We start from the raw sequence: 119,128 nt of genomic DNA on the forward strand, positions 1-119,128 counted from the left end.
TGCCTTGGTATCTGCGAAAGGAATTATTTAAGAATCTTAAAGATAACTATAACGAAAAATCACAGCTTCTTTAATATTATTCTATGTAACATTTTTTTCTACAAACTAGATTCAATCGGTGTACATGATATAAAATTGAGAATGGAAATGGGGAATGTGTCAAAGAGACAACAACCCGACCATAGAACAGACAACAGCAGAAGGTCACCAACAGGTCTTCAATGCAGCGAGAAATTCCCGCACCCAGTGGCGTCCTTCAGCTGGCCCCTAAACAAATATATATACTAGTTCAGTGATAATGAACGCCATACTAAACTCCAAATTGTACACAAGAAACTGAAATTAAAAATAATACAAGACTAACAAAGGCTAGAGGCTCCTGACTTGGGACAGGCGCAAAAATGCGGCGGGGTTAAACATGTTTATGAGATCTCAACCCTCCCCCTATACCTCTAGCCAATGTAGAAAAGTAAACGCATAACAATACGCACATTAAAATTCAGTTCAAGAGAAGTCCGAGTCTGATGTCAGAAGATGTAACCAAAGAAAATAAACAAAATGACAATAATACATAAATAACAACAGACTACTAGCAGTTAACTGACATGTCAGCTCCAGACTTCAATTAAACTGATTGAAAGATTATGTCTTCATCATATGAATATCAGGCACAATCCTTCCCGTTAGGGGTTTAGTATCATACCATCATAACATATATGAGAACTATATCCCTTCTTAATAAGTCTATTTAAAGGTTTTGTTAGCTTCAGAGGTGAATACTGACATTTTTGTGCTTTATAAAGAATATTTCCAATAAAAAATTGGATGTGAAATACCTGAACGTATAAGAAGTCTGCATGTTGAGCTATATTTACGAATGATGTCCTTATACCGATGATAAAATTTAGTAAATGTTTTGACTAGTTTGTGATATCGAAAACCCTGGTTTTATAATTTTTCAGTAATACATAAATTTCTCTCGTTAAAATCTAAAACATTGTTACATACACGAGCGAATCGTACAAGTTGAGATATATAAACACCGTAAGATGGTGACAAGGGAACGTCACCATCTAAAAATGGATAATTAACGATAGGAAATGAAAAATCATCTCTTTTATCATATATTTTAGTATTAAGCTTTCCATTAATGATATAGATATCAAGATCGAGGAAAGGGCAGTGGTCATTGTTAGTATTAGCTTTATTTAAAGTAAGTTCAACAGGATAAATTTCTTTAGTATACATACTGAAGTCGTCATTATTGAGAGCCAAAATATCATCCAAATATCTAAAAGTATTATTAAATTTGTGTATCAGATGTTGTTTCGATGGGTCTTTGCTGATTTTTGTCATAAATTGTAACTCATAGCAATACAAAAAAAGGTCCGCAATAAGTGGTGCACAGTTAGTCCCCATTGGAATTCCGATAACCTGACGATATACGGAATCTCCAAAGCGAACAAAAATGTTATCTAGTAAAAATTCAAGGGCATATATAGTATCAAAGCATGTCCAATTGACATAGTTTTTTTGTTTATTGCTACTAAAAAATGAACTAAAAGAGTTTGAACATATATATTCACATTCTGACTTTTTAAATGCCCATTTAATTAGGTGTGTGAATTTTTTCTTAATGAGAATGTGAGGCAATGTGGTATATAGGGTAGAAAAATCAAAACTTTGAACAGATTCAAAATCACCAATATATGCATGTAATTTATCAAGTACTTCCAACGAGTTCTTGACACTCCAAAAGTAATTAATTCCACTATTTTCGAAGGCCTTATTTGAACAATTTATTATCAGGTTTTTGATTGTACCAAGTGTACTGGTAAGAAGAATAGACAATTTAGTAGTGGAACAATGGCTTGAAGACGAAATGAATCTATATTTGTAAGGTGTTTTGTGTAGCTTCGGAAGCCAATACATAGTTGGGACTTTCATTGTATTTGGTTCTGCTTGTAAAGCGGTAGCTAAAAGTTTATGTTTGTTACAGATGTCGTTTTCTGAAAATGGAGTCAGTTGGAATGTTGGTGAATTGGTGATTTCTTTTTTCAGAACCTCAATGTAAAAATTATGCATGTCTTTCCTGTTACCAATACTAGTTCAACCGTTAATTATTTTCCCCCTTTGAGTATGGAACTATTCAGTGATGATTTCAAAAGCACAAAGTATCCTAAAAATTTAACACAGCACGTTTAATTTTGATTAATTACAACAATATTATACTTGTAAAAAGTGTTGGAAACAAAAATCACAGCAGAAATATAATTTTACACATAATGAAATGTTTGGTTGTTTGAACTCATTTAAGGTAGCACAATACAACGATTTTATACCTCCAATTCCTTAGTTTTAAAATGCTGTAACTTTCTTTATAATGCTTGAAAATTTATAAAAGTGGTATTTATGGATAGCTAACAGATTACTCTTTCAAATTAATGCAATGTTAGTATTATACAACAATTATGTAATTAATTATAATTTTAACTGTGTCTACAAAATTTTACAAGAAATTTCCACTTTCAATTGAAATTAGCTTCTTCATGGATACCCCGAGAGGGTTGATTTTATAATATGTTGTTCCTAGAGCCATTATCTACAAAAGGGTGTCTCAGATTTTGGATAGAATGTATAGATCAAATTTTACACCTAATCAAATAATCTCTACTTTTATGTGGTAAGGATGTTTACACTAATTACAGATTTATGAGAGAATGGAATACGATAGCGATAATTTGAGACATCCTTTTGTAGCTCCTGCTGTGTTGATTAAGATAACGTTAAAATTTCTTGTGTAGTTATAGAGATGTCAGAGCTAAATTCATTCAAGTGAACTGACCAAGATTTTGACATTAATTGCATAATAATTGATTACATAATGATTGCATAACAAAAATATTGCATTCATTTAAAAGATTAATCTTTTATCTATCTATATATACCTCTTTTATTAATTTGTATGCAGTCGTCAGAAAGTAACATCATTTTAAAGGTTGGAGATTGGAAGTAAAAAAATCTTTGTATTGTGCTACGTCTTAATATTCGCAATTTAGCATATACAAAATGAAATACTGCTATCGGTAACAGGATAGACAAAAATGGTAACAGGATAGACAAAAAGGGTAACAGGATAGAAGTTGATATGGTGATATATCTTTAACGTACGTTCCTGTTACCAAAAAACGACACGACAAAAGTAAACCAACATGCATGCGAGGGAATTAATTGCTTGATGTTGGGTTTATTAGAAAGAGAATAAAAGCTGAACATTAGGAATGGCTATCTTAGACTTATGTTTCTGGTGGTTATTTTTATAACATTTGAAAACCACTTTTTAGAGGTATTTTTCAGTACAACATGGAAAATTGACAAATAATCTATCATTATGATCACAGAAAGAAAATATATAAAAGTTTTACTCTTGATAACCATCTTATTGGCCATGAAAAACAAGCTTCAAATTTTATAGAAACCTTTTCTAAATAACCCACAATTTCTTTTGAACATGGTAACAGGAGAGACAAAATTTTGCACCTCCTATCAAAAAAATGTTTCAATATATTCTTGTACGACATTATCAAGAATGCATCTTTTTGTATGTTGTTCCATGGGTATTGTTTGTTTTGATTTGCTTATGAAGAGGGTGGTTTAAATTATAATGTAGTAACATTTTTCAATTTCGCAATTTCAAAATTCGATATTTTTTTTTAAATGACCACACTTTTGACACGATTAAATTCTTTATTCGATAGCTTTCGATATGAAATGGAGAAAAGCAACATGACGTTGAAAATGTTTTTTACATTTTGAAATGTCAGATATGTCAGTTTTATTATAATGGCACTGTAACACTATTTGTTATAATTGCACCTTGTTCATTAATTTCAATCAACCAATCAAACGGAAAGTACACCAAATTAAGGCAGCAAAATCTAATTATCAGGATCTTTTAAGTTTCATTTACTGTTTTGGGTAGAAAAAGTAATATGATAACTAAATATTTAAAGCACGCTCACTTCTTAAAGAGATTTCAAATTGAATTTTAAATTCATCTTCTCTGTATGTCATCCTGATTGTCTCAGTATTGATAATTCCATGTAAAAAGGTTAAGAAATTATGTTCAACAAGCAAGAAGGTTAATGTGGACAACATTGATACATCAGAATAGTACAAACAATATTTATTTCATATGATTATGAAGATTCAAACAAAGTAAAGAATTATAAGATACATCAGCACTAACACACGTGCAGGAGGTTATTAATAAAGAATAAACGCTCTACAATATTGATGATGTCATCTCGTTGAATAATACATGGATTGGTGACCAAGTTGACCGCCTCTATGCTATTAAACTTGAAATAGAGGATAACAGACACATAGTTAAGTCTGATTAATGTCTTGACTTACACTTAGACATTATTAAACAGCACAATATTACAGGGCTTGAATTTCCTGTACAGATATCCTTGATGGGGGAATGATGCTTTTAACGATTACTAAAAAGTATTTTTAATGGTTGAATTGAAGTCATACCTTCGAATTTTACGAACTTCATTAAGATTTGGTTGACTGTTTCAGAATATCTGTGTCACAGATGACAAGGCATTTTTCTCTACTTATCATTGCCACAATTCCTATAGATTGTGACAACACCGAATGTAATTAATCACCAACGTTATATTTGTTATGAGTAACATGAAGATTGCCACTAGAAGAACAGAAACTATTTATTCTTCCGGATCACCTGAGTTTGGTAGGTTTTGTGTCGCTCAACCTTAAATTTTCTGTATAGCATCTTGTTTTTATCGACTTATTTTTGTATACTCCCCTTCATATCTTCTCAACTTTTGAAGAGGATTAATCATAACCCTGTTCAGTTCTCCGAGGGGTTCTGTTGTCCTCCGTCTCCTAATCGAGTGTTGTTTCCAAAACCGTCTACTGAATTTAACCCCCAAATTTGTGTCGTAATCTATAAATCTAGCTGTGGACATGAAAAGCCTCACACGATACTCTTTCTCTATTTTTTTTTTTTATTTTGCCAGAGGAAAAGCTGTTTCAATTCCTACTCATCATAAGAAACATAAGTTATTTTTTTCAGTTTTCTAAACATATGCTTTGTATTGAAAGAAAAGTCCCTTGATGTAAATCCAAGGAGAGATGTTTTTGTAGTATTATAGACCGCACTTTCGTAGTGGATTAGAAATGAAAGACTACGGCTAGGAATCTGTCTTTATTTGAGTGCTGTTTTATAAGTTAAATAAGTCGATTGAAATTATTGTAATTCATGCATTCCTTAGTTGATACTGTTTGATATATTCTCACAATACCTTAAAAATATGATGTCGGTAAATTTTATTGTCTGCCGTCCCTCCACAAAAGTTGAATTCATTTATTATTGATAATGTATTTGTTTTTTTTTTTACACTATCCAATTATCATTAGTAGGTATCTCTTTTATTTAAGGGCTCTTTTACAGACAGGAATAAGTGCTATTATAACAATATCAGTTCTAATTTACAAGTGTTTTTGAGTGAAAATTTTATCAGAAATTAATAAATCAAAAGAGTGTCTCAAGTTCCAATACAGGAGCGTATTTTTATTAGTTTATATTTTTTAGCAGATAAGAATATTTAAACGGCTTCTATAGACTATAAACTTTTGACCGCGAGTGTATTTCATGAAGTTTTTGGTGGAAATACGTTTCGTGCTTAAAAGTTATCATATGTTTGAATTATTTAACTTGATTTGGATTGATGGAATAGGATGGATAGATGGATGGATATATGGATATAACCTGGGATATAATGTTCCAGTATCCGTGTAATGAAGCTTAGGATACAGAGATACATAAAATGTACTTCAATAAAATATAGAGCAGCAGTAACTATAGTTTATCACTCGCAGCGAAGTTGTAGTCAAACTTTCAACCTGATGTTTTTCAACCAATTGAATGTTTCTCCTAAATCCAGCATCTCACTGCATTCTACAAGTTGTAAAAAGAATTTATCAACGAATAAGAAATTGTTTTTGTCTGATTAAAACTAGCCCCAACTATCCACTTACAAACGCAAGTGGATAGTGGGGGCTGGTTTAAAACGCAAGTGGATAGTTGGGCTGGTTTAAAACGCAAGTGGATAGTGGGGGCTGGTTTAAAACACAATTGGATAGTGGGGGCTGGTTTTAATCAGACTGAAATTGTTCCATCTGGAACTTAAGGGCATTCGATACAATTTTGATCCCTCGGTAAATTTTTGACGAAAGTTTGCATACAAGCTATTTTTCACCTAGCCAATTCAAATATGTAATAAAAAATATACCTTCATGTGCTCATTTTTAGAGATAAATGGGGTCGAAATTTTAAACATCTACTGGAAATTTTGGTTTCTTTGACATTTTTATCCTTTGGAAAGACATCTTACTTTTTTGTTTCAAAAAATATATGCAAGCGGAATTTTGTAAAAACGTCTGGAATATCTTCTCTACATGATTGTGCTTTGGATTTTTGTAACAATTCTTTGCAAATAATAAATTTTTATCACTTTTTTATGACTTTATGACGGCATTTTTTTATTTATATTTATCTAATTTAAAAAAAATCATCGGTGAAATGTTCTAAAAAATTGGCACAAATAATCTTCATCAAATGTCATTTTTAAAAAGAGGGGTCCGTGAACTTGTTTTCAAGTTAAATCAGTCTGAATGATAAAAATAAGTCGGAAAATGCATCTTTTTCCGATAAGTCACAGTTTGACGTCGCAAAAATAACATACGTAAGCGACGTCATTGCCTCCCCATTATCTGTACACGATACAGTTTTGATCCCACGGTGAATTTTTTACGAAAGTTTGCATACAAGCTAATTGCACCCAGGTTATTAAAATATGTAATAAAAAATATACCTTCATGTGCTACTTTTAGAGATAAATGGGGTTGAAATTTTAGACATTTACTGGAAATTTCTGTTTCTTGGACATTTCTATCCTCTGGAAAGACATACTTAACTTTTTTTTTTAAAGATAAACGCAAGCGGATTTTTGTAAAAGCATCTGGAATATCTTTTGTACATAAGTGTGCTTTGAATTTGTGTAACAATTCTTTGGAAATTATTAATTTTTATCACATTTTCATGATTTTAGTCAATGAAAGGCATTTTTTGCTTTTAAAAATGTTTCAAATTAGAGGATGAAAAACATGTTTTATTAGATTGCGAATTAAATATGAAACTGAGAAACAACTTTTTTGATAATGTGGAAATAAACTTTTTTGTTCAAGATTTGTCTGATGAAGAAAAATTGATTTTTATGCTCAATCCATCAACACCATCACAAGTAAATGAATTGAGGTCTTACATTAAAAGTCATTAGAACTGATGACAGTGGACTCTGGACTGTTTTCTGTAATTAAATGATTGTATATATATATATATATATATATATATATATATGTGTGTGAATTTCAGTTATATTGTATACTTATTTTGTATTTGTCACAAACTATTGTTTAAAGTTTATATGGTAATAAACATTTGAAAAAAAAATAAAACTTTTACCTAGACGAACCGTATATATGCCCAATATATATTAATTCTATTATAATTGTATGTGTCGTTTATGCTAAAAATCACAATGGACGTTGCCCACAATCATGTTTGTCTTGTGAGAAAAACATTTTTCTTTCCAAATGTACAGCAGTTGACATCATAGTAAAAAGAACATGATTCCATTATCTGGAGATAAAAGAGCATCACTGAAATGCTTGGCGTCGATATTAAGCGCGTATTTTATTTTATCAATATCAAAAGATTATGTAAATTGATGGGGGAAAAGAAGAAAGGAAAATCATAATTCTATTTATCGACATTTCAATATTGAATTCTGAACTTCATTTTTCAATTAAAGTTGAAACAACTTTAAGCCTGAACCTAAAATTATCGCGTGATGTTGTAGACAGACCTCAGAATCAGTTACCCAAATGAAGTTAAAGTATAAAGTCGGGTTATAATCGTATTAACATTTACTGGTTACGCGTGAATATTGTAGTTTCGATGACTTTCAAGATGCAGCAGTTTTGTGGAATTCAAAGCTAAACATAAGATTACTCCATCAATGTAAGGATATATATTCGATATATTTCCTAACTTAAATGTACTTTTATTAATGTTTAACAGAATCAAACTTTAAACAAAATATAAAAATTAATGTTGATTAAAATTCTAAAAAGCATGCAAGTTTTACTTGATTTACTTTGCACAGCCGTATTTTTTATAACTGTCAAATAAAGGAAAGTGCATTATTGAAACAAAATTATACTTTAAAATCAATTTTGCAGTGATATTTTGTTAAAGCGTTAGTATGAATGCTAAATGATAATTAGACGTCTTAATAAACCTAGCACGTAGATCTTGTCACTGTTCCTTGTTTGTAGTTTGTTTTGTAAATTAAATTCTAAGGCAACTAAAACGTGCATGGTACATTTGCACTGCAAAGGTAATAACAATTATAATGAATATTCTAGCTCTGAAATACATGGGATGGGGAGAACAAACATATCTTAAATATGTTAACCTTTTCGCTATCCCAGTATACGGCTGTGCAGAGCTGTTTAGCTTTAGTCACGACAATCGTATTATATATGCCATTATTCACTACAATGAAGCAATAGAGACAAGAATAAGAAGCATTTCTATTTTGATAAAAACATAATTTTTTATTTAAGCAAAAACATTAAATTACATTTCAATAAAAATGTGAAGTTTTTTTATTGGTATTACATGTATATTGTATGACATAAAATATTAATCTGAAAAACAATAAAGGATACGAACTCAAATATTTTACCGTAAGACAAAGCTGATCTTAAACGTGCTTGGTTGTTGCTGAACTTATACGGTCTAGGTTGTTGTTGACCTCAAACGTGCTGGTCTGTTCTTGACCTTATACGGTCTAGGTTGTTGTTGACATTATACGTTCTAGGTTATTGTTGACCTCAAACTTGTTTGGCTGTTCTTGACCATATACGGTCTAGGTTATTGTTGACCTCAAACGTACTTGGCTGTTCTTGGCCATATACGGTCTAGGTTATTGTTGACCTCAAACGTGCTTGGCTTTCCTTGACCATATACGTTCTAGGTTGTTGTTGACCTCAAACGTGCTTGGCTGTTCTTGACCATATACGTTCTAGGTTGTTGTTGACCTCAAACGTGCTTGGTTGTTCTTGGCCATATACGTTCTAGGTTATTGTTGACCTCAAACGTGCTTGGCTGTTCTTGACCATATACAGTCTAGGTTATTGTTGACCTCAAACGTGCTTGGCTGTTCTTGACCATATACGTTCTAGATTATTGTTGACCTCAAACGTGCTTGGCTGTTCTTGGCCATATACGTTCTAGGTTATTGTTGACTTCAAACGTGCTTGTCTGTTCTTGACCATATATGGTCTAGGTTGTTGTTGACCTCAAACGCGCTTGGTTTTTGTTGACCTTATACTGTGTTGGCTGTTATTTTTTATAAAGGTCCTGACTATTCTTGAAATTCATAATGCATACATTCATATAGACAGAATGAAGGTAGTGAAATGGTCATTATCACCATTTCCAAATTGTTTAGAATTGTAGGCATTCAGTATGCTCGTTATGAATCCTTAAGCCTTTTAGTGTCATCTGAACATTTAAATCTTGATTTATATCATCAGGTTCAGTAACTCTTCACTTGGAGCTTATATTATATCCCATCGATAAGGTTTGCGTCTCAAATCGTTAAATATAATTGTCATTGACATTTCTAAGCCAGTTTCAAGTGTTTACGTGTTATACTTTTTTCAAAGCTAATTATAAAGCTCTCAATTTCAAAATACTACAGATTAATTCAAATATAATTTTAAGAGGTTAGAACATTAATGTAATATCATCGTTCTCTTTCAAATAAACATATCCCGTGAACTATATTTTGATTTGTATTTTTAAAAAATACAGAAAAGGCAACGGCTACGTGTATTCCTTACAATAGTAAGTATACAGTTAGTCTTATTTGATTTTTAATCGAATTTATCGATTACCTGAAACGAGATAAAAGTATTTAAAGTCTTTTCTGTGAACTTTTAACTATCGCCATGATAATTTTGTAGACCGTTATGGAATATTTGATATTCTGGTGTCAAAGTTTTTTATATTGAACGTGTCACTATTCTTCCCTCAGTAGAGATTTTACACTTCACAGATATGTTACTCCCACAAATTGACTTTACCTTGGATGTTCACTAAGGGTAATGGAAATAAATGTAAAACAAGAAATGATAACCATATCGACAACCGTAGTATGTGAAGCTTATACGATATTTTATTAAACAAAAAAAAGACAAACAACAACCATAGCCAAAAAGAAAAGGATGGAAAGACAAACATAAGTTGTTGTGAGGATGTATAAGTACCCTGCCACGTCCACTCTGTGTTTTTGTTAGATGTATTTCTGCTTTGTATCGATCTAATGTCATACGGTGACCTACAGTTGTTAATTTCTGTGTCATTTGGTCTCTTGTGGAGAGTTGTCTCGTTGGCATTCATACCACATCTTCTTATTTTTATATATAAGTGCACTAATTGTAACACAAGAAACTACAGATATAATTAAAAGACCCTTTAATCAAGTATTTTTCATAATTCTGCAGATTTAAATGTTGAATCTATGCATTCTATAATACATTGCACTTTAGGTTTACAAATAAGTGCTTAACATGGGTTATACATGTATTATACTCAATTGATAGAGAATTCGGTTAATTGGCAAAATTACATCACAATTTGACTGTTTGGCTCATGCAAGTGGGAGAAATAAAAGCATTCAAAAAGATATTCAAAAAGGTAATATGATTTGCTTCATTAGCGGACAAGAAAAAAAAATTATGTGCTTAATGTTAATTTTGCCAAATTTTTGCGGAAATCTTTTTTTGCTAGGATTGATTGATGTCTCGTTAGTGTGTATACCACCTTTCTTTTTGTTTATACTGCAGAGTTAAATATGTCTTAAAGTGTATCTTCTCGGTTTTATATAACTCTTTATTTTTTTTTTATTTAATACTGTTTTTATATATAGATTTAAGCAGTTTATCTAACAAAAACGGATTTGCGAACTACATATCAAATAGCTTATCATGAATAATTTCAGATTATTGAACTGTATTATACAGCACTATCTATCCAGGATTTAGCAACTCTTTGTGTGAAATTTTGAAATAGGTTCCCCTAAGATTAAAAACAAGTGACGTTCAGTGAAATTTTATCTTCAAGACATATATGACACATTTAATGTATAATGTCGAGGACTTACTGCCGATATCTTTTTAGTTTTGAATTGAGACTTATCTACAGTATAAGCCATCGTCACATGTAAAATTACCTAATACATGTATTTCAGGTAATCATGTATAGAAATGACTGTACAAAAAGAAACAGCACATAGAAAACAATATCACAAAAACAACATAGAAAATTGACGCAACAACAACATAAACCCCAGTGAAGAAGACTTTTATAGGGTAAACAATTCCTAATTCACATGTGCCAACGATCGTTTTCTTCATGACCAATACAAATCAGGTGACACATAATTGCATTTATTACTGCTCCAAAATAATCTTTATTTTTAAGGTGGTTTGATTACTTTGAATCTAAGACGTTTTGCCAGGCTTTTTGGTTTGGTTTTTCTCGCTCTAAGATGCCGGGTAGAACATACAGTTTATATTTTCAATTTATGACAGTCACTGTAAACCATTGCTTCGAATTAGGCCTTCAAGGTCTAAATGTATATGAATAACTCCCACATTTTCAACATGATTCTATCAAGACCCCTTTGAATTATTTCTTTTATGAATTTAAATTCTTTAAATCGATTACTTGCATTACAGCTACACGTAGGTTACAATGTTGTATTCGATGTCCCATGTTTGAATCTGGTCTTTTATTAATTTTCTACGCAGTCATATTTTTCCTTTGTGAATATTCTACGCAATCAGAGAAGACATTTTAATATCCTCTTCTATGTAAAGCTATTAAAAGCATTACCAATAAAGACAACAGAAGTTTACCGATGTTCAACGTTCATAGATTGATTTAGACGACAAACTAAGGTAACACACAAAAACTGATGGAACCACATACATTACAAAAGAAGCGAGACTGGTTGCGTCGACAAGGTCAACGTCTCGCGCCGACAAGGTCAGCGTCTCCTGCTATGCACACATTCCCCGTCATTTGAATCAACACTGTGTCAACAGGACACAATTGGAAATAAGATACAATCTATAAAATTTAAGTATGACGACTCTTCTAGTATCTAAAGATCTGAGACTGCGGTTTTAGTCGTTCTTCCTCATAACTTTGTTGGCGCACCTGAGATCACCCCTGGTTCTTTGTTAGGTTCGTGTTGCTTATTTTTTAGATATCTATGATGTGTTTTGAAGGCTATTGGTTTTCTTTTTGTCGTTTTTTCGTTTTTATCATGGCGTTGTTGATTGATATTTCGACTTATGATCTTGAATATCCCTTTTGGTGTTTTCCTTCTGTCTTTGTTTTATGAGCACAGCCTTGCTAAGAAGTCAAGATCAATACCATTCTTAGCATTTATCCTAAAAATCTATGATCTTATTGTGCTTATTAACGAGCGTAACCATGCGATGATGACCAGTTCGAATATTTATCTACGTCATCAAAAACACACCTCATTACAAATGCTTTTTATGCTTTTAATTTGATAAGGCAATATAAAAATCAAATCAAACCTTTTGTTTGAAACTGAAACGATATTTGGATCTTACTGATACTGATATTTACAAGAAAAGATGTAACCATAGCTTATGTATAGACAATCCTGTGTTGTTTTTTTAAGTAATTTAGACTTCGTTGAATTCAATCGGTAAATCAAATATTGTTCTGTCACTTGTTCAGTCTTTCGTCAATTGTTATGGCACTTGTTCAGTCTTTTGTCAATTGTTCTGGTACTTGTTCAGTCTTTTGTCAATTGTTATGGCACTTGTTCAGTCTTGTCAATTGTTCGGGCACTTGTTCAGTCTTTTGTCAATTTTTATGGCACTTGTTCAGTCTTTTGTCAATTTTTATGGCACTTGTTCAGTCTGGTCAATTGTTCGGGCACTTGTTCAGTCTTGTTAATTGTTCGGGCACTTGGTCAGTCTTTTGTCAATTGTTATGGCACTTGTTCAGTCTGGTCAATTGTTCGGGCACTTGTTCAGTCTTTTGTCAATTGTTATGACACTTGTTCAGTCTGGTCAATTGTTCGGGCACTTGTTCAGTCTTTTGTCAATTTTTATGGCACTTGTTCAGTCTGGTCAATTGTTCAGTCTTTTGTCAATTGTTATGGCCACTTGTTCAGTCTTGTCAATTGTTCTGGCAATTGTTCAGTCTTTTGTGAATTGTAATGGCGTTTGTTCAGTCTTTTGTCAATTTTCAAACATTACCGATTCTATAAATAATATTATCTATTAGTTATTTTTGTAGATATGAACAAAGAGGGCTGTATGTATACTTCATGAAACAAAAACCAAACGTCAGAAGAACTAAAAGACATCTAGCTCTCAACATACATTCTGCTACAAAAGACAGGTGGTTAAAGGTATGCACTGTGGTAAACAATAAATATGAAGAACTTCAAAAGTATGTTTTAACTTCCATAGAACTAATTAATTGACGACTAATTAATGTATATAAAAAGATAAAACCTCAACAATATTTAAGATGTCTTTTGATAAGTGGGGAATCTTGATGCTAGTGTCATTAAAGCATATACCTTTATCATAGCACTATAAAAATAAGAAGATGTGTATGATTGCCAATGATACAACTCTCCGAAAGAGACCAAATGACACAGAAATTAACAACTATAGGTCACCGTACGGCTTTCAACAATGAGTAAAACCCATACCGCATAGTCGGCTATAAAAGGCCCCGAAATGACAAATGTAAAACAATTCAAACGGCCTGTTTTATGTACAAAACAATGAACGAAAAACAAATATGATATACAGCAACAAACTACAACCACTGAATAATAGGCTCCTGAATTTGGACAGGCACATACAAAATTTTGCTTTTTATCCGACACTTTTGCTTTTTGTCCGTTGCTTTTGGTCCGTTTTGCTTTTTGTCCGCTGATTTTGCTTTATGTCCGCTATAAAAATGTGTATATTTTTTGCAGGTTTCATTTTGAACTTCGAAACACCATGCCCTTTTTTGGAGTTAAATACAGACCATACTCACTTTAAAAATTGAGGGGAGGGGGGCCTCAGAGAATTTGAAAATGAATGATAAAATACCTGGTAATAACTTGAAAAGGAAAATTTGCTAAAAAAAAACAATGAATATTCCATCCGAAAATATTTTCGCATGGCCCATACACCCACCTACCACGACCCGAAAATGAAATGATCGATCACCATATATATAACGTTGCAATTATCCCAATGAAACTACCAGCCCAATATCATATTAAATTTGGCCACATTATCCTTTAATAATGAGAATCTGGAAGCAAGAAGGATTCCGATGAACTCACCGGTCGCCAAATATGACTGCAATGGTTAACATAGATTACAAAGTCGTAAAATACAATTTAAACTTATTTGTATATTAAAACCCTTAAAATTAGAAATTTTGATTAAGAATATCTGACAGAGATTAAGTGTTAAGAATGTGAAGAACGTCTTACTTAAACTATCGGACGACTCCTTTAATATTAGAGCTATTGCCCATAACTGAAACTATTTTGATTTGTGTTTGGTTTTTTTTTTTTTTGTTTTTTTTTTTGTTGTTGCTAATCTCGAAAACATAAATGGTCTGAGAGAAACTTCGAAAATGTTTCAAAAAGCGTACTATCAAGACGATAACAAAAAACTTGACGGAAATAGCAAGGACAGTACTGGAATGGAAATTCTGTTTGATTGAAATTTGCATTTAAAAAAATTACATTAATTAATTTCCACCTTGGTCGGTTTAGCTCAATTTGACGTCCTTAATGGCGCAGCTATTCAACATTTTTATCAAATTTTCTTTTGTCTCCAACATCACTGAGGAGATATTAATTGCTAAAATGGCTGGTGCAATAAAATTGGTACCGTTAATGTTATTTGAGACGACCTTAGGATTATCGAGAAGGGGAGTGGTTGTTTGGATAATTTTCATCCTATTTCATAACTAAATCCTGAATTGTCCTGTAGTTTGAAGGACAAACTAGTTATCTTAATGTTGACATGAAGATGGGCTCAGTTATTTATGTTCAATTACTGATATACAAATCTATCCATTTTTAAAATTCTCTTCTCCAAAAATGTAAAAAAAGAAAACAGTTGTCATTCCCTTACTGACTCTTAGATATTATTCATGTAGGCATTCTGGTGAAGATGAAATTCATTTTGTTTCATTAAACGCCCAAGCTGCTTCACTGCACGTAAACATTACTGTACTGATGAAAAAGATATTGTTTTCTGTTAAGTAATGACGATATAATATATGACATACAATATGTTAAAGCAACTGCCAAAAGAAATAAATCAATAACTGACGAATGACAAGAGCTGTCTATCTCTATCATATATATTTTTTTATGTTCCAAATAAAATCCATACTGCATATTTTTTTTTATTCAGCAATATATTATATGAAGTTCTTAAAAACTTAAAACTCTGTGTTAGTACAACATGTATATGCGTGCAGAATTAAGACTGGTACTTTATGTCTTCTTTGGTTTTTTTTGTGCTATTTACTGTCGAGGCAAACCCCTGTTACACTGATTTTTAAAGTTCGTTCAGTGGTTGTTCTGTTGTAATACTGTCCCGGTTTTCGGGACAAATTGGACTGATTGAAATGAAAGGTTGTGATATGCTGCTGATATCGGTGATGAATTTCACTATACACGTATCTTATATCATGTAGTGCTCTCACACAAGAGTGGAAAACGCTGTTATAATAATAATAATAATAATAATAATAATAATCTTTATTTCAAGAGGGTATGCTCAATTAGTACAAACACTATTCTCCCTTGAGGCCCTCACACTCCACTCACAATGCATCACACAATTTCATCATAACAAAGATAAACATAAGAAACATAAGGAAACATAAAAATTGATTGAAACTGTTGCTACATCAATGCATGAGTCCTAAATTTAACAAATTCAAGCAATAAATGAGCTGAAATAACCATATCACTCTTGAAAAAACTTATTAGATTATAGGAATTATAACAGTGGGAGTCAGTCCTCCTTCTTAGTCTACACAGTTATGTTTGCATTTGTACTTTTGTAGTACTACTCATTTGAAATACTGAAATCGACCCATAATAATGAAGTAATTTTCACAAATCAAGTACTATAAAATAATGGTACAATGTTATGCATTACCGTTCTTCAATTTTTTTATCATTACAAAAGTAAACATACAGAAGTGATTGTGCATATTATCAACATAGGCAGAAATGTTTAGTGTTATCGTGCATATTTATAATAAATTTTGCGTTTCTATATTTAATAGTTGAAGTTTGTAAGAAATAGTTCAAAGCTGAAATTTCAAATTATGCATATAACATAATCTATAACATATATTGAATGCTATAGAACATGCAATGCTATTATAATTTTTTTCTCCAAAAAACATACTGATTTATTTTCAGCTCACCTAGCTTTATTGACCAAATGGGTTTTTCTCATCACTTGGCGTCCGTCGTCCGTCGTCGTCGTCGTCGTCCGTTAACTTTTACAAAAAGAATTCCTCTTAAACTGCTGGGACAAATTTAAACAAACTTGGCAACAATTATCATTAGGATATATAATTTTTAAAAAATATGTCTGATTAACTCGCCTACCAACCAAGATGGCTAACATGGCTGAAATAGAACATACGGGGTAAAATTAAAGTTTTGTCTTTTATTTGGAAAACCATTAAAAAGAGAGAAAATCTGACAACAGCAGGATGTTGAGCTCTACCAATTGTCTTACATGTCAAAACTGTCAGATGACGTCACAAAATTGGTTTCCATTCTCTAACTATAGTTTTCATCAACCCAATGTTATGAAACTTAAACACAATGCTTATCACCACATAACCCAGATCAAGTTTGAATTTTGGTGGCGTCACTTTTACTGTTCTAGAGTTATGCCCCTTTGAAAATGGAAAAAAACTGCTGAATTTTTTATTCCCGTTCTTTCACTCTAGTTTGTTTAAAAAAATGGTATGAAACTTATGTGCAATGTGTATTACCACAAAACACAAGTCACGTGTGAATTTTTGTGGTCTCACTTTTCCTGTTATGCCCCTGTATAAATGGGGAAATGCTGACTTTATCGTTTTTGTTTTCTAACTTAAGTTTGCCTTGAGCAAATGTTATGAAACTTATACACAATGCTTATTACAACAGAAGTTAGATCAAGTACAAATTTGGGTAGTGTCACTTTTGCCGTTCTTAAGTTATGTCCCTGTGTAAAGTTTTATGCAAGCGGGGGCATTATCTGTGTCCCATGGACTCATTTCCCATTTATTATAGCATTTATTGCCCTTAAATGAAAAATTTTACCATTTGTATTCTTTTTTTGCCTTCTATCTTGAAAATTATAATAGATACAGAAAAAACTTTATGATGATCAGCAAGATCAGTTCTACAAATGAGACAGCATGGTTGAAATCGCTAATCGACTCCTTATTACAGTTAATGTCCTTTGATGATGATTTTGACCATTTTGTTTGGCATTTTTTTGCCTTATATCTTAAATCTACAATAAAGACAATACGAAGGCGACTTCTTATTGGAGTTATTGCCCTTTAATGTAGTGTCTTTCGCATTCTTGGATTGTAAATAACAGAGAACCAATTTTTAATCAATGTAGCAAAATTTGATGCAGAAATGAAGATAATTAATGTGAATTTCATTTAAAAGAACATATTTATGAGATTTTAACATATAAATATTAATAATTGTACAAGCGTAGATTTTATTTTTTTTTATTTTAAATGCTTTTAAATTTGCATTTTTAGGAGAGATAACTCTGAAATAGTGTATTTTCTGAAAGGGTCTGCATAAACTTTTGCTAATTTAAATTTTAGCAGGAAAAAACGCACTGTGACCCTATCTTATCTATTGAAATTCTTAAAGCATTTTCTAAAAGCTATCTTCTCGCATATTGTTTTCAATTCTATCATTTTGGTTTAGCTTCTGATCACATAATGCTGTTTTTTTTTCCGTATAATCCATACAAAATGTGTCATTTTGTCACAACCTGTAGCTTGAGAAAATGCTCGGTGACCTATCATATTTATTATATTTTTGAACATTTCACAATATATACTACGTTTTGGCAGAGACTGAACAAATTCTGTCATTTTTAATCTATACTCCCATACCACCTTAAAGACGATTTTCACCTCTTCTTTTTGGCATTTTGTCATATATTATAGAAAGTTATAATAGATAAAGATACACTTTAAATCAGCAAGTCAAGATCTACTAACAAGTCAAATTTTGCCGACATAGTTAAAAAGACTGTGACCCTTTATAGGAGTTATTGTCCTTAAATGAGGATTTTTATCCTCTTTTGTGTTTTGAGCAAAACTAAAGAAGATAGAAGAAAACTAAACAGCACATTATCAGCAATACAAGATCAACAAAACAGATTTTGTCATGAGTTCTATTCTTGTTTACAATGTTGGAGAGTGTCCTTTGTTGAATATGCACATAGACCAAGGTAATCACAAAGGCTCTTTAGAGCCTCTAGTTTATTATTATTAGAACTATGTATAGTTGGTTAATACTTTTCGCTTGATAGATTTTTGGAATAGATGTGGAGTACAGGGTTATATGAACGGACGTAATTCGAGTTCGAACGTTTTCTAACTCAAGTATGACTTTCTTGCTTTTACTTTCGACATGTAAAGTTTAGCTTATGTCATGAATTTAACGCCCTTATTGTAAAGAAACTTCAATAAACAGCAGACTATATGCCAGGTCTTTTTGACAACAAGTGGCAAACAATTTGGGGCGTAATTTAAGGAGGCTTTTCCCAGGATGCAATTGCTCGTAGACTGTATTCACCCTCTACAGCAGACCAAATTATCCACAAATTCCGAAAAAGGGATCTTTTAATGATAGGCCATGTCCAGGGAGACATAAAGCAACAAACGCCAAGCAGGACCGGTGCATTTGTCTGAAATATCTCTGATATTGATTACGCGTGGATTTCTAATTGGCACGAGTATCCATAGGTGTTCATGGTAAAACCTTTGGAGCTATATCAGTTTGCGTGGAAATTAAAAAAGAGCACGGCGACCTTTCCTTGGTGATATTTTAATGGCCGTCCGGCGTAAAAAATATCTGTTAACCAAAAACCATCTTATGTGTACCAAAGCCGTCAGCGATGGTCACACAGACAATTTGCTTCCTTCGCGGACCAAAGTCTGGCTTTTCGCGGGATCCTATTAAACATATAGTGTTGTCGCTACCATGTGCTGTTACGTAGAGATTTCGTTGCACAACATGACAGAAATTCTTTGTTAGGACTCTATTTTTTTTATAATTCGACATAGCATGTTTTATATACCCATTGTAGCCGAAAAATGATAAAGAAACATTTTTGTTTGATATCTACGGAGTCCCTTAAGTGCCAAAGATGAAATTTAGAATATTTGTGCGCGTGACTTTAAATCTTGTGCGTACAACTTTTTTATACTTGTGCGCACAACGTTTTTAAACTTGTGTACACAACTTTTTTAAATTTGTGCGCACAACTTTTTTAAACTTGTGCGCACAACTTTTTTAATCTTGTGCGCACAACTTTAAATTTTTCATGGTTAAATTGAACTAGACTGAGTTATGAGTTTTAAGAAGCAATATTTGGTTAAGTAAAACCAGATATCATGGATATCTTTTTAGTACCGGACTCCATATGTGAGAATGAAGATGTGTTATGTGCTTTGGAAAACTTTGCAGAGATTGACAAAACAAACCTTGCAGATTTTCTTGATAGCCACTCTTGTAAAAAATGAGAAACCTGACTATTTCAACCGAATCATAAAGGAAATTCCCCTCATTAAGAACTAGTTCAGCAACCAAAGTGCATTGTCCGGACTTGGGAACCTTGATCAATCCAACGAATTAACAACAGCGTTACAATACGTAACAAACGACTTTTAAGAACGTTTTGGGAAGCCTTATTTTTCTTGAAAACCTTTCTTCTACTGATAGAGATGCCATGCAGCACTTGAGAAAATGCACCAAAGAAATAGTCCAAGCCAAATTGAAATTGTTTTAATGCTTTTGTACAGCGTCTGACTTAATGTTGAAAGAACAGGCAGATATTCCATTCAGTTTCTTTCACAAGATGGTCTGGGTCATATGGGAAACTTTTGGAGGTAACAAAGCGCTACGAAAATTATCCCTCATTTAGAACAGAATTTAACTGTTTCTTTACTATTTGGGTAATGGACATCATTTAATTACCAAATTGAAGTCTTGATGAATACATGTATGTTTGCATATCAAAACGTTTTTTTTTTTTTATTTATGTTGATCATAATTGACTCTTTTTATTCATAGCCTATAGTTAACTTGTACCAGAAACAAATATAACAATTAAATTCATTATGTGTAGAAAATTGTTAAAAAAACTACCCTCAACTTTTATATCTTTCACACATATTTCCCAAATGGCTATACTGATGTAAATATTTGATTTATCATAGTATTAATGTGTAGGTCTGTCGTCAATAATTTTTTGGGAATAAGAAACAATGAATATGGTGTATAAATTCATGACACAAAATTTCTACATACACTTGACAACGCCCAAAGCAACGGAACAGCAGTTTTATTGCTGTTCTTCATCTCAAAGTCACAGTGATGCTTTCATCGGTCTCACCGCAATGTAAGTTTAAGACGGAATTCTTTGCTGTATGTCTATAACGATACGGGACTATGTTAGGATTTTTGATTGCATGATTACAAGGGCATTTTGAGGCTTATTATTTTATCACAATGTGTTATTTCTAATGAATAATTGGCTGTGTTATTTCATTGGTGTGATAATTTTATAACTGAAAGAAATGGTTTAATGACAACCAAAGCACAACAATGAGTTATTACATGATTACGCGCAGCCCCTTAACAGAGACTCGATAAATCTTCATCTGTGTAAAGATTTTGATCCAAACATATAACATACCATCAGGGTATAAAGCACAGGCACACAACAACTAAATATTTGAACATGTCATAAAAAAGAAGATGTGGTATGATTGCCAATGAGATAACTCTCCATAAGAGACCAAATGACACAGAAATTGACAACTATACGTCACCGTACGGCCTTCAACAATGAACAAAGCCCATACCGCACAGTCAGCTATAAAAAGCCCCGAAATGACAATGTAAAACAGTTCAAACGAGAAAACTAACGGCCTAATTTATGTACAAAAAATGAACGAAAAACAAATATGCAACACATAAACAAACTAGACAACCACTGAATTACAGGCTCCTGACTTGGGACAGGCACATACATACAGAATGTGTGTGTGTGTGTGGGGGGGGGGGGGGGGGGGGGGGGGGTTAAACATGTTAGCGGGATCCTAACCCTCCCCCTAACCTGGGACAGTGGTGTAACAGTACAACATAAGAATCATAAGTTAGTTATGATTCCACAATATACATTTCTTTTAAATACGAAGTTGTATTTGTTGTGCGCACGATGTTTACCGGATCAAGGTATGTCAAACAATGAAGTAAAAGCAGGCAAATATTGACAATTAATCTGATTTTTCCATTTAAATGTTTAGTTATAGTCTTGGTTCTTCAAGACATCTACACAAATATGTCATTTTCATGATAATTTATGTTTAAGCCCTGTCAATATATCTCTAGCACCTTGGAAAGATGAGCTTCAAATGTTTGTAAAATGCTGGGACGAAAAAGGTCCTCTAATGCCCCTTATCCTTTCAGGTTGCAGTGGATTGATTTACTTGATGTCTAGGAAATTGTTACCAGGACCAAATGCAGATAAGAGTTTGCTATTTGTTTTTTCCCTTCAATTCTGAAAATAAAGGCACCAAAAAGGGTGGAAAGTCAACATTGTTAAAAGCAGGTTGTTACTTATCGGTTCGAAGTTAGTTGAACGTATATGCCAGTCTAATTTTAAAAAAGACATCCCCTATCTGCCACCTGATAACGTGCTGGTTAGATTTGTGATCTGAGAGAGGTGGGTAGCTATATTCTGACAAACCACAAGTCATACTTCCCTATTTGTCAAACAGCCTATTTTTCCGACACTTCCTTTAGTCGACAGTCCAAAAGTTGACCAACCCTTTTTTTCCAGAAATTTTTTGGACGACAGGTAAAAACATTGTGTCTGTTTCGTTCTTATCTTTAAATGAAAAATGCACGCATTGATTTCTGTATTTACAATAAGTAGTTTTTAAGTAAACAAGTTAGTTAAGTTGTTTAAACGAGTTAGTTAAGTCGTTAAAAGAAGTTAGCTAAGTTGTTAGCTAAGTCGTTATAACAAGTAAGCTAAGTCGTTATAACAAGTAAGCTTAGTCGTTACAACGACTTAAAAATAAAACTCCAATCAAATAAAAACCAAAAACTGCTAATTTTCCTTAAAATTACCAATTCAGGGGCAGCAACCCAAAAACGCGTTGTCTGATGTGTCTGAAAAATTTCGGGCAGATAGATCTTGACCTGATGAACATTTTTACCCCTGTCAGATTGGCTCTAAATGCTTTAGTGTCAGAGATATAAGCCAAAAATCTACATTTTACCCCAATGTTCTATTTTTATACAAGGCGACCATCTTGATTATTGGGCGGGGTCATCGGATACTTTTTTGAAACTAGATACCCTAAGGATGATTTTGGCCATATCCGCTTTAATTTTGCCAGGAGTTTCAGAGGAGAAGATTTTTGTAAAAGTTAACGACGACGACGGATGCCAAGTGATGAGAAAAGCTCACTTAGCCCTCTGGTCCAGGTGAGCTAAAAAAACAAAACGGACAAAAAGCAACGGACAAAAAGCAAAAGTGTCGGACAAAAAGCAAAATTATCGGACAAATAGCAAAACGGACAAAAAGCAACGGACAAAAAGCAAAAGTGTCGGACAAAAAGCAAAATTATCGGACAAAAAGCAAAACGGACAAAAAGCAACGGACAAAAAGCAAAAGTGTCGGACAAAAAGCAAAATTATCGGACAAAAAGCAAAAGCGGACAAAAAGCAAATTGCGGACAAAAAGCACCGTATCACGCGCCAACCCTGTATAACAGTATAACATAAGAACAAATTATAAAAATCAGTTGAAAAGGGCTTAACTCATCAGATCGATACAAAGCAGAAATACATCTCACAATGTTCTTTTATGTAGTGCTGAAAGCCATGTTATAACATTAACGGTACCTATTTACTGCAACAGATGCGCTTTTCGACAATTAATCTCTCTTCAGTGATGCTCAAAGCCAAAATATTTGAAATTCCAAAACTTATTCAAAAATCAAAGAGCTGATAAAACCAAAAATTACAAAAAGTGTAGACAAAGTGTAGACAAAGCCGGGTAAGAAATCAGAGTTTTGCACGAGGCAGATATACTCCTTAATTTAAATTAATTTCCAAAATTTGGTAACATGAAATTTCAATGACACAATATCCATATTGATAAATAAATGATTCTTAATCATATAGTGTTCAGTATAAATAAATGTAAAATAAAGAAGAGTTAATGCAACATTTTGATAATAAAATTAAATAATGATAGAGTTTGTACGATAACCATTCATTTGTTCAAAAAAACATTAATTTCAAAAAAGGAAAAAGGTGTTTGAGACTTGCTTTGTCAATGAAGAAAAATGGGAAGGCGCTCTCGATCTTCGTATGAATGGAGTTTTTCAGTTAATTGTTAACGGTTCCCTTGATTTTCTCTACTTATTCAACTGACTGTAGTTAATTAGACGATGGTAAAATATAATGCCGTTTAACCACACCAACCAAATAACATGACAATATACTGGTTTATAAATCAACAATAAATATATCATGATTGGATACAATACTTTTACAATAACAATAACATTAGTTCTCATATATGATGTTAAGTATACCCGAAATAATTATTTAAAAATCATGGACATTTTTTTAATATTGAATGAAAGTTTAAAAATACAGGTACTGCTCCATAAATATTTGGCCATGGTACTGGGTATTTGATATTTCACAAATATTTATAAATATTACACCATCGAAACTGTAATTATCATCAATATTGATTTTATTTTATTTTAATGAAGAAAAAAAACGTCATTCTATGATAAAATAACGATTTCACAAGTAATAGCATCGTGTCGATTGACAGTAAAATTCACAACCGATTTCGATTGTCAAAGCTGTTCTCAATGATAAGTAGGAAAGCTCCATCTTCATACAATAACTCAATATACTATGTCAAACTTTGACAACCTCCGTGAATTCTGGAGGCCGCATAACGATTTCAGTCTCTGCTTTCTCCGCTTGTGAGACATTTGGTTCAGGTTCGTTTTTGTTTCCCATGACTGAATTACTCGGCGATTTAGACGATGCAAAGCCGGTATTGTTTGTTTCTGAATTTTCTTCTGTAAAGCTGTCGGTGGCATTTAAACTATCCGCCTTCAATGCTTGAATACATTTCTGTAAATATTAAGATAAGCTCCAATAATTTTAGTTCAAAAATAAGATGCTAATTTTAAGGCTTGTATTTATTGAATGTAACGTCATTCGCACATTGAAGACTTTAAAGGCGTTTACACTTTGGCTGTTGACAGTGTTGTATAAACAAATTTCAGAACTCTCAGTGATACGAAACTTCAAAACTATCAATAATTCTTTGACCCGTCCAGTTAAACTCTACTTATAAAACGAAATGATGTTTGTATTTTCCCTTTCAAATATTTGTAATAGTACATATTCGACGTTGAAAACTAAACTTTAATGAGATAATGATGAGACATTTATAGTATGGCATATTCAAAATGAATGGATTTCTATTCATTTTTTCCTCGTTTTTTTATGTTCAGTGATCTACAGGGTACTAATAATTTGAACGGCATGTCGATATCCAGTTATTCAACTCAATAAAAAAACCAGCTTGTTTAGGTAGAATATACTTGTCGTAAGAGAAACCTTTGGTGTATGAATGAATGCTATTTTGGAAGAAGAAATATTAGCAATTTAAATTTGTTCAACGAACAATGAATTTTAGATTACATTTTAAAGATGATAATTTACATAGATTTACATATTTATGACAATATTTTAGATACTCAGAAAGTTTCCTCGGCTTGTCTATCAGTTGCTTTTGTACAGTTGTTTGTCTTTTGATCTTTTTCTTTTTTTTGCATTGGAGTTGTCAGTTTATTTTCGACTTATGAGTTTGAATGTTCCTTTGATATCTTGTGCCTCTTTTGCAAGAGACGCTAGTTGATATGCAAACTTCAATCTATGTTCAGCCTCAAATACGTCACAAATATTTGTCCCTTCTTTTCTCAAATCTGTGTCCCTTTCAACAATGTCTATGTGTTGACGTCAGAATGATTAAACCATTATCGAGGAAAGATTTGTTTGGCCAAAGTCTGCAATACGACTTTTATATTCAAATATCAAATCGATATCAGTTAAGGCGTTCGAAAAATTGACGTTTGTTGAACTTTGTACATCGGAGCTTACAATTTCTCGCAATAGAAAACAATGTTTACAAAGTTATACTGTTTAGTTTAGTCAGTTAGCCATATAATCAAGTTTTTTATTAATTTTAAGTAAAAAAATATGAGTGAAAACAGTCAGAATCTATCAACTTGTTCTTCGCTCAATATAGACACATTAGTCCTTGCCACTCTCTTAATAATGTACAATTATATTATTTATTTATGTTTGTCTCTGTCCTGAGTGTTCTTGCGTTTAGTTGTAATGTATTACTGTCAATTAATGTTGTCATTTTAGCGGTATTTTTAACATTGCCATGTTGAAATTCCGTGTGATTTTCTCGTACAAGGATCTACAACTCTGGCTTTTGTCGGAGTTTCATTGTAATCACATTGATATGATTCCGATTTTATTAATAAGAGTTTGTTCTGCTTGACGTCGCAATACTACAATCATGTAGTAATTTTTGGTCTAAATTAATAAAAACAAAACTCATACAAAAAAAAAACACATGATTAAGATAAGTCGGAAAATGTTGTGATTTTAAACCAGATTAACGTATGCAAAAACTTGAACCCATTATTTTAGATAAGTATAATATTGTTATACAGTGTCTTGTGTCAGTAGTCAATGTTTCTGTACAGGCCGGTCAGGTATGCTTACACTTTGATATTGACACGGGATTCAAGGTTAAGAAAAGGTATAATATTTTGCCTACTAGTAAAAGTCTAAGTTGATCATCCAGGTGGGAAACGTTTTCCTTAGATGGTTTTATATTTGGTTTAATAATTCTTTAAAAAATCTGTTTTGATTCTCTTGTACTTGCATATACACTTTGTTAAGTATTAAGCTTTTAATAAAGTTGTGTCTGCAATTATTTGCTTAAGTACTGAATACTACCTGCTTGAAATTGCCTTTTCCTTTATAAATGGCATGGACTGCTCCAAGGATCATACAAAAGGTAATTGGAGAGATTGAAATGATCCATCCAATTTTCTCTGCCCATTGTTCATCGTATCCAAATATAGAGTACGGATACACATTTAAAGCAAAGTAGTAGATAAGCATTCCCTGTGTAAAAAAAGACAAATCGAATGATATATAAGCAATTACAATTGCAATTTAAAAAAATGCTGTTTTTTAAAGGACAATTTGGGAACAGTCTTGGAATGTCATTCCCTTGGTTGATAACATTTGACTTTTTTCAGTTTTAATGGACTTTCCCTCTTTGAATTTATTTTGCAGTTCGGTATTTTTGTTATACATTTTTGTCATTTTTTAGTAAAAAGTAAAATAACAAAAATACCGAAGTCCAAGGAAAATTCAAAACGGAAAGTCTCTTATCAAATGGTTATATAGAATATAACACAAAAGTTTACGTTTTTTTCACTTACTCCTTTTATGATATCACATTTCACCATTTTGAAATTATTTTGAATCCAAAACTGCCTTACAAATTTAATTTCTTTTTTCAAATTAAATGTCGAAAAGACCAATAATTTTCGCCCGCTATACTTATGATCAAATATGGTTGATATTTTAAATTAAGCATTATAAATCTTTTGTAACGTAAAATCAAAACGGGAAAATTGGACCTTTTCACTTTTATAAAGCTAATGTAAAATATAAAAATGTTCAATATGAAGATCAGAAATTAACAGAAAAATTTATCAACCATCTCTTCCGAACACAGGGTAAAGTTAATTTACATAATGTCACTTTCATAAAAAAAAAATGAATAAACTGATATATCGATGACTGTGATGAAGTTCGTATGATTTAACGTATCTCAATTTAGCAAGAAGTCATTGAACTTTTTTCAAATATCAAAGTTCTTCATCATTTACATCTGTATAAAAAGAAGTTAACCACAACTGGGCTTGTCGTTAAGCCTTACACCATGTGTCTACATTAGCATTCTGCTACTTACAACTCACACAATGATTCAAAAATATATCCGTCTATCTTGAATACAATGGCATGAATTCAGATTACATCAGCTATTTTAAGGTGTGTTTTAATACTTGTAACGACAGATGTCATTCATGATTATTTTTTTTTGTCATCGTGCATTAGTTATGACTTGCAAAATAATGTAGGTTTAGTCTACTCAATATTGTAAATCTTTATTTCATAAGATTATTACTGAAAAAATATTGAATGAACTACTTATATATTTGTATGTGCAAGTTATTATTTGAACATAAGCTCTATAAAACAAAATGTTTAACTATATCGTGCAATAAGAACATGTATCAGAAATGGTCTAACGGTTTGACATGGATGCCTTAAATCCGTATGATTTATGCGAGTCATTTTCAATCGGCAAAGATGAAATATTTGATACCCAAAGATTTCAGGGATATATCTTTGATAAATACAATTATTTCATTCTTTGCAAGACAAAGCTTTACTTACAGCAGGAATCAAAGAAGCCAGTCCATACCAGGCACTCATAAATACACGTTCAACTGGTAGATAGAGCGATTCTTGCTTTACTGAAATACAATTGTGTTTTAATCATTTAACTATTCGTAGATTCGTCTGTATTTTTCCACGTCAAAACAAATTTATTACTGTAGTATTATATTCCATTATGTTTATCTTTATTGTTTTGACCAATGCACTTAGTGATTTGTCATTGCAGAATTAATTGCAGACTTAAGCACACTCTTTATTTCCTGTCCAAAATGAGGAGCCTGTAATTCATTGGTTGTCATTTGTTGCTATATATCATATTTTTATTTCGTTTGGTGTTTTTTACATACTTCAGACTCTTAGTTTTCTCGTTTGAATTATATTTCATTTGTCATATCGGGGCCTTATATAGCTTGCTATGTGGTATGGGTTTTGTTCACTTTTGAAGGCCATACGATGACCTATAACTGCTAACTTTACGTCATTTGGCTTCTGGAGGAAAGTTGTCTCATTTGCAATCATACAACATCTCCTTATGGTTGTATAAAATGTTTCATTTGTAATTTATTAAAAAAAAGATACCAGACTTATAATTAAATGATGTACAGTACAAATCAGTTATCAAAGTCAATTCAAAATTCTCGACTTTTTAAGACAGAACAGTTGAAAAAGAATATCAATTGCGAATTTGAAGAGCGAATTTCAAACTTAGTTGTGCCAAATTTGGCTAACCAAACGTTCTTAAAAAACCTTCGAGAAATATCAAAGTCATTGAAAAATTAGGATGGGTTGTTAGAAAATTCATATCAACACTTGATCAACCTGACTTAATTTAATAACGCAACATTTGGTGAGAAACACATTGTCAGTCTAAATAGCCAATCCAGTTACAAATAGGCAAATTTTGGAATGAGAAATGTCGGAATAGCATGAATTTTAGAGGAGGCCAGATCAGATATGTCGACTAGCACTCTTCAAACCATAGCATAAAATAAAGAAATGGCTGTTCGCCAAAACTTTTCGGATAAAGTATACTTGCTTTAATTACAATTGATGGTGTATCGTTTGGTTTCAGTAAGTCTAACAAAAAGTATAAAAAAAACGAACTCAAAGGCAATTTCCAAAAGGAGAAGTCCATAAAAACTGACAAAAATCAAAAGTTATCAATCAACGGAACAAGTGAAAAACAACTGCCATATACCTGACTTAATAAAAGGCATGGCTGGGACTACATCATTGCCATCAAATAAAACTGTTCAACTCCATTCATTTCATTGGAATAATTCAGATAATCAAAAGTTCAAAGATCTGTATTGTACTTATTTTTATTCTGAATTGTCTCTCTTTGTATATGAACTCATGTAAGTTTATTCTTAAAACTTAAATGTACACTTTACATTTTATTTTCAGCTCTATCACATTGCAGTTGGACCACAATACGCCGTTTTGGATAACACATATCCGTAATGCATCAGAATGTTTTGTTTTTCTAATTATTTGATGATATGAAACGAATCCCCCATTAAAGTAGTGATTTTTTTATATAGCTGTATTGTAAAATAATTCTATTTTTCATATCGTCTTTTCAATTCACATATATTCTTAGAATATATTCAATCATACGCTACTTCACTTAAACTAGAATAGAATCATATAATAAATTCATTGATATGTGGTAAGACAGTAATTAATGCAAAATATTTTAGGGTCAACCAAAACCACATCCGTTGTTAAACTTTAGAATTAGCCATTTGCTATCAGATAACATGTCAACTTTTCAACGGACAAAGATAAAAGATTCTTATACGCATTGTCATCCATTCATGAATGAGTTTGAAAAGAAATATATTATCCACATTATTTGCGTTAGTTTTAAGGCACACAGGACGACATGCTACGGAATGTTGTCTTTTTGTCTAAAAAAGTGGCATTTAATTTTGTAAAATATGTTGGTTTAACTTACTTGAATTTAAAGATTCCATGCATTTTATACAGTATTACCGATTTCATAATTACATATAGTAAAATACCGAAAAAGATGTTAAAAACCAATAATAATTATATAAGACGGCATAAATGTAAAGGTATGTTACCAATTCAGTGGCCACGTCATGTTTGTTACGTAAGAACGGACAACATGTTATCAATAAAATAAACTTATGGATAACATGCGCGCTACGTAAGAAGTTATGTATCTAAATGCATTAATAACATTTCGGTTACCAGTGAAACATAATTAAGCGTAATAATAATCATATTTCAGACAACATAAATAGTTACTAATTTAATATGTGTCACCTTATAATCTTATTACAAATATAGTCTGCTTTCTAAATGTGACTAGAAATCTATTAGTGTACTTATTTTGAATTATTTGAAATAAAATGTACATGCAATATAGATGGGCTTGGATATTTCCGATGTGAAGGGTTTGATCGAAATACCGTTATTAAAATGCTGTTTACGATTAATGGGTTAAATGTGCCTTTGTTCTTTTTGAGTATTTTTAATCTTTTACCTGTTATAAATTGTCCTTGTTATATTTTCTATCATAAACAGAATAATTGTGCAAATATAATTTATCAAACGGCAAAGTGTACAATTTGGAATGTACAGAGTGAAATGTATTGTATTTTCAGTTAATTCATCTCTTTTTGTCTTTTTAAATAATGCATATGTTGATGATGTTAAAACCGTTAAGTCTATAATCTCGTGTAAGTGACATCTTAATTGTTTTTTTTTTTTTTTTTTTTTTTCAGGGGGTTCTTCATATATTTCATTTTAAAGGCTTATAATTTGGTACGCCAGACGAGAGTTTCGTCTACATAAGATGCAACAGTGGTGCTCATATCAAGTCAGTTCGATAACCAATTCCATTACGAAGTTGGAGAGCATTAAAAACCAACAATGCCGAAATGACATTCAATATCAAACTAATGATGTAAATTGTCAGCGGTACGATAAAAATTGGCAAAGGAATACGTGATATTTGTCAGGGTTCTCTTTTATATAGGTAAGTTTTATTTGTATGATACTGCAAAATATATTTGTTCAATGTGAGGTTTTCTGCGTCTCATTACTCTCACTGGTTTGTTCCTTTTTAGTTGGTCATTTGATTAAAACAAAACTATTATTATCTGTTATAAACAATTGGTAAATAAACCTCTTACAAAGAAAAGAAACCAACAAAGAAAAACTTAGTATTCAAGCTTTACTTCTACAAACGTATAAATAAAAATAATTAATGATATGCAGTACTTATTATCAAAGTGTCATATGCTTTTCCTTCGCTTAATTCAATGTTATCTTTGTTCCGTCCTAGTTCAAACTAGTCCATATTCCCTTCACGTCATCGATAATTGTGTGTCGCACATTGTCTTTTGTATTTATTGTCTTCCTTGCTACCATATCCCATCTTGCAATGAAGCTTCATTTAAGCTGATGATCAACCCAATAAAAAGTGATATTTCTATTTCATCCACCACAAGCACTTCTACATAAATCTCTGATTCTTTTATGACAAAAACAACAATTTTCAATATCATCGCCATAAAAATCGCCACAAGTAGCACATATTCTTGCGTATTCAAAAATTTTGGTCATCGGTACATCCATTAAATCACATGGCATACATGTCTGGTTTGACAGCACACAACAGAACCTCGTGCAAAAAATTATAATGCACATTTTTACAGCAAAAAATCTCTGAAAAAAATTAAAGAAAGTATGAGGATTATTTGAAAAAAAGTAGATTTTTTTCTATTAAGATTTAAATTTAGCTATGAAATAGATATTCATGAAACAAAATAAAACACAATTTATGGCAACTTCAATAAAATGAAATGATGTTATATAAAGGTTGCACAAGAAAATATATTAAGTCGTGGAAAAACTAACCATTTCTGCAGCGTCAGTAAAAATTAATACAGACATGTAAAGAACCAGTGCTATATATATACTATTTTACACCTATGATCACTTCGTGAAGGTCATATAGTACACATTTCCGGTTTTTGTTCAACCATCGAAGTCAAATATTACCTGAACAGCTGTCACGTTCATATATCAAAGACATGTCCATACCCCCAACAGTTATTTAAATGTACATGTACTTTAATTCATTTTCAATACTTTTGTCACTTAAGTAATAGATACGCAATATAGTATTTTCCAGCTGTATTAAGTAGATAAATGCATTTACTACGACATAAATGTTGTGACGCGTTTATTTCATTGCGTAAATATATAATTTCACAATTGATTTTGTAAACTACGATGTCAATTGATAAATTCCCTATAGTTTCACCTCTTTGTAAACATTAGTATCAAAGCAGCGAATAAAAACACAAAAAAACCTTTATAAATGTAAACAACAGAGGAAACACTATTTCAACAAATTGACAATTCTTTACGCAATTGTCAATGAATAATCCTCCTATGTAGAAAAAAATGAATAATAGGTAACTTGATGACCACATTGATTTCAACCAAAAGGTTTTGTAATATTTAATCAATCTTTTCACGGCAAATTACTCTCCATAGGAGACATTGGATGACAAATTATGAACCCATATGGAGATAATAACAATGGATAATAGTAATTTGTATATACATACGCTGTTTTACATTCTTTTTGTAGTCTGTTAAGGGTTCGGTTTTTGTGATGATGAAATATTTCTAAATGGGGATCGACCGTAAGGAAAGTCGATTTTTTTGATAAATTCTCTTTTAAAATGAATGAATCGGATTTTAGTGCACATGACGGTTGACAGGGAAAATGACATGTGTTGTGTTTTGAATTATTTCTATCACGGTATGCTCAAGTTAAAAAAGGTTGGACACAATGCAAAAATGTTAATCATTTAAAGGCCTTTAAACCCAAAGAGCTAAATATTTATCAAACAAGGGTCTCAAAAACTAAGTCGGTTAAATATGTCATTAGGAAAAAGAAAGATAGACGATGAAAATTGTTTATCCCAGGAATTACTACGATGCGATGAATAGATTGTTACCCCTTATGAAATTCAATTAAAATTCATGTGGTAGTTTAAGATGCAAATAAATTCCAAAATAATTTCGAAAAAAAACAAGTAAATGAAGGACTAGTCAGTGGTACAATTTCATATATTGTAATACGCTTCAAACAGACAAAACAATAAATAAACAGACACCTGCAGAAAAATATTTAGACATTGATGTCTCTGCCAAGTAATAAAGAAAATAGAGAATAGTTTAACGCAGTCAGACTAAATGTAATAAAAGAGTTTGCCGTTTCTGTCCTGGTGTCAAATGAATGGTATTATCTATTTTCTATATTTCTTGACAAAGACGAGTTGTAATAATGTTTTCACTCATTCTGAATGCTTTTTGATTTAGTCTCTAATAATGATAATCCTTCAATGAATTGTTTAACGAATAAAAAACTTTCAAATGTATTTAAAAAACATAAATAACTTGTAATGACCACAAACATATACTAAAAGGAATGTCTCTTTATATTTGCTTCATATCCTGACTTTAATGATTTACTAGAACTAGAGGCTTTCAAGAGCCTGTGTCGCTCACCTGATTCTACTTTGGTTTTGGAAATCATGTTAAAATAGATTAAAATCATAACAGATACCCTAATGATGAGTGAGGCCAAATTTGGTTTAATATTGGCCCTGTAATTTAATAAAAAAATCCTGGTGGCCATCTTGAACAGTAAAGGAGGGACGAAAGATACCAGAGGGACAGTAAATCAGCAACACTTCATCAGCACCTCATTTATGCCATGTTTGGTTTCATTCCATTCAGTGCACCTCTAGAAGAAGCATTTGTATGTATTTCCAATAGGGTCTTATGTTAAAGGAAGTTCCACCGCTGGCGGCCATCGTGGATGAAGGATCAGCTTCAAAGTAACAACACTTAGACAGCACCTCAACAAGGAACATTCATGCCATGTTTGGTTTCAATCCATTCAGTGGTTCTCTAAAAGAAGACATTTGTATGCATTGTCCATAGGGTACTTTTTTAAACACTGTCCCCAGCTGGTGGCCTTCTTTGATGATGGATCGGCTTCAAAGTAACAACACTTGGTCAGCACCTCATTAGGAACATTCATGCCATGTTTGGTTTCATTCCATTCAGTGTTTCTTTAAGAGAAGACATTCGTATGTATTTCCCATAGGGTCATATGTTAAACTGAGTCCCCCGCTTGCGGCCATCTTGGATGATGGATCGGCTTCAAAGTATCAACACTTGGTCAACACATCATAAGGAACATTCATGCCATGTTTGGTTTCATTCCATTCAGTGATTCTCTAAAAGAAGACATTTGTATGTATTGTCCATAGGGTCCTTTGTTAAACTAAGTTCCCAGCTGGTGGCCATCTTTGATGATGGATCGGCTTCAAAGTAACAACACTTGGTCAGCACATCATAAGGAACATTCATGCCATGTTTGGTTTCATTTCATTCAGTGGTTCTCTAAAAGAAGACATTTGTATGCATTTCCCATAGGGTCCTATGTTAAACTAAGTCTCCCGCAGGGGGCCAACTTGGATTATGGATCGACTTCAAAGTAACAACACTTGGTCAGCACCTCATTAGGAACATTCATGCCATGTTTGGTTTTATTCCATTCAGTGGTTCCCTAAAAGAAGACATTTGTATGTATTTCCCATAGGGTCCTATGTTAAAATAAGTCCCCCGCTGGCGGCCATCTTGGATGATGGATCGGCTTCAAAGTAACAACACTTGGTCAGCACATCATAAGGAACATTCATGCCATGTTTGGTTTCATTCCATTCAGTGGTTCTCTAAAAGAAGACATTTGTAAATATTTCCCAAAGGGTCCTATGTTAAACTAAGCCTCCCGCAGGGGGCCAACTTGGATTATGGATCGGCTTCAAAGTAACAACACTTGGTCAGCACCTCATAAGGAACATTCATGCCATGTTTTGTTTATTCCATTTAGTGGTTCTCTAAAAGAAGACATTTGTATGTATTTCCCATAGGGTCCTATGTTAAACTAAGTCCCCCGCTGGCAGCCATCTTGGATGATGGATCGGCTTCAAAGTAACAACACTTGGTCAACACATCATAAGGAACATTCATGCCATGTTTGGTTTCATTCCATTCAGTGGTTCTCTAGAAGAAGTTCAAAATGTAAAGAGTTAACGGCGACGAAAGACGACGACGAAAGACGACGACGACGGACGACGGACGCAAAGTGATGAGAAAAGCTCACTTGGCCCTTCGGGCCAGGTGAGCTAGAAATGGTTCACCATAAAATGTGCTTGAGGCAAACAGTTGTGTTATGTTTAAAATGCCGATTTTTGTCGTGTAAACATATAGTTATTATAAGATTAAATGGAGTAGAGCAAGAACACATTAAAAGGTAGACAAGCTGAAGTATAAACTAAAATTTTCTAAAAACAAATTTAGAACACACACACAAAGACGAGGGCTCGATGACAAAGTTCCTCTGATCTTAGCCAGTTTTTTTAGTTTAATTGCTAATTCATATTGATGATAAAGCTATGTCACACAATAAGCTAAATTCAGCAAGTGCATGAATCTCCAATGTCCAGCTTGACATTAAAGATACAACTTAAGCTAGAAGGTCTTTCATTCCTAGATTATTTTTTTTAGAAAATAATGCAATCGGTCGACTTCTAACGAAGATGAAAAACATGATGACTTCTGTTTTCTCATTTTAAATACCTTAATTGATACATCACATGCGTGCACCTTCACATTATTTGGACTACATTAACAGAGAATGCTGATAGCGCTACTGAAATCGACACAAAATATGTTTACGGTCACTATCATGAGTCAATTGACAGATACATTGTGTCTGTGTCTCAACTGAGGACTAATATGTTCTTTGTCTTAGATCTTTATACACTAGAATAGTTGTATTTTCTTTAATTTTACCGATTGCCATATTCTCTATCATTACCACTCGGACGGGACTGTATTGACATGGCGGATGATGTATGCATAGCAGGAGTCGCTTACTCTGTGGACGCACCGTATGGAGTTCATGCGATTCAATCAGTTTTCTTACTTTTTTAAATGAATTAACGAGTTTTAAAAATCGATAAACTTCTATTGATGCTTATGTATATTATGTTACTGAACCTTTGGGATTTGATCATTGGAAATTTATAGTTCATAACATCGTACCTGTCCTTTATTTTATTTGAGATTTATACCTCAGATTCTTATATGTCAATATCAATGGTATCAGCACAGTTACTTTGTTTGCTGCGATTAATAGCTTTTTCTGGATTATCGGGAATTATTAAAAACAAACGTCAAGAAAGTCACAAGATAAGAAAATATTTCGAGCAGACTTATCTAAGGAGAACCAGATTAAACAATCCAAACCATGTGCATCTTTACTCAAATTTGCGAGTCTCTTCTTAAGAAAATATGAATTTCTGTAACTTTAAATATAATTATTTCAAAGGTTACATTTCCTTCAGGTAAAGATGACCGAAGATGAGTTTGGCTATTATATTTTATATCCCCTTTAGTCATACAACTCCTAACGTTTCTACCTTTTTATACATCCCTGACTTAGTAATGTTTAGGTCTGAGCGTTCCTGATGAAGGTTAATCCAGAACAGCGCTTCGGACGCACGAAATAAGGAAGTGTTTTCAAAGGAAAATTTAATTTTAATTTACTTTAACATGCTTTAAACTTTATTTTGTCATAAACATATGTATTTCAGATCATACTGATATCAGTACGTTGATGTCATACAGTTATTCGGTTTATTAAATATAATTTTCGTTTTGGTTGAAATGATTTTAATTAAAATATAAAAAAAAAATCCACAAAAAATATTTCACAATGTCAATGTGTTTTATAAAATGTAATTATACATGTACTAAATAATTTCATGCTAGTAAAGTTATCATGATACTGAGTAAATTTAGATGATTTAACTAAACTCATCATTGCTAGGTCATTTTGTAAACATCGAATTGGTTATTGAAAAGAGACTTTTGCATTAAATAGATTTTAGTTTAAATAATCCTTATTCCCGTTTAGTAAACACACCAAGAAAGCTCTTTTTTAGATTTAGAATGATTCAATTTACCAAAAAATTGTTTAGCAGATAGATATTTTAATTGATCATAAATAATAAAAAATATGCTTATTTTATTTCGCTGACGTTATATTAATTTTTTGTTGTGCTGATTTTAAATCATGCAATCGTTCATCATTGTAAGGACGAGTGCAAATATCAAGATAAACTCATATATAAAAACTCTTCAAAGATACCCGGCTTATAATTGTGTGCACCAGACGTGCGTTTCGTCTAAATAAAACTCACCAGTGACGCACGTTTATAAGATAGTTTACCGAAGTCACATTCAGTCGTGTGTATATAACAATAGTGGTAATATCAATACCGGTTAGGAGAGTAGAACAGGTGCGTTGACCAAGTTATATTATCTTGCTGAACATGAATCGACCATTATACCATTTCGAACTCGTGTCTTACAACAAAATACTTTGTCAGGAACAGGAAGGAAATTAAGAAAACTGATAGTCAACTCGAACGGGTGTATATATTCTATGATATTTTAAAGAGAGGCAAAAGATACCAAAGGGATAATCATACATCAAATAAGTCGAAAAAGAACTGACAATGCCACGCTAAAAACGAAAAACGACCAAAAGTCAAACAACAGTATACAAAACACAACATAGAAAACTAAAGACTTAGCAACAAAAACAGGGGGTGATCTCAGATGCTTTGTAATTTTAATTTCTCATATAAACAGACACACACTAGAGTAAAAAATGTCCAAACAAATTATAGATTGACAACACTTGACATGTTGGAATAATGTCAGAAAAATCTTATCTCAATTCAGATGTGAAATAGACACATAACGGTAAATTTATTGGAGTTGGCGACCGTTAAACTTATAGAATTATATTTGCAATGTAATTCATCAACATGTTGAAAGAGTAGTTTTGTCGAAGAAAAGAATACTTTTCATAATTACAACATATTATGGCATATCTTATCAGCTGAAACACGTCAACATGCTTGGGTAGTTGTGACGTCAGTACTCGACCCTATTTCTCCTGTTGAATATGTCATTTAAAGCTACTCCCTGTAATGAGGATAGATATTAAAAGGGCATTTACAAAAAAAGATGAAAATTTCTTGAAGACTTAGACATCGCAACGACCAACCATGTTGTTATCTAAATGGAGCATTGTCAATACTATTTAAAGTAATCAAACACAATTAATGATATCAATATTAATATCTAATCTGTTTACATAGTGTTATGTTACTTACAATACATTTGACGACATAGCAGGTATATTTCTTCTACTTCTTTATGATGTTCTTGTTCTTCTAATTTGGATTTTATTCGATATCGATTTTGAGAGATCCAAAAACAGTGAAACAGGTGGATAAATTGTATCGCAATCATCTTCATAACGATTGGGAACTTTTCCTGTAGTTGAACTTTGTTTTCAGTCCTTTTTGGTTATTCCGGGGAACGTGCTATTCGGTTGCAAGTAGCGTGTAGATCATGCGATCGAAGTTTACTACTAAATCAATGATAAGAAGCTTAAAATTAGGTACGCTAGACGCGCTTTTTTGTCTACATTAGAAACATCATTGATGCTCGAATCAAAATAGTTGTAATCAGTAATCTAAGGAAAGAGCATTGAAAACCTAATATTTCAAATGCTTGTTTCAAATCTGGCTTAGTTCCGTTCATATCGGTGGCGATCACTGTCATAACCAGTTACAGGGCTTGTATTTCCTATCATGATGTCCTTGAAAGAGAGTTGCTGCTCACAGGGAAGGTAATAAAATTAAGAGTTCCAAGTGGTGAAGTTGAAGTGATCACTTCGTAAATTTTACGGACGCCATCACGAGTTGGTTGACCGTTATGAAATATTCGTTTCACAAATGATAGCGGATATGTTCCAATTGTCGTTACTTCAATCCAATCCCCTCTTCCTGAATGTGTCCTACCGAATCAGACTTATTACCGGGTGTGTACTAACATGAGCAACACGACGGGTGCCACATGTGGAGCAGGATCTGCTTACCTTTCGGAGAACCTGAGATCACCCCCAGTTTTTGGTGGGGTTCGTGTTGCTCAGTCTTTAGTTTTCTATGTTGTGCATTGTGTACTGTTGTTTGTTCGTTTGTCTGTTGGTCTGTTGGTCTTTTTCTTTTTAGCCATGGCGTTGTCAGTTTATTTTTTACTTATGAGTTTGAATATCCCTTTGGTATCTTTTGCCTCTCTTCTACAGTTCCGAAAAAGTATTGTCAAATCCCAGTAAAACGTCTTTGCATGTAGATTTACAACCTTAGATTTTGGCTTATTACTTCATTTTCAACACCATATTTCTTTTTGTAATATATCTACTACGAGTAGTATGAGGGCCTATAATAATTTGTCCAAATACTGATCACTTGAAAGATTTTTAACGAAACTGGCCTATATATATATGAACATGTTACATATTGTTCTTATGTTGTTTTGTTACACCACTTTCCCGGTAAGGGTGAGGATTAAGCGCTCCCAAATATGTGTAAATTCGCCACATTCTGTAAGTGCCTGTTCAAAGTCAAGAGCCTGTAAATCAATTGTAGTCGTTTGTTTCTGTCAATAATACTTACATATTTGTTTTTCGGTTATTGGTTTGTACATAAATCCGACCGTTGGGTTTTTCGTTTGATTTCCTTACATTTTTCATTTCAGTGTCTTTCATAGCTTACTATGCGGTTTAATTTTTTCTCATTCTTGAAGGCCGTACGGTGACCTACAATTGCTTTAACCTACGTCGTTTTATCATTGGTGGAAAGTTTTCTCATCGGCAATTATACCACATATTCTTATTGTCATATTGTAATTTTTAATATTTTTTTTCAAATGTTTAGTTTCATCGATATATCCTGTCTATTTTGGTTAAATTGTACTATTAAGTTGTTTTCTCCTCCGTGTTAACCTTCAATTTTTTGAAGAAGAAAAATCGTGTATGTACCGCTTCTACGTCAAACAAACAACAGTTGATTATGTTTAATCCTTAATTCTTGAATAAATTTATTTAATATCGATGCATTATTTTGCGTCAATAAACATTCTTATAGGCAAAACGTGTACTTTTGCATGTTTTCTATATCATTTTTAATCCAATAAATAAAACCATGATTTTAATCTGAACGTATAATAGTAATTACTTTCCCAAATTACATTAAGATTCCTTTTTAAATGTGTGCATCTTTTGAAGTTATTTAAAGGACCACTGAACAAAACATAATCTTGCAATTTATATCGTGTACACACGAAAGTAAGCCGATTCTTCTTTAAGACTTTATATCTGCGTGCAAATAAGTAAATGCATGACAATAACATATTAAGTATGAAATTAAGTGTTAAAATCGACATTTTGTTATAAGTCTTCAAAACAAATATTATACTTTTTTGTTCAAACATATTGTTTTTCTTATATTGTTAAACATTTCACAGCGGTATAACATGTTACTTTAATTATTCTTCCCTTAGTTTATTTATTTTGTATTAACATTGTATCATAGATCAAATTTATTTGTTCATTGTATGTTCACAGGTGTTAATATTTCTTTTGATTGAGTTAAGCCATTTCAATTGGTATTTTATAGTGTGTCTTTCTGTGTTGTGATGTTACACTATTGTTTCAGATAAGGGTGAAGGTTTGGTACCATCAAAACGTTTAAACCCGCTGCAATTGTTTGCACCTGTCCTAAGTCAGGAATCTGATGTTCAGTAGTTGTCGTTTGTTACTGTGGTTCATAAGTGTTTCTCGTTTCTCGTTTTTTATATTGATTAGACCGTTGGTTTTCCCGTTTGAATGGTTTTACACTATTAATTTTTGAGGCCCTTTATAGCTTGCTGTTCGGTGTGAGCCAAGGCTCCGTGTTGAAGACCGTACTTTGACCTATAATGATTTCCTTTTTAAATTTTGACTTGGATGGAGAGTTGTCTCATTGGCACTCATACCACATCTTCTTATATCTATTATACTTTGTACTGATATTTGTATTACTTATCTCGGCATCATCACCAGACCGATAACTGAGATGTATTGTTAAGACATGAATATTAACATAAACGTTACAAAAAGAATTCAATATTTGATTCCGTTAAAACTGCTTCATATAGAATTTCAAGATTTTAAATATGTAATAATACTTTTCATTAAGACCAACGTTAAACAAATACATGTCAGTGTTTAAATTGTTTGTGTGCCATTAGCATTCGCATAAAACGCTGAAACAAATTGATTTCATCTTTCAAGTTAAAAATAAAAAGTAAGAAAAGCACTTCGGACGGACGAAAGTTAAAAAGTGTTATTTTCATTTAACTTTTTTGTTAACTACAGTATAAGACTTGCTATGTAATTCGGGACTGGTTCGGTCAATATACATGGTTAAAATGAACAATCCGTTCATAAACTCTGATTATTGGTACAAACTATGTACATGTTTTGGAAATCGACCGAGCGGTCTTTAAACTTCCATTTGGCCCTTTGTGTCATGAATAGTAAGGTATTCCTTTTGGTTTTTGTCTGTTTATACCTTTTTTTCTTTGTGTTTTATCTCGTTTGTTTTTCAATGGTTGTCTTCCTTATTACACAAAGATTATAGAAAAGTAGCCCGTACTTTTCGCCTGTCTATTTCCCAGTACTTTTGTGATTATAAACAGTTATTATCTTTTTATTTGTTTTATGTTATGATATCATCGATGTTGGTAATCTATGTCTAATGTTTAACGTTAAGAAATGGAAATTTGCATGTACATAACTATATCACATTTTCAACAAGAATTTATCTTCTGCGTTTTGTGATGTGTTAAGAACTACTAATTGGTTATTGTGTGCTGTTTAATCACAGAATATCAAAAAATATTATTTTACAGGAGTAACACGACGGCCGCACTAGTGGAGTAGAAAATGCTGACTCTTAGGGCATATAAGTTAGCTTTTTAATGTTTTTGGACTGTTAATTGTGTTTTTGTCGTTTTACTTTTGACAATGGTGTTGTCCATATTTCTTCGGCTTGTGGTTTTTATTGCTGACCTGCTATTTAAGCAAGGCACATTTCATCAGTTATAACTTGAAGGATGTACTGTGAAAAGCGATTTTTATTGTACTTCTCTTATCAAATTTCGAATTTAAGATAATCTATATTTTCTTCGGAAGTTAACGGAAAAGGTACTTCACAAGAACTTCCTTGTTAATTATCAACATTTTGAATATACAGGGTAGTGAAACACAAATGAGATAAGAAGCGATGAAAACGACTTTGTAGAAATATTTGTACTTACAATATCCTGTAATAATTGGTACAGTACTGACAATAATCAGGGTAAACACCAGTCTATCTACGTAACTGTTAATAAGCATGTAAACAAACAATCCACCCTGCAAGTGTAAGCAAACATAGAAAGAGATAACACTTGTCTGAACTTCTTATTTATGGCACTTTCCCCAATTCTCAGTTTAATCAAAATATTTTTCTCATGATTTAAATCATGATTCCTTCATAACTATTTCTTTATTTTGACGTCAAGTAAAGAATTCCATGACTTTCTTTGATTTAGTGTTTACAAAGAGATCCCAAACAATATTTGCAAATGGGCAAGAACAACTATAACGTTATAAAACGTATTGTTCATGCTCAACATTTCAGTGTTATTTGTTGATAACATATTCTCATTATTGTTTATTAAGGATGGTATTTACGAATTTCAAGATTTTTTTCTTTACGGCCTAATTTATAACAAAACAATTTACGAAAAGCAAAAATGACAGATATGAACCAACGACAACCACTGAAATATAGGCTCCCTACTTGGGACAGGCGCATAAAAAACGTCGAGGGGTTAAACTTGTTTGTGAGCGCTCAACCTTCTCCCAACCTGGGACAGTAATGTAACTGCACAACATAAGAACAAACTATACAAATTAGCTGAAAAAGGCTTAACTCGCTTGATCGATACAAAGATATACCCAATTTTATTTCTATACCATCATTGCAGGTGTGGAAGCTAAATAACCAGGTTTTAGAATTTCGCAATAAAAAAAAACAAATGATATGTTTTTTTTTGTGGCATAATAAGAGGAAACAGCAGTTTACTGATGCAAAAACTCTGAAATCTATTTGGAATATACACAGAAAGACTTGAATAAATCGTTTGAGCTCTAAATGCAATGCGAACGGTATCGCCAAAGCGTCTACGAAAACACATTCGGCAGATACGCATGTAATCGAAAGTCGCGAAAACAAAAGAATATTAAAAGCTAATGACCACAAAAACCAAAAATGACGATGATATAAAAATAAGATGTGGTATGATTGCCAATGAGACAACTCTCCAACAGAGACAAAATAACACAGAAATTAACAACTATAGGTCACCGTACGGCCTTTAACAATGAGCAAAACCCATACCGTATAGTCAGATATAAAAGGCCCCGAAATGACAAATGTAAAACAATTCTAACGAGAAAAGTATCGGCCTAATTTATTTACCACAAAATGAACGAAAAACAGATATGATTCATAGCAACAAACGACAACCACTGAATTACATGCTCCTGACTTGTGACAGGCACATACATAATGTGGCGGGGTTAAAATAGTTTGATGGCGCCAACCCGCCCCCCCCCCCCCCCCCCCCTCTAACCTGGGACAGTGGTGTACCAGTACAACATAAGAACAAACTATAAAAATCAGTTGGAAAACGATTTACTCATCAGATGGGTACAAAAAGAAATACATCTAACAAAAACACAGAGTGGACGTGGCAGGGTTCTTATACAACCCCACAACAAAAAGACACTAAGTACAAATCTGAGAGTACTCGCAATTACTGACAACTAGTTCAAAGCCAATAACAATTAATAAAAAAAATCATACATCTAAGACTAAAATAATAGTTTGGTATTTTAAAGGCTCCGTCTAAACATGTACAATTATGGGGTCAACCTTGCATGATGGAGTCGCAACACTAGATAAAGCACTCTTACATATTAATTTCATGAACACGAAATTAACAGGCAACGTGTATCACTCAAATTGTGCTAATACAGAAGCACTGGTTATTTTGATACCCACGTATTTATAGTACAAAAACATTTGTACCGACCAAGTGGTAGTACTGTGGATTCATTTATTTTTTTAGGGGTACCAATTTTCGTGGATTGAGGAAAACTTGTATTTTGGTAGATATTTGATTTCGTGTTTTTCCAAAAGTCTGCATATAATCATACAGCAAATTTGTAATTCGTTGAACATTTAAATTCGTGGTTTCTCTGTACACACGAAATCCACGAAAATTGGTATTCAACGAATAATAATGAATACAGTAAATAAAGAGTCTGTTTTCGGGGTGATAGGAGGTGTTAACCTCTACGTCTTGCCTAATGGTAGATTGCAGATGACAGTTCAAAGTCTCCAACAACTTACTTGCATTGTAAATGGAATACTAAGCAGTACCGATGAGAGACACGCAATGCCAATAAGGTACTCGCGTCTTCTGATCCTCTTCATAATCATCTTGGGTATAGATGGTAGCAATGACTCCCAGATTACACACAAATGAATCACCTATAAAGATCCATTTATCATTGCATTTTATAACAGTAATGATTTATAATTTGCGTTACATTCTGAGTCCATATTGCTTATAGTAAAAGATCATTAACCCTTTAATATTTCATGACCAAAGAAAGTTTTTTTTAACATTATATGATATCTTTATTACTGTTGCTGTGGCAAAGAAAGATCTACATATGTTAGAATTTAATGCATACGTCATAATGATAGCACCCTCTTAAATGGAGGGAAACGAAAAATGTTTGATGTCAAAATATTGCCTTTAATCATGAAACACAAATGTTTATATTCCTCAATCCTTTCAAAATTATGTGTATGAAAAGGATGATAATATCAGGACAATTGAGTAATAATGATGAGAATAATAATAATGATAGCAAACTAATAATCTTTATTTAAACTGGGTAACCCGATTATGTGTGTTTTAGAATTGTTTGTCTTTTCGTCGTTTTTGTTTTGTTTGCTATGGTTTTGTCAGTTTTTCACCGGCTTATGATTTTGATTGTCACTTTGGTATCTTCTGCCTGTTTTTAAGTGTAGACAGATAAATGAACTTTTGAACATGAGAGGGATGCTGTTTGATAAAGGCAAAATGGTAACTTTCTCCTGTAACAGAGGCTCACTTACAGAACAATTGTATATCACTACAAACAACATTTTTAGGGGTTTCTGACATGACATGGGCAGATCATTGGGTTTATCGAGGACGCAGTCTGTTACTAGACGTTTGTATAAAGTTACAAAGGAAAGATAGTACGTTGATCGAGTAGGCTACTAGTCCGTTGAGAGTTATTTGTAAAATAAAATTAAACCGAATGACGCCCTTGTTATATTATCATAGTTCAAAAGTTATACAAAACAACTGTAGAGTCGTATCAAATTCTTAATTGATATATTACCTGGTGGATCATCCCAAACAAAAAACAAAACATAAACAAACATAATGCTATAACTGGATGATGTCGAACAGTAGAAAATACTCCAAGAAACAGGTATGATAACCCTTTAAAACAAAATATGCATTATGTTATGGTAACTCTTTGTTATTACTTGTATAAGTGTTATCAAAGATGCTTTTGATAATTATTATTTTGTGTTATATGTTTTATATATTTTTACAATTTAATGCGATACCTTTTGTTGGGATGACATGAAATCGAAGAAAAACCAGTCGATCTATATGTACATAATATAGTTTAAATGTATACGCTGTCTTCTTAAAACTGAAGCATGATTTGAGCTTTTCTCAGTATAGTTACAATTTCTATTTTTCAAGTGATGAAGTAACGGTCAATATATATGGATATGTTATACATATATATATATAATAAAGAGTTGTCTGTAATTGATGTAAATGATTGAATCACGTCCACTAATATTTGACCCTGCATACAATAAAATAATTGTCACGCAGCTGTTTTTATCATATGTTAACCACATGTCATTCCATTGGGTCTATAAATGTACTTTTGCGGTTTTGTAAATCATTGAGAATATTTCTATCGCTTGTTGTTTATAATGTAAAAACAAACCAAACACATCCTCCTCTCAATAAAACATCCTTGTGTAGAAAAATATTAATTAATTGTAAACCCTGCAATAAAGTTTTATTGTATGATTCGATTGGGACAAGTGCAGTACGAATCGGACTTTTTGGTCTGGTTGTTGTCTCTTTTTCGTTTTCCCGTTTCCATTCTCTATTCTATTACTTGCAATGATAAAGTTATTTGAGAGACTTTTCCAATTCCATTACGTGTAAGAAACTTTACCAAGCTTTCAGCAAGAAAATAAGTTCCACATTCACGATTATTGAGCATTTCTGATGAAGATATATACGGAAAATTGCATCGGAAGCACTAAAGGTATAAAGTGTTATTCATATATCATTTTCTAGCACTTTGTCGATACTTCTGCCTGTTGACTGCTAGTCCCCGAGGGTATCATCACCTCAACAGTCAGTTCTTCCGCATTTACAGGTTCCAACTACCTCAGGCAAGTTGACCTTAGATAAGTTTTAATGTTCTTTTTGTTTCCTTTTTGGTTATATAACTCCTAACTTACTGATAATTCGTACATCCATGGCTTTCAGTTTTTATTTTTAAATTTGAGGCTTCCTGATTAAATTCAATCCAGCGCTATTGACGCCAAAAAGCTCAGCTGATCATATAAAACATCTATGAGGTTACTTTTCCACCTTCATATACTGTGGATTCATTTATTTTCGTGGGTACCAATTTTCGTGGATTGATGGAAATTTGTATTTTCGCAAATATTCGATTTTTGTGGTTTTGCCAAAGTCTGCATACCAGCCTATAATAAATCTATACTTCGTCAAGCATTTAAATTCGTGGTTCACGTTTACCCACGAAATCAACGGAAATTTGTATCCCATGAATAATAATGAATCCACAGTATTAGAGACTGTTACAAGCTTTATATTGACCCGAGTGTAAAATAACGCCATCAAATTAGTATCAATTTTGAATACCTACCTGGTTTGATACCTCTCTGTAAAGCTATGAATCCTTCATCCCAACTCATATCGTAATATGGTTCCAGTGCAAGATATGTTACTACGGGGAATATACTGTATGCAATAACTAGTAAAGCAACGGCCCTAGAAAATATATTAAAAAACTCTTCTATTTCAACATAATACTCGACAGTATATAAAATATTTCTAGAAAGGCATACGTTTTTAGTGATAAAATAAAGTTTCGATATAAGCAAAAACATATGCTGACAATGAAAGGAAAGAAGGAAATGTCCCAATTGAAACACCACCTTCGGTAAAACATTACCATCTCCTTCTACAATTAAATATAGGCGACAGTAGCTTACCGATGTTCAGTTAGTAAATCGATTAAAAAGAGTCAAATCAAGGTAACAAACAAAACTTGAGGGAATTGCATGAATCCAAAAGGAGTGAGACCGGTTGCGTCCACAGGGTATGCGTCTTCTGCTATCCATGCATTAACCCCTATGAAAATCAAATCTGACAAAATATCACAATCAAGTATACTAGGACACAATCTGTTAAATTACAGATCAGCGGCTCTTTTCACAAAAAATCGTACGATTAAAATTGATCGTAAGTTATACTGAATTGTGTATGACTTAAGAGTATTTTTACTCTTAAGATATTTTTTGAAAAGAGCCGCTGGCGACTTTACTGGTATCTAAGGCTAAATCTTTTTATCATGATAACACGTTGGTTATCGTCCCAGATATAAAATATTAAAACATAGAATGTCAGTTTGACGTTTATTACCCACCTACCCATACAAAATGGTTGTTTTAAAGTCAGTTAATCAAAATATGTTATAATCTTGAATAGTCTGATCACTGTATGACAAGAGTTTAATGAAATATTTAAAAGTTAATGTCCACTACATAAATGTCAGTCCTAGTTACGATAGTTACATAATTATCTTTTAATAATATTATATCACACTGTATCATTGTAATGAAACTTTGATCAAATTACATCGCCTTATTTTCTATCTGTTTAGAATATGAATAAGGCTTTGCACTATACAATAGGCTTTGTAATTTTAATACCAATAGAAGATTCGTACAACGTAACAGGATAGATATACGACTGATTCGGTGCTTTTTGTCCAACATTTGCTCCTAAAGTTTGTTTTATGTTATAGTAGAAGAGGGTCAATATTCCAGTAGTCTCTGAAGGGAAGACCAAAAACAACGAGACCAGTGATCATATAGTCCTTTACGATATGACATGCTACAACAAGGCCAGTTTTCCAGTAGTTCTGTTCTAAAAGGGACTGCGTTAAGCAAAGTCAGGTTTCAGTATATTGTAAATTAGAGGACAAGGTAGAATGAGGCCAGTTTTATCTCTTGAAATGAAGATCAAGAACAACAAGACCAGTGATCTAGTAGTTTTTTAAGAGAAGACAAGTTAAAACGAGGCCAATTTACCAGTAGCTCTGTTCTAGATACGGACTGACTTCAATGAAGCCAGATTTCAAATAGTGCGTACAAGAGATGACAAGGTACAATGTGGCCAGTTTTTCAGTAACTCTGTTCTAGAGGGGACCCAGTTAAACAAAATCATAGTACCAGTAATGTGTACAAGAAAGGACATAGTACACTGAGGCAAATTCTTCAGTAGTCTCTTGAATGGAAGACCAAGTACAACGGTCCCAGTGATCTGGTAATGTAGTTAAGAGATTGCAAGTTACATACGAGGCCAGTTTTCCAGTTGTGTGCAATAGAAGGCAAGGTACAATGAGGCCAGATTTTCAGCAGCTCTGTTCTAGAGAGGACTCAATTTCAACGAATCTAGATTTCTAGTAGCCTCTTCAAGGGGATCGTGTACAATGGACCATATGTCCACTATTGTCTTTTAGAACCCAGTATAACCTGGCCAATTTTTTTAAAATTTTTCTTAAAAGGATGTTAGTTTATATTAGACAATAGCCAATAAAATGAACGAAACAGCAATGCCTATTCATTATTCACTATAACCATAGAGCAAGAAAACACAGTAGGGCGATTATATCACAGCAAAGGAATTGACAACATAGATATAAAAAAAATTGTTATTAAAGACAAATATTGAATGTTCTATCGCAAATATAACTAGGCAGTCAATGGTGACATCCATATTATACTGAATTCAAATGGTTACCTTTGATGTATTTTCATATAAAACAAGGTCAGGGCAATGTCACATTTACATTCATGCACAGTCGCTACAAAAAAAGTATAAAAATCAAACATTGAAAATTGCACTGTGCAATCGAGGCAAAAATGAAATGAGATTTTGTACACGAAAGTACACTACTAATCCTCATAGTAAAACTTATTAATCAATCATGGAAAGTTCTAAAAACATAACAGGGCAGCTGGAACATGACTGAATATTTGTCTAATAAAATATGTCTTAAATTACAAGGAATCCATCTACCAAAACGTGTTAGCCTCTCATTTAGTTACGTAAAAAACATCAACCATGTCATTATCGAGTAAATCCCTCCTTACGTGAACTTTTCCTGAATTAGTTGAAAAGTAAGATTTTATTTTCACAATTTCATATCTTTATGAACTAGAAAAGTGGATAATAACTGGATACCAGGGTTTTATGTTTGACTATTTTAATATTTCCGATCGACCTAAGTGTGAGATGGATAGTAAGAATTTCAAATTGTCAAAGCCGCATCGGGATAGTAAAACTTATATGAATCTCTTCTGACTTCATTTCAGGCGAGATCTATGAACATTTAACATAAAGAATATTTTTTGTTTTTTTTTTAAATTTTCAGTTCATAAAATTAAGAAATTTTTATAAAGCTAAGTTTTTAGCTAAAATTTATGAAAAGTTCACGTAAGACGAACTCGATTCTGTTTTCATTGTTGTGCACTGTAACAACTGAAGAGATTCTTAAGCAGCTGTCCCAACTTTTAATCTACAGTGTAACTGAAGAAATATTCTAATGAAGCTGTCCCAACTATTCATCTATAGTGGAGAAAGATTCTCTAGACGCACATGCTATTACAAGTTACAAGAAATCCATATACCAAAATATACATCGACCTTTTCACTAGCGGATATGTCAGAGGATAATAAATGATTACCAGGGTGTTTTATATTTTTTGGCTGCCCAAACTATTGATATGCAATGTAATTGGAGAAAGTTTCTTTAGAAGTACATGTTGTACGCACGACAATTACATGGACATCACGATCATATTCTATTATACAACGAATATTTATTTATACAAAATAGTAGGAAGAGATATACAAAGGGAGTTATACAAAAGGAGTAATCAAAAACCATAAGATTGACAACTCCATCGCCAATAGAAAAAAAAGAAGAAAACTCAACGCTCAAAGATTGAATAACCTTACAGGAAACCTGGAGGAACACATGAGCTGCTGAAGGGTAATCATTTCACTTCCTGTACATATACTAGTATATATCTTTACAAATTAACATAAAGATATATTATACATACCAAATGTAAGCGTTATGTACTTACAAATTGACAACGATTTTCTTGTTGTAAATTCTGGTTCCTAAAAGAGGAAGTACACCGGACCACAAGCCAATACTATTCATGTGCAGCAGCAGTGCATCAACCCATAACTTAAACAAGAATAATGAAGATCATTACTATTATATTCATAATACAAGAATAAAAGAAATATGTATTTGTTTTGATGCTGTATCGTACCATATGAAACTTTAAAAGTTGATCTTGCCTCCTAAACAGCTTCGCTCGCTCTCGCCCCATATGAAATTTACTGGCCCCTTTTATATTGTATAAGATCACACTTTGTAACTAATAATACTGTTCATATGAGAATTGACACTGACATTCACCTTGGTCTTTTGAGAATAGTTGTCTCATTTGCAGTCATATCACATCTCATTATGTTCTATTCAATTGCATAATATAGAAAATGAAAAAAAAAAGATTCTGTCAAATAAGGCTGTCTTCAATTTGTCAGTTGTCTAGTCATGTTTAAACATCAGATATGTTTTAATGATTGTAGGTGTTCCAAGGAATATGTAATGATATGGTAATATTGGCTTAAGAAACAGAAAATAGGAAGATGAAATTTTATATCACGGCAGATAATTACTTTTTGAGAATATCAGAAAATGTCATAGATAAATTATGACATGTTGTGATGTCATATTGAACAATATTTAACACCTCCGTTTATTCATATATAGCAAGAAGGTGTAAATTTTTCTTAATAAAACAATGATTTAAAAGTAGCCTAGAGATTGGTTTATCCGAGTAATTATTTTATAAGTCAATATGAGCTACAAACTATGTCTGTTACAAAGACTTTGTGAAACTATCTGAATTGACAACTCATTGGTTTGTGTGTTTGTATCTGTTTGTATCTGTTTGTTTGCTCGTGTGTTCGTGTGTGTTTCTTACTTCTGGTGATCCGAGGTGAACAACTGATACTGTCCTAACGTCTTCAATTTCAGTGATTTCATTTTCTCCAGTCACAACGTAATGGCGGGAATAACTTATCAAGTTGTCTTTCAATCTCCCATATACCAGAACCACCAGCAACAGGATAAAGGCTGTTGTTGTAAGGCCGTATACAGACTGAAAAGTGAGATTATAAAAGATGTTAATCTCCTTATTCCTTTTTATTTTATTTAAGGCCGTATACAGACTGAAAAGTGTGATTATAAAAGATGTTAATCTCCTTATTCCTTTTTATTTTATTTAAGGCCGTATACAGACTGAAAAGTGTGATTATAAAAGATTTTAATCTCCTTATTCGGATTTTATTTCCTTTTTATAATATTTTGGGCTTATTCCTCAACTGTTGATATTTTTGTATTTCTAATATTTGGTAGACCCCCTAAAATCGAAAATCGAAATTTTGAACTCTGTTTTGATATTGGTATACCGCGTTTACAAATACTATTGAAAGTATGTAGCTTAACTCTTCGTCCCTATTTCTATTCGAAGGTCGAACTTATTTATGTTGACCATAATTGATTGATTGTCGGAAATCTCATCCAGCTCGTCGTCACGTGACTGATTAATTGGCAGATGTTCTATCCAGTTCGAAATCACGTGATTTATTGACTGACAAATCATATATCAAGCTCGATATTATGTGCTAGCTAGACTTAGATATCACATCTGTCAATAATTTACAAACAACAGAAACTAGTTCTATCGCATATGATAAAGGGTATCATATAATTAAAAATGCATGTATAAAGAGAGTATTACAAATATGGATAAAAAAACACCACAAATGATTTCTGAAAATTTTACCTGAAAATAACATATTTTGATGCAAAAAAAAAATGCCATTTATATGCGTGACTTATCATTGCAAATAATTTCATTATATGATAGGAATTTTCTCTTAGATAGAATTCATTTTTTTAATTTTACCGAAAAATGTCTAAATAGATTTAGTAGGGGATGTAAGTCAAATGATTTAATTAAAAAATTAATGATAAGAATACAGAAAAATTATTTATTTAGTTATGTAGCAAGATAGTTCGGTGACTAAAATTTTTATTTTTATTTTTCTGTAAAACAAAAACGATTACTAACTAACTTCTTATATTTCATATCAAAAAGTAAAATAATAAAAATACCGATCTCCAAGGAAAATTCAAAACGGAAAGGCCTTTATCAAATGGAAAAATCAAAAGCTCAAACTCATCAAACGAATGGAAAACAACTGTCATATTCCTGACTTGATACAGGCATTTTCTTATGTAGAAAATTGTGGATTAAATCTGGTTTTATAGCAAGCTAAGCCTCTCACTTGTATGACAGTCGCATAGAATTCCATTTAATTGACAACAATGTTTAAGCAAAACAAACAGACATAATAGGTAAAAATGTCAAAAACTGCGGTACAGCAGTCAACATTGTGTTATAATCTTAATCACTATAAAAAGAAATAACTATTTCATTACAAAAATAACCAAAACGCATATAGACACTCTATAGACAAAGTACATAAGCAAAAATGAAAGACAAGAATGCAATAATGACCATAGCACAATAACTCAATGACGGGATGGATAAATACCGATCCACGTCAAAAGTATATTACCAAAAATACACTGAACAGTAAAGGTTAAAAATATACAAGACGTTCTTTGACATTACCTTGGTTCATAAACTTTCTGCTCTGATATTGGTGACGTTTTATAAAGTCTGAGTAGATTTCGAACTGGATTGAATTAATCAGTCACGTGACGACGAGATTTCCGACATTCAATCAATTACGGTCATTTAGTTTTCTTCTAATGATATAACAGATTTTTTTCATATATCAATCTTTAAGAATGGGAATTTTACACAACCCCTAGCTTTGATAATAGTACGATATTCATCAGTGACATTGTGGCATAGAATAAGTGAATCCAATCGTATTTGTTTTCACTTTTGTTGCTGTTTCTACCTTATTAATAATCTTTAATCATGTATTAATCCTCTTTTGGCATTTTTACACGATGTATAAAACCACATCAAGGACTGTCTGTCAATATTTCTTACTTCTTTTCTACTTAGTGGTTATATACTAATGTTTTTATTTTTTATATTTGAAGAAACCTTTAATAATATGTCAACTGTGGATTTTTCTGAAGGCATCATTCGATTAAACACATTTGCGGATAAATGATACATACTAAGATTTGAACTTGAAAGATCAGATAAGTTTTTCTTTTTGTTTTTGTTTTTGGTACAGTAACATCTAACTTTATATGTTTAACCTTTGCAAATACAGCTGTTCCTTTAAATGTCAGCAAATAAATCACTATCCACGTGGCTAACAGACAGAGCAGAAGATACCATACCACGTGACCAGGCTCGGCAATACCATCTGATCTCTGCAAAAACTTCTCACTGAAACAAAGTGCATTTGTTTGATTAAAAAAAATAAAAGCTGAATAACAGTCACTTAGAAATTATAGGTAATCCTACGGCAAATAAATGTGTTTCTTAGTTTTACGTCATAACATCATTGTAAGCATTTGTGCGATTTTAGCAGAAATGGTTTCTCAGTTTTACGTCATAACACAATCGTTTAACATTTTGGGAGAATTTGGCTTAGATGGTTTTCACTTTGTGCACTTTTATTTTCATATAGCTTATGAACTCACTCTGCAATTTTGAAATTATTTTATTAGATATTTTCACATCTTTAATATCATTCATTTATTATCTATTCTACTAAACTAATATGCAAGATGAGGTTTGGTAAAAAATTATCATTAGCCGTCCTTTTAATGTAATATTTATCGCCATACAAGAGGCCATACTAAAATTTCTCTTTTATATTTTTAAAGTTTGATTTAGGCATTGCGAAAGGTCGTTATCAGCAAGCTAAATACTTTGAGCTTGGGTCCGTGTAACACTTATCAATTCAAAATTTTAAAAAGTTTTCAAATTTTAAATTTTTGGAATTTTGATACATGTGTATAAAAGTTTTACAATATCAAAATTCCAAATTTTTGAAAAATTTTGAAATTTTGAAATTTTCACCAAATAATTAAAATTTTAAAATTCTAAATATCCTTTTTAAATTTGATATATAAGATATTTGATCAAACTTTAAAAGTATTAAACTTAACGTGCAGTTTTGATTATTTCGCTTTTTGAAAGTTTGAATTTTTGAAATTTTGATAAAGATAAAAGAGCGAAAAGAGGGGAACCTGTAAAGTGCGAAACGGAATAAAAGCGGAACGAAACGAAACAAAACAAGATGAAATGAACTGTTACTGTTACTTAAAAGTTAATGCATAAAATAAAACCAGAGGCAGACAGTTGTAAGCGGTGAAAAATGGATAACAAAATAAATATTTCTCAAAAGCAGAGAATTCATTTTAAAACAAGAAACACGGCTCTGATTATGATCATTCTTAGTTAGGAATAAAAAGCACGAAATATATCAAATCATTTTTAATTGCAAAATAAATGATTTAAAGAAGAAGTTGGGTTTTTTTTTTAAATTGGACATCACATGAGATAACAGTATCCTGAAATTTTTAAGGTTTCGTATGTATTGAATTTTTTTTTTTTTTTTTTGAAACAAATTGATTATCGTTTTAAAAAATCTCTTACATCAGCTTATCGTTTCAGATAAATAATTCAGAACTATTTGGTTTTCCCAACGCCCATCAGTTAGGAGTGACAGTGAAAACTGACCAACTCGCAGTAGGCCAAATAGTATGGTAGGTTTGAGTATGTATATATTTTCTACTTAACTTTAAGCAATAAAATGGCTCGATACACGTGGATTCTCTCAAATTTGATTTCAAATGTTTTTGTTTTGCTTTACGACTTCTGCAATCATGTCGGCAGATGAAATCATTGAATGTACATTTTGAACGATCATCTTTAACCTTTTATCAACTATTTCGGTGGTTATAAATTGTTGGCCTTCAAATATTCGGCTTTGAGCGTTCCTGATTAAGGTAGATCAAGAAAAGCGCTTCGGACGCATGCAATTTTTAACGTTTTGTTTTTATTTGTTATCGATTACATGACGATCATATATTGCCTTGTATCATTGATTTCAGTTCTAAGTATTGGTACGGTAGGAATACTGAATTTAGGGTGTCGCAATGAACGTTGTGCTAGCCTCGAATGTGGGAGGTTGTTGATATCTTTTTTACACTGCTATCCGCTATACACGCTGAATTTAAGAGTAAGATCAAATATTAGTAGCTTGGACCCAGGATACTGTTATAAAGTATCTAAATAAAAAGTAAAATCACAAAAATACTGAACACCGAGGGAAATTCAAAACGGAAAGTCCCTAATCAAATGGCAAAATCAAATGATAAAACACATCAAACGAATGGACAACAACTGTCATATTCCTGAATTGGTACAGGCATTTTCAAATAAACTCATCATAGATACCAGGATGAAAATTTTGTATTTGCACCAGACGCGCGTTTCGTCCACAAAAGACTCACATCAGTGACGCTCGAATCAAATAAAGGTAAAAAGGCCAAATAAAGTCAAATAAATTTAAAAAGGCCAAATAAAGTAAACTTTAAAATCCAACTCATCGTTCTGGTTTTGTAAAAGCTGAATACATTCATACCATATAAACGTATACCATAAACATTATTTTCAGCCTGCATATTAATGTAATAGTTGCCGCTGTACATTAAGCGCCCATCTATCCATTTGTAGGTGTCGGGGGTGATGAAAAAAAATACTCTGTTCAAACAATGGACAAAAAAAATCTGAATCCAGATTTTTCCCATACCTTATAGTGTTAAATTTTAAACAAAATAATGTGATTGATAGCGTTGAAAAAACTAAATAAAATTGTTCGAGGATAAATTTCTGACTCCGACAAAAAAAAACATACCCCCCTTTTTTAAGTTAAATGGTTGCTTCCTTAGACAACGTTTGGACTGATGCTTGTAAAAAGTATATGCATTATCATATTGTAGCTCCATTAGGGGACCTAAATCCGCCACTGTTTTTAAATAGCGAATAAAAGGAAACGGGATTTTGTTGTATTAAGGGATAGTTCCGTATTTGTTATTTGCGCATTTTTAAGTTATCGCACGACAATCAATTTTGAGCAAAGTACAAGTACGCAGCGAAGTCTAGTCAGAATGAGGCGTGTAGAAAGAGTGCCAAGCTCTCTTCATGTTAAGAACCCCTGCAGTAACTCGTTGGTTTGTTGCAAGGCAACATTTCTGTCCCTATCCAATATACCCTCATTTTCCAGTGGCATCTAAATTTGCCAATCTTCATCCTGAACGGACTCTTACAGGACCTCTTATTGTACTTATTGTTAATTTGTTATCGTCCTGAACATGCATGAAATATTTGCCACTGGCAATTACCAATCAATCATTTAAAATAGGTCGTTTATATACAAATTACAAAGAAACTTAGGTTTCAACTCCCTCGGGCAAAGTAGCCCTTAGACGGATTTTGATATTTTTAACTTTCCTTTTGGCCATACACCTCTTCAATTGTTTCGGTTCTTATATTTGCTTGACTTTCAAATATTAAGTTTTCAGCGTTCCGTAGGTAAATGCTTTACTTAAAATTCAGCGTTTTACATTGTCCTGGTTTTTCGAGAACAACATTGATAAAATTGAGAATGGAAATGGAGAATGTATCAAAGAGACAACAACCCGACCATAGAGCAGACAACAGCCGAAGGCCACCAATGGGTCTTCAATGCAGCGAGAAACTCCCGCACCCGGAGGCGTCCTTCAGCTGGCCCCTAAACAAATATATATACTAGTTCAGTGATAATGGACGCCATACTAAACTCCAAATTATACACAAGAAACTAAAATCAAAAATGATACAAGACTAACAAAGGCCAGAGACTCCTGACTTAGGACAGGCGCAAAAATGCGGCGGGGTTAAACATGTTTTTGAGATCTCAACCCTCCCACTATACCTCTAGCCAATGTTGAAAAAACAAACGTACAACAGTACGCACAGTAAAACTCATTTTAAGAGAAGTCCGAGTCCGATGTCAGAATAGGAAACAAAAGAAAATAAACAAAATGACAATAATACATAAATAACAACAGACTACTAGCAGTTACTGACATGCCAGCTTCAGACCTCCATTAAACTGATTGAAAGATTATGTCTTCATCATATGAATATCAGGCACAATCCCTCCTGTTAGGGGTTTAGAATTATACCATCATAAAATATATGAGAAGAACATAACCCGTGTCATGCCAACAACTGGTTTTAGAATAAATATGTTTAATTCCGATGCAAAGACCCTATAAGTGAATCAATATTAAAGCCAAAATATGCAATCTTTAATGACCTGACAACAGTATCGTAACTATATCCCTTCTTAATAAGTCTGTTTAAAGGTTTTGTTAGCTTTTGAGGTGAATACTGACATTTTCGTGCTTTGTAAAGAATATTACCATAAAAGATTGGATGTGAAATACCCGAACGTATAAGATGTCTGCATGTTGAGTTGTATTTACGAATGATGTCCTAGTGTAATAATTTTTCAGTAATACATAAATTTCTCTCGCTAAAATCTAATACGTTGTTACATACACGAGCGAATCGTACAAGTTGAGATATATAAACACCATAAGATGGTGACAAGGGAACGTCACCATCTAAAAATGGATAATTAACGATAGGAAATGAAAAATCATCTCTTTTATCATAAATTTTTGTATTAAGCTTCCCGTTAATGATATAGATATCAAGATCGAGGAAAGGACAGTGGTCATTGTTAGTATTAGCTTTATTTAAAGTTAGTTCAACAGGATAAATTTCTTTAGTATACATACTGAAGTCGTCATTATTGAGAGCCAATATATCATCCAAATATCTAAAAGTATTGTTAAATTTTTGTATCAGATGTTGTTTCGATGGGTCTTTGCTGATTTTAGTCATAAATTGTAACTCATAACAATACAAAAACAGGTCCGCAATAAGTGGTGCACAGTTAGTCCCCATTGGAATTCCGATAACTTGACGATATACGGAATCTCCAAAGCGAACAAAAATGTTATCAAGTAAAAATTCAAGGGCAGATATAGTATCAAAGCATGTCCAATTGACATAGCTCTTTTGTTTGTTGCTACTAAAAAATGACCTAAAAGAGTTTGAACATATGTATTCGCATTCCGACTTTTTAAATGCCCATTTAATTAGGTGTGTGAATTTTTTCTTAATAAGAATATGAGGCAAAGTGGTATATAGGGTAGAAAAATCAAAACTTTATACAGATTCAAAATCACCAATATATGCATGCAATTTATCAAGTACTTCCAACGAGTTTTTGACACTCCAAAAGTAGTTAATTCCACTATTTTCAAAGGCCTTATTTGAACAATTTATTATCAGGTTTTTGATTGTACCAAGTGTACTAGTAAGTAGAATAGACAATTTAGTAGTGGAACAATGACTTGAAGACGAAATAAATCTATATTTGTAAGGTGATTTGTGTAGCTTCGGAAGCCAGTACATAGTTGGGACTTTCATTGTATTTGGTTCTGCTTGTAAAGAAGTAGCTAATAGTTTATGTTTGTTACAGATATCGTTTTCTGAAAATGAAGTCAGTTGGTGTATTGATGTATGGCCAAAATATATATTTCCGATTCCCAAATAGATTACCATCTCGATTGGTCACTTCAACTTAATCATATGTTTATCGTTGATATGAACTTTTTAAAATTATTTCAAATTACGATTTCAAAATGTCGACACCAACAAATGGATAGATGGGCTCTTAATGTACAGCGGCAACTATTACATAAGTATGCAGGTTTAAAAAAATGTTAATGGTTTACGTTTATATGGTATATAGATTTAAGAAGATGTGGTTTGAGTGCCAATGAGACAACTCTCCATCAAAGTCACAATTTGTAAAAGTAAACCATTATAGGTCAAAGTACGGTCTTCAACACGGAGCCTTGGATCACACCAAACAGCAAGCTATTAAGGGCCCCGAAAATGACTAGTATAAAACCATTCAAACGGGAAACTAACGGTCTTATCCACCGATCGTAGTAACTTTAACTTTACTTGTTCCAGACAAAACATTACCTATGCTACATCATATAAATATTTAGGCATATGGTTAGATGAACATTTAACGTTCGACAAAGCCGTACGCGAACTATCAAAATCAGCGAGCAGAGCACTCGGTGCGTTGTATGGCAAATTTATAAGCACAGGTGGAATGACACACTCTGTATACTCCAAGTTGTATTCTACTATGGTTGAACCAGTGTTATTTTATAGTTCGGGAATATGGGGCACAAAAGTGCATTCAGTAATAAACTCTATTCAGAACAAAGCAGCTAAATTTTTCATGTCTGTCGGAAGATACACTGCAAATACTGCGATTCGAGGAGATATGGATTGGACCTCGTGTTTTACGAAACAAAGAACTGCATGTATACGATTATTAAGTCGGATATTGCGATCTGGTGATACGCGTTTAACTCGAAAGATTACCGAGTGGACTAAAAATCGACATAAAGGATGGTACGTTAAAGTGAAAAGTTTTGTGGAAACCGTTGATGCCACTGCTATTCTTAATGATACATTAATTTCTACAAAATCTGTTATGCGAACAATAAAGGAACGCTTTAATGTTGTTGATAACGATGAATTCAAACAAGAATGTGACGATTCGAACAATGTAAACGGAAATAAATTAAGGACATTTAAAACTCCCAAAAACTGTGCGTCGAACTGTTTCCCTGTTCCGTAGCGGGTCTCTGCCTTTGGCGATCGAGACAGGACGATATGCTCGACCGCGAACACCAGTAGATGAAAGACTATGCCGACTATGTAATAGGAACGATGTTGAAAGTGAAAAACATTTTTTGTTGTTTTGCCCATTATATGACGATATTAGGTTTGAATTGTTTGCAAAAGCTAGAACTTAAATTGATGGTTTTGATACTCTTGATATGGACAGTAAATTTATCGAAATAATGTCTTGTGAAGATATACAAACTTCTTTGTCATATGCAATTTTTAAATCTTTTCAGAGGCGAAAACTATTTAGCACATGAGAATTTATCAAGCAATAACATTTAATGTTTTTCTATTTTTAATCATAAATAGATAATTTAGTCATTTTGGAAAACCTTTTACTTTTTTTAAAGTTTAACTGTGATAATTAAATATTTCTATTTTTAGTTCTTATTTTTAAAGCTCAGTGTTATGTTGAGTAAAAAGATTTAAATCTTTTCTAGATTTTTAGAATTTGAATTTTACACATATACACTAAAATGACTTGTTTAGTTAAATCTTTTAACATTTAGATACATAAGTGTCTCATAAGTCTACATAAGGCTGGATATTTGGTCATTGTATTTTGTGTTGTTTATGTAATTGTGTGTATGTATATATATATATATCTGATCAAATATGTGACACTATAATAAAATAAATCATTATTATATAAAAGACGAGAAACGAGAAACACTTATGAACCACATCAACAAACGTAATATAATATGAATGTATTTAGCTTTTACAAGATCAGCACGATGAGTTGGATGTTACATACATAACAACAGTATCCTGGATCCAAGCAAGCTACTTATATTTGATCTTACTCTTAAATTCAGCGTGTATAGCGGATAGCAGTGTAAAATAGATATGAATAACCTCCCACATTCGTTGCTAGCACAACGTCCATTGCGACACCATAAATTCAGTATTCCTACCGTATCAATACTTTGAACTGAAATCAATGATATAAGGCAATATACGATCGTCATGCAATCGATAAAAAATGAAAACAAAACGTTAAAAATTGCATGCGTCCGAAGCGCTTTTATGGATCTACCTTCATCAGGAACTCTCAAAAGCCGAAAATTTGAAGGCCAACAATTTATAACAACCGAAATAGTTGCTAAAATGTTAACTGAGATGATCGTTCAAAATGTACATTCAATGATTTCATCTGCCGACATGATTGCAGATAGTAAAAAGTCGTAGAGCAAAATGAAAAAAAATTAAATCAAGTTGCTCAGTTTTCACTATTACTCCTTAATGATGGGCGCTGGGGAAACCAAATAGTTATGAATAATTTATCTGAAACGCTAAGCTTATATGAGATATTTTTTTAAAAAGTAAATCAACTTGTTTGATGCCTGTTTAAATGGGTTTAAATAACTTTTTTTTTCAATAGATGCAAAACCTAAAAAAAATCAGGATACTGTTATCTCATGTGATGTCCAATTTGTTTTAAAAAAACTACTTTTTCTTTAAATCATTTATTTTGCAATTAAAAATGATTTGATATATTTCGTGCTTTTTTTTCCTAACTAAGAATTATTATAATCAGAAATATTTATTTTGTTATCCAATTCTTCACCTCGTACAACTTTCTGCCTCTAGTTTTATTTTTCAAATTTACTTTTAAGTAACAGTAATTGTTCATTTCATTTTGTTTCTTTTTTGTTTCGTTTTTTGTTTTTGTTTCGTTTCGTTCCGCTTTTATTCCGTTTCGCACTTTACAGGTTCCCCTCTTTCGCCCGTTTTCTATTTTTGAAATCCTTATCAAAAATTAAAAAAATCAAACTTTCAAAAAGTGAAATAATCAAAACTGTACTTTTAAAATTTTATCAAATATCTAAACTATCAAATTTAAAAACGATATTTATACTTTTAATTATTTGGTGAAAATTTCAAAATTTCAAAAATTTTCAAAAATTTGGAATTTTGATAATTTAAAACTTTGATCAACATTCCAAAAATCTAAAATTTGAAATCTTTTTAAAATTTTGAATTGATAAGTGTTACATGGACCGGGGAAGTCAACAAAAACTGACAAAATTAAACGCTTTCAATCAACGGAACAAGTGAAAACAACTTCGAGCATTCAATTTCTTTAATACGGCATAACATTGTTTATTATTTTATGTTTTAATCTATCACGCCAATCATGTAGAATCAAGTGCGTTTCCTATATTGATTTTGTACAAAATAAAGAGATGTGGTATGATTGCAAATGAGACAACCATCAAGTACAGACCAAGGTACGATGCTATAAACAACTTTTAGGGAACTGTTTGTTATTTTATGTATTAAAGTCCGCTGATCGAGACTTAAACTTAATAGAAAAAAGGGAGATGGTTATAACATCAAAAACTAGATTAACCCTGCAATATAGTCATGTGCTTCTTCCAAGTCAGGAACGTAAAGCAACCAACAATCAATGCTTCCAAGTCAGGAACTTCGCCAGTGGATGTCATAACTGGGTTTCTTAGCAGATCTTTGATGGGTTCTCTTTAATCTAATCGCAACTTTTATAGTCTTTTTTTAGAGCTTGACATATTCTATATGCGCATGTCTATTGTTGAAAACTGTATGTTGGCCTCAAGATGTCTTTATGTTATTTTTGTCGTTGGGTTGCTGTCTCGTTGACATATATACCCCACATCTACATTATAATTTTATTCATCAAACAGCTAAACAAATTTACGAAATGTATGCGTCAATATTATTTTGACCAACAAATGTAGCAGTTATATAAATGCTATGAATGGGACAAATGGTGTATACATGAAATCTTTCTATACGTTATCGGTTATATGGTTTTTTTATTTGTCGAGGACTATATTCGGATAGGAGAAGACATGGAAATAGATTGTTATGTTTGGTTGACAACCGTTTATATATACAGACAGTATTTGTCTTCTTGCACAACCTTAGAATCATTTAAGATCAGTGTGTGTTCTTCCATTAAGTGATAATTGTATCGTTCTCAACTTCAATATTCTTCTGTGAATTATTTTTACAGTAAGTGTCACGATTGATTCTGGTGATCCAAATAATGAATAATAGTTCATGTATATTTTAGTATGCAAGTAGTAATGTTACGTAAGTCTACTAAGAGTTTCTGTGTAATTGTATTGGTATTGATGTTATTGTCTTCTACAGTAAAATTGGGGAAAGTGTCTGGTAATGACTATTGCACAGATATGATCTGAATAATAAAAGTCCGATATAGGCCTTTTTTAACACCTAAATTTTTCTTCAAGCTGCAGAATCTATAGAATATCCTTTTTACCATTATTCATTAGCATTTATGTAATATATAAAAATAACAGTGTTGCTGAAGTGACAATTTCATATGACGCGTATAAATTTACAGTGATTGCTAATGAGACAACTATCTACCAAAGACAGGTCACTGTACGGCCTTCAACAATGAGCAAAAGTCAATAAAAACAAATATTTACCTTATCAAAAGACTGTATAATATCAAACAATTTCACAGCTTTGGCTTTTGTATATAATTCAATAAATAAATACTAAATGTCCATCCAAAATTGTAACCAGTAATTGGAGATATGCGGTCTATCAAGGGACGGAATAATGCAGATGTCATTTAAAAAAACGAGTACCCCACAAATGAAGGTACATGTAACGTCCGTATTTTGTACAGGTTAACCAGTTATCATATTTATAATACGTTTTGCTTTTACTTACTGGAAATATCTGTTTACATCTCCATATTCTGTCGGTCTGTAAAAGAAAATATAGTTGTACGAATTGGTGTAGTCCTATATACCCCAGTATGTGGAATTTTCAAGAGGAGAAAATCTAATTACGATAGCAATCCCTCGGGTAAGAACTCACTTACTCTTACCATTCTACCCGTTCAATAAGCATAGCAAGTATCGAACATTTAGCGTATAATATCTTTTGGTATTCCAGTAGTATATCCCTGAATTAACACCATGTATTGTCAGAGAGTCGGCCAGAATCAATTTGCGCCAATTACAGTTTTGAAAAGTATCAATTGCGCCACTCTCTATTTTTCGGATGGTATTAATTGAACTGAAGCATTCCATTCTCATTACAATGAACAATTTTATGATTCACATCCGTCGTTGTTCTCACAAAGATTCAGGCCACGACATACATTTAAATCCGAATAGCTGGCTCAGAAGTTGCGAGAAGTCAACACGACTTGGAAAAATAAAACTTTGCTCTAGAAAAGTACCAAACACTAGTGAGAGGAGAAGTGAGCAGAAAGGAATATGTTTCTATTTTAAGTTACAAATACCAGCCTTTTGTTTAATGTTGAACATAGACATATTATAGTTTCAACTTCGTAAATATGAGTGAACGTTTTAATTCAGCATATTTTTTGTATTAGAATAACTTTAACTTAGGCAGTCGTTAAACTGTCGGTCAATAAGCCCAGATAAAGAAGGGGAAGGTATATCATTCAGTAGATATATATAGGTAAGAATAAATAAATTGTATAATTTTCTTATTAGCGCAAATAATACCTATAGTTTTATAAATGAAGTGGCGCAGAAGTAGCATTAGCCCAATTAAGTTGTTGCGCAAATGGTTTAATTTTTGGTGCAAATAGATATCGACCAAATATTATTTGGTATTCCTCAAGTGACAATATCCCTCGAAATGGCTATATTAAATTAAAATGGCGGCATTTACAGTGAAATGATCTCCGGTATTACACTTGTGGCAATATCCATTGAAATTGCGACGTTTAGCGTGAAATATTCTTTGGTATTCCGCTAGTGGCAAATATCGCTTTGAAAAGGTGACATGCATTGTGCGTGTAATAATCTACAAAATGTTTTGCCATACAATAAGATGGTACTTGTATTGAGAAATATTACATTATTTCAATATGAATAAATATTGATCTTATTTCTATTTCTAAGAAAGAAACCCGAAAAAACGAATAACCATACGACCTCTAAATGGCAAAATATAGTATTGAACAATATACATGACTTGTGTACATATACAATATGGCAAGCTTTTAAACCTCCCCCGAGTTCAAACAAAGTCGTGAATGAATCAAATAGAAACTACCAAAGGATTTTCAATCAACAGCATCTTCTCTAAAAGAGAACAAAATTATTAAGATATAATGACAGAGGAGAACCACAGACGATGTGCCTGACTTGATGCTCATACACTTGTGACGGCATTAAATTAGTTTAAACTTTTTAGATCTCCACCCTAAAATAAAAGACAGCAAAAACTTAACCATCAAACTAGAATTGATAATAATCATCAAACTTTAGGTTGGAGAAAGTTCCAGTAACGGAAAACAATTCCGTGACCGCACTACAATAACATTCCTCTTTCTATATTATATTGCTTTTATTTATGTCGTTGGGTTGCTGTCTAGTTGCCTCCACAGATCCTGTGACGATTGATAAAATTACATGTTTTTTTGTTTTTTTTTTTTGTTTTTTTTTATTTACTCGATTAACCTTAATATCTACCTACTACACCAGTATTAAATAAGAAAATTTTGAAATGAAACAGCGCTATACCTACACTAATGAATTGATGTACCGTAAAGAGATTGTAATATGCGCAGACGTCAGATTCGTGTAGGCTGAACATGGTATCTATAAGTTACCAAGACGTATATAAATGCATGAAGGGTTTTTATATAACTGTTTTTGATGTAATAACAATAAAAATTACACCTAGTACAGAAAAGTAAAAATTTGGATCTATTTTAGAACCGGAACAATTTAACTTATTTATAAAACCATGAACAGTTAACACGATACGACGCCATATATAGACACTAAAACGGCTAGATATATAAAATCTTTGGTCTGAAATAACTTTGTCTTTTTATGATAACATTAAGATAGACGAATTAGTTATTTTTGTCATATGGAAATGAGTGAGCCAATTAGTATGGAACCATTAGCGGTGTAAGTTTGTAATTTATTGGCTTATTTATACTTGGACGAATTTTTTATTATAATACTAATGCGCTTAACTTTATCGCACCGAAGCAATACTATTGAAAGGTAAATAGTGTTCCTATTGTACATAGGATCTATGACCAGAGGGATATGTATCACATTTTACATTGTAGGCTTTCTTTCATTTCAGTGGTGTCTTGACTTTTAGAATAAGATTGTAAATGTAGATTCGGAAGGAGTGTGGTTAATTTAGGTAAAGTAAGCGCAACATGATCTGCTTAACTTTCCAGAACACCTGATATCACCCCTTGGTTTTGTGGTGGGGTTCATATTGTTCCCTCTTACGTCTTCTGTTGCCTTTTTTGTTTTGCGGCATGGAAATGTTGGTTTTTCTCTGACTTCTGATTTTTTTCCTTTTGGTATCTTACTCCTCTGTTGAATGGTCGGCTAATTTTTAAAACTCGGAGATTTTCAGCTGAAAACAATAAGGTGTGATCGCCCTTTCTCTGACGACCTTTATATGTAATTTTTAAATGCCGCATGTTGTTGTTTGCTAGATTTCTTGTCAAAATAAACCGTAAATACATAGTATAAAGGATACAATAGGGAGACCTGCAGTTCAAAGACAGGTAGTATTTCTTATTTCGGGATTTGACTGTAGAATCAAAGTGCGTCTACTCTATGGTGTATGTACCATATCTGTAACATTAGGTACAGTAACTGTAAAAATTCCAAAATTCTCCTTCCATTCAAAGAGGGTTAATGTCTCATGTATATTAATACCCCTTACCTAACAACACTAGTGTTGCCACTTCTAAAGCCATCAAAGGAAACAAAGGAAAAATAAAGGCTGTAACTCAGTTCCAATCCTGTTGTTAAACACCGTAGAAAAGTCATTACAAGAAGGGCCACTGCGCCTCCTGTAAAATAAAATCCAGTGAAAACATCTAAAATATTTAGCATGTAATCTTTTTAAGGCACTCATTTGTTTCGTTACTTTTTGATCCAGTATACTATTCATATATATATTGGATGAATTTACAAATTGTCAGTTACATGACAACATATAATATCAACGTATGAACAGTATGGAATAAATTAATATCATATATATGTATTTAATTAAGCCAAATAAATAGATTTCAAGGACAATTCCTAAATTTGTTAGCTTTATGAAAATTTTACCGTAAAAATGTGTGTAAACAAGAGGCAGCAGTAGTTAAGCGATGTTCAAAACTCGTAAAACTATTCGGAATATACCAAGTAAGACGAAACTGTGAGGGATTATTATGAACAAATAGAGCAAGACCGGATTCGTCGCTAATGTAAGAGTTCCTTCTTTGCAGCAATCACCAGCCATGCACATAAGGATTCGGTCATAAATACGAAGATTGGGAATAGGTCATAAAACATTTCAGACGACTTGTCTGGTGGGTTCAGAGTTAAAAAAACATCAATATCCGGTGAATTGAGACGGAGACATATCGTATAGGACAAGCCAATTCGTGGTTACCTTGAGGGTACCGAAATGTCAAGTTATATTTCAATTGTAAAATAATTTTTTATTAATGCAATTTCACTTTTATGGACATCTGAGATGTCACTGCAAACACATGTAAATCGAACCTACAGTGCAAGGCATACTCTATTAGAAAAATCAACATAACATCGTAACAAAAAAAGGAAAATTAACAGCACAAATGTAAACTAGGTCCTGTTTGTCATAATTTTGGTATGAAACATTTAAACGAAAAATGAAAAACCACAAGAAAACTCCCAGTCTGTTCATTTATTTATTATTCAAACTTTTCCGAAATAGAATACGGTCTTTTCACTCGTATAACTTTTAAAACTGGAATTGAATGACAGAATTTTCCAACTATTTCGAATTTGTCTATTATGATAAACAACTTTTTAACGGATTTGACTTTTGAAAACTGGGATCAAATTACTGAAGATTCCATCTATTCCTTGACTGTAGACAACATCTTATCTAATTTACCTTTTAAAACTGGGATCAAATTGCCGAAGATACCAACTATCCGTGTCTGTAGACAACTTCTTATCTAATTTACCTTTTAAAACTGGGATCAAATTGCTGAAGATACCAACTATTCCGTGTCTGTAGATAGCTCCTAATTTTATTTGAAGGTAACATATTGGAATGCAGATCAGGATCAGTAAGACATAATACGCCACTAAGAAAAGAGCTGAAAACATAAAACATATTGTTATTACGTGTCACAACACCTGTCAATATAATGTAAGATTGATAGATTTTTGTTTGCTTAATGTCCAGTGAAAAAAATTAACCATAATCAGGACGTGAAGAAAAATTAATCTTATAGGTATGCTTTGCAGAATGAAGGATGGGAAATTAAGAATGCAGTTTTCTCGCATTCCATAGAACACAGTAAATGTTATACGTCCCATCAAGTAGCAAATCAATGTAACAATGTCTTCTTGCATGAAGTAACTTCAAGTATATTTAATATTATATATATATTTAATAATAACTTAGTTAACCAAAAAAGATAAAGGTGTATATTGTTATTTATGAAAAGATGTCTGTATCCAAGTAGTTATAATACAAATCAAGGAAGTTTTGTTTAAATCAAATAAATATACAATACCGTACTTTGACCTATAATGGTTTACTTTTATAAATTGTGACTTGGATGGAGAGTTGTCTCATTGGCACTCATACCACATCTTCTTATATCTATATAATAGATGTGATTTGATAACCAATTTATTAACTACCCACCAAAATACAAGATGTTAACAAATTTATTCATATGATAACGTTCCTGTTCCTTACAGACATTTCACTAATGATATAACTCTTCTCTTGTAAAACATTCATACTTCCATTGCATGAGTAATTGTGAACATTTCTTAAACTAAAAATCTGTCCGGAGTACAATTGTAACAGTTAAGCAACAAACAATCAATAAGTTTGATATATTACAGATCTTTTAATTAGAAGTTCAGAAATTACAGACCACGCAAATTATCTTCTTAGAACAATTACCATCAACGGTGTTCCGCATGGTAGACCAATCGCTTACATCTATGGCATGCTCTCTATTTTAACACTTATAATTTGTGTATTGGTAAGTCTTATACAAATCATTCAGGAATTATGAAGATAATCTATGTTTTTCCTTTTTAGTTACTTCGTAGAAAACATTAACTTTTAGTAGTATTAATATTGTTCTAATTTATAAAAGAAGTTTTCTTAACAACATTATTTTTGTGTTCAATGCATTAACTTTTTCGTATGATGTTTCTCAACCTGATTACATTCAAAGAATATTTTAGAGTGATCTTTTTTCTGATATGTTCTGCCATGAGCAAGTAATGAACTATATCACAAAATATTCGAAACTGTATAATACAGTCTAAAACATGCTGCAAGAGACCAAATACATTGTAACCGAATTAGACGAAACGCGCATCTGCTGTACAAATGTTCAATCCTGATATCTATGAGGAGTTTATTTATAAAAGATAGACGGTTAGAATTTATTTAGGTTTTAAGACATAACCGTTCTAAAAATAACATTTATTTATATTATATCATTGTTTTGAAAAATGTCTACTTATTTAGTTTCATCATGCAGAACTATGTTATTTACATTTTTAGGTTGATTTATTCAAGAATTGAATGCTTCTTAATGTAGCTTTATTTGGGAATTAAAGCGTTGACCAAAGCACATGTTGTATGCTTCCGTGCTTCATACTAAAGATGAACGCACAACCAACGCTTTCAAAATCCTATAAAATTACAGTATTTTCCAAAATGATTTCAAATCAGTAATATATTTACTTAATCCAAATAATTTAGCTAAACTAATATATAATAAGTTGAGACAAGCTTTTGAAGTACATAATAACGCTGAGTGTCAGTTGCTCTACCATAAGTACTTTACAAAATAAATAGACTTGTAGTTACATATATAAAGCATATCATTGATTGTCGTTAATTTTCTCTTGTTATGCATTATTTTAAATTTACTTTATTTGTCAAATTGTACATGTCATGTATGATGTACACACGGATAACGCAATGTCATATTTATCATATGTGCTTTATCCAATAAAATATTTGAATTTGAATTTGAAGAAAAATACAAAAAGAAGCATTCAATTCTTATAAATACATTTGTGCTATGATGCAACCATGAAAGTACAATTTATATCATTTGTTTTAGTTTTGTTTTCCTATGCATTGTTGTGACGTTGTCATGGGAAGCACATGCTTTCACAACTGTTGCATTTTATTGGGAAATAAAATCTAATTCTGGAATGCCTCTCGATTGTTGTCAGCCAAAAGTACGGATTCTTATGAAACATACATGGACATGTAATGTAATTATTTGGTTATAGATTTCCAAACCAATCATATTGTCAAAAATTATTAAACGTGATGTTGTTTTTATTTTGAAATATAATATGATAAATAAGTAATGAATAGCGTCAGGTTTGAACTGTTGATATATCTGACGTGAGCCCAATGGTAAAATGTAACAAATCAGATTCACATGATCGTTTGTTCATTGTTCCAGTGTTTAAAGATGTAGTTATTTTGTACTTTTACAATACCTTAAGTTATTTTCAACGTAAAAATAAGGAGATGTGGTATGATTGCCAATGAGACAACTATCAACCAGAGTTCAAATGAAGTGGAGGTAAGTAGCTATCGGCCATCGGACGGCATTCAACAATTAGAAAACCCCAAACCGTAAAGACGGTTATAAAAGGTCCGGACATGAACAATTTTCAAGCCTTTTTGAAGTTATGAACCTTAATCCGTTAAAGGAAATTACAGAACAATTATCGTTCAGAACTATTAAGTCCAAATGAAATGCTGGCAATCATTTTAGTGTTTGACGATGAACATTGCGTGAAGTGTTTCATTACAGACGGAAAATACAATACAGAAAATGTTGAGATTCCGTGCCATAAGAATGTTAAGTAATTTGTTATGCAAATATCTTCGCGTATTGGATTTTTTAAGTCTATAGCCTTAAACAAATTATGCTTTCGTGGTTTTAATCAACCACCACAGTAAAAATATATTGAAACGCTTGTAGATGGAAAAATTGTTTTGAAGAAAAAGTACTTTTCTTGCGCACACCCAGACTTTAATTTTTCATTTAGTATATAGCTCTGTTAATGTCTCTAAGTTTCCTTTTCTAAATGATACTTTTTTATATAGAAAAAATAAGATACCAAGGACTAATCAAAAATCATAAGTCGTAAAAAGACAGAACATCATGGCCAAAAGAAAAAAGACAAATTACAGCACAATAAATACTTCACAGAAAAATAAAGGTTGAACTCCACAAAAAGCTTTCCAAACATTCTGCATATATTTTTACATAAATTGTTTGCTCTATCAAACTATAATTCTATTGAAAAAAAAACGTTAAGATGTGTTTGCATTTCCGTAAAGAGTCATTCAATTTTGAGATGATTGAAGAAAACAGGAAAATAAGGAATAATTGACAAATGGTATTGTCATATTCATTGTCATTATTGAATAATCTAAGTCGTCATCAACTATTATGCAATCATTTGTTTCCGTCTCTTGTAAAATTATAACCAATCATTTCGTGAACATTTTTTTCTAGAAAGTTTCTCCAAGCTAAGATAAATATTATCTACCATTTGAGGCGGCTGAAAGACGACACTGCAAATGTTTAATAATTTTATACAATTATCACAATCCCTATGACGTTTCAAAAGTCGTTTAAAAAACGTAATCAGCAGTAAAATGTTCAAAATTTAAAGTTTAAATCTTCATTGATATATACTGACTGACTTTAAAAACGCAACACTCATTTTGTTGATTTTTTTTACCAAATCATGGTTGATCCTCATAAAACTACTATTCATGCTTACCATACTTCTTCCTCTTTCGAAAAATCAACATCTGACTTTCCTGTGGTTATTTAGCTTACCGGATTATTTGACGGCAGAAACTCGTCTTACTGTCTTTCCGACAACGATACAGGCAGACGGGATTTGTTGATGACCACCAGTGACTAAATCAACATGTAGTGACAATGCAACGTCAATAGAATTTGATTACGCAACGTCATTTGCGAGACATGTTTACGGCCGAAACGTCATCTGCTAATCAAATAGCCGAATGCCATTGCACACAGATTCATGCCATAAATGTTTACCATGAACTGAAATGCCAAAGAATCGACTGCAGAAAATCATTCAAAGCCCTAAAGGTTCACCCGCATAATTGCCAAAACACACTGTAATGGGCGGAACAAAGGCAAAATCAGAAGGTGCAAAACAGAACCCAAAACATGCCGAACAGAATTGGTTGACCTTTCTGACAATCATTTTGGCGTTGGTTACAGGCAGTCATTGCTTTCGACGGTGACACATCCATTGGTAAGGGTTTCAGTGTATACCACATGATTTCAACACTAAAAATGACGTAATCAATTCATCTTTCGAACTGCAAATTATTTTTTAAACAATGTAATAATGAATGAAATTTCTGTTCATATATGTTTGTTCAACAAAAATTGCAAATTAAAAAGAATAATCTAGTGTTGCGTTTCTAAAGTCGATCAGTATATGTAGAGTATTTTAAAGGGTAGAAAGAGATATGTAAAATTATTAATTCCGAAATTTCTAGTCTTGAACCCGACTCGAGGGGATTATATTTGAGATCAGACCATTGCGCACTGACATCAGTCAGTTCTATACGTTCATTATGACATACCAGAGAATACACATTGCATTGCTTTTTTAATAGTGATTAAGTTTTAAACGTTTAATTTGGAAATTACAAAATTCTAATCTTTCGTGGTTACATAAGCCTGTAATTCAGCCTTTGTCGTTTGTTGCTGTATAGCATATTTGTTTTTGGTTTATTGTTTTGTGAATAAATCGGACCGCTAGTTATTTCGTTTGAATTGTATATTTTCTTATGAATATGATCTGTGACATCGAATGCTCCGCAAACAATGATTAATGAAACAATTTATGCATAATAGAAGATTCTAACGATAACGATATTAAACCATTTATTACATTACTACAAGCTCCGCACACGGGGTCGACTTAAAAAGAGAAACACGAACATCTATCTTGTCCATGAGACTTCGATTAATATAAAAATAAAAAGACGTGGTATGATTGCCAATGAGACAACTCTCAACCATAGACCAAATGACATAGAAGTTAGCAATTATAGGCCACCGTACGGCCTTCAACAATGAGAAAATCCCATGCCGCATACGGTAAGCTACATAAGGCACCGACATGACAAAAGTGTAGCTACATTTTATTTCCTTCGAAGTTAATTATTCTAAGTCTTTGTACTGGTCGAAATACTAAGGATTTTCGACCAAGGAATAGATAACTTGTATTTGTCAAAACCTTTCGGAACTTTTGGGTTCTCAATCCTCTTCAACTTAATATTTTATTTGACTTTTAACTCTTTTAATTCGAATGTCCCTTATGGATTTTTTTTATACGAAATGCGTTTCTAGCGTAACAAATTATAAGCCGTGTATCTTTAATAAGATTTTTCTATTCTAATCTAATTCTAGATGGAAGCATGCAAGACCGTTTATAAAGACAATGACATTATTTCGAAAAAATGTTTTCCATTAGAATTTAAGTATACAGAATATTGTTCTTTGATTGTCTCCTTTACAATAGAATGTTTATTCTAAGGCATGAATGGCAAACCAACGATAAGTATTTTAGGTTTCTACAATATAGCCGCAGCTGTCTATATATATATAGCAGTCCATATTTTTCAACGTTGCTCAGATAATGACACCTTCAGTGTAAATTATGTTCTTCATTTCGGAATTTTGATATTTGGTCTCAAAGGCAAACATCAATACTGATTTTGTGATAATTAGTAATTACCTAGAAGCTTAAACTTGATCATAAGTTACAAATTGCGCTTCGAGCGGAGCATAAATAATATGGTTCGCCTTGATTTACCACATTATATATGTCAGGAGGATGAGTACAGAAATATGTAGAGTGACTTTAGTATTTCATTAAGAATGATAATTTTGAAGATATGATTGACAGAACAGCATAACTAGCTCACGATTTCAAGTGAAATTAATTGTTTGTCACATTCAGCCTGTGTTTTTCGTGCCAGAGATTGAGTTAATCTAATAATCAAAGATAGTATGTTCCAAATCAATGACATGGAAGGAACAGTGTTTTAATTATGTCTTAACCATTTCTTCGATTATGCATAGTTTAGACAACGCTTTCGAAAATTATCACTGACCTTTGCTAGAACTCTGCAAATCCTATAATAAACAGGTAAACGAAAACGTCCTAGGGAAATCCGGGAGTATTTCACTATCTCGGATTGCAAATGACAGCAATTGGTTCGTCAAGATTTTTACAGAAATTAGCAAATTTGATGCAGCGCTGCAATTTATTTGTGAGATCTTCTATTTATGTATGCAAGGTCTACATGTTTTCATCTTCATATTTACAAATACAGAAAAAAATTATTTTTGATATTAAGCAAGAACACGGGTAAAGTGACCCTAGTTTTTCGGAAATAATTTTTCCAGAGTTATATTCTCATTTTTATTTACTCGCCAGCGATGAAAGTCGCAGATAACATAGAGATGCTTATTCGACATCGGTGACGGCGTGAACGTTTTGTATAATGCTTTATAATTTAGAAGGAAGAGGATCATTATTATATTGGTATGAGACGTCTTATGTTCTGAACTTTTCTTCTTCCATATTCTATTGTCTTTGACCTCATTTTAATGGTTAAGCGACTGTTTGAAAAATCTTTGCGGGAATTCTCATTATAAGTAATAGGATAATGTTATTGGTACATGGGTCCTTGCAAGGTCTAAAGGTCCATCAGACAGTGAGGGTTCACCTCACCTTGACCACATTTCATGGATCAGTGATCAACGTGAAATTGTAGTGGTCAATACACTAAGAAATTATAGGTCAACTGAATTAGTTGTATGGAATTATTGTAAGATATTTGGAGGGTTGCAGGGTTCATCTGACCTTGACCTTATTTTCATACGTCATTGGTCAACCGTTAAGTTTGTGAAGTAACGTCCGTTTCTCAGATACTATAAGAAATGGGACAATTATATTTGGTGGATGGCATGATTGTAAGGTAAGGAGTACATGTTCGTCTGTCATCTGACATTGACCTCATGTACATGAATCCTTGGTAAAGTTACGTTTGGTTGATATTTTTAGTAAAACACAACTTAGATACTTTCAACCCCAATTCAGTCACTATCAATTTCATTTCAGCGTGTGTAGTTTTGTTTCAAAATTCTATCATTTTGGTTGTTTATTTTACTCACATAATAGTTCTTTTCTCATAATAAACCATGAATAAGCCTGACAAAAAAATGACAATTTTGCACTTCCTGTGGCCTCAAAACAAACTCGGTGACCAATACTATTCATTATAAAAAAAATTAATAGGACGATATAAAGTATGAAATAAAGTATGAAAAGAAATATTATTCTGACAAAAGGTCAGGATACTCAAGCTTTATTAGTAGAGATACATACGTTAGTGATAATGAAATAATTTTGCTACGTAAACATTGTTATTCCCCGGATTCTTCTCATCATGGTAAAACCTAGTTTTAAAACTTTCATACAAGTGAGATGTTTAGCTAGCTATAAAACCAGGTTTAATCCACCATTTTCTACATAAGGAAATGCCTGTAACAATTCAAGAATATGACAGTTGTTTTTCATTCGTTTGATGTGTTTGAGCTTTTAATTTTGACATTTGATAAGGGACTTTCCGTTTTGAATTTTCCTTGGAGTTCGATATTTTTGTTATTTTACATTTTAGTACTTATTGAAGCTGAATTAAGATATATACTAGAAATTGAAAATTTACATTGCAATGAAAATGTATGTGCATCGTGTAGGGAAAAAGTAAGCGTATTAGGCCTATTTGAAAATAGCATATGCAATTACAATAAAGTTCTGGAAACATAAAATAAATAAATCAGCTCAATGAATTTGGGACAAATATAATACAACTAATACATACAGATATGATCTAGTTTCATCATACGCCTTTTTATGGTCATCGAAATTATACATAAAAAAGTCAATGACAATAGTTAGGGGGAAAACATCCGGATTAGGCAAACATTTTGAATTAAGCTCTGAATAAACGTTCGTGAACCTAAATTATGTCCTTGACTCTTTGAATTGAATCCCAAATCTGCGCGATTGTAAATTTAAAAAATGCATGGCATTATGCAAGGTATATTTTCAAGCTTTTTGATTAAAAAGATGCATATGGCCAACTGATACAGTGTGGAATCATAAAATTCCTATAAAACGTTCAAAACCATACTGAACTCTTTTAAATGTACAGAATGTGTAGGATGAAACAAATAATCATGACTTTTCTGAAAAAGGTATTTGTTAACATTTATGATCATAAAGATGTATCAACACTATTGATTCCAAATCTCAAAATTTAATTCATCTCGTGGGTCCAATCACAAAACGTCAATGTCATGTACACTGACTAACTCAAATATCTCATATTGTAACCTATTTCTTCGTTCAATGCCATGATAACTTTTTTTTAAATCGCATTCAGTCAATATAATTCTGCTTAAGCCTACATTTCTATGTTTTGTTTTTTTTTATTTTTAAAAACAATTCTTTAAATCCTGTTTTATTTTTACTCTTGAATTGAAAAGATCCATTTGTCAAAGAGATTGGTGAACAATACAATTATGGGAGTCCAATCATTTATTCCAATAGTGTCAGTAATTTTTATCAGGGTACACAATAAAATAGCTAACATTTATCAAGCATTACTTTATATACACATTAACAAAACGTTCCGGGTTTTTTTTTAACTTTTCTATTTTAACAGGGTACATACAGTGTACATATAACCATGTAATGACAATACATACACATAATTGGAAAAATTATGAAATACATCTTGATCGTTCGACTCGCACATAAAAATAATAAAACACAGCGCAATCACAGTTCAAGCTTTATCAAATGTATACTCTATATAAATCTACTTGCTTGTAAAACTATATAGTCGGAATCCTTTGCTCTGTGTTATTTTGGCAAAAAGTTAATGATAATTATACTAAGATCTAGAATCCAGTTGTTGTTGTTGTTGTTGTTTTTGTTGTTGTTTGGGAAGTGTAATTATAGTACCAAATTAAAAGTTTGATGCATTTCTCCATTGAATCTAATTTCTACACCAAAAATCAATTTGCAGACAATATTGTCCGTTGGTAATATCATGTTAACACAAACCGAAATGAAATTTAAAAAGTAATAAATGATTCTTTGTATCTCCTTTTTGAGTATTTAATGCTGAACTGTCATAACAAATGAAAACTACCGGATTTTGTTATCAATTTCGTTCAATTTCAGGCAATTTAAAAATAATTGAAGATAACAGGAATGCCTAGAACATTTCATCGTTTAATCTAGTTAAAATCAATTCTCCTTTACTTAAATGACAGACTGCTATTTCATTAGCCTTTATTTGCTTTACTCACACGCTATCAATTCGATGATTTTTTTCTCTCTGAATTTTAGAATTACTTTACTTATTAGAAAGCCGACAAAGATAATACTCATCATGCCACTAACGACAGACCTCGTTTCTAAAGGATAATCTGTGGGTAGTGTACATAATATACAATGTAGCAAAAAAATAAACACATCATTCCTTTTATTCGTACTAATAATATTGTAGCCCGATATCAGTAGATGATTTGTTTTAGATTGTATTCCGTATTATGTAGTATTCTTGAGATCAGACACAAATGCTAAAGTTGAAATTGATATAAATGTTATACGGTGTGATATGGTGACCAATGAGACAACAATCCACCAGAGACCAAATGACGTAGATGTTAGAAACTTAAGGTCACAGCACGGTCATCAATAATGATCAAATCCCATACCACATAGCAAGCTTGAAAGACACCGACCTGACAAAATGTAAATCAATCATTCACAATCCATCACAACATTCAGTCACGTCTCAGTTATTACAACTGAACGGACGTGCTGGGTCAGCTCTCCTTTACCCGCTATCTTCGATGAGGGTTTACTGTTAGATGGATCAACGACTCACTACTTTCGATGACAGAAACCAATCCAACGCTGTACAGACTACGTTAGGCTATAATCCGCGTAGGGCTAATTCCCGCGTCAACATACACTCCAAAACCCATTATGGATGGGGGAGTCGTATGCCGAGTGACGTCCGAGGGCTGTATCCTAGGTGTTAGATGATGGACCGTCATTTCACTGTCTCACGACTTTGGTCCTGATAATGCTTCCTGTCATCGTTATTACTATGTCCGAGACTCATCGACCAGTACTCCATCATCGTGGTTAGCGGGCTGCCAAGCTGACCAACCTGGCCCTGAAAGCAGCCGTTGTGAAGTAAACAACAAAATAGTCAACAAACAAAACTAAAACAACTCACCAAATCCAAGATGGCCGCCTACCAAAATGGCGAATTCCAACTGTTCCTGTCCGACTGCAAAAATATTTAAACGCTCACCAGAACGCCTTCGGGCACCGAGCCGACCGTGCGAGGGCTGAACAGCCAGTCAAGGTCGTTAAACACTTCCAGTAGTAATGTAAATCAATTCAAACAAGAAAACCAACGGCCTAATTTATATACAAAACAATAAACTAAAAACATAAATGATATACAGCAACCAACGAATTACAGGTTTCCGACTTGGGACAGGCGCATACAGAATGTTGTGGGGTTCAACATGTTTGCACAGATATATTTTTGTGATAAAATGTTAATTTTATTAAGGTTTCTTAGTGGAAATTATTGTTTGCAGTTTCCAGATTATTATTTAATTACAGAAACCTCAAGCCGAGGAATTTAAATATCATTTGAAATATTTGCCCGTTCATTTCGTCAAGGCACTACAAACCAGTAAAAGTCTGAAATGGCCTATATCTCTACTCGACTGTACTGATTTTTACTCGACCAGTCTGAATTGGTCTGAATTTTACTCGAAATTACTCGACCCCAGTCTTAACCATACTCCACTGTACTGATTTGTACTTGACCCTTATCTTTGCCATTGAAAATAGTCTGAACTATCACTCGACCAGTCTGAAACAGTCTTAACCCATTCTCGACCTGTACTCGACCTATTTTTTTCAGTCTAAACCATACTCGACTAAAGGTCTGAACAATACTCGACCAGTCTGAACCATACTTGACCAAATAACCTCTACTTTTTCTATATTTTAACTGTTAAAATAAATTTCTTTTTAACTGACATGACAACAGCCACAATAAAATAAAGATATATTATAAAAACAGATTTTTACATTCTTACATGATTCTTAGATTTATCGAATAGAGATAGTTAAATCAAGTTATCTTATATAATAATTTAATTATATTAATTTTAAAGTTTTAGAGTTTTGTTAAAAAAAAGATTTTCTTTTACCTAAAAACCACACCTATACTGAGGGTAATTAAACCTTATTAAGGTGCTTCTTGTTTGGCATGTGTTTTTTTTTTTAAATTAATTTTCCTAAATTCCTAAATAAAAACTACATAGGTTTCATGGTTATATACAAAATATGTACAATAGTTATATAATTATCTTTTTAATTAGGTAACAACAGCCAACAAAATCACTGAAATTGTTTGACCTTATTTTAGAAATATATCTATTATTATAATTTGGGATATATTATATACAATATGTATCAAAAAGGGACAAAAATTAAAGAAATTAATAAAATTGTTCTTCTGATTAGTGGTGAAGTATAAAGCAATACCTCCTGCTTGGGGCAAACTCATGAAAAAGATCACACCTGGTCAGAGAGTATTAAATTCTAAATAACATTCATTCAAAATTTCAACATCCTGTGAAACTTAAATCGCAAGGCCTTTTGAATTCACTAGATTAGTAATAAACGAGTTTAAGAAAAATAGGGCTTTCTTCTTACCTGTAAAACACACATGCACTGAGGTAATTAAACCTTATCAAAGTGCTTCTTGTATGCCATGTCTTTAATTTTGACAAAATTTATTAAATTTAATTGAAATAAATTTTTACTGTAACTTTGGAACACATTTCCTTTTTTAAAAGTTTATCACAGGATTACTATGGAAGTTCTATTATCATGATTATATTAAATTCTTGGTTTAACAAAACAAAGGTGTCATTTTTTAAATTTATTAAGTTGCTTTATATGCTATTTTATATATATTTTAATAAAAAAAAATGTTTACTGCATTATTAACTAAACTCAACTGACACCATAAATCTATACTAGGCTTAAGTTAATGGTGAAAATTGTCCAGTAACCATAAAATATATCTGAAACATTAAAAAAAATTTTGAATAACAATGAAAATATCAGTCACAATTCAGTTTTAAGATTATTTGATCAGCTTGTTTTATTTTTATTTTAAAGGTGATATATATGTATGTATATAAGTGTTGATGAATATGGTGTTGAAGTTATATTATGTTTATTGTGAAATTTTTGTTTCAATTCTATATTGAATACATTTTTAATTTCAAATTGTTGTTCAAAGTTCTAGCCAGGGGAAATAGCTGTTGTTAAAAACAGTTCCTAAATTGATGAAATACAATAGATAGATACAAAAAAATAGGTCTGGGTTGGTTAAGACTTGGTCGAGTATGGATCAGACTAGGTCGAGTATGGTTCAGACTAGGTCGAGCATGGTTCAGACTAGGTCGAGCATGGTTCAGACGCATATAAGATGGTTAAGTACTGGTCGAGTAAGGGTCGAGTACAAGTTCAGACTGTTAAGTATGGTTCAGACTACAGTCGAGTATTATCAAGTAAATTTCAGACCAATTCAGACTGGTCGAGTAAAAATCAGTACAGTCGAGTACAGATATAGGCCATTTCAGACTTTTACTGGTTTGTAGTGAGGTACAAACGGAGTTACTACATAATTTTTTAAATGTAAGATTTTTATACTATTTCTTAACCTTGATTCGCAAAAGGACACGTTTTTTTATCGTATGGTTATAGAAAGTGTGTTTAAGAAAAGAAATAAAATACATCAATCCGAAATGATAGCGTTGAATCCAAAACTACAATAAAAAAGACATGTATTGGTGAATCTGCCTTCCTGGAAACAGCAAACCTGACAAAACCTATAAAAACAGCAAATCCATACATGCTTAACCTTGAGGAATTGGATACCCTGTTTATATGTGAAATAAATAGCTTTATAATTTCTTAAAATGTAGTGATTTAGAGCCAGCGGTATGATCCTGACTCATTGTATGGTACGATACCTAACGAATTCTAAGAGTTCTCCATAAATGGTATAGAGCTGCTCCCGTTGCACTGTATCTTTTTCCTACTGATGAATAATTCAATTCTTCCATTCAAATTAACAGCATTTTCTGTCAAGAACGAGATTTATACGTTTTATTTGAAAGATAACAATTGCAGAAAGATTTAGAACACAGCCAATGTTCAACCATTAGAGACATCTAAGATCATGATTTATACATCCAGGGTTCATGAGAACATTAATAGAGAGAAATACAATACAAGCCATATGTTACACTTTATGCAAAATCAATAAATAACAAGTGCCTGTGACTAGCAAATCATTTCCTACAGGATATTTCTAAGTATTATCTCACATTGTAGATGTCATTTTGTTTATTTGTGTCGCTGGGTTGCTGTTTCAGTGGCACTTAATTTTAATTCATTTCTTGTATTCATATTTGAATAAAAATGAATTTCAATGTTAAGGTGAACTAACAACCGCATCATAACAATTATAGACTTCTTCATCACTGTCTGTTCTAAATAAATTCAAGAATAAAGGAGTCGTCTTTTACAAACTGTTATCATAATGAGATAAATGAGACAAAAACAACAGTAGGCAATTATTATTTTGTTGTTGTTGTTGTTATTAATCAGTTTTATAATATGCATCACCTTGCGTATTGAATCCTTGTTTCACCTGACTAACATCAGAACACCTATGTTTTCTATTGTACCATTATTTGACCTGACTAACATCAGAACGCCTATGTTTTCTATTGTTTCATTGTTTGACCTGACTAACATCAGAACGACTACGTTTTCTATTGTTTCATTGTTTGACCTGACTAACATCAGAACGCCTACGTTTTCTATTGTATCATTATTTGACCTGACTAACATCAGAACACCTACGTTTTTTATTGTATCAGTGTTTGATCTAACTAACATCAGAACGCTCATGTTTCCTAGTGTATCATTATTTGACCTGACTAACATCAGAACGCCTACGTTTTCTATTGTTTCTTAGCTTGACCTAACTAACATCAGAACGCTTACGTTCTCAATTTTATTATTGTTTGATAATATCAGAACGCTTATGTTTTCTATGGCGTCATTGTTTGACCTGTCTATCCGTCAATTTTCAGACTTATCCACTGCGGTAAATTCAGTACTGTTAAGACAATTCGCTTACAGTCAGTTCAGTACTGTTCAGTAGCTTTTTCATGCAATTTAGTATGACGTTGATTTGTACAGGTAAAAAAAACTAATAAACAGTCTTTACATAGACTTAACAGATCTTAGTTGACTGCAAGTGAATAGTCTGAAAGTACCGAATTTACAGCTGAAAATAACTAAATATTTTTTGTTTTGTCTTCTAAGAGCAGTTCAGATCAAATAACCGTGTCAGATCAAAATCGGTTTACTAGTGACAGAGGGAGTATATATTGTCAATTCAATACTGAGGAAATTATATGGTCACATCGATAATCATCAGTTATACAAGTACCTTGAGACATGTATGCTTCAAAATCATGTATAATTCATAAGAAATATATTTAAAAAAATAAGGGTTGAAATAGTCACTAAGCATACTAAGTTGAATGAATGAAATACCTTTGGAAAAAAAGAAAGTAAAACAAATACAATGTAAAAAGATATTTGTCAAACAAAACGATGAGTGTCTGATATATTTCTGAACAGATTTTAAAATAGCAATATTTGTATCATACGAAAGTAATCTAAAAAATGTAATGTGTCAATATTTATGTAAACATTATCAACAATTGAATGAATGGAATTAAGTCAGATCTGTCTTACGTAACTGTAATTAGGGCAAAAATAAGAAATGCTAGTTATCCTCAATACTATGAGTACAATTTAAACAAATAGTGTTCTCTGATAAAAATTGATTAAATAAATGAGATTTTAGGTTAGTAGCTTTATTTCTCAGTTGACAATGATTGCTATAATATTTCCTCATCCCATAATTGATAGGTTTTAATATTTCATCAGTCAATTAATATTTGTCTAGTCTACTTTCAAATAACATAAACTTGGAGATTCTTTTATACTTAAAGGAAGATTATCCCAAAGCCTAATAGTGAAAGGAATATAACTATTAAAGTAAGAGCTAGTTCTAGCAAGTGGGGATTGAAAAGTTTTATTTTCATTCCTCAGAGCATAGGGTTTGTCTGGAAAAATATGGTTTGACTAACTCATATAAGTATGCAGGTGTCATATGCATCTCATTTAATATTTTATAATGCAATATAATGTTATGTTAACTTCGTCTATTCCCATGAGTTCTTAATCCTAATTCAATAAAAAGTTAATGTCTTGAGGATTTACGCCGTAGTCTAGTAATAATTCAAGCAGTTTCTATTTGAATATTTACAAGAAGCCTGGACTCATGTTGAGGGCAAACAAACAACATCACCATACAAGTAAATACGTATAAGTCAATTCTGGTCTAATAATTTTTTTACATGTCGAAGTACAGATATACGAGATCATGTTTTTTTATAAATATTATCGCTATCAAATTGAGAATGAAAATGGGGAATGTGTCAAAGAGACAACAACCCGACCATAGAGCAGACAACAGCCGAAAGCCACCAATGGGTCTTCAATGCAGCGAGAAACTCCCGTACCCGGAGGCGTCCTTCAGCTGGCCCCTAAACAAATATGTATACTAGTTCAGTGATAATGGACGTCATACTAAACTCCAAATTATACACAAGAAACTAAAATTAAAAATGATACAAGACTAACAAAGGCCAGAGGCTCCTGACTTGGGACAGGCGCAAAAATGCGGCGGGGTTAAACATGTTTTTTGAGATCTCAACCCTCCCCCTATACCTCTAGCCAATGTAGAAAAAACAAACGTACTACAGTACGCACAGTAAAACTCAGTTTAAGAGAAGTCCGAGTCCGATGTCAGAATAGGAAACAAAAGAAAATAAACAAAATGACAATAATACATAAATAACAACAGACTACTAGCAGTTACTGACATGCCAGCTCCAGACCTCAATTAAACTGATTGAAAGATTATGTCTTCATCATATGAATATCAGTCACAATACCTCCTGTTAGGGGTTTAGTATTATACCATCATAAAATATATGAGAAGAACATAACCCGTGTCATGCCAACAACTGGTTTTAGAATAAATATGTTTAATTCCGATGCAAAGACCCTATAAGTGAATCAATATTAAAGCCAAAATATGCAATCTTTAATGACCTGACAACAGTATCGTAACTATATCCCTCCTTAATAAGTCTGTTTAAAGGTTTTGTTAGCTTTTGAGGTGAATACTGATATTTTTGTGCTTTGTAAAGAATATTACCATAAAAGATTGGATGTGAAATATCCGAACGTATAAGATGTCTGCATGTTGAGTTATATTTACGAATGATGTCCTTCTACCGATGATAAAATTTAGTAAATGTTTTGACTAGTTTATGATATCGAAAACCCTGGTGTAATAATTTTTCAGTGATACATAAATTTCTCTGCTATGTTTGTTCTTTGAAGCTGGTGACTGAAATCGTATCCCAAGATGACAGTGATTATTTATTTCCTAAACCTTTTCACCATTAATCCATAAAAATACAGCTTGTTGCTCCATTTCCCTTCTAGCAAATACAAATATTTTTTGTTTGTTTTCTGGGAGTTAAATTAAACTTCCCATGATTTAGCCCAGTTTGGAATGATATCCAAGATATATGTCAAAGAATAACCTGCTACAGTATGATCATCGCCTACTATAACAAATAAAGAAGTGTTATCTGCATAAATTCGTATGTCATTTTCAAATGTTTGTTATGTCGTTCTTATACCTAGGCATATCTAAAAGATAACCTTGCCTTTGTGAACTTGCGGTAACGGAGGGGTGATAGAGATTTTAACGCAATGAGAAGTCGTGATAAAACAACAGGGAGGCCATATTGATATTGTTATACAAAATTTGTTTTATAATCCCTATTGTTCTGGTTATGAATTGGTTAAATTCAAAGTATGAAATTGTTGCTATAAAACAAGGATTATACGTCATGTTCTGACGTAGTTGTTGTTTCAGAGAAGAAAATTATACCCAAGGGTGAATCTGACACGCACTTCATCGGTAGATTGAACATTTTCTTCAAATACAATGGCAAAAATTTTCATATGTATCATTTAACGAATTATTTCTTCTAAAAATTGAAATGTTAGTTTTGTTGAAGAGAATAAATTCAAAGGCTGTAATGTTCAGTTCATAGACAAATCTAATGTTATATGATAGCATGATACATCAAGCGCTTGTTCTGTATTATAGTTTCAAAATAAAAACCATCGAAGTGCCAATGTGTGGAAACAAATAATAAAAAAGGTTACTATCCTGAAATTCAATGATGAATATAATTTGAAGTTTAGTGTCATGGATGCTACATGTGGAATAGGTTCTGCTTACCTTTCCGGGAACCTGAGATAACCCCCGGTTTTTGATGAGGTTTGTGTTGCTCAGTCTTAAGCTTACTATTTTGTGTTCTTTAGACTGTCGTATTTGTTTGCCATGGCGTGTCAGTTTGTCTTCAAATAATGAATTGAATATCGCTTTGGTTATGTGGCCTCTCTTTTAATTGACTGTTAACATAACTTTGATTTTTTCAAAATACTATAGATTTTCTACACCAGGAATAGTTTTCCTTAGCTTTATTTTCATTCCTCAGAGCATAGGGTTTGTCTGGGAAAATATGTTTGACTAACTCATATAAGTATGCAGGTGTCATATGCATCTCATTTAATATTTTATAATGCAATATAATGTTATGTTAACTTCGTCTATTCCCATGAGTTCTTAATCCTAATTCAATAAAAAGTTAATGTCTTGAGGATTTACGCCGTAGTCTAGTAATAATTCAAGCAGTTTCTATTTGAATATTTACAAGAAGCCTGGACTCATGTTGAGGGCAAACAAACAACATCACCATACAAGTAAATACGTATAAGTCAATTCTGGTCTAATAATTTTTTTACATGTCGAAGTACAGATATACGAGATCATGCTTTTATATAAATATTATCGCTATGTTTGTTCTTTGAAGCTGGTGACTGAAATCGTATTCCAAGATGACAGTGATTATTTATTTCCTAAACCTCTTCACCATTAATCCATAAAAATACAGCTTGATGCTCCCTTTCCCTTTTAGCAAATACAATATTTTTTTTTTTGTTTTCTGGGAGTTAAATTAAACTTCCCATGATTTAGCCCAGTTTGGAATGATATCTAAGATATATGTCAAAGAATAACCTGCTACAGTATGATCATCGTCTACTATAACAAATAAAGAAGTGTTATCTGCATAAAGTCGTATGTCATTTTCAAATGTTCGTTATGTCGTTCTTATACCTAGGCCTATCTAAAAGATACCCTTGCCTTTGTGAACTTGCGGTAACAGAGGGGGATAGAGATTTTAACGCAATGAGAATTCGTGATAAAACAACAGGGAGGCCATATTGATATTGTTATACAAAATTTGTTTTATAATCCCTATTGTTCTGGTTAAAATTGGTTAAATTCAAAGTATGAAATCATTGCTATAAAACATTGATTATACGTCATGTTCTGACGTAGTTATTGTTTCAGAGATGAAAATTGTACCCAAGGGTGAATCTGACACGCACTTCATCGTTAGATTGAACATTTTCTTCAAATACATGGCAAAAATTTTCATATGTATCATTTAATGAATTATTTCTTCTAAAAATTGAAATGTTAGTTTTGTTGAAGAGAATAAATTCAAAGGCTGTAATGTTCAGTTCATAGACAAATCTAATGTTATATGATAGCATGATACATCAAGCGCTTGTTCTGTATTATAGTTTCAAAATAAAAACCATCGAAGTGCCAATGTGTGGAAACAAAAAATAAAAAAGGTTACTATCCTGAAATTCAATGATGAATATAATTTGAAGTTTAGTGTCATGGGTGCTACATGTGGAAGAGGTTTTTCTTACCTTTCCGGGAACCTGAGATAACCCCCGGTTTTTGATGGGGTTTGTGTTGCTCAGTCTTAAGCTTAATATTTTGTGTTCTTTAAACTGTCGTATTTGTTTGCCATGGCGTGTTAGTTTGTCTTCGACTAATGAATTGAATATCGTTTTGGTTATGTGGCCTCTCTTTTGATTGACTGTTAACATAACTTTGAATTTTTCAAAATACTAAAGATTTTCTACACCAGGAATAGACTTCCTTAGATTTATTTGGCAAAACCCTTCGGAATTTTAGGTCTTAAATACTCTTCAACTTCGTCCTTTATTTGGTCTTTAATTTTTTTGGTTCGAGCGTCACTGATGAGTCTTTTGTAGTCGAAACGCGCGTCTGGCGTACAAAATTTTAATCCTGGTATCTGTGATGAGTTTATTTTAGTGACTTATAATAAACAATACCACAGATATAGCAAATACAACAAATACAACAGATACAACTTAGCAGTAATTTTTAAAAATACGGAAGCTGCCATTCCTGTTGGCCGTTATGGTTTATACCTCTCAATTTAATTTATTGGTCTTTTTCTGTCTCCTAACTGTTGACTATAAGTGTTCGGAGCTGGTGAACACCAGGTAAAATAGAAAGTGCAGCAAAAATGGTTTGTTATACTATGAAATCTAGACACACTATTTACTGTTGAAGACAACTATTATGTTGATCTCTTGATGTCATTTTTGGTAATGTATACAGTTTGATTGCTGTCTTATTTGCCTTTACCACACATCTTCGTTTTCGTCCTACATAAAATATTTGCCACTGGACGTTAAGAAACCAACATCAATCATTCTGTCCATTGAAAAGAATAAAAGAAGTGCGATAAAAGTGAATAAGAAACGATATGTGTTTTCCTTTTTCATTTAAAGTTGACACTATCGAAATAAAAAGAAAATTATAAGCAATATACGATTAAAGTGTCCGAATACTAAAAGCAGGCAATACCATAAAAATAAAATCAAATAGCACTGTACAACTTAACTTGATGATTTGAATATAAAATCGAAGTAAATGGTATCGGGCTACATGTAGATACTGCTGACGAGTGTTTATGGTCATGAAACAATATCTAACAGTTGCGAATATATAAAGCGTTATACAGAGCAGCATATAAATCCAGAAACTATGCATCAATTTTGAGGATGGCGGAAGTGGCATTGAATCAATTTCAAAAATATTTAAACCTTTAATTCCATGTGCCTTTTACAACTTAATACCTGGCAAATAGTATTCTTGCTGATGTCTTACCTACTCAATATGAAAATGTACGGGGGGTACTCGAAAAATAACAATGTCTCTTTATTAGATCATTCTTTAAATTTTTGTATAGGTTTTTGAAAAAATAACTCATTTGAATGTATAACAGCATCACATATTAACTTCTTAATAGAACTGGCGAGGAAAACACGTTTTGCTAAAAATGCAATTACTTTTTTCAATATTTTGAAGTTTTCTCTAAATGTCAAGAGTCATACTTAAATGATACAATACAATACAGGTGATTGCTTCTGCTGATTATAAATTACCTCAGAATTGACTTAAATGTCAGAGGAAAATTACTGATAGCTGTTTAACTCTTTTTTTCTGGTTTCTAGGGTATTAAAGGAAAAGAAGTTATATAATTTTACAATTGACCTCATCGGCTATGTAATTGATAGCTGTTTTAAATATAAAAAAATCAATCGCAAAACAAAGTGTTCACCGGAAATTTAGTATGCAAATAATTGTTTTAAACATGATTGGAAATAACGACCGTTTGATAAATCAGTTTAAAGTACAGAACCATTATTACATTTGTTGTCTGAAGTGCGAATTAACGAGGCTAACGAGTGGGGAAAGGAAGAAACCAAGATGGTAATCAAAAACAATAACGTCATACAAAAACAAAACCAGACAACACCTTCACCAATAGAATATGCATTTTCCAAATCGGCTTTGTCTGTTGTGAGAACCTGATTCAATTACGGATGAGTATCACCGTCTTTTTCACAGAGTATCGTGTCAAAATAACGAAACTTCTTGAAGGGTATATTCAAGTATGTACAAATCTGTTCGTTTTCAAATAGGTGCAAGTGTTCAAGGTATTACAGAAGTGTCAAATCTATGACGGCACTTGAACACCTATTCAAACACTTAAAACTACAGTTTAAACCAAAAACTGGTAAACATATATTTTCACGATGGATTTGACTTGGGTATAAAAATATTATTTCTTGATTCCCTTCATCCGGCAGTAAAACCTATGCTTACGTTGGACGGCCAAATCAAATACGAAGTTGAAAAGCATTAAAAACCGAAACTTCCGAAAAGTTTTGCCAAATCTATGCTTGGGAGGGTGTGAGGGAGAGATAAAAGCCTAAATGTTAGCACTGTCTTTACAGCAAACCTCCATAGGGTCAATGAAGATCGGAAATCCATATGGGGCTTATATTTTCTCGTCTTTGGTCCCGTTCTGGTCCAATTAACAGGTGTTTGTTATTATTCGCTCAACCGAACGTCTGTTTGGTAAAATTTGTTTGATTAATTAGAATATAGCAAAGTGCTCTCGACCAATGAAAGTGTAGAATTTGATGTTCCTTAGTTGCGAAGAATGAATGTAAATCATGTTCTTAGTAAGGGATTATCCTTTTGTTTAGGCATATTTACAGTACTGTTAAAATCAAAGAATTTCTATAAATGAGTTACAACTGCCCGAAGCACATTTTTAGGATTATTGATTGAAAGTTGAATTTTGAAACAAACAATAATCAAACGTAGTTTGAAGTTTACTTGTGCAGTACAATTGATACCGTTTGTGTTATTTTGTGAATATTTAGAACTTTCATATTACAAAAAAAATAACCAATATTAAAGCAATGCTAAAGAGAAGAAAAAGAAGAATTTAAAAAAAAAAATAAAATATAACCTAAGTCTTTAGCTATATATTATGCTTATCAAAACTAAGATTACTGTATTCGCAGTTAGTATAAAGAATACTCATTATCAATATACCGGTACATACACAGCTTCCTATAAAAAGCATTTTCGTTGAACATTTAAATATTAGTTAATTAAGTAATATTTGATGTAAAGAGCTGGAATAAAACTGGCTGTGGAATACAATTAAGTTGTAACTCTGATTTTGAATTTATTAAATTGAACTGTAAATAAACAAAAAGATAATTCCTTACTAAAACATAAGTTACACTCATACTCACAAACATGTACAATTTCTATCATCTCATTGTAACGTTGTGTCATCTAATGTCTAAAACACAATTTATTAAAATTTCCCAAATTAAAAGTAAGTCCTTTCATCAATAAGACCAATACATAGATGAAATGCCTAAAAGGGAAGTCATCCATTTATTATAAAAATTGCACTGACAATGAAACAAATTCTTGAATAAAACCAACCCAGAGATAATTTTAGCGCTTTACAATATTCTAAGTTTGTAAGAGAGTGATAATCCCTTTCATCATAATAAGTACTTGCTAACGCTTGTACTTAATCATGAAGAAAGTATTATAGAAACAATGAATAAGCGTTGATTCTAGAAAAAGAAATCATGAGCCCGGAGTGCGAATGGTTTGTTTTTCATGAATTAACGCTTATTCATTGTATCTCTAACTCTAAACTATTGTGTCGATGTCTTTTCAAAATTAAAGCCTTTTCTTAATTAGAAGGTATTGTAAGTGAGTTTTAATAACCATGTTATCATGTTCAACAATGCATTAATAAATCTAAGTTCACAATTAATTGGTTAAGGGAATACAAATATAACATAACACGTCTGTCTTTAAATTATCAGGCATCTGAATATTATCCGTAATTTACAAAATAAGACATATTCGAACTTATTTCTAAGTACATATAATAAGTATGCTACCGAAAATTCTATCAAGAAGCCTAATTCTAGATACATCACGATTTACTCGCATAGGAATTTGCGAATAAACATTTGTAAAGATGTGTATTAGAATTGATGAAAGCATACTATATTCATAAAACAATAATGGACAAATTGAATGTAATCATTTTCTTTTCAATTATGTGAAATAGTCAATAATATTCCAAAAATAAACGGGAAAACCCGCTATTATTACAAAATTATCCACACTAACATACAAATTATGAAAAACGGAAAAACTAAAGAATAAGGACAACACAGAGAATACAGGAAATCGAACCTGAATCGGCAAGTCTCTACTTATAGGTTAGATAATACTTGATCATGTTTTATGAATATTTAAAGCCCGAGGCGTAGCCGAGGGTTTTAAATGTTCATAAAATATGACCAAGTATTGTCTGACCAATTTAGAACATATTCACACCTTCGAGTGACATAACAAAATTAGCCTCTCATTGTAATAATCAAACTTTGATATATGCTCACTTTAAGTGTTAACATGTTTAATAAAAGGAATGTAAATTATTTAATGGTCATTTCAACAGATGAAATGAAAGAGCAATGAGATAGTTTTGTGATAGCTAAAAAGGATAAATTATTCAAAAATGGAGATTTCCTCTGCTTCATGTACAATTTAATCTTACATATCTAAAATTCCGTCATTTTAAATAAAGCACAAATTGTTATATAAATCAGCTTTTCTAAAATTGTATAGTTTTTAATAAGGACAAAACTTCATAAATAAATTCTAATTTACAATCGTTTCAACATCACATGCTTGTTTTTTATTGATGAATGTATTGTTTTTTTCAAAAACTTTCTTTATTTTTTGATCAACAGTCATTGTTTCTTAAAACATTGAGTTTGAGGTTTGGTATAATAAAAAGAATATATTTACATGTATTTTACAAACACCGTTGTCCCCTTTTGAATTTTATTTAGGGGGGGTCTAAATATATACCATTAAATAACATTTACAATGTTCTAATCTCAACTTGAAATACTTTTTTAGTTCTATTCTCCTGATTTAATTTAAAATACCGGTTAATTAAACAAACAACAGTACTCATGTTTTTTTTCATTTTCTCATATCCCTTGGACATTGCCTTTGGGAGTTGTACACTTCGAATTTTTAAGAGTTCTCTTTCATAATTAATCTGCAATGAAAAATTATCCATGTGTAGCATTTTATAGTGCATGGAAAGCCATGTACTATGAAAAATAGAAATTAAATACTGATTTTCCATTGGACGAGAATGGGTGAGTATGTTCTAACTTTAACTTGACTCTCTAACTAATTGATATTTTAAAACCATGTTAACCTTGCGGCTACCAACTTATCCTATACGATTGTCTATTGTGTATATATAAAGGTACAAGCCCAGTGTGTCCGTTGTACCGATGCGTATCATATGTTCATTTATTTATATAAATAAGACATTTAAATTGCAACCCATTGGTAGCCGAGTGGTTTCGTCGATGTGTTGATGTCAGTCACACACAACAGATTTCAAGGAGGGGTTCGATTCATAGTGAAGGCATATGAAAATTACAAATAATGATAAGTTTTTAAATTAATTCCATTAGTGAAGAGAAATCAGTAAATTGGCCAATTCAAACTTAATGAAATTAGGCACACAACAAAACAATTGAATATAATTTGGTGAGTCTATTTAAGCGACAGATTTAGGAAGCGTTGATTCTAGAAAAAGAATCCACGGTAAATGAATAGGCTGACGACACGACAATGGTTTAATTATAGGTTAGATAATACTCAGGACATGTTTTATGAATATTCAAAGCCCAAGGCGTAGCTGAGGGTTTTAAATCTTCATAAAACATGACCAAGTATTGTCTGACCAATTTAGAACATATTCACACCTTCGAGTGACATAACAAAATTAGCCTCTCATTGTAATAATCAAACTTTGATATTAGCTCACTTTAAGTGTTAACATGTTTAGTAAAAGGAATGTAAATTGTTTAATGGTCATTTCAACAGATGGAATGAAAGAGCAATGAGATAGTTTTGTGATAGCAAACAAGGATAAATTATTCAAAAATGGAGATTTCCTCTGCTTCATGTACAATTTAATCTTGCATATCTAAAATTCCGTCATTTTAAAAAAGCACAAATTGTTATATAAATCAGCTTTTCTAAAATTGTATAGTTTTTAATAAGGACAAAACTTCATAAATAAATTTTAATTTACAATCGTTTCAATATCACATGCTTGTTTTTTATTGATGAATGTATTGATTTTTTTCAAAAACTGTCTTTATTTTTTTTTATCAACAGTCATTGTTTCTTAAAACATTGAGTTTGAGGTTTGGTACAAAAATTTGATTAAATATTACATGTATTTTACGAACACCTTTGTCCCCTTTTGAATTTTATTTAGGGGGGGGTCTAAATATATACCATTAAATAACATTTACAATGTTCAAATCTCAACTTGAAATATTTTTTTAGTTCTTTTCTCCTGATTTGATTTATAATACCGGTTAATTAAACAAACAATAGTACTTATGTTTTTTTTCTTCATTTTCTCTTATCCCTTGGACATTGCCTTGGGGAGTTGTACACTCCTACAATAGTCAGCTAATAAAAAATATTTGTGGATATGCACATCTACATAGTATGTCCTTATTTACTACAAAGCTTTATGAAATTCTGTTGTGTGGTTTCAGAGGAGTAGCGTTGACAAACTGTTGCAGTAGTATATTTAGGTCCAAACTCTTAAGTTCAAATTGGCATAACTTCTAGAAAAAACATGGAATCATATTTTCCTGTCGATATGCACATCTACATGGTATGTCCCAATTATCTGCAAAGTTTCATGAAATTTGTTGTACGGTTTCAATGCAGTTGTGATGACAAACTGTTGCAGTAGTATATCATTGCCAAAATTCCAAGTTCAAAGGGGCATAACTTTTGGAAAAAGCTTTGTTGCGTTGGGTATAAAATAGTTTCAAAGCTATAGGTTATTAAGAAAACTCCGATAGAAACACAAAATTCCACTGACAACGAATGTGACAGTCGGATAATGTACCAGGTGCTTTTAAATGGCTCACGAGTTCAGACATAAATTTTATAAATTTTGTGCAAGACTGGTGGATGTTAACAATAAATAAAGGCAATTGCATAATCATATGACTAATAGGTCTTCAGAGAGTTAGTATTAGCCTTCATTTTTTTTTATTTAACCGGACCATGACACACACAAGGACACACACTATTAAAGATCTGCCATCAACACCAAGTTCTGTAAAAACATTTAGTTATGATAACTTAAGACAGCCAAGTAATTTAGAGATAACTGTATTGTATTTGAAGCTTTGAGGACGTCCATCGGTAGTTTTACTGTAGCAAATTTATTTTACCTGGCGACGCGTAGCGGAGACAGGTAAACGGTTATTTGCGGACGTCCGCAAAGCTTCAAATTGGCTTATTATTGGAGACATTACATGTCAATACATTCCGGAATTCAAAATGTCGGCTTCCTTAGTTACAGACAGGGAGATAGAGAATTCTACGCTTATTGTCATCCAATCAGAACCATTGATACATAATAATTGCATTAGAATAATAAATGTCGGTGAATAAATTTTCAAGTGTGGATCCAACAGAGTGCCTGTGTCGTATAAAATTCCTGCAATGTTGCTGAAAAGATATTTTAAAATATTTTCCATAGAGTTTATAATCTAATCAATATTCCATAGATTCATAACTGTAAAGGAACATGAAACGCTGCGATGAGAGGAGAAATGGTAGTTCCTATTGAAATACAATTAATTGACGGTACTCTGTATCTCCAACGCGAACATAAATAATTATAATCAAGAAATGAAAGAAAATAGGTAACAGCGGTCCTGTGTATGTTTAATTAGTGCATTTTTTACAAGTTTAATTACAAAATAAAGATTTTAAACGAGTACAACTACATCTATACACCCTGATTTATCTCGTTTTTAATAAGTTAAATTTCTGTTTCAAAGATTACTGTATGTCGGTGTGTCGTATACAGATCTAAAGTTAATAACTGTCAACGGGATCAATAACGCTTAATAATATGATTAAGAGCACTAATCAGCTGTACAAGAATAGAAGTATCTATAGTCAAACATTAATTGAATTTAAAGTCGGGTATACATATAACAATACAACATTAGCTCTGTAGAGTTTTTAACAAATGCAATATAAAACGAAAGTTATAAAGATTTCTTGTATCATGCAGAAAGCCACTACAATGTGGAACCGTGTTATGTTCAGTAGCAGCTTTCAGTTCAGTATTGTTCGAAATTTGTTCATCTACGATCTTTCCTTTAGTAGAATTAGAAGGTGTGAACGTACTAGAAATTGTAATATCAGTGTATTTGATAATACTTTAGAACTTGCATCAAATAACGAAAACGTCGAATGCTGCTTTGTTAGCTGGTACAAACACAAAATGCTTTCCGAAAGTATCTAATTTTTATAAGCTTGTATCTTAATAAACAAACTTGAAGATCACAAACTTATTTTTTTTTTTGGGGGGGGGGGGGGGGGGGGGGGATTTAATAGACCCGTATATGAGAGTGTGAGAATGCTTGATTTCTACGTTTTTGGACGTTTTTATCCGTATCTTTGATTCTTCACATATCGGGTTAACGAAAAGTGTTTACTTAAAATAACAAACAAGCTGATAATGTGGTTGTCTTCCATTTGCAAAGATGTGAATGATTACCAACGAGACAACAAATGAGTTAGTTTATTCTTAGTATTTTCTGTCCTTTAGGGAAATTGATGTTGATGGAAGGTATTTAGTGATATCTTACTGTTACTTGTCTAGACACAGAGCGATTAAGAGCTTAACAAAATAGTATTATCAATTGTTGAATACCACATTTCTACAACGTACCTATATATGTCCCTTTCGTGCTAATTTGTGGCTGGGAAGCTCTTTAGTTGACTGATATTCAACATCTATTTTTATAAATATATTATCTCTTTCTCATATGGAAATCTCTTATTTTAACGGCGTTCATCTCCGTCTTTATAAAAATGAAATTAATGTGTTTCATTAAAAAAAAAATAACGATCCGCTCAATAACAAAGTGTCCTCAAAATTACTGTTTTACCCTAATTTTCATTTTTTTGCACCTATACTGAATTTCAAAATGTAAATTTGTGCAAAATTACATCACTAATATTATAAGTTAAGTAACAAGAAGTGTTATTTGTTGTATGACAAAGCAATTTGTCCTTTCATTTCATTTGTAAATAGGCTTTTTATTGCTTTACTGTTTTACATTGGAAACTAATTGATGGTCAAAGGAATAATTGTTATTGAAAAAAGACATGAAGCGAAAATTTAATTAATATTTCCAAAAAATCTTATCTTTCAAAATAATTGTTACAGATTGTTTGAAGATGTTTATATTCCTCCCTTAGGAACAAAAATGGTGTTCTTGTGCAGCACTGAATAAATGCTATAAATTGATGAAATATTGATGAAGGTTTAATAAGGACACTTTATACGTCTCGATCGATGCATGACTCATACCCAGATTCCAATGCACGCGCGATTCATATCTGATGCTGGTTATCAATCAATATCAACAATTAGGTTCACTTCCTTATAAAAAAAATAATACTAAAAACAAATAAAAGATTTCACCACCATGCTTCATATTAATAATCTTTAATGAAAAAAGTCAGGTAAGTTCTATAGGTGATTCACTCGAATTTCAGCTTACAAGATACATATATAGTGTACTATAATTGGAAAACGAAGAACTGATAAATTCCATATGGGAATTTCATTAACTATGGAGACTTACTAATATGACTCATGTGTAAAAACATCAGGTATTCTTTTTCAATTGAATAAAATGATATAAGATCTATGAATGATATATGCTTACCTGTGTATTTCTGAATGAAGAACGGGAGGGATGTAGTCCCATGGAAACCAACTGTGTACGTTGCCAAAAAGAAAAACTGGACTAAATCCCACTTGGCACTGTACTCCTGTTGTTCTAATCCTAGATCGTTCATATTTACACAATAGCTACTGGACTATAAAATCGTGGCAATGTAAGAATTTAATGGAACGAACAATACGCATGCTCCAGTATCAGATATACGACTGGAAGGCTTGAGTTAAAACTCTGCTAATTCCATTCTTTCACTTTAAGGATCCAGAGATGAATAAATAGTTAAGCTGTGAATGTCAATGAACGATATTTTGATTAAATTTTTTATTTGACTGCTTACTAATTAGATATGTAATGATTTTCTCTACATGAATATAAAAAAAAATCCATCGATTCCACACTGATAAATACAAAACTTCTATTTTGCCTATAATAGATTTTTAAAGATAAGCACTGCTTGCTAGAATATTGAACCGTTTAAGGATAAATTTATATGTTTAAACTTTTTTTCCGGTCAGAACAAAACGAAATTTCGAAGCAATCATCTGATTTTATCGACTGGAAAATCAGTATGGGAATGTTCTACTTGTTATTAGCTTCATTGAGGGAAGCAAAAAAATAAAAATTTTCTTTGATTTCTTAATGATATATAGGAAATGAGAGGTGAATTATATTTATTGCTGTAAGCCATTTTCTAATGACAAATTGTCGCCCTGAAGGAAAAAAAGAGTTACAGCCTACGAGAACAACAAAGAACTTGCATAATAAAAGAACATAGAGATTTCAAAAGAAAAAAAAATGGTATTAGATCGGACATTATCCCATCTGTATTTCATCTTTAACAATATAGAAAAGAAGTAAAAATCACGTTTTCTTTAAATTAAATCAAGAACCGTTGATTCATTAGAGGAGGTCGTGAATACATTTTTTTTTATTTCACCCTTTATATTGTGTATATTGTCTGATGTAAATAAACCCCGTATCACTCAATCTGAATATTGTCTAGTGACAAAGTGACAATCTACCCCGTATAACTCTATTAATATGGATAATGTCTGATGACAATCTACCCCGTATCACTCTATCATTTTTGATATTGTCTGATGACAATCTACCCCGTATCACTCTATCATTTTGGATATTGTCTGATGACAATATACCCCGTATCACTCTATCATTTTGGATAGTTTCTGGTGACAATCTACCCCGTTTCACTCTGTCATTTTGGATATTGTCTGATGACAATCCACCCCCATTTCACTCTAACAGTTTGGATATTTTCTGGTGACAACCTACCACGTATCACTCTATCATTTTGGATATTGTCTGATGACAATCTACCCCGTATCACTCTTATCATTTTGGATAGTGTCTGTTGACAATCTACCCCGTTTCACTCCGTCATTTTGGATATTGTCTGAAGACAATCTACCCCCATTTCACTCTACCTGTTTGGATATTGTCTGGTGTCAATCCACCCCGTATCACTTTACCATTGTGGATATTGTCTGGTGTCAATCTACCCCGTATCACTCTATTATTTTGGATACTAACTGGTGATAATCTACCCCGTATCACTTCATCATTTTGTATTTTGTCTGGTGACAATCTATCCCGTATCACTGTATCATTTTGAATATTGTCTGGTGACAATCTACTATTTAGGATTCTGTCTATGTACATCTAAACATTATAGAAAAAATATCAAAAAAGGAGATGTTGTTTGATAGCCGAGAAACTATCCAGCAGAGGTTAATTCATTTTTCATTTATTCTAGATATGAATTTCCATTTCCAGTTAAACTACCGTTGAAGTTGCAAATGATATGAATCGGAAGAGATGTGTGGTACAAATCTACGAGATGGCTACCTAACGACACAAATAACCAAAACACATCTGGTTTACCTCAGTATGTAGGATCAGCCGTCTCTGTAATCTTTATGATAATTCTGTATTGTATCTACTCTGTCTACCAGTCTTATAGTGTACGTAGACAAGATTTCTACATACGCAGATTAAATATTATCAGCTACCTGTCACCAATAAACACCATTATTTGATACGTGTATAAAGAAAAATGAAGTTGAAACTGAACAGACAAACTAGATGAAACATTGTCTATGGTATTCACGACTTTCTAAACGAAATTTTATTTCAGACGTGTGCAGATTTCTTTGTTATTTTCTGTTTATCTTATCATATCATATATCAAACTTTCAAACAGCAGAGTTTTCCCAAAATGAGATATTTTGGATATTGTCTGGTGATAATTTACCCCGTATCACTCTATCATTTTGGAAATTGTCTGATGACAATCTACCCCGTATCACTCTACCATTTTGGATAGTGTCTGGTGACAATCTACCCCGTTTCACTCTGTCATTTTGGATATTGTCTGATGACAAGCTACCCCCATTTCACTCTACCAGTTTGGATATTGTCTGGTGACAACCTACCCCGTATCACTCTATCATTTTGGATATTGTCTAATGACAATCTACCCCGTATCACTCTATCATTTTGGATATTGTCTGATGACAATCTACCCCGTATCACTCTATCATTTTGGATAGTGTCTGGTGACAATCTACCTCGTTTCACTCCGTCATTTTGGATATTGTCTGATGACAATCTACCCCCATTTCACTCTACCTGTTTGGATATTGTCTGGTGTCAATCTACCCCGTGTCATGCATCAGAAAGCAGTCTTGTTCAAAATAATGAATTCTCGAACATTCGTTTCTTATCTGTAGAGCATTTGTAGCTTTATGAGACAAATATGGCATAAAATTCAAAAAAATAACCAATATGTTAAAAAAACAGCGCTTTTATTGATGTTCTTCATATTGACAGTTGTTGAAAGGTCTTTTAAAATCGTCGAACTTAAGAGCCATACATAACAACTATATATAAAAAATACAAACAATTATTGTATGTGATAACACTTAAAACCTGATTAGGATTTTTCAGTAAATTGAATAACTAATAAAATTGAGAATGGAAATGGGGAATGTGTCAAAGAGACAACAACCCGACCACAGAACAGACAACAGCAGAAGGCCACCAACAGGTCTTCAATGCAGCGAGAAATTCCCGCACCCGGAGGCGTCCTTCAGCTGGCCCCTAAACAAATATATATACTAGTTCAGTGATAATGAACGCCATACTAAACTCCAAATTGTACACAAGAAACTAAAATTAAAAATAATAAACCTAAATTGTCAGCCTTTGTTGTTGATTATGTACATTGTATATCTATTTCATTATTCTTTATAAATGTTATGGATTGGGTTTACAGAATAGAGATTAATGGGCAAAAAAAAAAGAATAGAGAACATATACTAAAGAAAATGATATAGATAAAAATGGACAATAAAAAATAAAGACTATAGAAAAGTAGTATAAAAAATTTAAAAAGACAGAAATGAGGACTCCCCTTTCCAGACCCTCCTTTATCAATATCGTTGATCATATCTTTAAAAGACTGGTATAGATTTTCCTGTTTGTTCAGTGTTGTCAATTTTAGAAGATTTAAATTTGTTGGTTGGTTGTTTTACTTGAGGCTCATATATACTATTAGTATTGTTGCGTGTACATCTTTATACTTTCATATACATATATACTATTAAACGAGAAGACCTCATTTTGTGTGTCGCTTCTCTTCCTTCCACAATAAATAAATCATCATGCCTTTGTGTCCTATAGGTACCTTGCATAGTCTCATTTGTCATCTATTCTTATGATTATTCAGTTTGGGTTATTTTGGGAGAAAAAAGAAAATAAAGACGTCCGGATATTGTTTCCGTCACCAGACCGACTTTTAAGTCATAGACAAGACTTCCGATTTTAAACTTTCAAATAATTTTCATAAGTCCTCGTAACCCGAATAATTCAGTCCCTCCCCGTGATCGACTCTCCCACTCGCGAGTTAATGTAGCCATCGTAGAGCAGTGGAATATAACGACTGAATTATTCGGGTTAAAGTCCTCGGTGACAGGACAATCATTATCGCGTTTATCTGCATGTATACTATGATTGTACTACTATAATATATAGAGACTCTGTATATATTACAGCAGTGATCGCCGTGGAGAAGAAACTTGGAATTGATAGTTAATAGCAAATACACTTTATTTATAATATACGTATGTTCATAGGACTTCATAGTATACAGAAACCGAAAATAATGGAATTCAACAGAAAATAAAAATAACGGACTTTGGAAAAAAGAGAGAGGGCTTAAAAATATTGTCCTGTCTCCTAGAGTACCTATGACTTTTGATACCTTTTCTGAAATTCTCCAGACATAACAGTGGCGGATCCAGAAATTTTCATAAAGGGGGGGGGGGGGGGGGGGCACTGACTGCCTAAGAGGGGAAAAACCCTCTAAATCCGCCTCCTCGTGTAATCTTTTACAAAAATTCATCCTACAACAGTTTACATACTTTCAACCAAGCTCTAAATGCCCGCGATTTCGCGGGTGTGTTCTAGTATATATTTATTTTGAGTCATATTTTCCAATCAATGATAATCATCACGGTTGTTGCAAGATTCAGTTGTTTAAAATGTATACGTTGACCTTCTTTGTATTAAAGTACATTCAAACATAGCCAGTCTAATGTGCTTACCTACAAACAGAATGAGGAGGCAGATCTTATTTACGTCAACTGAAGTACTACTAGTATATGTATCCGCCATCCAAGTGATGTGATAAAATGTATAAGAAGAAGGTGTCTGAAGTCCAAATAACTTTGTCAGTAAATCAATTTGTCTATGATATAAAATATAGGATTACTAACGTTTAAACACTTTTAAATAATTTGCTAACAATTGTTTTATTGATGGATCAGAAGATTTTAAAATAGACTTTTTTTACCACAAAAAGTGTGAAATTATAAGGTGGATCATCAGTTTATATTTTTTTAAACTTTACCAAAATGAACATTTCACCGTGCTTTTCACAAAATAAAATAAAAAGTATGGGTCACTGTGCTATATTCCAAGCTACAAGTCGTTCAAAATCACCCAATTTTGCATAGATTATTCATGAAAAAAAGCTTTTTTTGGAGCATAAAAAAAATCTATATGAGACAGAATTTTGAAATGAAATATGAGAGGAAAGGTTTTAAGATATGCGTTAAGAAAATATAAAGAAAAAATGATGTCACCGAACTTGTTTTCTTGCTACAAGTAAAAAACGAAAAATTTCTTTAACATTCCTTTATAGAATTTCTACTATTAGAGTTATTTCCTTTATGATATGCGTTAAGAAAATATAAAGAAAAAATGATGTCACCGAACTTGTTTTCTTGCTACAAGTAAAAAATGAAAAATTTCTTTAACATTCCTTTATAGAAATTCTACTATTAAAGTTATTTTCCATAAAATGGCTAAGTTAAAAAATTGATTTAAAAAAACACAAATATTTGGTTATTGTTAAAACAATGTAAATAATGCAATAATCACTTATTTTCCTTTATTTAAATACTCGTAAACAGTTTTACACGTTAATTGCCAATCTGTCTTAAAATTTGCAGATTTAAGCAGAGAACTAGACTCATTGTGTACTGCGTTTTTACAATCCAAGATGGCGGTATACAGTTGATCTACTTATAAAATTATATCTTTTTTTACCACAAACAAAAGGGATCAACATAGAGCTATCTTGAATACAGACAAGTGAAAACAGTTAGATCTTTCTTGACAAGCAACAAGTGTGACGAAAATATTCTTTTTTTTTACCACAGCCAAGTTTGGTCTTTCTTAACGGCAGACAACTATGAAAAGACAACCACTGAATTACAGGCTCCTAGATTCGGGACTGGCACATACAAAATGGCGGGGTTGAACGTGTTAGCGCCCTTTCCCCTCCTAAAAAAAGAGGTATAACAGCACAACAAAAGAACAAACGATAAAAATCAGTTAAAATAGGCTTAACTCATTCGATTACAGAGTCTGTATAGTAAATGCACGATTGGTACTCAAAGTTTTTTTATTTTTTCTAAATTTTATGATGGTATACGATATAGTTATATTATATCAGAGGCGGATCCAGGGGGTGTAGATAGAGTACGCCTCACCCTTTTTTGTAGCTAGAAGTAATTATTATATCATGTTTTTTTCACGATTTATATATGATTTTTAAGCATAAAATTGTCCAAAAAATATTTCCCCTCGCTACGCTCCGCGGTATATAATCCGTTTTATGGAATTACGCCCCTTTCAAAATTCTTCGATCCGCTCCTGCATATTGCAATTGACAAATATAAACTTGACCAAGAAAAGAGATTTTTAACGCATTAATTTTGTGATCCTTCGCGCCGCATGGCAGTTCTTTTTGTAAGGCGATTCTGCATGCATATACATTTGTCTTGTTCTCTTGCTTTATAATGAATATCTAGTGTTCAGAATATTCATTTTCAAACGATCATACTGTCCCCCTAGGTAGAGTGGAATATTTATAAAGTTAACCGTTCTGTTGTCCAAGAAAATCACATATCGAATGTGCGTCCTTCAATTTTCAAAGCCGTACCAACTATGCAAGTTTGAACACTAAAGTTTACATCATTCATATAAAAAAAACTCAAATTGTGTTAAAAAGCCTTTAAATTTACGTCTTGCAATTATGCATCATTTTCTATGACAAAACCGGGTCCTGCTTTGTGAAATTTTAGGACGAAACCGGGTCGTACACATTGACAAAATCGGGTCCTTCAATTTTGACATGACCCATTTCTTTCGTTCCATGCACAGAAATGCAAATATTGAGGTGCTCAAAGTGACTAGTCTTGCGATCTCCGTGGTAATACCTTTCTTTCCGTACAATGTGCACAATTCAAAAAGAAATTAAACAAATTCGAGGCAAGGTTCACTTAATTCACCATTTTGATGTGCCTTTTTACTTATTTCTCCATTAATCTAGAACGGTTGTAGACAATATTACATCTCATAATCGAAAATAGTTATATGTAAAATTGAGAATGGAAATGGGGAATGTGTCAAAGAGACAACATCCCGACCATAGAGCAGAAAACAGCCGAAGGCCACCAATGGGTCTTCAATGCAGCGGGGGCCTCGGTGGCCGAGTGGTCTAAGTAGTTACTACTGTAATCACTAGCCAGTCAACACTGAGGTTGTGAGTTCTAACCCCGCTCGTGCGGGTGCACTCGACTCCAGTCTTAATTGACTAGGATTGTCAGTTTTCCTATCGAAGGTCGGTGGTTTTCTCCGGGCACTCCGGCTTCCTCCACCAATAAAAACTGGCCGCCACGAAATAGCCCAAAAGCGGTGCTTAAAAGTGGCGTTAAAACACCAAAAATCAAAATCAAAATCAATGCAGCGAGAAACTCCCGCACCCGGAGGCGTTCTTCAGCTGGCCCCCAAACAAACATGTATACCAGTTCAGTGATAATGGGCGTCATACTAAACTCCAAATTATACACAAGAAACTAAAATTAAAAATGATACAAGACTAACAAGGCCAGAGGCTCCTGACTTGGGACAGGCGCAAAAATGCGGCGGGGTTAAACATGTTTTTTGAGATCTCAACCCTCCCCCTATACCTCTAGCCAATGTAGAAAAAACAAACGTACAACAGTACGCACAGTAAAACTCAGTTTAAGAGAAGTCCGAGTCCGATGTCAGAATAAGAAACAAAAAAAATAAACAAAATGACAATAATACATAAATAACAACAGACTACTAGCAGTTACTGACATGCCAGCTCCAGACCTCAATTAAACTGATTGAAAGATTATGTCTTCATCATATGAATATCAGGCACAATCCCTCCTGTTAGGGGTTTAGTATTATACCATCATAAAATATATGAGAAGAACATAACCCGTGTCATGCCAACAACTGGTTTTAGAATAAATATGTTTAATTCCGATGCAAAGACCCTATAAGTGAATCAATATTAAAGCCAAAGTATGCAATCTTTAATGACCTGACAACAGTATCGTAACTATACCCCTTCTTAATAAGTCTGTTTAAAGGTTTTGTTAGCTTTTGAGTGTATGTATATTCTTCAATATCATAAAAATAACAAATAAATACGTCTGACAGTTTTGACGTTTATAGATAGCAGGTTGATCTCAACATTCTAAACATTTCTGCCCCCTGTCATATTTTCTCTATTCATGGTGGTTTTTGATATAATAGACAAAACTTGCATTTTACCCCTATGTTCTATTTCTAGCCGTTACTACTAGGGGTGTAACGACATTGACTACCCATGAGGGTCTCGCATTGTCGGTATTTTTAGCCATGTCATACATGTTGGTTTGCAGGTAGGGTCGACATCGGACACATTTTTTAAACTAGATACCCCAATAGTGATTATGGCCAAGTTTGGTTAAATTTGGGTAAGTAGTTTTAGAGAAAAAGATTTTAGTAAGATCAAAAACGCAAAAAATTAGTAAAAATCGTCATTAAAGGGCAATAATTCTAATTAAAAGTCATCTGACTATTTCGGCCATTCGCCTTGATCTTGTCTTAATGAATATTTTGTCTGTTTAAAGTGTCTCTCTATCTTTTATAGATTTCAAGATAATCGGCAAAAATGAAAAAAATATGTATAATTTGTCATGTAAGGGCAATAACGCCTACAAAAAGTCGTCTGACAGTTTGGTTGTAAATGGACAATAGATAGATCTCCTCATTTTCAACATTTCAGCCATGTCAGCCATGTCAGATTTACTCTATTGATAGCGGTTATCAAAATAATAGACAAAACTTGCATTTTACCCCTATGTCCTATTTTAAGTCATTTAGGTCATCTTGGTTGGCAAGCGGGGGGGGGGGGGGGGGGGGGGGGAGGGGGGAGGGGGGGTCATCTGACACTAGATATCATAGTGATGATTGTTGCTAAGTTTGGTTAAATTTGGCTCAGTAGTTTCAGGAGAATATTTTTGTAAAAGTTAACGACGACGGACGACGGATGCAAAGTGATTAGAAAAGTTCACTAAGTCTTGTTTTTTGGCTAGGTGAGGTAAAAAAAAAAAGTCATAGGGTACGCTGGTGACAATCAGAAAGTATAAAACGTTGGAAATTGTTGATGTATCTTCTTCTGTCACATTATAAAAAATTGAAAATGATTCACCAGAAAAGTGTAAAAATAAAAAAATCTAACAAATACAAACCCAACACTGAAGCAAGGGGTATTTATCAAAAACTTTCAACGAAATGGAACTTATTTTAGTCTTTAATAATCAAAGCTTAGCATATGTAGTATTCTTGATAATTGTACAACTTCCCACCGTACTCCAAAGGGCGTGCATGTAAGCAACTATATGTCAATGTATCGTCTTCAACAATGGTCAAAATCAATACCGTATTGTCAGCTATAAAAGGCCTCGATACGACAAAATGTGAAAAAGAACAAAATGAGAGAAACAACGACCTAATTTACGACAAAACAATAAACAAAAAACAAATATGACAGACATGTTTTTATATAAGCATTGAATTACAACAAGTGTACTTGAGGTATATACTATTACAAAGTATTGTGTTTGTTCAAACCGAGAAGCATATCACTATTTTTGTTTTCGTTACGGTTTACGTATACAAAAAGCTAATTAATTTAGCCAGGAAAACAACTGAAGTAAAGGTAAAAGCGTTTTTATTATTTATATATCTATTTATTGGTTAAACAAAGAAAATTTTTAACTTGCCTAAACATTTGCGGAATTTATGTTTGTTTTTAAAATATCTATTAAACCCAGTTAAATTGTAACATTGGTATTCAGTACCGTTTCAATCAAGGCCATTTAAGTCATGTTTTTTCAGCTAAATTTAACTTCACATTTATATAATTTATTTTTGTAATTAGTCCAAGTACCAATAAACTTTCACATTACGAATCGTGTAAACATCAATGTAAACACAATCCTTAATGTTTATGTTAATGTAATGCTATGGGGGAAAAGGATGGAGAAGGGGCAATGAAAAAATCGTAATTCGAAAAAAAAAGACAGAAAACACAATGAACACAAAACAAACTGAACAAAAAGACAAACAACAGTCTACACAGCACAACAACAGTCTACACAGCACAACAACAGTTTCAAAAATAGGTTTTCAGTGTTCCGAATGTTAGGCCAAGGGAACATAACTGAAATATTACACACAAGTACACACACTTACAAAAACACATATGTATATATATTAAGAGACCAGAGTATTGCTGATTTCCACTCACGGTTTATTCTGCTTCTTACATTCGATATGTGGATAATATGGAATATGACGAAAACATTTACTGTATCCTCAAAAAACTCATCTGCAACTTTTTCTAAATGTTTTGATTAAATTCATTCATTTGTAATTTATTTTACCATACAGATGGACGACCATGCAGACAGGCTCAGCCTTTTCTGTGATCGGTGCAAGCATGAAGGATTTTCCCAAGATTCTATGGCATGGTGCGTCGATTGCAGAAAACATTTTTGTTCAGAATGTCTTCTAGAAAATAAAATTAAACGAAAAAAACATTCATTTTTAAGTACAATGAAATACAGAGAATTTCTAATAAACAGTTACTTTGGAAGATTTGAAAATTGTTACGTGCATAGCGACGTAGAATCTAATTACTATTGTTTGAAACATCAGACGACAGCTTGTGAACGTTGTAAGCGGCAAGTACATTCATCTTGTGATGAAGTCATTAAAACTGACGAGGTTGCAATGAATATTCGAACAAGCGTTGATTTCCCAGATTTAGCAGAACGATTGAAAGATGCTATTTTAAAGATAAAGTGGTTAACGACTTGTTAAAAATCAGAGAAGACGTTGACATCCAGTTAGAACGTATTCATTCGGAGGTCCTCGAGCAATTAGAAAAATCCTATGATCAACTTCAGGGAATGTTAGATAATATTGTATCATACATGGAAGAAATTAAAGAAGAAGTTAATCAGCTAAAAATAGATACAGAAATAGTAGCAAACAATCTTCCTGATATTGAATTATTCTTTTTCGTTAAGGCTGCAGAAAAACACCAGATCGTAACCGAAAAGGCAATACATGAATTAAGAAAAACTAAACTCGATATTAAATTCAGACACGATATCGAATTCGGTTTACGTGACTTGAAACAGATCCATAAACAGTTAACGAAGCTGCACGTGATGGGGGATAATATTTCTAATATTAAATTAGAAGAACGAAAAGCTGAGAAAGAGAAAAATATGTTAAAAACAAGTAGTAATGAAGATTTATCTTTACCCCTTGGCCTTGGTAGAGACACACCTAGTACGATTACTCAGTATTCGCCTAGAGATAATGCAAGTACAGGTCGGAATACCTTCAGAAGTTCTTCAAGAGTGACATCCTCGGCTTTGAATGATGTTACAACTTCTCGAAATGATAATGTAAGTGTCAGTCAGATGTCGTTCAGAAGCACATCAAAGGCCTCTGTACCCACATACAGATCAACAGGTGATTATGGTAGGTTAAGTGGTATGTCGATTAAGAACCAAAGATCTCCGCGCGAATATGAACATTATCTTGATAAAGTCAGGTCTGGTCGACTTGGTCAAATAAAAGAATCAGAGAAATACACCGAAGAGGAAGACTCTGGTATCAAAACAAACATCAGAAATGAGTCTTTTTCTCTACAAACTAAATTCCCTCTACCAAAACGAAACAAGGCTGCTTTTGTGACCGATTTAGCGTGTCTTTCGAGAGGTCGAATTGTTGCAGCAGATTATAACAATAAATGTTTAATGCTTTACGATTTACATGGCACTCTATCTAAGGAAGCCATTTTAAATGAACATCCACAATGTATTGCTGTGATGTCTGGAAGTGAAATAGCAGTAACCATATCCGGTTCAAAGAGTATCATAATTGTTGATACTACATCTTTGCAAACTATCCGTCATGTGACTGCTCCTTTTGAATGCGAGGGAATAACTTTTACCGAAAATCGACTCGTTGTCAATTGTATCCATGAAGGCATATTTGTTTTGAGTAAAACTGGGAAAGTTCTTTCAAAATTTCCGAAGCTAACAGGTGCTATGTATCTTTGCATGAGCATGGATCACAGACTAGTGTGTTCGATGGGAGTGTCAGGGGTATTGCTTGAAATTTCATTTGATGGACGAGAACATTTTCGATTGAAGCATGAAACGCTGAAGCGGCCCAGTGGGATAACGTGGGATCAGTTTGGAAACATATACGTGGCAACATGGTCAAACAACTGTATAATACAACTCAGTGACAATGGAAAGTCTCTCAGAGTTGTTTTAGAGTCTGCAGACAAAGTTGCATCACCATGGGGTATTGACTATGATAAAGCATTCGATGTACTAGTCGTAAGCAGCGATAATGGGGAATCTATTGCAATATATAAAAGGAACGCTCATAGATGATTATAGTTATCTAGGTGTGATATGAAAATAATAAACATACTGAAAAACTGCTTATTTTGAAAAATAATTATTTCTTCCCACCGACTAAAACCACAAAAACCGTACACAAATAACATATAATTAAAGGGGAAAACTTCATGTTTTATCTTTTACAGGTATACTTCAACATGTCCAAACATTAAATAATTAGAAATATCAAAACGAATTTAAGAACTCAATTACATACACACAGCGCTTCATATATTCACTTTACATACATGGCAAGCCGCATGACACTTTCATACCTTAAATTTCTTCATGCACATTTAGGAACAGGACCGAACTGTTATAGAGGCACCCCTCCTTTTCACGTAAGAAACAGATTTCACTTCGCATGACGCTTGTTTATAAGGATGCATTTCCTTAGGTCTGGTCAAAATATGTTCGCAGCCAAATACATTTAAAGTATGGAGCAAAACTAACCACGACTGAAACAGATTCGACTATACGACCAACTGTTTGCGGGAATAGCTGTGTGTTTTTGCCTTGGATTTCATCACGTGCGTGTAGGAATTTAATGTCATAAAATACATCATATCCTATCTTTTTCACAAAATTTTAGTGCAACTTCATAATTTGATGTCATTTGGTAAAATCAACAAATTAACAATTAGAATTCACGGTTCAAATTATGCTATAAACAAATCCTATGACACTATACAGGAATATTTTAGAAAGAAAAAAATTTAAATGTAACGGCTTTCATGCAGCTATCATCTTGTGGTCATATCTGAAATTGCCTCCATCGTGCAAGTTGGAGACAAAAGTTTAGATATCTGAGTGAGTATTTAGGTAAAGTTATGATGTTTTATTGCTACTTCATTTACAGTTATGTCACAATTCTAGTCATAACTTTTGTAGAAATATGTCCTGAACAATGAATTAACATTTACACATCATAGATACCAGGATTAAAAGTTTGTACTCCAGACGGGCGTTTCGTCTACATAAGACTCATCAGTGACGCTCGAATAATAAAAGTGAAAAATGCCAAAGAAAGTACAAAGTTGAAGAGCAACGAGGACCCAGAATTCCTAAAAAACGAATAAATGTATCATGTGTGTACGTCAACGAGACAGCATTCCAACGACTAAATCGAAGATATCATCAACTTATGTCAGTTACTCTCAATCAGACATAAAATGGCAATATGAGCTACATTATGAATGGAAATGCTTGGGAAACTTAAATCGAGTTATATACTGGCTACACTATTAATTAAGTCCAAGAGGAAAAGAGGTAGGATAAAAATGCATATACAAGTTATATTGTACATTCAAAAAAAGCTTGATATTGCTGACGAACAGACTGAAATACATGAATGATTATTGCAATTTAAGGAAATGTGTGACACAAATAATGCAATGACCATTCTGAATCTGAGTCCAAATCAATTCTGTCACATCTCCCGCGCTAAAAAAAGAATCGCACAAAAAACCAAATAACCGAAAAGAAATTATCATAATATACTTTCATTAGAAACAAGAATTTCTTTTAGTTGTCGCCCTTTTCTTCGTTATACACTGTCGCCTTATTTAATACAATCGACACATTAATGCAAATTCAATTTTCTTGTAATGTACGCATTTTGTTAAAAATCGGTCTAAAAGCCAAGCAACTTTTCACACCACACAATTAGTAAATGGGAAATATAATGGGTTCTGTAAAAGTTTATTCATGTAAAATATTTCAAACTAGCAATGAGGACTGGCTAATCCTTAATGCAGTATCTGCAAACAGTCTCCATTAATGTTTCTAGTAATGATACACGCTAATACTTTTGAGACATTTAAGGTGACATTCAATGTTAAAACGACTTTAACTTGATTGCTGTACGAGAACACTTTCCATTAGTTGATATTAAAGATTTAATGGATGTTTCTTATTACAAATAAAATAGTTGATATATTTCAGTTTTTTAGCAATATGTTTCACTGCTGATTCAGAATTGTTTATCATCTGGGTTAATTCGCTGGTTTTAAAGAAAACGAGATGTGGGTGCATGTTTACGTCAATGATACAGTTGCCCGACAGTACATTAACAATAGGACATCTAGCGGTATTCTATAATAGCAAAGTTTCACAATATGTCAGGCTCTATAAAATACCCCAAGTAAAAAGATGGCTAAATTTAACAGAGGCTATCAAAGATCTGCCATCAATAACACATTCCCTGCCATCAATAACACATCCCCTGCCATCAATAACACATTCCCTGCCATCAATAACACATCCCCTGCCATCAATAACACATCCCCTGACATCAATAACACATTCCCTGTCATCAATAACACATTCCTTAAATTTACTGACGAGGTTCTTTACGTAATAAACAAGTATTATATCATATTATTCTAATTGTGAATCTCAGTTACATGCCTCAAACTAATATATTTAAGTATTCCAATTGACTGTCATATTATAAGGCAATCTTCTTCTAACGTTTGAGTAGGTTTCTACTGGGATTGTTCAATTTCAAGTACAAAGATGACAAAAATACTAATATTGAAACAAATTGAATGTTTTAAATTCAGTTCAAAATCGATTTGATTCTATTCCAAGCATTTGTTTTGAAGACAGCCCTCAGATCTAGATGGCGAAAAATCCCAAAAAATCGTGCAATGGGAAGAACTAAAATGTTAGAAAACTAATTATTTGTTAATTGTATTTGTGCACAGTGATGTCAACCTTTACGCCACACCAATTTGATTAATAGTTCTTCGGACAAAAGCTCCAAAAAATATGGGGCGAGCGAGCGAAATTTTTTTGTTTTTATATATTTCTTGAAAATGAGTTTTTTTTTAGGCGAGTGCTCTACAAGTGAAGCGAGTGGTATAATTTTTTTTTTTAATTGTGTGATTTAGAAGTTGTACAATTTATGTACATCTTATAACTGGGTTATTTCATAGAAAAACGAGGAGCAACAGATGATCTAATGCATATAATTTGATTTATTGGTGCCTGTACCATATCAGACTTTCTTGTCTAACTGTGGCTTAGTTAATTTTGGTTATTTTGTTCAAGTAAGTTTTGTCTATGTGAATTTTCATTTAAATCCATATATATTTAGGAAGCATAGCAGATACAGTTTTACAAGAGGAAGTATGTTAGATAACTGACACATGTTGAATAAAATTGAAATATGTGTATGTATCCAAAAAATGTCCCCGAAAGATATTTGACAGTTTTCATTATATGGTGATGATTGTTTTTGGTTGTAGTTCAGTGTTTCTGTTGTTCTATTGTTTTCCTCTTATAGTTGATGTGTTTCCCTCGGTTTTAGTTTGTTACCCGGATTTGTTTTTGATTAATCGAATTATGACCTTGGAACAGCGGTATACTACTGTTGCCTTTATTTATTGGCTGCTTGACACCCAGTTGGAACTATTTATGCATATTCAGGATCAAAATAATGAGTGAAGTGACTATGTCTTGCTTTGTACTAAAACAACACCATGAGTAAGATAGTTATATTGCTATAAATGTAGATCCAAATGTATTTAAATATTCCCTTTAGATACCTGTCACCCCATTCATATGCATTTTTCTTACTGAGCAAAATACACTTTCCTTTTGCTCCTAAAAGCTGTAAAGCATTTAAAACGCTCGACTAGAAGTGGTTGAACCAATTACACACCCCTAATTATTATGAGCATGTCAATCACACGGCATCACCTTGGTCTCTGGAACTCTTTAAATTCCCCCCAAACAAAAGAAGAGTTCTAGCTGCTTGCATGCCAAAAGACTAACAAAGGGATATGGGGTTTCATCAACATCAAATACTTCTTTTTAAAAGTTCATGGGAATTTATATATAATTCATTTCATCCAAAAGATTGATAGGTCTTTGCCTGTTGAAACAAGGATCGAAGGTGACGATGGTTCCAACAAATATTGATGTGTTTGTGGTCATCTAACGAAAGATTTTTAATTTTTGCTTCCCAGAACTGGTCTTTAAAGGTAAAGCATTTCGGATAACTGTGAGTTCAATGACTACTTGTCCACGGCAATGAGCTGACACAACTGCATATTGGCATCCCGATTTTTTACCTTTTATTTACAAATCGATTTATTACACGTGCGTTTAAAACGATAAGAGCATTATGTGCAACAGAATAGCGTCTATGTGAAAAAAAAATCAAGGAGAAACTAATTTTGGACCGGCATGCGGACCAAAAAAATTGCGGAAGCTGTAATTTTCTATTTTTTTTTTTTTTTTAATGAAAAGTTAATTTCTCCAAAACAGGCGCGGGAAAATCCAAAGAACTATTATTCAAATTGGCGTGGCCTTGAAATACAAAATGTACAGACTGTTACATTTGTGTAACAAACAAAATAAAATTATTTTTTTTTGGCTTTGGGAGCCACTATTTGATTTTTAGGGGGAGGGGGCTAGGATGAAATATTTGAAAAAAAGGCAGGATGAGCAACTTTGCAAAAAAAAAGGCAGGATGACAATGTATGTAAAAAAAATTCAGGATAAACTAATAAAAAAAGGCAGGACCGAATAGAGTGAAAAATATAAAGGCAGGACAGAGATTACAACTATAAAAAATGCAGGACAACATTTTTCATCCTAGCCCCCCACCCCTTTTCCCCATAAAAATCAAATGGTAGCTCCCTTAGCTTAGCTCTGTTTCTGAATACTAGAAGGTAGCATATTTCGCAGGAAATTACTGCCACCCTTAAATTCTAAGTAAGAGAATAAAATAGAAATAATTATATAAAAATAAGGAAATGTGGTGTGATTGCCGATCTTATAGAACTCGAGGTTACTGAAGGCTTGTTCAAAGTCCAATTTGACTTCATAGATTAACAAGGATATCACAGACTAAAACATCCATCACATGAACGGGTTCAGAGTAAAGACGTTCGTAGGTTGTCTGTGAAAAGCATGACTTTGTGCAATGCCAAACAATAAGTAACGATGTGGTAGGGACCTTACGTGGCAATACACCTTCAGTTATAGTACCAATAAAGATAATATTCAAAGATTACACGCAATATTAAATAGAATAAACTTATTCAAAGAGACAATAAGGTTATATGGACTGTATCTGAATTAACGGGCTATGTCACCTTAAAAAGATTTGAATGATATCCTTTTGTAATAAGGTTTCTACAAACCAAATCTTTGTATCTATAGAATAATTAAATATAAGTTTTCTTTCCTATCAATGGCAGCGAAATCCCTCATTCATAACTTACCAGTTTTCTTATATTACGTTCATTGAAGTTTAAGGCATAGCGAACGACTTGGGAAATATACACACCGGAGTCTTAAAGAGCAGCACCGTGTAAAATAGAAAAAGGGAACGAAAATCGTCTCTTTTGTTAATTTGGGTATAGAGTTTCCGGTGTGAAAATAAAATGTCCAAACCAATAAAAGGACAATTGTTGCTGTATATTATATAGTTACAAGTATTATTGTATTATATTACATATGGTTTGATTTTTATTGTTTCTCATTGGTTTATTTGGTCACGTGTTTTCCAATATATATTTTGTATTTTTTCACTATCTTGACATATTGACTCGACGTTGCTATTTTTAGAAATGATGTTGACTCCATGGTACTCAAATCAGTAACATCGAGTCAATATCATTTCCAAAAATAGTAACATCGAGTCAATATCATTTTCAAACTTCCACTATTTACATATGCAATATATAAATTAAGGACTTTCACTCAGTCAATACGTTATATATGGACCTGCTAGAATGTATTGAACCTCGGACTTCTTCCTCGGTCAATATAATCCGAACAGGTCCATATATAACGTATTGACCTCGTCAAAAGTCCATAATGGATAAATATTTTACTTATGTAAATTTCCGCAATGCAATTAGAATATTATCGACTTTTTGAAAAAAAATATCATGAAGTCATTCAAGAAGAAAATAAACCATCAATTAAGTTGAAAGCTGGACATTTTTAAAACCAAATGTACGATGAAAAAAACATTAGAATCACAGAGGATAAACACAATCCTGTTTGGTAAAATATATTTTATCAGGTTCTCATACCGCTTCTTGAGGTATTATGTATTAATATAGTGTTTTATTCAGTGATAAAGCGTATACATGTATGTCAAATGGACAGCAAACAAAAGACATGAAAATCCAAGACAATAGCCAAGTATTAACGCAGCGTTGACACAGAATATCAAAAAGCAGTCATGAACACTTAATTCTAAAACTGACAAAACATTATGGTTTTTATATTGTTTTGCAGTCTCCCTCTCCATTCGTTCTGCTTTTTTTTAGATTGACCCATTCTTTTTATTCTTAATTCAATGCTCTCCGTCTTGCCATGCAACAAACAAACAAAAATCGATACCAAGAACCAATTTCAATTTTAAATCACAAGTCGAAGGTAGACAGCACAGTGCACATAGCTCAAAGAATTCAACAAAGCATTACACAGAAATCCAAATATTGACCCCCCCCCCCCCAAAAAAAAAAAAACAAACTTAAAACTGGTGGTTTGTCCTTTTTAATTTCTTTTGTCTGTTCTGAATTTGGGGAAGTCTCATCATCCTCATTGGTTAATTTTCTGAGAATATCTTATTTATTCTTTATTCCCTCGATTATTTTTCATTATCCTGTGTATTGACTGTTTTGGGTTGTCTAGTTACCTTGCTATCCTCGAGGTATTTGTAGGTTTTCGATGTTGGGTATGCACCAACTGCGCTTATGTGCTTCATCCCTATATATATACTTAATGTAAACGTTGATCCTTTTTAATAGGTTATTAGGTCTCTAATGGATAGTTGTCTTACTGACAACCTCGCCACATCTTATCTTCTATATTTCATGCATAGCCCATCCATAATGCATTTATACTCAGTTTTTGTCTCTACCGTATGGCAGGATAAATATCCATGTGATTGTGTCCCATCAGGAGTAGAGTGCTCCATATACCGTACATTAAATATTAACGGCAACCAGTCTCTCTTCTGTTATTCATTATACCGCAACCATGTTCCCCCGACTATAATTCCAAATTGCTCGCTTTTTATAAAAAAAAAAACGGACCTTGACATTGAATTGATCTCACATCTGCATATGCTTGTTTGTAAAGTATGCATGTTTTCAGATAATGTACTCTGTGATATTTCACATTTTTGGCTGTTGGTGGCCTTTTTGTGTTTATCAGATTTTTGATTAAACAGACTTGCTGATAATGTTTATGGCTTTATCATTGTTATCAAATCATAGCATTTTGCCTTTTTAGGGAATTGATATCAATTTACATATTTGAAGTTTTAAACGATACTTAAACATTTGAAATTTTATAGATGTTTACTTTGGGAAATTGCACTTTTAAAATTGTCTAAGACAGCATGATTCATAAGTGGTGGTGGGGGGGGGGGGGGGGTCATAAGTCTGTAAATTAAGTACTTTGAGTTTTCTCAGTATTCTCTGCTGCAACATTAATAAATATTGTTGTTAAACCTGTGTTTTTGCTGTATTCAAAAACAGATAGTGTAGGGTTAAGTACATTTTATAGGTTTTTATATGAAACTGTTATTGTACTGGTCGAGATAAGAAAGGAAGAGAGTTGAATGATTAAAAAGAAAACTGCTTATGTTTATGTTTTAGTTTCAGGTTAGTATATCATCAGTGGGATGGAAATGAAAGAAGTATGTTTGATATTAACTGATACATTCAATTTGATGGAAAGTGTCGTTATGCTAGGTGCAAAAAGGTAAAATATTTACAGTTTTCGGAACATTTCTTCGTCTGTCCATATCGGTATGGATATATATTGCCTGAATTGGTGAGTTGTATAGGATAATTTTTTCTAAATGATTGGTGTATTTTTGGTACTTGTACTGTACATTACGCACACAAAAGATATGGCAATTTTTTTGAAGTGTGACAAAACTGTATAAAGAACAAGTATGGCCAGTTATGTTGGGGTTTTTTTCTTGTTTTTTGTTGTTTGTTCGATTTATCGTTTGGGGAGGGGTTCTTCCTGATATTTTGTGTAAATAGAGTTGCAACTAGATTAGACTCGGATGCATACGGTTAAGACTCTTTATCATTTATTTTGCTGAAGATCGTACGTTGACCTTTAGATCTATTTTGGGTTCTTGGATTAAATTCAATTCATACCGTTTATATTATCGGTTAAAATTCGATAAGTAATTTCAGAAGAGACAAAGATGCTATTTCCCTGAGGATTCAATGAAAACCGAAAAGGCAATTTTAAAATCATGTATGCATGAAATGAGAAGACTTTGTAAAAAAATATCAGAATCGTCATTCCAATAGGAAAAATATTTGGAAACTCAAGATCCTGCCTTCGCTTGAGTGGAACAAAAAAAAAAATCATAAAGTGTCATTCATTTAACCTTTTCAAATATTTTAGTTGGCGGTAGTAGAAAATGTTATTTTTCATACGATTCAAAGTAGCAAAGTCAATAACAGCAAATTATGAATCTCTTTTTTTACGATCTTTTATCTCCATTATAAGGTTTGTATTTGTATTGACAAAAAAAGAGAAACTTTTGAAATAAACCAATTGGAACTGCCCGCGGCTGTCATGTTTTTTTACGAATTGGGGCGAAATGAGGATATTTTTGAAACGACTATCAATACATTACTGATGTCATTTTTTTCAATAATTTCTCTGAAAAAAATGTTTGAAATCATCCTACGATGATCGTAAAGATACTTCATGGTGGCCCCATGGATCAGGTAGATTTATTCATGGGAAATATTACAACATTGCATAATACTGTTATGTCCATGTCAATGAACTGATCTTAGAAAAAAAAATAAACAGGATGGACTGTCAACAAGTTGTTCGCTAATGATATCCCATAATAAGCATTCGTTACAGGAATTTGATGAGTGAAATATGTGACAACGCACCATCTGGACAAGCATGCCATGATCTGCTCACAATCAGCTTGATACCAAATTTCAGGAAGCTTTGATACGTAGTTCCTGAGAAAATGTATAAAATTAATTCATCGGATGACAGACGGACGGTCAGACACACGGATGGACAGAGGTCGAGATGTATACAAAGATTATAATTTAAAACATATTTACAAA

The 119,128-nt window shown here is 32.5% G+C and overlaps 1 protein-coding gene and 1 long non-coding RNA gene across 2 annotated transcripts; both read right to left on the bottom strand.

Moving 5' to 3' along the window:
* Window positions 1–24,030: 24,030 nt before the first annotated feature.
* On the bottom strand, window positions 24,031–97,968 carry LOC127735871 (sodium- and chloride-dependent GABA transporter ine-like). The gene is made up of 14 exons (XM_052246271.1): window positions 97,633–97,968; window positions 68,547–68,681; window positions 67,262–67,391; window positions 64,247–64,282; window positions 54,025–54,157; window positions 51,698–51,874; window positions 50,783–50,889; window positions 47,269–47,393; window positions 45,676–45,779; window positions 44,627–44,767; window positions 42,483–42,579; window positions 28,131–28,210; window positions 26,613–26,783; window positions 24,031–24,701 (listed from the first exon to the last, which is right to left on the bottom strand). The coding sequence occupies exons 1-14, from the start codon at window positions 97,763–97,765 to the stop codon at window positions 24,480–24,482; spliced, it is 1,791 nt and encodes a 596-aa protein (XP_052102231.1). The 5' UTR covers window positions 97,766–97,968; the 3' UTR covers window positions 24,031–24,479.
* LOC127735872 (uncharacterized) lies at window positions 30,861–32,431 on the bottom strand. Its single transcript, XR_007998630.1, has 2 exons — window positions 32,172–32,431; window positions 30,861–31,835 (listed from the first exon to the last, which is right to left on the bottom strand). It is a non-coding gene; the product is annotated as an uncharacterized LOC127735872 (long non-coding RNA).
* Window positions 97,969–119,128: the final 21,160 nt, after the last annotated feature.

Source organism: Mytilus californianus, unplaced genomic scaffold (genome assembly GCF_021869535.1).
Source record: "Mytilus californianus isolate M0D057914Y unplaced genomic scaffold, xbMytCali1.0.p SCAF_3, whole genome shotgun sequence".
NCBI lineage: Eukaryota > Metazoa > Mollusca > Bivalvia > Mytilida > Mytilidae > Mytilus > Mytilus californianus.

Excerpts from the sequence above, each read along its gene's own strand:
- LOC127735871 (XM_052246271.1), bottom strand. The coding sequence starts at position 97,765 with ATGAACGATCTAGGATTAGAACAACAGGAGTACAGTGCCAAGTGGGAT. Across the intron at positions 50,890-51,697 it reads TTCACCTCGGATCACCAGAA|TTATGGGTTGATGCACTGCT; the intron begins GTAAGAAACACA and ends TTCTTGTTTAAG. Across the intron at positions 47,394-50,782 it reads AAGAAAATCGTTGTCAATTT|GGCCGTTGCTTTACTAGTTA; the intron begins GTAAGTACATAA and ends TATATTTTCTAG.